This window comes from Chiloscyllium punctatum, chromosome 5 (genome assembly GCF_047496795.1).
Source record: "Chiloscyllium punctatum isolate Juve2018m chromosome 5, sChiPun1.3, whole genome shotgun sequence".
Taxonomy (NCBI): Eukaryota; Metazoa; Chordata; class Chondrichthyes; order Orectolobiformes; family Hemiscylliidae; genus Chiloscyllium; species Chiloscyllium punctatum.
Window position 1 is genome coordinate 5,871,306 of NC_092743.1, and position 144,179 is coordinate 6,015,484.

Genomic DNA, 144,179 nt, shown 5'->3' on the forward strand with positions numbered 1-144,179 from the left:
ACTTTGTAGTTACCTTTACTCGACTGTAATAACATTATGTCTGATTACGTCCTCTCTCTCTCTCAAATTGCAGGGTGAATTCTGACTTGTTATGATCACTGCCTGTGAGGGGTCCTTTTACTTTTACCCATACATTACATTACACATCTCCAAATCCAGAATTGCCTGCTCCAAAACAACATCTCTGGACATTTCATGAATTCCTTTTCTGGAGATCTGTCTCCAACCTGATTTTCCCAGTCCACCTCATATTGAAGTCCCCAATGATTATTGTAAGAGCGTCTTTCTTTCAATTCTTTTCTAGCTCCTGATTTATTTTCTACCTCATATCCTGACTACTGCTAGAAGGCCTGAACACAACTCCCATCAGGGTCTTTTATCCCTTTGTGATTCCTCAACTCTACCCACACAGATGCCATACCTTCTGACCCTATATCACTTTTTACTATCGATTCCATTTCATGTCTTACTAACAAGGCAACTCTGCCCCTCTGCCCATCTGCTTGTCCTTTCAATAGGACATGTATCCTTGGATATTTAGCTCCCAGCCCTGATCCCCTTGCTCTGTCTCTGTAATACCCACAACATTGCACTGACCAATTCAAACCTGTGCTAAAGTTAAGTACAACACCCTCAATCAAGAGCTTATGCCCATAATGTTGACTCTCCTTCTCCTCAGATGCCGCCTGACCAGCTGTGCTTTTCCAGCACCACACTTATTGACCCTCAATCCCGCTCCCATTCTCATAGTTGTCCTTTTGTCTGCTATGCCTGAGAAAAGTCCAAGGGGATGTTGGTTTTGATCTCTATGGGATTGACATAAACAATAAGTGTTGGAGAAACTCAGCAGGTCTGGCAGCATCTGTGGTGGGAGAAAGCAGAGTCAACACTTCAGGCCGAGTGATCCTTTTTCAGAATTGATGTTTCCCTTGTTTATGGCTCTAATTAAATCTCCAAATGTGGCACTATGTTCCGTTCTGAGCACTCACATCTCAGGAAGAGGACATAGATTCCCCAAAGAGTTTTTGCATGGAATTTGGGCATCATTGGCATTTGTTACCCATCCCTACTTGTTCTTGCACTGAGCCTTTTCAGAAGGTATTTAACTGTCAATCCCATTGTGCTGGGTCTTTTATTTATGCATTCATGGGATGTGCCACTGGTTGGGCTGGTGTTTGTTGTCCATTCCTAATTGCCCTCATCATATGTAGGCACACTCCCTGATCTGTCTTTATCTGGTCTGGCCCACATGTGACTCCAGACCCACAGTAACACAGCTGGCCTCTCAATGAAACAGATTTAATTAAGGCTGAGCAACAAATGGTGGCCTTGCCTGTGAGGGCCATATCCCATCAAAGCTTAAACAGACTGCTGGGCTGGATAGACAGAAACAGTGTCGACTCTATAGAAGAGACTCAGATATGGGAACTCAATGTCCAAATCCGAAACCAGCCATTCAAGAGTTAGGTTAGGAAATCTTCCTCCATGTGGCAAGGTGTGAAGCTCACACCCACAAAAAAATAAACAATGAACACTAATTTAATTGAAGGGGGAGGAAGTGGGTGGAGTGGTAATGTCACTGGACTATTAATCCTGAGCTAATGTTCTGGGATCATTGGTTTGAGACCCACTCTGGCAGATGGTGCAATTATATCCCCAATTAAAAAAGCACTGGAATTTATAAGGAACTTGTCTAATGGTGACCATGTAGCTACTGCTGATTGTTGTAAAAACCCAACCTTCAGGGAAGGGAATGTGTGATCCTTACCTGGTCTGGCCTACAACTGACTCCAAACCCCACAGCTAAGTGATTGACACATAAATTGGCCTGACAAGTCAGTCAGGTGAAAGGTTGCCCCATGAGGGATGAGCAATAAATGCCAAGCCAGTGACACCCATATCCCGTGAATGAATAAAAACACAAAACAGATAATCATCTTGAACCTCTGAGAGTTTGGCTGAACTATGAAAGGATATTGGAGCATGGCAACTTGATGGAGTTTGGATGCACAGCAACCATTTTCTAGTTGAATGATAGAACAGGCTCAAGGGGCTGAATGGTCTCACCATTCCTCTGATGTTCCAGGGCACTGGAATCCCATAGTTTCCCTCAGATGTTACGAGCAGTGATTTCACTCGATGTTTCTACTGAGGTGAGGCAACATGACTTCCTGGATGTTAGCTCCCCCAGGTGGATTTACAATGCAATATTGCAACCACGAGAAAAAATAATTTAGAGTGACTAACCTTCTATTGGAAAGCAAAAAAAAATTCTCTCAAATTAAATAACACATTTGCATTCGCCATTTGTAACGTGTTGGTAAATTTAATTTCATTTATCTTGACTGTTGAGTGAATAACGTTGTGGATTAATCATCAGAGATTAAATTACAGATTGGCTGCTCTTATTTTGTCGAACTGAGACTTTTTTTGACAGTAGTCCAGTGACCATGCTCCTTTGTTGCTCATTAGAAAAGGGGCTTATTGATAATCCAGTTATTTGCCTAATTCTTGCTTGGTTTCCTCGTCATGTTTCACAATGTGTTTACTGTACAGATTCACTTGGACAGCACAGCTTGAGACAAATTGGCCACACAGAGGGCTATAGGAGTGTCGCTTTCTTCAAAGTATTTGGGGCTGGAGGGATCAGTCACACCACAGGAGTAGGCCATTCATCTGTCACATCTGTAGGAATCTCTGCAAGAGCATCTCAGGAACATGCCATTCAGCCCCTCAAATCTGTTCTGCCATTCAATCAACAATAGATTCGTGGTAATCGTTAGACTCCAATGTCAGATTTTCATTTAATTCAAATTCCACCATCTGCCACAGCAGGATTTGAACCCAGGTCCCCAGAACATGACCTGGGTCTCCAGTGATAACGCCACTAGGCCACTGCCTCCCTTGTTACTGGGCTAGCAGCCTTTGTGGGGTTATTTCAACTGCCATCAGCAGAAACAAAGTATGGAATGTATTGACCTCAGGCTGGGTGCTGGGAGGAGGGTGGTGTATGGGCAGTGTTATGATGGTGATTGCAAAAGGACAGATGGTAACAGACAGCTGGCCAAAGAGTTCGAGTTTGTTGCTACGTGCAAGATCCATATGGGGAAAGAGTGTGTGTCTGCTAGAAAGAGTGTGTGTGCATGTGTGAGAGAGTGTGTGTGTGTGTATATGAATCTATGAGAGAGAGAGTGTGTGTGTCTGTGTGAGAGAGTATGTGAGTGTAAGTGTATGTGTGTTAGTGTGTGAGAGAGAGAGAGTGTGTGAGTGTGAGAGAGAGACTGCATTTGTCAGTGTATGTGTGTCTTGACTTCATGGCATGGGGGTGTTAATTAAACGCTATAATGTTTCTTCAATTGTGTTACAGGGTTATTTTCCCTCTGCTAGCCAGCTCACTCACTCTCAGTGCTGTTCGATTCACAGTGCCAGGCAATGACCATCTTGAACAAGAGAGAATCTAAAAATCAACCCCATGGACATTTAATGGTGTCACCCTCACTGAATCCCCCACTATCAATACCATAAGGGTTACCATTCACCAGAAACTCAACTGGATTTAGCACACAACCAGTGGCTACAAGAGCAGGTCAGAGTTTGGAAAACTACAACATGTAACATTGGGCAGCACGGTGGCTCCGTGGTTAGCACTGCTGCCTCACAGTGCCAGGGACCCAGGTGTGGTCCCAGCCTTGGGCAACTGTCTGTGTGGAGTTTACACATTCTCACACTGTGTCTGTGTGGGTTTCCTCCTACAGTCCAAAGATGTGTAGGTTGGGTGAATTGCCCATAGTGTTCTGGGATTTGTAGGTTCAGTGTGTTAGTCAGGGGTAAATGTATAGGGATAGGTCTGGGTTGGATACTCTTCAGAGGGTGTAGACTCGTTGGGTCGAATGGCCTGTTCCCACACGATAGAGATTCTATGGTTCTGCCTCAACTTAAGGTGTGGGAGCAGAAGTAGGCCATTCAGCCCATCGAGTCTGCTGTACCATTCAATGAGATTATGACTGATCTGATAATCCTTAACTCCACTTTCCTGCCTTTTCCCCATGACCCTCGATTCCCCATCCTGATTAAAAATCTGTTTGTCTCAGCCTTGAATATACTCAATGCCCCAGCCTCGGCAGCCCTCTGTGGGAAAGAATTCCACAGATTCACTCCCCTCGGAGAGAAGAAATTCCTCCTCATCTCCAAATTAAAAGTGCACCTGCTTATTCCAAGATGAAACCCCCCAATCCGAGGATCTCCCACAAGGAGAGCCTACCTTCCTATATCTCCCCTGTCAAAGTCCCCTAAGAATCTTATATGTTTCAATAAGATCACCTCTCATCCTTCTAAACTCCAAAGAGTCCAGGCTCAACCTACTCACCCTCTCCTCATAAGTACACCCCCTGCAAGTTCCTTTCCAAGCCACTCACTATCCTGCCTTGGAAATACGTTGTTGTTCCAAAGTCAGAAGTCATTGTTTGAGGATGAGGTGAAACAGATTTAAAACAGAGGTGAGAAGGAATGACCTCTCTCAATCTGCTGGAATCTGTGGAATTCACTCCCTCAGAGTGTGGTGAGTGCGGGACATTGAGTGAATTTAAGAAGAAGGTAGAGAGATTTCTAATTCATAACGGAATTGGAGTGTTTTGGCAGGGCAGGCAAGAACATGGAGTTGAGGCTGAGATGATGTCAGCATTGATCATATTAAATAGTGGAGCAGGCTCAAAGGGCTGAATGGCCTCCCGCTGCTGATAGTTCTTACATTCCTTCAGTGTCGTTGGGTCAAAATCCTGGAATTCCCTCCCTAAGGACATTGTGGGTCCAGCTACAGCACATGGATTGCAGCGATTAAAGAAAGCAGCTCACCCCCACCTTCTCAAGGGGCAACTAGGGATGGGCAGTAAATGTTGACATCAATGCACACCTGCTCTAAATAATTTCTTAAAGACATATCCTGGAAATTCCTAGGATTTCCTAATGAACAGCCTTAGAAAATGCAGGACAAATTGTGTCTGATGAAAGGATAATGAAAATTAGGGACAGTCCCCTACAATTTGGGATCCTGTCTGGAATTCTCAAGAATTTATTAAGGTCCTTATGCCTTCAGTGAGGATCTTGCTCAGAGACAGCTCTCATCGATGTGGTTAGTATGCTTATTTCTCAGGTGAAGATATTGAGATGAAATCCCACTCAGAAACACAAAGTACCTATTCTAGGCTGACGCTCTCCTTTTCTATGACCTCAGGTAGATGTGAAAGGTACCATAAAACTAGAATCACAGTTTTAATTAAAAAAGAATGGGATGTGGGTGTCACTAGAGAGCTCAGAAATTATTGCCCAGAGGTCAGTTAAAGGTCAACCACATTGCTATGGATCTGGAGTCAAATGTAGGCCAGACTGCGCAAGGATGACAGATTTCCTTCCCTAAAGGACATTAGTGAACCAGATAGATTTTTTTGTACTTTATAATCAGCCTGTTCAGTGTCATTATCACACACTTCAGGAATGGGCAGGAGTGGAACCAAGGCCCACTGATGGATAGTGGTTGGTCACCATTCTCTTTGCTTTGCATAAATTTGAAACCTCACCATCAAATGTGATGGGATTTGAGCCTATATTCCCAGAGTATTAGCCTGGGATTCTTGATTACTAATCCAGTGACAGTACCACAATACCAGCAGCACAGCCCCAGATCAGCAGTTACAGTTCTGAGGTACAGCTCAGAATGAGGTCTTAGAGTCATAGAGTCATAGAGATGTACAGTTCGGAAACAGACCCTTCATTCCAACTCTTCCATGCTGACTAGATATCCTAAATTAATCGAGATCCATTTGCCAACACTTGGCCCATATCCCTCTAAACCCTTCCTATTCATATACCCATCCAGATGCCTTTTAAATGTTGGAATTGTACCTCCACCACATCCTCTGGCAGCTCATTCCATACATGCACCAGCCTCTGCGTGAAAAAGTTGCTCCTTAGGTCCCTGTTAAATCTTTTCCCTCTCACCTTAAACTTGTGCCCTCTTGTTTTGGACTCCACTACTCCGGGGAAAGGACCTTATCTATTTATCCTATCCATGGCCCTCATGATTTTTAAATCTCTATAAGGTCACCCCTCAGCCTCCGACGCTCCAGGGAAAACAGCCCCAGCCTGTTCAGCCTCTCCCTGTAGCTCAAATCCTCCAACCCTGACAACATCCTTTTAAATCTTTTCTGCACTCTCTCAGGTTTAACAACATCCTTCTGAGAGCAGGGGGAACAGAAGTGAACACAGTATTCCAGAAGTGGCCGAACTAACATCCTGTACTCCTAACCCCTATACTCAGTGCATTGAAAAATAGAGGCGTGTGTACTAAATGCCTTCTTCACTATCCTCTCTACCTGTGACTCCACTTTCAAGGAGCTATGAACCTGCACTCCAAGGTCTCTTTGTTCAGCAACATGCCACAGGACCTTACCATTAAGTGTATAAGTCCTGCCCTGATTTGCCTTTCCAAAATGCAAGTAATATCATAGCATAAAATAACAAGTGGCCCAGCATGATAGTTGCAGATAATAAGCTATCTCGCCACCTCATATTGTGGTCACAGCATGTTGCCTATTTATAAAACAATCCTCACCACAGATAAGACAGAATAAAAACATTTGTACGTCTGACCACAATAAGTTTACATGAGTTCAGATCCCCAACTTAAATAGCTAGGAGGCAGATTTCCCTTCTTCAAGATCCACCAAGGCTTTGTGTGCTGTGACAGGAAACTAAAAGAAAGTTACAGCTTCCTTCCTGACATAAAAATTATAATACAGCAATTGGAAGACTTTTTATGGATTTAAAAGCAACATTGGCAGCTAAAAGGCACCTTGCAGGATTAAAACTAGGATGAACAATCAAAGGGTACTCCCAGTTTAAGTATACAGCTTACCTGCTTGAAAAAATTGTGTTTTAATCATGAAAGTGATCTTCTGAACTAGAGATGTTTACCTATGTGCAGTGGTTGGTTGTGAGCACCATTTTGTTTCCTTCAATTTGGCGCTAAAGTTGATGTCATGTTATCAATCCTTATTTGGTGCAAATTACCTCTAGTGGCTGAAACTATAATCTTACAAAGGCACAGATATACACTTAGCAAAATGTTTTAACAAGACCACAATTGCAAAAGGCATAAAATTAAGGGGACAGAACAGCAAACCAAGTAAAAGAAAAGATGTCCTGCACTCTACTTCGAAAGGTCTTTCTGAGGATGATATTAAACTGATCCAGATATGTTCTGAGATTGTTTGAGAATCAGCTCAAGTCAGCTTCCAGATTATTAGATTACAGCTCAAGTTATACAGAAAGAAAGCCCAGGAGTCTATTGATGACCGTGTTACTGGAGAATGATGCAAATGGCATGAGTGTTATTTTTCTGATGGGGATCTTGCAAAGAGGCTCAAGTTGGTAATAATTCCTATTCCAAGTAAAGCCTTCCGGAGAGAGGGTTCTGGGCAAAGGGAAGGACCATGCCATTGACACCTTGCTAGGAGATGGACGCTAGCATGAAACCAGAGCACTGGGCCAACATCAATGACATACTTCGAGTGCCAACAACATATTTGTCACAGTTAGCTACGTGTACCAAATCATCAAGGTCTATCATTGATGTGGCTGTCTGTAGGTCCCAATGGTTCAGCAATGACAACACTACCTGACTACCAAGATTAGCTACAAATCTCAGCATCATAATCACTCATTAAATTCACACCATAACCACAGTGGGGAGAATGAAAGATTCACAGGACATTCTTTGTTAAAGACAGGTGAGAATGGAAGAGATACATGACCAGCAAGCAGCTAGGCTATGATCACTGTGACCCACTAGGCAGAGTATACAGATACCTGGGCACCACTGTATGGTATACAACCAGCCCAGATGGTCACAAAATCAATACTGATCATAGTGCTACATTGTGAGGGAACAGAATCCACTTAGACCCAATGTACGACATACTGATCATCCACACACGCTGGTCACCCACGCACGCACTGATCATACACTGTTCACCCACACACACACACTGATCACACACACGCAGATCACACACACACTCAACACACACACACACTGATCACACACACACACAGAGCACACACACACACATCACACATATGCTGATCACACACACAGATCTCACACACACACTGATCACACACACACACATCACACACACACTGATCACACACACACACTAATCACACACACACTGATCACACACACACACTAATCACACACACACTGATTACACACACACTGATCACACACACACTGATCACACAAACACTGATCACACGCACATTGATCACACACCCACTGATCACACACACCCACTGATCACACACTCATTGATCACGCACGCACAGATCACACACGCACGCTGATCACACACACACTGATCATACGCACATTGATCACACGCACATGCAGATCTCACACACACACTGATCTCTCACACACACTGATCTCACACACACACTGATTATACACACAGTGATTACACACACGCGCGCTGATCACATGCACACTGATCAAATGTACACTGATCACACACCCACTGATCTCCCACACACATGCTGATCACACACACACTGATCACACACACACAGATCACACACGACGCTGATCACACACACACTGATCACACGCACATTGATCACACATGCACACACTGATCACACGCACACACTGATCACACACACATTGATCACACACACACACAAAGCACACGCGCACTGATCACACGCGCACTGATCACACACACACACACTGATCTCACAAGCACTGATCACACTCACACTGATCACACATACACACTGATCACACACTCACACTGATCTCACACGCACACTGATCACACACTCACACTGATCTCACACACACACTGATCACACAAGCACACTGATCACCCACACACACTGATCTCACACACACCGATCTCACACACACACTGATCTCTCACACACGCACACTGATCATACACACGCACACTGATCACCCACACACACTGATCACCCACACACACTGATCACACATACACACTGATCTCACACATACACTGATCTCACACACACTGATCTCACACACACTGATCTCACACACACACTGATCTCACACACACTGGTCACACACACACACTGATCTCACACACACTGATCTCACACGCACTGATCACACACACACTGATCACACACGCACTGATCACACACGCACTGATCACATGCGCACATGCTGATCACACACACACTGATTACACACACACACTGATCTCACACACACTGATCACACTCACACTGATCACACATACACACTGATCACACACTCACACTGATCTCACACGCACACTGATCACACAAGCACACTGATCACCCACACACACTGATCTCACACACACCGATCTCACACACACACTGATCTCTCACACACGCACACTGATCACCCACACGCACACTGATCACCCACACACACTGATCACCCACACACACTGATCACACATACACACTGATCTCACACACACACTGATCTCACACACACTGATCACACACGCACTGATCACACACGCACACTGATCACGCACAAACACTGATCTCGCACACACAGATCATACTCACAGATCAAACACACACTGATCACCCACACACTGATTACATACACACATTGATCACACATGCACTGATCACACGCATGCTGATCACACACACACTGACCACACACACACTGATCTCACATATGCTGATCACACACACACTGATCTCACACTCACACTGATCACACGCACACACACTGATCACACAAGCACACTGATCACACACACGCTGATCACGCACACACTGATCACACACACACACTGATCTCACACACACACTGATCTCACACACACACACTGATCACACACACACTGATCTCACACACACACTGATCTCACACACACTGATCACACACACACTGATCTCATACACACACTGATCTCACACACACACTGATCTCGCACACACTGATCACGCACACACTGATCACACACACACACTGATCTCACACACACACTGATCTCACACACACTGATCACACACACACTGATCTCACACACACACTGATCTCCCACACACTGATCACACACACACTGATCTCACACACACTGATCTCACACACACTGATATCACACACACACTGATCTCACACACACACTGATCTCACACACACACTGATCTCGCACACACTGATCACGCACACACTGATCACACACACGCACTGATCTCACACACACACTGATCTCACACATACTGATCACACACACACTGATCACACACACACTGATCTCACACACACACTGATCTCACACACACACTGATCTCACACACACTGATATCACACACACACACACACTGATCTCACACACACACTGATCTCACACACACTGATCTCACACACACTGATCTTATACACACACTGATCTCACACACACTGATCACACACACACTGATCTCACACACACACTGATCTCACACACACTGATATCACACACACACACACACTGATCTCACACACACACTGATCTCACACACACTGATCACACACACTGATCTCTCACACACACTGATCTCTCACACACTGATCTCACACACACACTGATCTCTCACACACACTGATCTCTCACACACTGATTTCACACACATTGATCTCTCACATACACTGATCTCTCACACACATTGATCTCACACACACACACACACACAAACAGATCTCACACACACTGATCACACACACACTGATCTCACACACGTTGATCTCACACACACACTGATCTCACACGCACACTGATCTCTCACACACACTGATCTCTCACACACTGATCACACACACACTGATCTCTCACACACACTGATCTCTCACAAACTGATTTCACACGCACACTGATCTCTCACACACTGATCACACACACACACTGATCTCACACACACTGATCACGCACACACTGATCACACACACACACACTGATCTCACACACACACTGATCTCACACACACACACTGATCTCACACACACTGATCACGCACACACTGATCACACACACACACTGATCTCACACACACTGATCTTATACACACACTGATCTCACACACACTGATCACACACACACTGATCTCACACACACTGATCTTATACACACACTGATCTCACACACACTGATCACACACACACTGATCTCACACACACTGATCTTATACACACACTGATCTCACACACACTGATCACACACACACTGATCTCACACACACACACTGATCTCACACACACTGATCTCACACACACTGATCACACACACACACTGATCTCACACACACTGATCTTATACACACACTGATCTCACACACACTGATCACACACACACTGATCTCACACACACACTGATCTCACATGTACACCGATCTCACACACACACTGATCACACACACACTGATCTCACACACACACACTGATCTCACACACACTGATCTCACACACACACTGATCTCACACACACACTGATCACACACACACTGATCTCACACACACACTGATCTCACACACACTGATCACACACACACTGATCTCACACACACACTGATCTCACATGTACACCGATCTCACACACACACTGATCACACACACACTGATCTCACACACACACACTGATCTCACACACACTGATCACACACACACACTGATCTCACACACACACTGATCTCACACACACTGATCACACACACACTGATCTCACACACACACTGATCTCACACACACTGATCACACACACAGTGAGTAAGGAAACTCTCACAATGACTGTGTAATGAGGCTGTGTGACACCAACCAGCAGATGTCAGCCTAGAGCAACTGAGAATAACGTACTTCTCCAGGCAGGTGCTTTGGATGGGAATAGGTTACTGACCCACCAAAACATTATTTCAAAGGTTGAATGAGTAATTATTAATCTGATTAACTCTGTTTTGATGTGTGTGTGTTGAGTCAGCAACACGTGTTTCTGTTAAACGATGTTTATCTGTTTGGGATTTTTTCTTCTTTGGAGAAAGGAGCATGTTATGTAATACCTCACAGCAGATATATGATAGGTCTTTAAGAGACAATCTCATGATATCATTATCCTATCATGACATGTGACCTATTGGTATAAAGCTCTCAGTCTCCATCTTACTGAGCTCTGCCCTCTTGCAGCATGACATGCTGATGGTAGTGTGTTGCATTACATCTGAATTGTTGAGCTTGAACCCAGGCAGACAAGTGATTGTGATACACATAAATAAAAGTTCCCATAGTTCCACAAGGTTGCTCTGTCATTAGAGAGGGATGACTGGTGGTGAGTTCAACCTGATGGCCACCACACCTCAGGCGAAAGGGGTGGTTGCCAAGGAAAGTCCTTCATAAAATGCTCTGCTATTGGTGTAATTCTATATCACAAACAGCCACCTAGCCAACTGAGCTAACTGACAACCCCCTCCCCCAACTGGACCCCTGAACTTGCAGACTGTCCGTGCCCACTATTGAGCTGCTGGCAGCTCTAGAGTGTGGGATCACTTCCCCCCCTCCCCTAGAGAGGGCCAGAATTGGAATGGACTGTGGAACAGACTCCATTCCTGATGCCAATTTTCTTTCTGGGCTTGTGTGAGAAATCCAGGAGCCCATTAATTGCTGTGTTGCCTCCTTCACCAACATCCCCCCCCCCACTTCCCAACTACACTCCCCCCCCCCCCCACCCCCCCACCAGTCTCTCTTGGTCCATTATGCAAGGCAGCTCTATCCATATAATGGTCACTGCCCTCCAGCCATGGGGAAATCCTCCATCTCGTCTATGTGAAGCTTGCGAATAAATGAACATGCTGTGAATTTTATCCGTGACTAACTGTACTCAATAAAATACTCATCAGTGAGGCAGATTCAGAACCAAAATACCAATTCATCTAAAATAACTCTCAAATCTCATAGCTATCAGTCAGGAAGCTTTTTTTTATTCATGCATGCGATGGGGGGCGGATTTGCTGGCTGGGCCCAGCATTTCCTGCCCGTCCCTAGTTGCCCCTTGAGAAGGTGGGGGTGAGCTGCCTTCTTGAACCACTGCAGTCCATCTGCTGTAGGTAGACCCACAATGCCCTTAGGGAGGGAATTCCAGGATTCTGACCCAGCGACACTGAAGGAACGGCGATATATTTCCAAGTCAGGACGGTAAGGGGCTCGGAGGGGAACTTGCAGGGGGTGGGGTTCCCATGTAACTGTTGCCCTTGTCCTTCTAGATGGAAGGGTTGTGGGTTTGGAAGGCGCTGTCTGAGGATCTTTGGTGAATTTCTGCAGCGCATCTTGTAGGTAGTACACACTGCTGCTACTGAGCATTGGTATTGAAGGGATTCGACATTGGTGGATGTGGTGCCAATCAAGTGGGCTACTTTGTCCTGGATGGTGTCAAGCTTCCTGAGTGTTGTTGGAGCTGTCCCCATCCGGGCAAGTGGGGAGTATTCCATCGCAAATTGTGACTTGTGCCTTGCAGATGATGGACGGCCTTTGAGGATTCAGGAGGTGAATTGTCAGAGCTGCAGTCCTCCAGGCAAGTCCTTTACTCTGGAAAATGAATGGTGAGGAGGGGATATCTTTAAAGTTATGATGGGAATTTTTGAGAACCAACAAGGAGAATGCCTTTCCACTTGTAGGTGACACCAGAACTGGAGATGTAAGGCAGTCGCTCATAAATCTGATTGGGAATTCAGGAGAAATACCTTTGTCCAGAGAGCAATGGGAATGTGGAACTTGCTCCCACAGAGAGCACAGATTTATTTCGGTGGAAGTTGGATAGAAACAAAGAACAAAGAAGGAGGCCCTTCAGCCCTCCAAACCTGTGCTGGTACATTTTGCCTTTCCACACTTAAACTGTCTTCCCTTACAGAATCCATATCCCTCTATTCCCTTTCTATCCATGTATTTGTCCAGGTGCTCCTACAATGCTGCTATTGTGTTCGCTTCCACCACCTCCTCTAACAGCGTGTTCCAGGCCCTCACAACCCTCTGTGTGAACAATGTGCCTCACGCATCTCTTTTAAACTTCCCCCTCGCACCTTGAACCTGTGTCCCCTAGTAATTGACCCCTCCACCCTGGGAAAATACCTCATACTTCCCACCCTATCCATGCCATTCACAATCTTACAAACTTCTATCAGGTCGCCCTTCAGCCTCCTGTGTCCCAGTGAAAACAAACCCAGTCTATCCAACTTTTCTTCATCACTAAAATCCCCCATCCCAGGGAACATCCTGGTAAACCTTTCCTGTACCCTCTGCAAAACATCCACATCCTTCTGGTAGTGTGGTGAGCAGAACTGTACACAATAAACACACGATGAAGAAAGAAGGATAGGCAGATGGAGGGAAGGGGTAGATGAAATCGGAGCAGGAGGAGGCTGGTGTGAAACAGAGTAGAGTAGTTTTGTTGTCATTTCTAGCATATACAACTGATCGAGTAAAATTGAGACAGCGTTCCTCCATTACCAAGGGTGCGACATAGACAGCACAAGCAACACACTCATACATGGCATAAAGTGCATAAGAAGTGCAGCTCACCCATGTAGCAGTGTAATGGAGGAATGATGAATAATAGACAGTTTTCTAGCAGCAATTCAAACTCGTGCAAAGAATTTCAGATAGGAAAGAGTCTGACCATATTATGTTAAGGTGCCTGATGGCTTGTGAGGAGAATCTCCTTCCCAGTCTGGCTGTGAGAAACCGAATGCTCTGGTATCTTCTGCCAGGTGGCAGGAGGGAGAAGAGTTTGGGTGAGGGGTGTGTTGGGTCTTCTACAATGCTCCTAGCCTTTCTGCTGCAGCGTGTGGTGTAAACATCTGCGATGGAGGGAAGAGAGACCCCGATGATCCTCTCAGCTGAACTCACTATCCGCTGTAGGGTCTGACAGTCCGAACCGGGCAGTAATGCAGCAGCTCAGGGAACTCCCAATGAACCCTCTGTACAATGTGGTGAGGATGGGGGGGGGGGGGGGGTGGGGGGGTGGGGGGCGGAGGTTGAGAGGTGGGCTTTCCTCAGCCTGCGCAGAAGCACTAGCATGGAACAGATAGGCCGAATGATCTGTTTCTCTGCAGCTGTTCAATATTATTGCACATCAAGAACAAAGAGCCGTAGATTTCATGTGTCAGATTGTGATAATACTTAAGATAAAGAGCAGGGATGGTGATGGAGGCTGACAGGCAAAGCAATAGCAAAGAGAATTGGTTTCTGAAATTACAATTTCTCTTATTAAATGTTGGACAATTATATATTTTCGAAGTTTGTTAAAATACCAATACATTACAGACCTTGTATGGGGAATTTCAGGAATTCTAATAAAGCAAATATCCAGCTTTGTTCTTTTTTTTTAAACGCAGCCTCTCTGGCAAATGTCAAAAGCAAATTAACAAAAAATCCATCTCATTTTGAATAGAATATTGATTGAAGTCTGTGTCTTTTGGGATGAAAGTCACTGTGGAGAGAAAGCAGATAAAAAAAACCTGATAAACAACCCAGAGGAATGCTTGAGAGGGGCTGCAGAACACTGTGATATATTGTGATCAATTCTTCAGAAAGGTAATTACCTTTTCTATTGAGAGGAAAGGGCTTAGGAAAACAGTTATTACCACAGATATGAAAAGAAAAGAGCAGCTTTATTGCAGCTGCCTCAGGCAAGGGATACACAGAGAATGTGCAAAGTCGAGGGGATGCTCACAGCAGACAGGCATTTCACAGGTGCCGGTGCATCAGGGGAGATTTGTAAGTCAGTTTGTGTTTGACAGTCACAGAGAAGGGCAGCTGGAGGGTTCTGTCATCGAGACGACAGTCAGGCCCCTCCTGTTCAATGAAAGTTACCTTTCCGCAATTGGCTCTGAACCACACCCTATCAACCACACCACCACACTGACAATCCCATCTCCGCACTGTTGGAGGGTCAGCGCTGAGGGAGTGTCACACTGTCTGAGGGTCAGCACTGAGGGAGTGTCACACTGTCAGAGGGTCAGTGCTGAGCGAGTGTCACACTGTTGGAGGGTCAGCGCTGAGGGAGTGTCACACTGTCAGAGGGTCAGTGCTGAGGGAGTGCCGCACTGTTGGACGGTCAGCGCTGAGTGAGTGCTGCACTGTTGGAGGGTCAGTGCTGAGTGAGCGGGCACTATCGGAGGGTCAGTGCAGAGGGAGTGCTGCACTGTTGGAGGGTCAGTGCTGAGGGAGTGCAGCACTCTCTTAAAAGAGCCATGTGAGCTTTCCCTGTTTCACTTCCAACATGATCCATCAGCCGGCTGCAATGGAGAGTTGCTGATGTTGCGAGGATACGAACACAGATGTGCACCTCATTGTCATTGTGATTGCTTGTTTTGTAAACATTGGTTCCTATTATTCCTTCACCATAATGACAGTTTGATGCCAATATGCAGTGTGCTACATTCCAAGATTGTGTGAGTGATACATAAATAGAAACTCTTTCTATAAATATACCCAGGGTATGTACGTTCCTGTGATTATTTTCAGAGGAACTTGAAGGGTTAACATATGAACAGATTTTCTTCCATCATTTTCTGAATGTGGGCGTCACCAGCTGCTCTCGTATTTATTGTCCATCCCTAATGGCCCAGACGGCATTTGATAGTCGAGTACATCACTGTGGCCTGGACTCACATGTAGACCAGACGAGGTAAGGATGGCAGATTTCCCTCCTTAATGGGCATTAGTGATCCAGAAGGATTCTAATAACAATCCACAGGTTACCATTGGGCTTCTTTTATTATGAAATTCCAGAATTGTATTGGTTTGAAACGTCACCATCTCCCATGATCGGATTTGAATCCTTGTCCCAGAGCATTAACGTGGGATTCTGGGTTACCCATCCAGTGTCATGACTAAACCATCACCTCCTGACCAATGGGTAAGGAGCAGCAGTGGGCCATTCGGCCCTTTGAACCTGCTCCACCATTTAATAAGATTAAGTATAAGATTTTTGATTTGATTTGATTTATTATTGTCATATGTACCTAAGTACAGTGAAAAGTTTTGTTTTGGGTGCAGTATAGGCAGTCATACTGTACAAAGTGCATTAGAGTGCTCAACAGAGTGAGGAGTGCAATGTTATGGCTGCAGAGAAGGTGCACAAAGAATGAGACCAACAGTAAATTTTAAATTTGAGAGGTCCGTTCAAAAGGAGAAAGTGAGTTCTGTAGATGCTGCATATCAGAGTCAAAAAGTGTGGTGCTGGAAAAGCACAGTAGGTCAGGCAGCATCCGAGGAGCAGCAGAGTCAACATTTTGAGCATAAGCTCTTCATCAGTAATGTGGTCATCAGGTTCATTCAAAAGCGGGGAAGAAGTTGTTCTTGAATCTGTTAGTATATGTGTTTAAGCTTCTACCTGGCAGAAGAGGTTGGAAGAGATTATAACCGGGAGGGCTCTTTGATGATGCTGGCTGCCTTCCTGAGGCACTGAGAGGTGTTGATGGAGTCAATAGATGGAAGGTTGGTTTGTGTGATGGATTTGATCGAGCCGTTCAAAATTACAAAGTTTTCATGAAATGAGTAAGGTACGGTCACCACAGTCCCACTCTCTCATTAGAGAGAGAGAGATAACTGGTAGTGGTTTAATGTGGGGATCACCATCCCTCAGGTGAGGCAGAGATTGAGAGAGAGAATCCCTCATGGTGATCTCAGCTAATGTGGGAATTGAACTCATGCTGTTGCATTATGGACCAGCCATCCAACCAACCAAGATGCATAAGAAATAAGGTGGATGAGTTTGAGACTCAGCTGGAAATTAGCAGGCACGATGTAGTGGGGATAACAGAGACATGGCTTCAAGTGGACAGGGCCTGGAAAATGAATATTCAAGGCTACGCGTGCTTTTGAAAGGAGAGACTGACGGGCAGAGGGGGTGGGGTGGCCCTGTTGGTGAGGAATGATATTCAGTCCCTTGCGAGGCGGGACATAGAATCAAGAGACGTAGAGTTGGTATGGTTAGAGCTGAGAAATTCTAAGGGTAGAATGACCTTAATGGGAGTTATCGGATTAGTGGTGCTGGAAGAGCACAGCAGTTCAGGCAGCATCCAACGAGCAGCGAAATCGACGTTTCGGGCAAAAGCCCTTCATCAGGATAATGGGAGTTATCTACAGGCCCCCAAACAGTGGTCTGGATGTAGGGTGTAAGTTGAATAAGGAGTTGAAATTGGTCTGTTGCAAAGGTGTTACTGCAGTTGTTATGGGAGATTTCAACATGCAGGTAGACTGGGAGAATCAGGATGGTATTGGACCTCAAGAAAGGGAGTTTGTGGAGTGCCTCTGAGATGGATTCTTAGAACAGCTTGTACTGCAGCCTACCAGGGAGAAGGCAATTCTGGATCTGGTGTTGTGCAATGAACCGGATTTGGTCAGGGACCTCGAAGTAAAGGAGTCATTAGGAGATAGTGACCATAATATGATAAGGTTTAATCTGCGATTGAGAGGGAGAAGGGAGAATCGGAAGTGTCAGTATTGCAGTTGAACAAAGAGAACTATGGGGCTATGAGGGAGGAGCTGGCCAATGTTCGATGGTTCAATACCCAAGCAGGGATGGCAGTGGAACAACCATGGCAGGTATTTCTGGATATAATGCAGAAGGTACAGGATCAGTTCATTCCAAAAAGGAAGAAAGATCCGAAGGGGAGGCAGGGGAGGCCGTGGATGACGAGGGAAGTTAAGGACTGTATAAAGATCAAAGAGAAGAAGTATAACATAGCAAAGATGAGCGGGAAGCCAGAGTGCTGCAAAACTTTTAAAGAGCGGCAAAGGATAACGAAAAAGGCAATATGTGGAGAAACATTAAGTACGAAGGTAAACTGGCCAAAAATAGAAAGGAGGATAGTAAAAGCTTTTTAGGTGTGTGAAAAGGAAATAAATGGTTAAGACTAAAATTGGGCCCTTGAAGACAGAAACAGGTGAATTTATTATGGGGAACAAGGAAATGGCAGAAGAGTTGAATAGGTACTTTAGATCACTGGGGAAGACACAAGCAATCTCCCAGATGTAATAGTGGCTGAAGGACCTCGGGTAATGGATAAACTGAAGGGCATTTATATTAGGCAGGAAATGGTGTTGGATAGACTGTTGGGTCTGAAGGCTGATAAATCCCCGGGACCTGATGGTCTGTATCCCAGGGTACTTAAGGAGGTGGCTCTAGAAACCGTGGATGCATTGGTAAACATTTTCTAATGTTCTATAGATTCAGGATCAGTTCCTGTGGATTGGAGGGTGGCTAATGTTGTCCCATTTTTCAAGAAGGGAGGGAGAGAGAAAACAGGGAATTACAGACCAGTTAGCCCGACGTCAGTGGTGGGAAAGATACTGGAGTCAATTATAAAAGATGGAATTACGACTCATTTGGATAGTAGTGACAGGATAGGTCAGAGTCAGCATGGATTTACGAAGGGGAAATCTTCTGGAATATTTTGAGAATGTAACTATGAAGATGGACAAGGGAGAGCCAGTCGAAATCACTTACCTAGACTTTCAGAAAGCCTTTGATAAAGTCCCACATAGGAGTCCCACATAGTGAGCAAAATTAGGGCACATGATATTGGGGGCAAAATACTGACTTGGATTGAAGATTGGCTGATTGACAGGAAGCAAAGAGTAGTGATAGACGGGTCCCATTTGGAATGGCAGGCAGTGACCAGTGGGGTACCACAAGGTTCGGTGCTGGGACCACAGCTGTTTACAATATACATTAATGATATAGATGAAGGTATTAAAAGTGATATTAGCAAATTTGCTGATGACGCAAAGCTGGGTGGCAGGGTGAAGTGTGAGGAGGATGTTAGGAGGATACAGGGTGACCTGGACAGGCTAGGTGAGTGGATGGATGTATGACAGATGCCGTTTAATGTGGATAAATGTGTGGTTATCCACTTTGGCAACAACAGGAAGGCAAATTACTACCTAAATGGAGTCAAGTTAGGTAAAGGGGCAGTACAACGAGATCTAGGTGTTCTTGTACACCAGTCAATGAAGGTAAGCATGCAGGTACAGCAGGTAATGAAGAAAGCTAATAGCATGCTGGCCTTCATAACAAGAGGAATTGAGTTTAGGAGCAAAGAGGTCCTTCTGCAGCTGTACAGGGCCCTTGTGAGATGACACCTGGAATATTGTGTGCAGCTTTGGTCTCCAAATTTGAGGAAGGCCATTCTGGCTATTGTGGGAGTGCAACATAGGTTCATGAGGCCAATTCCCGGAATGGCGGGACTATCATATGTTGAAAGATTGGAGCGACTGGGCTTGTATACACTTGTGTTTGAAAGGATTAGAGGGGATCTGATTGAGATGTATAAGATTATTAAAGGATTAGACACTCTGGAGGCAGAAAGTACGTTTCCACTGATGGATGAGTCCAGAACCAGAGGACACAGTTTAAAAATAAAGGGTAGGCCATTTAGAATAGAGTTGAGGAGAAACTTTTTCACCCAGAGAGTGGTGGGTGTGTGGAATGCTCTGCCCCAGAAGGCTGTGGAGGCCAAGTCTCTGGATACTTTCAAGAAAGAGTTGGATAGAGCTCTTAAAAATAGTGAAATCAAGGGTTATGGGGATAAGGCAGGAAAAGGATATTGATTGTGAATGGTCAGCCATGATCTTAATGAATGGTGGTGCAAGCTGGAAAGGCCAAATGGCCTACTCCTGCACCTATTGTCTATTGTCTCTTAATAAGGAGGAACTGTAACTGATGGCAGAAGGGTAAATAACCAAATGGAAGGGGTCCAGAGAAGGGGAGATGAGGATAAATTGACACAGGGAGTTGCTGTGACTGGAACACACTGCCTGAAACACTGAGGGAAGCAGATTCAACCAGGAATTGGATAAGTACGTGAAAAAAACTGCAGGGCTCTAGGGAAAGAGCAGGGCGGAGTGGGACTAATTGGATTGCTGGATCAAACAGCTGACACGGATATAATAGCCCAAATGACTGCCTTCTGCACTGTGTAATTCCACATGAGAAATGATTTTCTTGAAGCAATTGTATTAGAAAATGAATATGGATCGCATCAAATGATATGAAAGGGTTTTCAAAAAAATAGAAGGTATTTGTGGTTTCACAGTGTGTGTAACTCGATGGGATGGCAAACCGATTTAACCCTCATCTCACTCAGCTTCCTTCCACTAACAGCAGCATGTGGAGTATTGAACCAGATCGACTAAACCTGAAACCCCTGCCTTAGGCTAAGCCTGTGATTGCATATTGAAGATCGTGCCCCACAATATATCCTTCTGCAAAGCAGAGGGTAGCACATTCCACATGGAAGGCTGGATTCGTTAATGTCTCTTCATTTTCTCCACAAACGCTTGCAAAAATCCAAGGAAGTCACGTGCCCTCTGATTATGGGATGTGGATGTCGCTGACTGGGCCCAGCATTTACTGCCCATCGCTGGAGAAGGTGGGAGGTGAGCTGCCTTCTTGAACCGCTGCAGTCCATGTGCAGACCCTCAATGCCCTTAGGGAGGCAATTCCAGGATTCTGACCCAGCGACACTGAAGGAACGGCGATATATTTTCAGGCTTCCAGACAACGAACCAACTCCACTGGTTTGTGCTGCAGAGTGATGCCAAAACATGGGTTCGATTCCCGCACCAGCTGAGATAACCATGAAGGACTATCCTTCTCAACCACTCCCCTCACCTGAGACACAGGGACCCTCAGGTTAAACCACCATCAATCGTCTCTCTCTTTCTCTCTTTCTCGCTTTAGTGAGAGAGCAATCCTATGGACCTCTGGGACTATGGTGATGCTACCCTTATCTATATGTCCAAGTCAGGTGAGTGGTTTGGAAGGTGATTTTTCAGGCAGTGGTGATCCCATGGATCTGCTGCCCTTTTCCTTCTAGGAAGAAGGTACATAAATTGGAAATGATAACCAGGCCATGACAGGAAGGGATGGAGGGTCCAATGAGGGCGTCCATATAATTGATCTTAAAGCAAGTGGCACTACAGAAAATGTATCCCTTTCATACCTCCGATATGTAAATGACACATTTGCAATATCTCAAATGAAGAAATTAGGAAAAGGCCATCCTGCTCCTTGAGCCCATTCTGTAATATAGGAAGGTCAGAGGTGACCCATTGGTCTGTTAGCAGAGCAGTTAAAAATTGCATTTGGGATCCTTGCCTTTAATAGCAGAAGAAATGTCCAGCACCATCACGCCTCCTTGGCTACTGAAGCAGTCCATGTTCAAATGCAACAAGATACGGACAACATCCAGGCTTGGGCTGAAAAGAGCAAGAAACATTCATGCCACGCAAATGCCCATCTCCAACAAGAGAACGGAACCATCAGGTCTTGACATTCAATGGCATTACGATTATTGATTCCTTCACTAACATCATCCTGTGGAATACCATTGACCAGAAACTAAACTGGACTCTTCATATAAATGTAGTGGTCAGAATAGCAGGTCTGAGGCTAGGTATACTGCAGCAAGTAACTCACCTCCTCACTACCCAAACCTGTACTGTTGACCTGAACTGTACACAGTATCCCAAAGGTGGCCTCACCAATAATCTGTATAACCTCAAAATGACATCCCAACTCCTATACTCAATATCTGAGCTGTGAAGGCAAGCTTCTTAATCATCCTGTCTACATGTACCAAGTTAAAAATCACACAACATCAGGTTATAGTCCAACAGGTTTAATTGGAAGCACTAGCTTTTGGAGCGACGCTCCTTCATCAGGTGGTTGCAGTGCTCCGAAAGCTGGTGTGCTTCCAATTAAACCTGTTGGACTATAACCTGGTGTGGTGTGATTTTTAACTTTGTACACCCCAGTCCAACACCGGCATCTCCAAATCATGTCTACATGTAACTTTCAAGGAACTATATACCTGAATCCTCAGGTCTTTCTGTTTGACAACACTATCCTGGGCCCAACTTTTAACAATATAAGTCCTGCCCTTGTTTGTTTTACCAAAATGCAATACACATGATTTTGGTGAGACCTCAGGTAAAATCATGTAAGAAGTTTAGCAAAACCTGTCTTGATATTGAGAACAATTCAGTGCAACTTTCAATTATGTTCTGGATGTTGAGCCAAGATTGACACTGGCGAACGGGAGGTAATCTATTAACTGTTTTAGATTATTATAAGGTACAAGCAGGAGTGTGATGGAATACTCCCTACTTGCCTGAATGGGTGGAGCTCCAACAGCACTCGACAAACTTGACACCATTCAGGACAAAGCAGGCCACTTGATTAGCGCCACATCTATTTCCTCCACCACTGACACTCAGATGCACTGCAGAAATTCACCAAAGATCCTTATACAGCATCTTCTAAACCCACGACCATTTCCATCTAGAAGGACAAGGGCAGCAGATACATGGGAACACCACGCACAGCAAGTTTCCCTCCAAGCCCCTCAACATCCTGACTTGGAAATATATTGCCGTTCCTTCAGTGTCGCTGGGTCAGAATCCAGGAATTCCCTCCCGAAGGGCATTGTGGGTCTACCCACAGCACATGGACTGCAGCGGTTCAAGAAGGCAGCTCACCCCCACCTTCTCAAGGGGCAACTAGGGATGGGCAATAAATACAAGTCTAGCCAGCAGTGCTCACATCCAGCAATGAATGAAAAAAGCAACAAGGTTTCTGAAAACTTGTGTAAATCTCTTGTTTGGTGCCAGCTAGAGTATTGTTTCTGATTCTGGGTTCCACACTAAAATTGACTAAAATAAGATTAAAATAAGACTTTCCTATAGGTCCTGTAGGAAATAGGACTTCTCCAGAGTTAACCTGGAGAAACTGGAGAATGTTGGTAAGTTCCCCTTAGAGCAGAAATAATTGAGGAGGGAGTTAATAGAAGGTTTCAAAATAATAAGGAGTTTTATCAAGTGAATAAGAAGATTCACTCGCAAAAGGATTGAGAACCAGAGGACATGGACTTCAGGCAAAAGTAAGGGAGGGGGGAGAAGTTTTTTTTAGCTTTCTCTCAGGTTTGTGGTTCTCATTTAGACTCACAACAACATTCCCCACCAAAAGAAACCCACATCAGCTGCCGAAAGTTTTAGCTGATGCTTCCTTGCTCCAGCTCCACAGTTTCTCACAATAAACACTAATATGTCTCACCTAATGTTGATTAGAGAGCAAGAAGGTTATTTCTTGGACTGCAGTTAACGGTTTGACTTTATTGTCAAACATTAAATTTAATTGAGCAGCTTAGATGGTTCTCAACACTGGAGCAAAGTAAGAACAGGAAGATTCCAGATCTTACGCTGGCTCTGGGCTGTATCAGAAGCGTTAGGTTGTTGAAACTCAAGGCATGAAGGGAGATCATTTCACTCTCCAATTTTATTCAATGCCCTTGTTTACTCTGCATAGCCCCGTGAATGTGTTCTCTTCAAGTAGCTGGCTCTTAAAATAAAGGGGAAATGATTCATTCTGGAGGGAAAAGCACGGAAGGAGAAATCAAAATAAAAGGTACAACTCAAAGGGGCTGCAGTAGCAGAGAGTCCTGGGTATTTATATGCTCAATCTATTGAAAGCAGCAGGTCAGGTGGGGAGAGCAGCTAATCAAGCATACAGTATCCTGGGCTTTGTTAATGGGCATGATGTGCCGAAGTTAGGCTGGGGTCAGAGGTCACATGACACCAGTTTATAGTCCAACAGGTTTATTTGAAATCACAAGCTTTTGGAGCACTGCTCGTTCATCTGGTGAAATGAGGTCAGATTTCACCTGACAAAGGGACAGTGCTCTGAAAGTTCGTGATTTCAAACAAACCTGCTGGACTACAACCTGGTGTCACGTGACCTCTGACCTTATTAACAGGGGGAATGGAGTACAAGAGCAGGTGAGTTATGTCAAATATGCATAAGTTTGGCCTCAGCTGGAGCGTTGCGTCCAGTTCTGGAAGCAGCATTTTTCATAGGATGTGACCGCATCAGGGAGAGTGCAGAAGAGGTTTCTGCTAATGCTTCCAGTGACGGTGGATTTCAGTTAAAAAGGAAGATGGTAGGTGTTACCCTGATTCTCCTTCATGCTACAATCCCATTCGATGTTATTACCGGACAAGTCAGATCCCAGCCTGAATTCCAGCTTGAAATATTGGATTTTATTTTGGTTTCAATGAGGTGGTCTTTCATTGAAACACGAACATTCAATGTTGCAGCTTATGGTTTAACAATAAAATGGAAATTTATTACATGAAAGAAATGAAGAAAAAAATACAATAAATCAAACTATGTATATACAGCACAGATGGAAAGCTTTTGAAACATGTGGTAAAGATACAAAATATGTCATAAAAATATATGAATTCCAAAAGGACTCCTTTTCAGTTGTGACACCAGAGAGAATTTCTTTCCTGTACACCTCGGTAGGGCTTAATTTAGAACTCCAGCTCCTAGTCTTGAGAATCTGACAGCCTCTTCCTGGAGCTCACTGCAAGCTGGAAGAACAGCGCCTTATTTTTCCACATGAGACCCTGCAGCCCTCCAAACTCAATATCAAGTTCAATAATTTTAGGACCTGAGCTCTCCCATGTCCTAGCCTCTATTCCCTCACACCAGGCCTTCTTATCACATAGTCTGCCATTGTACACCACCCGTTATTAGCCACTAATAATCTCCATTCATAGCTTTTCACCCTCCTAGCCAGATTGTTATCCACATTGTTGACTGTCCAACCATTCTTCTCTCTCTACGGGCTATATCCCCACCTATTGTTTACTACTTACACCCTCCCCCACTTTATCTTCTGCATAAAAATCCCCATCATTTTCTGAGCTACCATCAGTTCTGAGGAAGGATGGCTCAACCTGAAATGTTAACTCTGATTTCTCTCCACAGATGCTGAGCTTTTCCAGCAATTTCTATTTTTATTGGTTCTTAAATCTTCTCAGCTTCAAATAATCACATCATGGTTTTAACTAAACACATAGCTATGGGTGGGACCTGAGGTAAAATCATGTAAGGAGTCCATTGAGGCCTGTCTTAATGCTGAGAACAACTCCCTGTAACTGTCAGTTATGTTCCATGTGTTGAGTCAAGGTTGTCACTGGAGCAGGGAGTTACTTATTAAGCTTGACTACTCATTAACCAACTTCTTTGCTGAACATCTCACCTCATTAAGATGCAGCTTTCTGCTGTACCACCTGCTGAAAGCAAACCAAACAGCGAGAATTCTTCAAATGGAAGTCAGAGTGAGCACCTAGAGGCTCCAGCTCAGCACTGTCTGTGAACAGCCTCCATGTTCCTCATCACAGAGCAATATCTCACAACATGAGCCATGGGCACCAACTGCATACCCCTCCCTGCCTATAGATATTGGCATCCAACAATTATCATCCCCCAGCACCTGCATGGTAACTCACTGATACACTTACAAAGTGCAAACCTGCATGGCAGGGCACACTGGTAATTGGCATTGAAAGGCTGTGGCAGGGACACTGTGAGTGGGGATAGGCACCTAGTTCCTTACTTGTACCAGGCTGCAACTCAGGACTGCTCCCTTGCTGTCTTAGCACCTGCTCACTTAGCACCTACCTGCAAGGTCACAGCCTCTTTGCCTTGTCTCACTATGCCAGTTAGTACAGTCACACAGTCTGGCCATACTGCTCAGCAGACCTTGGTCACGATGATGTAAATCTTGCTGTACAACAGTGTGTGGCATGGTGGCTCAGTGGTCAGCACTGCTGCCTCACAGCACCAGGGTCCCAGGTTCGATTCCAGCCTCTGGCGACTGTCTGTTTGGAGTTTGCACATTCTCCCCGTGTCTGTGTGGGTTTCCTCCCACAGTTCAAAGATGTGCAGGTGAATTGGCCATGCTAAATTGCCCTTAGTGCTAGCTGCATTAGTCTAAATCTAATTTGATTTAGATTCCCTTCGGCCCAACCAGTCCACACCGACCCTTTGAAGACTAACCCACCCAGACCCATTTCCCTCAGGCCAATTCACCTGACCTGCACATCTTTAGACTGTGGGAGGAAACTGGAGCACCCGGAGGAAACCCATGCAGACACAGGGAGAATGTGCAAACTCCACACAGAGAGTCACCTGAGGCTGGAATCGAACCTGGGTCCCTGATGCTGTGAGGCTGCAGTGCTAACCACAGTGCTGCCCCTAATCTAATCTCAATCCCACGCTGACAGTAAACACACTGTGTGTGTGACACACAGGAAGCCAGAGCTCAAAGTCTCAAGAGAATCATCCTCATTGTGTCCATGCAGACCCCTGTCAGTCAGGGGGCCCTGGCTATAAGTCCAGGGCAACCTCCCAAACTAGTCCCAGGTACTTGTACAGGGTCAGGATTCCAGTCAGCATGATCTCACTTGGAGCTCTCACTGTTTTGGCTGGAAGGAGAAGTTGGGCAAACCTGGATTGCTCTCACTAGAGTATCGGGGAAATATCAAAGTTTGTAACATTGTAAGAATTGGGGATGGGGTGGATAGTCAGAGCTTTTTTTTTCCAGGGTTGAAATGGGACATAGGTTTAAGGTGAATGGGGGCAGGGGGGAATGTTTAAAGAGATGTACGAGGCAGGTTTTTTCACAGAGGTCGGTAAGCGCCTGGAACACACTACCAGGGGAGGTGGCAGAAGTGAATACGATAGCAATGTTTAAGAGGCATCTAGACCAACTGGAAATCTATCAACAAACACATTGACTTGGACCCCATTTACCACCTCCAGAGAAAAAAAACAGGAAATGACATCACCATAGGAAACAACATCATGACAGGAAATGACATCACCAACCCAAAGAAACTCAAACATATAAATAGAAAGCAGGAAACATCAGCAGTGCTTCGTCCAGAGGCTCACTGAAGATGTTACCCAGTACGGTGATGAAACGTCTGAAAATGAACCTGCCAGCTCAGCGAGCAAACCTATATCCAGCACCAGAGGAGGTGGTAAAAACAGATATGATAGCAATGTTTAAAATGCATTTACTGCTGAAAATGTGTTGCTGGAAAAGTGCAGCAGGTCAGACAGCACCCAAGTAGCAGGAGAATCGACGTTACGGGCATGAGCCCTTCTTCGGGAATGAGGAAAGTGTGTCCAGCAGGCTAAGATGAAAGGTAGGGAGGAGGGACTTAGGGGAGGGGTGTTGGAAATGCGATAGGTGGAAGGAGGTCAAGGTGAGGGCGATAGGCTGGAGTGGGGGTGGGGGCGGAGAGGTCAGGAAGAAGATTGCAGGTTAGGGAGGCGGTGCTGAGTTCAAGGGATTTGACTGAGACAAGGTGGGGGGAGGGGAAATGAGGAAACTGTAGAAATCTGAGTTCATCCCTTGTGGCTGGAGGGTTCCCAGGCGGAAGATGAGGCGCTCTTCCTCCAACCGTCGTGATGCTATGGTCTGGCGATGGAGAAGTCCAAGGACCTGCATGTCCTTGCTGGGGTGGGAGGGGGAGTTGAAGTGTTGAGCCACGGGGTGGTTGGGTTGGTTGGTGCAGGTGTCCCAGAGGTGTTCTCTGAAACGTTCTGCAAGTAGGCGGCCTGTCTCCCCAAAATAGAGGAGGCCACATCGTGTGCAGCGGATGCAATAAACAATGTGTGTGGAGGTGCAGGTGAATTTATGGCGGATATGAAAGGATCCCTTGGGGCCTTGGAGGGAAGTAAGGGGAGAGGTGTGGGCGCAAGTTTTGCATTTCTTGCGGTTGCAAGGGAAGGTGCCGGGAGTGGAGGTTGGGTTGGTGGGGGGTGTGGACCTGACGAGGAAGTCACAGAGGGAGTGGTCTTTTCGGAACGCTGATAGGGGAGGGGAGGGAAATATATCCCTGGTGGTGGGGTCTGTTTGGAGGTGGCGGGAATGGCGACGGATGATACAATGTATATGGAGGTTGGTGGGATGGTAGGTGAGGACCAGAGGCATTTAGACAAACACATGACAGACAGGGGAAAGAGGGATATGGACCATGTGTAAGCAGATGGGATTAGTTGAGATTGGCATCATTGTAGGCCGAAGGGTCTCTTTTGTGTTCTATTCTCTACATCTGTGCCTCTGCAATACAGGAAGTGAGTAACTGTCAATCCCATTTCTCCATACTGACTAGTCTGGTGCGGGAGTTGGTTGAACAGAATTTAGGAGATAGGGGTCTGGCCCTCTTTTTGATCAGCACCTGTCAGATTAGGTCACTCAGGGATTGGGTCACAGTCAGTCCATAGTGTATGTGCAGAGAATCAGGTAGTGTAGCCCTCTGTGAGTTGGTGCCATAGGAACATGAAGACTCTCCTCTTGACAACCTCATCCATGAGGAACTCCAGATCCCTGTCAGAGAGTCACACCCCCTTTTGTCCTTCTCTGACCTCTTCGGAATTGGCCAATGAGCAGGTCAGAGGACAGCGGTGATAGTGAAAGTTGTTAAGGAATTATCTATGGATGGAGAGTGAAGTAGGTTTGCTCAGTCTCTCTCTCTCTCACACACACACACACACTCTCTCTCTCCCACTGTCTCCTACACACACACTCTCACACATACTCACTTTCACAAACACACACATACTCTCACTCTATCGCCCCCCCCCACACACACAGTCACACACACATACACATAAACATACACACACACACTCACTCTCTCACACGTACTCATTTTCTCTCACACACACACTCACTCTCTCACGTATTCACTTTCTCACACACACACAAGCATACACACTCAGTCACACACACACACAACCCTCACACTGAAGCTGAGGCAGAGGAGTATTGGTTGGTTAAAAACAGTTCTGATGAGACATCCTCACAGATCTGCAGGTGAAGAATGGACAGTTGTTCAACAGTTGTTGTACTGACCAGATATCATCAGGGGATATTGTGAAGAGCAAAAGAAATTGCTAAGACAGGACATGGAGGAATATGGAAAATGCAGGCATCGATAAACAGACATTTAACAAGGCCAAGACTTCATAAAGTTATACTGCACGACAGTAAAAAGTATCATACATTTCAGGTGGTAAGTGAACCTTAACACCTAGTCAAACTGTCACCTTGTGACAATGCTGTGGCTTGAAGAGGTTAGTTTGTCCTGGTTATTTTTGAAGAGAGGTTTTACAGCAGAGGTATTGTGCAGTCTACCAAAACCACTAGAGCAAACAGCTTGTGAGGCCTTGGGTTTTTTTTTAAAAGATGGAACAATAGAAGCAGTCTGAGTGGGTGTGATGATGTGGAGGTACCAGTGTTGCAGTGGGGTGGACAAAGTCAGAAGTCACACCATGAAGGAGCAGTGCTCTGAAAGCTTGTGATTTCAAACAAACCTGTTGGACTAACCTGGTGTTGTCTGATGTCTGACTTTGACGGACGTGACCAGCTCTCTTTGATCAGGCTTAGAGACCTTTTGTTTATTTATTGGGTTTAGCTTTAAGCAGTTGCTTGAAGAAGTAGAAGTTATCCTTTCTCTCTCTCGGTTACAGCTAGAAGCTGGATTTCTTTCAGCTGCTGGGTTCCCTGTGAGACAAATCTATTTTTCTGAAGTTGTCTTTTTGTCAAAGGGTGTGGTTATGGAATGTTGCTGTACTGGAACCATTAGTTAATATTAGTTACTGTATATATTATTCGGTTAACTTTTCCAGTAGAGTTAGGTAGTTCCCAGTTCTTCTTTCTTTTGTTCGCATTTTAACTATAACATATAAATAAATTGTTTTTGCTTGACTTGGAGTAGTTTGACCAGTTGTATTGCCTCGGAATATGGCACTTTATATTTCCCTTAAAATTAAGAAAATGTCAGGGTCTAGACTACCTTCCTAAAATATATTGAGGGGCACTGGTCTGGTCCATGGAGAAAGTGAGGACTGCAGATGCTGGAGATCAGAGCTGAAAAACGTGTTGCTGGAAAAGCGCAGCAGGTCAGGCAGCATCCAAGGAACAGGAGAATCGACGTTTCGGGCATAAGCCCTTCGATCTGGTCCATGACATCTTTACAACTCTTACTAGTTTTTGAACAACCATGTTGTTGAGTGTTAGGTGATTGTGGATGACCGTAACTGAGAAAAGAAAGTCACATGTATGTAACCTTACAATTATAGATGTGACAACCTAATTCCCAGCAGCATTTCTTTGTGAAACATTCCAGCCAATGTTGAGACATACCTTCAGTAACTGTATAGAGGATAGGAAAGGATCAGAGTTCACACTGATGTCAGGTTGTTCAGCGTTGATTTTTTTGGATATTTAGTGGGCGGCACGGTGGCACAGTGGTTAGCACTGCTGCCTCACAGCGCCTGAGACCCGGGTTCAATTCCCACCTCAGGCAACTGACTGTGTGGAGTTTGCACATTCTCCCCATGTCTGCGTGGGTTTCCTCCGGGTGCTCCGGTTTCCTCCCACAGTCCAAAGATGTGCAGGCCAGGTGAATTGGCCATGCTAAATTGCCCATAGTGTTAGGTAAGGGGTAAATGTAGATGTAGGGGTATGGGTGGGTTACGCTTCGGCGGGGCGGTGTGGACTTGTTGGGCCGAAGGGCCTGTTTCCACACTGTAAGTAATCTAATCTAATCTTAACCAGACCCAAAAGTTATCAATATGGAAGAAGAGGTTGTATCAATGATACTGGCCAAGTAATCTGAAACACTATACTCTGAGGAATGGCTTCAAGTCCCACCATGGCTGAAGATTTAGCTTAAGTTCAGTAATACCTGATTTATTTTTAAAAAGCTGGCTTGATTATAGCCATGTAACCATCATCAACTTGTATAAAAATCTATCTGGTTCACTAATATCCTTTAGGGAAGCAAATTTGCCATCTTTACTCATGTGACTCCAGGCCCATATTGAATCTCCACTGAAGTGGCCAAGACAGCCAATCAGTTCAAGGCTTGTTTGGATGGGTGACAAATACCAAACTTGATTGCAATGTCTACACCCCATAAAAATATTTTTAAAAATGTTCTAATGCTCTCGGGTGAGACAGAACTGAAAATTGACATTCAAAAATAAATTAATTTTGTGCATTCACTGATGAAAACTAAATCATTTTTATAGCAGCATTCACCAAGTTGTTTTATTCACTCGTGGGATATGGGCTTCGATGGCTAGGCCCAGCATTTATTGCCCGTCCCTAGTCGCCCCTCGAGAAGGTGAGGGTGAGCTGCCTTCTTGAACCGCTGCATTCCATGGGCTGTAGGTAGACCCACAATGCCCTTAGGGAGGGAATTCCTGGATGTTGACCCAGCAACACTGAAGGAACGGTGATATATTTCCAAGTCAGGATGGTGAGGTGCTTGGAGGGGAACTTGCAGGGGGTGGTGCTGTTTTAAGATGTTCTAACACCAATGACGAACATGTTGAAGCAAAGTCAGTGTGTAGCTATGTAGGAACATTTGAACATAATAGGATCCCAGAAATGGTACTGTGATAATGACTTAATAATCTACTTTTCTTGGGAAAGCTAATTGATAGTCACATAGTCTTCCAATTAGGATTCACAGTTCTTGAGTGGGAGAATGTCTACTCAAACCTTTAGCATGATTTCTGTATGTGGCAGTAGGTGGTTGGGGGTGGGGTTGATCTACCCATTGACTCCATCTATAGTTCTTGCTGACTCAGGACCCAGGACCCCTCCCACCCCCATTATATTCTCTTCCAACCTCTTCCATTGGGCAGAATATATAAAAGCTTAAACACACGGACCAACAGGTTCAGGAACAGCTTCTTCCCCGCCGTTATTAGATTTCTAAAAGGATGTCTCAAATTTTACATTTAATGTTGATCTCACTCTTTGTGCACCTTCTCTGCCCCTGTAACCTTGTACTTCTTGCTCTGTTCTATTACGCTAACACGATTTGTTTGTTATGATCCATCTGTACTGCACCCAAAACAGAACCTTTCATTGCACCTAGGTCCATGTGACAATAATAAATCAAATCAAAGATGGAGGTGTGCTTGGAGAATATACATAGGTAACTGGAAGAGCTGTCTTTCAAAGTTCAAATAACAGGACCACTCTTATCCAGAGAGCAGATGGTGCTTTGGCTGAAGAGCTTACTTGAAAGACAGCACATCAGACAGTATAGCACTTCCTCAGCGGGACACTTGAAAGGCCCGGCCTGGACATTTACACTTAGTCCTCAGGACTGAGATGTGAGCCCACAAGCTTGTGCATCATGCTTCAATACCTCAACTCCCCATGCTCCCATGAAGTAACACGTTTTTCTAACCATCTGAGTTTAATGACTGTTACTAATAAAGAAATAGCAATTACAGAATCACAGTCAGTTATTAATATCCAGCACACATTTCCCAGAAGGGCACAAAAATTGTAATTTAGTTTTGGAAGGTGAATAGTTAAGACAATTTTCCTTTAATCAGAAAAAGTCTGAACTTTTATGACAAGTGTCTGGTTCAACTTTTATTACTTGTGCCTGTTTTGCGAATGGGATTTATGGCACGATTGGGAGGTTTTCCATCCGAGAAGTCCAGGTACAGTCATTAAAGGGCAAAGAAGTTGGCAGAGACTGGGGACTGACAATCCTATCCAGTTAAATCCTGATTATTTACCATGTCCCGAAGTTTCTTAACCTCTTACCGTCCAAAATAAGAATGAAGGTTTGCTTTAGTTATTTGGAAACATTTTGAGGAAACCTGAATAACTTCTTTGTGCTGTCGTAATACAGCAGGGATAAATCACACATAATGAAGACTGTGATTTACAACGAGCCCAGAATTGTCCTCTCCCCAACACTTGATGCTTCCATGACTGGGACTGTAACTGAGTACATCCCCGTGTGTCCAAGTCTGGGGTTTGAACGTTGTTGGCTGTGCTTGTATTAATTGGCCATCCCTGATCACCCTGGAGAAGGTGGTGGTGAGCTGCCCTCTTGACCTGCAGCAGATGAACTTATGTAACAGAAGCAGAAGTAGACCATCCAGCTCCTCATGTCAGCTCTGCCATTCATTAAGGTTATGACCAATCTGCTTGTGTTTTGAGTTCCACATTCTCATCGATCCCTGATAACCCTTGCCCAAGAAGAATCTATCCATCTCTGTTTTAAAAACATTTAGCGACCCCTGCATTGGGGCAGATAGACCCAAAGTCGCACAATCTATTGAAAGAAAACAAAACTCTTCATCTTTCTCCCAAAAGAGAGACCTCTAATTTTAAAACAATTGTCCATTAGTTCCGACAGACCCACAAGAGGAAACATTCTTTCCATAATCTACCTTGTCAAGACAGTTCAGGATCTTATACACTTCAAACAAATCACTCCTTACTCTTCTAAACTTCAGTAGAATCAATCCCAGCGTCATCAAACCTTTCCTCCTAGGACATAACTCTCAAAGAGTCATAGATTTGTACAACACAGAGGAGGGTTTCATTTGCATTCCAGGGATGAATCTAGGAAACCTCTCTGGACCACTGCCAACGCAATTACCTTCTTCCTTAATTAAGGAGACCGAAACTGCTCGTGATGGCCATTTCTGGAATTGTAACTGTCAGGACTAGGTGCCTCAATAGATATGCGATCAAGAAGAGGGTAGGATTTGGCTGAGAGAAGGTTGGCTTGGTATCTCGCCTCCAATCCCTTCTGCTAGTCAGACATCCTTACTCCCCCCAAAATAGCTGTGGTTCACTCAGAAACCATAACTGTATGTTTCCCAAGAGAATGAATGAAATCAACATTTGTTTTAATAATCTCTGCTCAAAGATCACAGGTTAAGTGTCCAATCCTGTCGAAAATGGCTTGATCCAGGAGAGAAATGGGCCAATATTGCAGGAGTCTCTTGATGTCAGCAAACATCTAAACAAATACTCTTTACAGGTCAGGCCTCACCTCTACCATGGTGTTGCTAGAGAGGAACATCTCTTAGTCGTCATGAAATCTAACATCACTCCTCAATGTAAACTATCTTATTTCTATCAACAAAATTTGCTGCAGAAACTCAGCAGGTCTGGTAGAGAGAAAAACGGAGTTAAAATGTTGTATCTGGTGATCCTTAGTGGATCTGAAATGTTAATGCTGCTTTCTCTCCACCAATGCTGCCACACCTGCTGAATTTTCCCAGCAATTTCTGTTTTTGTTTCTGATTTCCGGCACCCACAGTTCTTCATTTTGTTTTCCTTTTTGGTCAGGCTGGAAATGTCCAAGTTACAGCTCCTGAAACCGTAGGAGATTTTGATGAGTTGGCAATCAATCAGTGATGCATTGGAGTCAGGGTGAAAAAGTAATTAGTAGAGTGTAGCAGAGAATTGTGCTCATTCCCCTTTAATTCTCAAATTCTTTACCTTAAGTTGTTCACTTATTTTTTGACAAAATACATAAAAATAAGTGGGAGATCCAAACTAGAAACACAGCATTAGGCCAAGCCAGTCGATCCAGGACTTATTCTCCTACATCCTGTCTCATAACTTCAACACTTTATAGCCAATGAAATACTGAGCATCAAATCTAGGGCAGGTACCAGGCCGGAGTGGAAGAGAAAGTTTGTAGATGGGGGAAGGGGTCCTTGGAGGCTGGTTAGGAGTTTTTATTGAGGAAGAAAGCAGGGAGGAGGAAGTACTGAGTCAATGTTGGAAACGTTGAAGCCAATTTGCTGACAGGAAGTTCCCCGAGTGTGATCATGGCCAGATGATACTTGGCTTAATGATATTCACTGAGGGATACGTATTGGCCTAGGCTGTGAGTGGAATCAGAATCATCTGCTTGTCTTTGAAAAAGTGGCCAGAGAAGGGTTACACCCGAAATGTTGATTTCTCCACCTCCTGATGGAACCTGGCTTGCTGTGTTCTTACAGCCTCCTGATTGTCTGCTTTGGATTCCATCATCTATTTTGTCCCTGTCAGAGATATCACAACTCACTTGAGAGGGCAGAAGGGCCTGATATTTCAGACAAAATATTAGATTTATCTTAACAATTTCGGGCAAGCCAATCACTCGAACCACATTTACTGTTCTGGTCATTTACTTCATCAACCACTTTGTCTACTTATAACCTAATCTTAATTGGTTTTGCTGTTTCTTGCCTCAGTGAATAACACTAGATGAGACTATTCAACCCTTTGAGTTTGCTCTGTCATTCAGGAAGATTTTGAATGCACTGTCTGGAAATATGGTGGAGGTAAGTTCAATTGAGGTGTTTAAGAGGGGCATTGGATGGTTATTGAGATGGAAATGGTGGGCAGGGATATGGGGGAAAGGCAGAAGATTGGCAGTGGGTATAGAACAGGTGTAGATGTGATGGGCTGAATGTCCTCTTTCTGCTCCGTAGCAATTCTATGATGATGTGATAATGCTCCTCCTGAATATTTCAGGTGAACCTGCCTCCCCCACATCTCCAAGCAGTACATTTCTGATGCTAACTACTTGCTGGGTGAACAAGTTGTTTCTCACATCACCTTTGCTTTGTTTGTATTTTAAATCTGTGCCCTCTTGTTCTGGTTTCTTTTACAAGTGGGAACAGCTTCTCTCTACCTACTCTGAACAGCCTGCTCACGATTTTGAAAACTTTTCTCAGGTCTCCTCTCAACCTTCCTCTCTTCAGCTTCTTCAATCCATCCTCATTACTGAGATGAGGGAGGGAAATCTGCCATCCTTACCTGGTCTGGCCTACATGTGACTCCAGATCCACGACAACACGAGTGACTCTTAACTGTCCTCTGAAATAACCCCAGGGAGCCACTCAGCTCAAGGGGCAATTAGGGATGGGCAACAAATGCTGGTCCTATCAATGACACCCTCAGCCCAGGAAAGAATAAAGAGAAATAAAATGTTCCCTGATAGCAGGGCCTCTGGACCCGAAACATTAACTTGGCTTTTCTCTCCACAGATGCTGTGAGACCTGCTGAGTTTCTCCAGCAATTTCTGTTTTTGATTCAGATTTCCAGCACCCCAGTTCTTTGGTTTTGTCACATAGTAATATGATAGGTTTTTATGATGTTAAGAGTACAAATTGTTGTTATTCTATATCAACTTACTTTTAATCTTATAGTCTTGGTCCCAATGTTTGCAACACCTTAAACTATTAGAAACACTCTGTTCTTGGCTGTCATCTACATTAGCCTGGAGAGAACAGAGACTAATTGGTTGCTATTGGCTGTAATTTGGCCAGACACCCTGGTTTATTAACCGGACCAAACAGTCTGGTAGCAAATGCCATTTATTCCCCGTGGGTATCCCCACTTTACACTGGGTTTATCATTTATTGACAGTTTCAATCCATTAAGCAAATGTTAATAGTATTTTATTCCAGGAAAGATCCCAGAGAAATAGCTGTAATATTATTACTTAAATACTATTAATGTTTTTAATTCAATTCAATCATATAACAATTTGCATTTATATAGCATGTATAACTGAATTACAATATGCAAATAAGACCTTAAACATCTTGCGAACATTACAAGCTGTAATAATACACGTCCACTTTCTGAATTAAATGTTTAAACCTTGATCACTGATGAAAAGGGAGATTTGTTGCTGAAAATTTTAATCTTGCACTCATTGAGATGAATATAAGAAGGATAAATTTCAAATGAAAATCACGTTTATTCTACAGAAAAAGCATGTCACCTCTAACTGTGCACCTTTCCCTCAGCACTGACCCTCCGACAATACAGCACTCTCTCAGTACTGACCCTCCGACAGTGCGGAGCTCCCTCAGTACTGGCCCTCTGCCAGTTTGCTGATCCCTCAGCACTGACTCTCCGACAGTTTGGAGCTCCCTCAGCACTTACCCTCCGACAGTGCGGAGCTCCCTCAGTACTGACCCTCTGCCAGTTTGCTGATCCCTCAGCACTGACTCTCCGACAGTGTGGTGCTCCCTCAGCACTGACCCTCCGACAGAGCGGAGCTCACTCAGTACTGACCCTCTGACAGTGCACCACACCCTCAGTACTGACCCTCCGATAGTGCCAAGCTCTATTAGTACTGACCCACTGACAGTGTGGCACTCCCTCAGCACTGACCCTCTGACAATGCACCACACCCTCAATTCCTCCAACAGTGCAGAGCTCCCCTAATACTGACCCTCTGACAGTGTGGCACACCCTCAGTACTGACCCTCCATCAGTGCAGAGCTCCCTTAGTACTGACCTTCTGTCAGTGTGGTGCTCCCTCAGCACTAACCGTCTCTCAGTACTGCCCTCCTCAGTACTGACCCTCTGACAGTGTGGCACTCCCTCAGTACTGACCCCCTGATAGTTTGGTACTCCCTTATTCTGATCCTCCAACAGTGTAGCACTGACCCTCCAACAGCACATTCTCAGCTCTTGTATTAAATTCAATTCTGGATGGGTTGTAGTTTAGGGAGGATATGTACGTATGTGGGAGACTGCAGAAGTGATGTACTCGATTGGTTCCAGGGAATAGGTATCCCAGTTATGGAGATAGATTGGAGAACGTGGGTCTACTTCCTTTGGAGAGGAGTCAGCTGAGGGAGATTTGATAAAGAATTTCCAAATTGTGAGGGGTCTGAACAGGAGTAGATAGAGAGAAAATATTCCCATTGTTGGAATAGAGGGAACAGATTTAAGATTAGATTACTTACAGTGTGGAAACAGGCCCTTCGGCCCAACAAGTCCACACTGACCCACTGAAGCGCAACCCACCCAGACCCATTCCCTTACATTTACCCCTGCACCTAACACTATGGGCAATTTAGCATGGCCAATTCACCTGACCTGCACATTTTTGGATTGTGGGAGGAAACTGGAGGACCTGGAGGAAACCCACGCAGACATGGGGAGAATGTGCAAACTCCACACAGTCAGTCACCTGAGGCGGGAACTGAACCCGGGTCTCTGAGAGAACCACTGTGCTACCGTGGCAGCACAGAAGCAGACCCTTCAGTCCCACTCGTCCATATTGACTTGTCCAACTCACCATTGATAAAAGAAGCAACGGGAACACAAAGGGGAACTTACTTTGCCCACCAAGTGGTTCAGCCTTGTCTTCCATTACCTCAAGTGTGATGGAAAAGATTCAACTGAGATGCTTAAGATGCTTAGGGCGGCACGGTGGCACAGTGGTTAGCACTGCTGCCTCACAGTGCCAGAGACCTGGGTTCAATTCCCGCCTCAGGCGACTGACTGTGTGGAGTTTGCACGTTCTCCCCGTGTCTGCGTGGGTTTCCTCCGGGTGTTCCGGTTTCCTCCCACAGTCCAAAGATGTGTAGGTCAGGTGAATTGGTCACGCTAAATTGCCCGTCGTGTTAAGTAAAGGGGTAAATGGTGGGTTGCGCTTCGGTGGGTCGGTGTGGACTAGTTGGGCCAAAGGGCCTGTTTCCACACTGTAAGTAATCTAATCTTAAGATTAAAAGGTTAGAATGTGGAGAGATAGTGGTGGAATGGCACTAGGTGAATTGCCCTTTCAGAGGGATAACACATAAGCTATGGACTAAATAGCCACCTCCTGCTGCCCATCCTCCAATTACATGATCTATCCAACAATGTGGAAAATTGCCCAGGTATGCCCTGTACATAAAAAGCAGGACAATCCAGCCCGGCCAATTATTGCCCCATTGGTCTACTCTCGATCATCAGTAAAGTGATGGAAGGTGTCATCAACAGTGCTTAGATTACTTTACAGTGTGGAAACAGGCCCTTCGGCCCAACAAGTCCACACCGACCTGCCGAAGCGCAAACCACCCATACCCCTACATTTACCCCTTACCTAACACTACGGACAATTTAGCATGGCCAATTCACCTGACCTGCACATCTTTGGACTGTGGGAGGAAACCGGAGCAAACCCACACAGACACGGGGAGAATGTACAAACTCCACACAGTCAGTCGCCTGAGGCGGGAATTGAACGCGGGTCTCTGGTGCTGTGAGGTAGCAGTGCTAACCACTGTGCCACAGTGCTATCAAGTAGCACCTACCCAGCAATAACCTGCTCAGTGATGCCCAGTTTGGGTTCCACCAGGGCCACTCAGCTCCTGACCTCATTACAGCCTTGGGTCAAACATGGACAAAACAGCTGGATTCCAGAGGTGACAGAAGAGTTTACAGGCACTCAATATTGAGAGGGTTTTGGCTGTGTGACGTCAAACAACTCTGGCAAAACTGGAATTGGAGTCATAGAGTTATCGAGACGTACAGCAAGAAAACAGACCCTTCGGTCCAACCCGTCCATGCCAACCAGATATCCCAACCCAATCTAGTCCCACCTGCCAGCACCCAGCCCATATCCCTCCAAATCCTTCCTATTCATATACCCATCCAAATGCCTCTTGAATGTTGCAATTGTACCAGCCTCCAACACTTCCTCTGGCAGCTCATTCCATACATGTACCACTCTCTGTGTGAAAACGTTGCCCCTTAGGTTCCCCTCTCACCCTAAACCTATGCCCTCTAATTCTGGACTCCCCAACCCCAGGGAAAAGACTTCGCCTATTTACCCTATCCATGCCCCTCATGATTTTGTAAACCTCTATAAGGTCACCCCTCAGCCTCCGACACTCCAGGGAAAATAGCCCCAGCCTGTTCAACCCCTCCCTATAGCTCAAATCCTCCAACCCTGGCAAATCTTTTCTGAACCCTTTCAAGTTTCACAACAATTTTCTGATAGGAAGGAGACCAAAATTGCATGCAATATTCCAACAGTGGCCTAACCAATGTCCTGTACAGCTGCAACATGACCTCCCAACTCCTGTACTCAGTACTCTGACCAATAAAGGAAAGCATACCAAACACCTTCTTCACTATCCTATCTACCTGCGACTCCACTTTCAAGGAGCTATGAACCTGCACTCCAAGGTCTCTTTGTTCAGCAACACTCCCTAGGACCTTACCATTAAATGTATAAGTCCTGCTAAGATTTGCTTTCCCAAAATGCAACACCTCGCATTTATCTGAATTAAACTCCATCTGCCACTTCTCAGCCCATTGTCCCATCTGGTCCAGATCCTGTTGTAATCTGAGGTAACCCTCTTCGCTGTCCACTACACCTCCAATGTTGGTGTCATCTGCAAACTTACTAACTATACCTCTTATGCTCACATCAAAATCATTTATGTAAGTGACAAAAAGTAGAGGACCCAGCACTGGTCCTTGTGACACTCCACTGGTCACAGGCCTCCAGTCTGAAAAATAACCCTCCCCCACGACCCTCTGTCTTCTACCTTAGAGCCAGTTCTGTATCCAAATGGCTAGTTCTCCCTGTATTCCATGAGATCTAACCTTGCTAATCAGTCTCCCATGGGAAACCTTGTGGATCGCCTTACTGAAGTCCATACAGATCTCATCTTTGTTACTTCCTCAAAAAACTCAATCAAGTTTGTGAGACATGATTTCCCATGCACAAAGCCATGTTGACTATCCCTAATCAGTCCTTGCCTTTCCAAATACATATATACATCCTATCCCTCAGGATTTCCTCCAACAACTTGCCTCCCACCAAGTTCAGGCTCACTGGTCTATAGTTCCCTGGCTTGTCCTTACCGCCCTTCTTAAACAGCGGCACCACATTAGCCAATCTCCAGTCTTCCGGCACCTCACCTGTGACTATCAATGATACAAATATCTCAGCAAGAGGCCCAGCAATCACTTCTCTGCTTCCCACAGAGTTCTAGGGAACACCTGATCAGGTCCTGGGGATTTATCCATTTTTATGCATTTCAAGACATCCAGCACTTCCTCCTCTGTAATTTGGACATTTTGCAAGGTGTCACCTAAACTATTTTCCTACAGTCTATATCTTCCATATCCTTTTCCACAGTAAATACTGATGCAAAATACTCGTTTAATGTCTCCCCCATTTTTGTTAATGGAATTGGGTAAAACATTACAGTGATTGGAATCATTCCTGGTAGGAATAATGGTAGGAAGATGGATGCGGTTGTTAGAGGTCAGTCCTGTCAGCTCCAGGACATCTCTGCAGGAGTTCCTCAGGGTAGTGTCCTCAGCCCAACCATCTTCAGCTACTTCATCAATGACCTTCCCTCCATCATAAGGTCAGAGACGGGGATGTTCACCAATAACTACACAATGTTGAGCACTATTTACAATTTCTCAGGGGTGTGTCTCCATAGGCATAGATAACACTTAGGCAACTCCAATTTACAGAGCAATATCCCTTTGATATTCAGTCATGTATCCACCACACCATCAACATCCTTGGGGTTACCATTGACCAGAAACTCAACTGGGGATAAATAGAGTGACTACAAGAGCAGGTCAGAGGCTAGAAATACTGCAGAGAATAACTCTTTCCTGACTCCCCAAAGCCTGTCCACCATCTACAAGGCACAGGTCAGGAGTGTGATGGAATACTCCCCACTTGCCTGGGTGGGGCAGCTCCTGATGAAGGGCTTATGCCCGAAAGGTCAACCCTCCTGTTCCTCAGATGCTGCCTGACTAGCGGTGCTTTTCTAACACCACACCTTTCGACGCAGCTCCACCCACCATTCAAAAAGCTTCACATCACCCAGGACAAAGCAGTCTGCTTTTATTAGCATACTATCCACAACCTTTAACATCAACTTCCTCCACCACCAACACTCAGTAGCAGCAGTGTGTACCATCTACAAGAAGCACTGCAGATATTTGTCAAAAATCCTCAGACAGCACCTTCCAAACCCATGACCACTTCCATCTAGAAGGACAAGGACAGCAGATACATGGGAACACCACCCCTGCAGGTTTCCCTCCAAGCCGCTCGCCATCCTGACTTGGAAATATATCACTGTTCCTTCAGTTTCGCTGGGTCAAAATCCTGGAATTCCCTCCCTAAGGGCATTGTGGGTCAACCCACAGCACATGGACTGCAGCAGTTCCAGAGGACAGCTCACCCCCACCTTCTCAAGGGGCAACCAGGGTCGGGCAATAAATTATGGCGCAGCCAATGCCGCCAACATCCCATGAGTAAATAAGAAAGAATTAGATCTGTTTTAAAAATTAACAGACAGAATATTAAAAGTTACGAGAATCACAGAAAGTTTTCCATATCGAGAGGAGACCTTGTAAAGGTGAAGGGTTTATCATGTGGTTTTGTTGGGGGTTGTCAGCCTGCCTCATGAACTCTGTCAGATAGGTAGCAAATCTGTCAAAGCAGGAACCAACAGGCAGCCTCTTCCAAATGAACCAACCCGCAAGATCATAGGTCTCTTTTGATGTATTTCAATATTACATTGGAAACTGCTTTCTTTGGGATTTAATTTTTGGATGCTATCCAATCTCAGTATTTGCAAAACCAGTTCTTGGGGATGCAAGGATCAGATCTTAATCTAACAATCTTTTAACGAGCAGCTCAACACGGACGAATCTTTTCTGTGAAGCCTCTGCTGTACTCACTCCCCCGACCCCCAAACAGCTGCTCTCACTGCTGTGAAGGATAACTCTTCTGACCGTTCCTCACTGATGCATCTCAGCCTGTACCTGAGCTGGACAGACACCTATTGGCTCGTTCAGTGAGTTGTATCTGTTGTTCTCACCTTAGTCAGACTGCACTGGGTACTTAGCTTCAGCAATTCTGAGTTCCTGTCCCTGCCTCAGCTCATTTGCTCCTGAATCCCTCGTCTGTCCCCTTGCTACCTGCCAACACCAGCAATCCTGCAACCTCTTGGCATGTCCCAACATCCCTATGCCCACTCTGTGTATCACAGTTCATGGGCTGCCCTGTCTCTCATTCACTGCCTGTTCCCACAGACCGACCCTGCTTCCAAACCCAGCAAGACTTTGATTTTAACCCTCTTCACTTGGAGAGGAGACAGTTGTCTAGAAGCAACAGTCCACAGGATCAGGCTAATAGTCTGGCATCAGGGATTTCAAGTCAACACCGCAATACCTGGAGGAATTTAAATCCTATGGATAAATCTGGAATCAAAAGCTTGTCTCAATGGTGGTGACCCTGAACCTATCATCGATTATTGTAAAAATATCCCTTAGGACCCTCCAGTAACACCACTGAATATCAAAGAGATATTGCTCTGTAAATTGGAGTTGCCTAAGTGTTGTCTATGCCTATGGAGACACACCACTGAGAAATTGTAAATGGTGCTCAACATTGTGTAGTTATTGGGGAAAATCCCCATCTCTGACCTTATGATGGCAGGAAGGTCATTGATGAAGCAGCTGAAGATGGTTTTCTGCTGCAACAAGTTACAACATCTCTGCAAGGGCCAGGGGCTGAGTGTCACACCATTGAAGACACATTTTCCATGGGGTCTGCAAACCTACCTTCCTTGGCAAGTATTACCAAATTCTCCTTATTAGCAACCTCATAAAGTCATTGCGTCCCACAGCACAGAGATAGGCCCTTTGGCCCAAACTGGTCCATGCTGACCAAAATGTCCACCCACGCTAACCCCATTTCCCTGCACTTGGCCCATATCCTTCTAACCATTTCCTATCCATGTGTTAGTCCAAATGCCTTTTAAATGTTGTTAATGTACCCGCCTCAACCATTTTTACTAGCAGCTCATTCCATATGCGTAGCACCCTCTGTGTAAAAAAGGTTCACCCTCAGGTTCCCTTTTATTCTTTCCCCTCTAACCTTACACTGATGTCCTCTCATCCTCAATTGCTTCATAAATAGGATCCAAGTCGTTTCTTCACCACACAAGCCTAATGCTGTATTAGGGAGCATCACAGCCACCCTGACTGACTACCCCAATCACATCATGTCTCTCAGTATTTCACACTAACTGAGGAAGAGTCTGAGGCTGTTTCTCTTGGTCCTGGGAAGTGTCCAGTTGCTCTCAGATTATCCTGGAAAGGTAAGATATCTCCAAGGTTTGAGTAACAGGTGAGACTAGATGTTCCATGTCGCAGATTGGAGTGATGGGATGAATGGTGTTCACACTAACTAGATGCTGCCATCAAGCCTGTTCTGCCTATCGCAGCAATGAGTCATGCGTTATATGGGTTTCAGTGCCAGTGTGATGCCAGGTATGCCATCTCAAAGACTAATGGATAACATCAAACAGTATATTGGTGATATAATCACCACTTTTGTTTTAGTTTTCTTATCTTTTTGGTTTGGAGCTGTGAGGTACATTTGTGAGTTGAACTTTGAACAGCAGCTTGTTTCTTTTTAAACAAAGAGAGATTTGCTGCTAGGGACTGATCTGGAAGATAAAGCAGTTTAAGTACTGCTATAAGGATATTGTAGACAATTCAGCACCAGGATATTGCTCTGCTCAGGGACTGACAACTGCTTGAATGTTGAATTGGTCATTCAAGGGAGGACCAGTGAATGTTAAAAATAAAAGAAAAAAGAAAGTGTACTGGTGTGAAGTAGATTCTGGGCTGAAGGCAGTTTTGTTTTCAAAGCTTCTGGACTGGGACTGTTTTTGATTTTTTGCTGACTCTGGTTATTTTCCAGTTATTGACTTGTTGAAAGTCCGGAGAAAAGCACCCCAGTCTCTGAGAAATAAGTAGAAGTCTCCAGAGTTCTGTGGAAGCTGTTTGCATTGACTTTGGAATTCAAGCAGGATACACAGTCCTTCATGTCTGTAACTATTCATTGTCTAAGGATTTCATGAAGACCCGATATTCATTATTGAAACAGTTAGCAAACTGGCAAATTATAATTATTTTATTTTCTTTTTTAACTTATCCCTTAACTCTGTAACTCAGTATGTGAATGGGGGCCTTGTGATCAAAGAAGATTGGACTTAAGTTGCCAATTAATTAGATTACTTTGTAGTTTAGCTGTTAGTTCTGCTAAAGTTGCATTACTAACAATAATTGGTTAATTTTTGTTTAAGGTATAAACTTGGAGTGCAAAATCCGTGGTTCATAATGGCTGGTTAGGAATAACTGAGCAAGTTTGAAGGTCATTGAATGATTGAATTTCAGAGTGTTGCTAATCTAATGATAGTGAGATTGGTTTGGTTTAGTTTGCTATCTGTTTTGTAACAGTATCCCTTCATAATAAGCAGGGTATTGTCTCTACCCAAACAGCCATACTTGCAAAAATCACAGCATCATGTTGAACATCATAAGTGATTCTCTATCGGACAATGTTTGCTGGATTATCCTAAAGGTGTGAGGAATTGCACTGAGAACAAATTTTGGATTGTCAGCTGGGCTCACTGTGTGGTGCACTTACATGTATTGGAATCTACAAGTGTAAATGCACATGTCATGTTCTTTGCCAGCTGAAAGAGTATGTAAACACTGTGCCTGTTTCAACAAAATAGGTGACTGTCATTGGCTGGTTCCTTTCTTTGGGCAATTCACTGACCAATCAGAGTCAGCCTGCCTGGTTTAAAATATAAAATAAAAGCCCGGCAGTTAACTGTCAATCTGTGTTAATTCTCCAAGACAAGGCTTCTACCAGTCAGCACTCTCCTCTTATGCAAAATAAATAGTGTTTTTTTCCTCCTTAAATTGGAATTCATGTTAAATGTCCTGATGAGTTCATGACAAAAATCTTTGACAACACAAGCCTTCGACAATGCTCAAATATAGATCATCCATGATTTAATTGAAATCATGTTAGGCAAGGGGCTGGAAGGTTTCCTCTTGTTCCTGTGTGCTTTCTGAGGATGAGGAACCAGTTATAGTTTACACGGGATGGCGTGTATATACAGGAAGGAGAGGATTGGGGAAAAGGAGATCTATTTGTCAGGCCAATGCTGATGGTCCAGTGCACCCAAAAGAATTGAAACCTGACTCACCAAGACACACCCACTTTGAGCTTTCCTGTCTTTCATTCTTTCAGCTCTTCCAAAGGCCTGATGTTTCAAAACCTCTGGCCTATTTCCACCTCCATTTCCCCATCCATTAACTGCTTGTCCCTCCTGAATTTCGATCCTGCGTTGACAGTGGTGTCATTTATAAACTCTTTTTACACGGAAACCAAAGACAGGAAGCACAACTGAACACCAGATCCAGATCTGGCAGAGTTCCTCGATTCATTGTGCTCAACCATCAATCATCAGCTTTTCAATATGGAAGGAAAAATGTCAACAGACCTTCTCTCTCTCTCTCCTTCCTGACATGTGGGGCTGTCTTTCTTGTGAAATGGAGATTGAAGGGACATTTGTTATAAGATTAGAACAAGATTAGAGAAGGTAGACAAAGAAAACTTGCTTCAGCTATAATATCCTGGGGTTAACATTGACTAACAACTGAACTGGACTCACCACACAAACACACTGGCTACAAGAGCAGGTTAGAGGCTATGAATACTGCAGCGAGTAACTCACCTCCTGACTCCCCAAAGCCTGTCCATTATCTACAAGGCACAAGTCAGGAGGGTGATGGAATTCTCCCCACTTGCCTGGATGGGGACAGCTCCAACAACACTCAGGAAGCTTGACACCATCCTAGACAAAGCAGCCCACTTGATTGGCATCCCATCCACAAACATCCACTCCCTCCAACACACACTCAGTAGCAACAGTGTGTACCATCTACAAGATGCCCTGCAGAAATTCACCAAAGATCCTCAGACAGCACCTTCCAAACCCATGACCACTTCCATCGAGAAGGACAAGAGCATCAGACCACCACCCCTACAAGTTCTCCTCTGAGCTCCTCACCATCCTGACTTGAAAATACATTGCCGTTTCTTCAGTGTTGCTGAGTCAAAATCCTAGACTGCCCTCCCTAAGGGCATTGTGGGTCTACCTACAGCACACAGACTGCAGCAGGTCAAGAGGGCAGCGACCTGCTCTTGTAGGTATTGTATCTGGATGGCTAGTCCAGGATTTCAACCCAGAGACACTGAAATATTTCCAAGTCCTAGCTCAACACCAGCCTCTATTTTGACAAATCATTGACAGTCATCCCTCCAGTGCCCTCAGGAAGTCTCAGAATGCTTTCTGTACACATTATTTTACCGTTTCCTTTACTCTGTTGTATTGCTGGAAACAGATTTGCTGATGGTTAAGTTCTCAGAACCAGCAATATGGCTGCATCATCCACGTCCAGCTGATGTTGGTGGACGGATGAGTATGGAGACTGAGGAGAACTCTCCACTTCACCACTCACCACCCTGTCACTATCGCCATCTCACCCCCACCCACCCCCCCCCCCCCCCCCCCCCCCACCCCACTCCACCGCTTCCCATTCTTCCCAAAACAGTGGCATTGGGATTGTCCACATAAATTTGAAAGAGCAGATGAGGACTTTGGTCTAAAGTCTCACCAACCAGCATTGCAGGGACTCCCTTCTGCCCCCATCCTGGCACTGGGAGTGTCCGGCCAGAGACTCAAGCGAGTGTGGTGGTTAACTTGTGGGTTTGGACTGGGATGGGGAGGATGACATGAGTAGGATGTAACACCCCCATTTTTAAGTCCAGGGACGGTATGAATCAGACAAGACGATACTGCAATGGATCTCGATTTGAAAACTCTCTTGCCACCTGTGTCCTTTTCCGCTTGCTCCTCAGATTTAAGCACGATTAATAAAATAAATGAACAATTCTATCCGCTGAACAATGACCAAGGGACAATCGCAGGAGTGGTCTCTTTTCAGAATTTATTTTTTGATTGAACACTGTTTTTTTTCCAACGCAGCACTTCATTCCACGTCACAGATCCCACATGCCAAACAAATGCCATCCCATGTGTGACTGCACAAGGAAAATAAAACATTCAATCAAAGAATTAATTGCTGGAAAGAGACGGAAAAGCCTCTCATAATTGTTTCACAATCATCGATCTGTGGATGAAGCAGTTTTTTGTTTAATTAGATCCCATTAAAATAGGGTTAGTCTATAAAAGTCATGTACCTTACTTACAAAACAGTTTTCATCATAATCCTGGTTAGGTTGTTCTACAGCACTTCATTTCTGTTGTTGCAAAACAGTGGGTTTTATTTCAATTTAATTATCTTATTTTTCTGCAGTCAATTTTGGTAAATTTTTGCATTCAGTGTTTTGGAAGCACAACACGCTGTTCTATTTTCGATTGACTTTAAAGATTTAATAACAAGCAATCCAACTCAATTTAGAATGGGTCAAATATCACTTTTAATTTGTTCCTAAGGTGTGGACTGGGCCAGCATTTAGTCCTCTTCAGAAGGTGGGGGTGAGCTGCCGTCTTGACCCGCTGCAGTCCATGTGCTGTAGGTTGACCCACAATGCCCTTAGGGAGGGAATTCCAGGATTTTGACCCAGTGACAGTGAAAGAACAGTGACATATTTCTGAGTCAGGACGGTAAGGGGCTTGGAGGGGAACTTGCAGGGGGTGGTGTTCCCATGTCCCATGATTTCCAGCATCTGCAGTCCTCACGTTTGCCTAGTGTTCCCCTGTACATGCTGCCATTGTCTGTCTAGATGGAAGTGGTTGTGGGTTTGGAAGGTGCTGTCAGAGGATTTTTGGTGAATTTCTGCTGTGAATTTCTTGTGGATAGTACACACTGCTGCTACTGAATGTCGGTGGTGGAGGGAGTGGATGCTGGTGGATGTGGTGCCAATCAAGCAGGGGCTGCTTTGTCCAGGATGGTGTCAAAGCTTCTTGAGTGTTGTTGGAGCTGCCCCCATCCAGGCAAATGGGGAGTATTCCATCAGTGTTGTAGAGAGACTGGAGAAACCAGGATAGCTGTCTCCTCATCAGAGAAGGTTCAGGGGAGATATGAAGAGTAAGTTCAAATTAATGGAGGGTTTTGATATAATTTGACACAATACAAGAGTTGTATGTGTTGCTGGTAAGAACACACCTTGAGCACTGAGTATAATTTGGACGACCTTATTTATGAAATGGAGATAAAGTGTTGGAAGCAATTCATAAAATATTGACCAGACAGTCTGGATGTTGAAAACAAGTTCCCACGTGTGAGAGAGATTGGAAGGCAACACTATTTAAAAATAGATAGTCTGCCATTTAAAACAGAACTGAGGAAGTTTTTCTTTTCTCCCGAAGAGCTGTGAATCTGTGGAACTTGCTTCTCTGTGGAAAGTGGCAGAGGTGGGGTCACTGAATGTTTTGGTACCTCTCTGTCAGGATCTCATCTGTTTCAGTAAAACCACCTCTCATTTGGCTCAACGCCAGTAGGCACAGGCCAACCCTAATCAACCATTCCTCATAAGATGACTTCTTCACCCCACGAATCAGTCGGGTCAAGGTTCGATGAATTGGTTCTAACACATAGAGATTCTTGATGGACGTGGGAGCCAGATATGATCAAGGGTAGATTGAAATGAGGGATGTATGATGTAATCCGACTAGCCATTAACTTATTGAATGGTAGAGCAGGCTTGAGTGGCTGAATAGCCTTTTGCTATTCCTAAATCTGATGCTTGCATTGAGTAAACATGGACAGGATACACAGAATTTATATGATTACCAGAGGAGCCAGATGTGAGACGAGAACATGTTTTACACCATCAGCTGCTATAATCAGGAAAATGTCACAATGTGGGAAGCTGCTCTTGGACAGACAGCTCGTGGTGTTGGAAAGTGTTACAGAAAGTCCTTGTGAGAGGTAATTCGAGTTTTTCTGTGAGACAATGTACCCCATTCTGAGCTTGGACAGGCATACCCTGGACCCACTATTACCTTTGCACAGTTTCTTCCTGTAACTCTGTCTTGGAGCACACCAGTCCAAGGAGCAGCTGATGATAGGATGATATTGGAAATAATGAACAAAACATCACAAGGGCCAATAAAGTGTGTGGTGCCAGAAATTCAGGTACCCCAGTTCCAGGAAGGGCTGAGGGAGTGCCGCACTGTCAGAGGATCAGTGCTGAGGGAGTGCCGCACTGTCGGAGGGTCAGTGCTGAGGGAGAGCCGCACTGTCAGAGGATCAGTGCTGAGGGAGTGCCGCACTGTCGGAGGGTCAGTGCTGAGGGAGCGCCGCACTGTCGGAGGGTCAGTGTTGAGGGAGTGCCGCACTGTCGGAGGGTCAGTGCTGAGGGAGTGCCGCACTGTCGGAGGGTCAGTGCTGAGAGAGTGCTGCACTGTCAGAGGATCGGTGCTGAGGGAGTGCCGCACTGTCGGAGGGTCAGTGCTGAGGAAGTGCCGCACCGTCGGGGGGTCAGTACTGAGGGAGTGCCACACTGTCGGAGGGTCAGTGCGGAGGGTCAGTGCTGAGGTAGTGCCGCACTGTCGGAGGGTCAGTGCTGAGTGAGAGCCGCACTGTCAGAGGGTCAGTGCTGAGGGAGTGCCGCACTGACGGAGGGTCAGTGCTGAGGGAGTGCCGCATAGTCGGAGGGTCAATGCTGAGGGAGTGCTGCACTGTCGGAGAGTCAGTGCTGAGGGAGTGCCGCACTGTCAGAGGGTCAGTGCTGAGGGAGTGTGGCACTGTCGAAGGGTCAGTGCTGATGGAATGCTGCATTGTCGGAGGGTCAGTGATGAGGGAGTGCCGCACTATCGGAGGGTCAGTGATGAGGGAGTGCCGCACTATCGTAGGGTCAGTGCTGAGGGAGTGCCGCACTGTCAGAGGATCAGTGCTGAGGGAGTGCCGCACTGTTGGAGGTTCAGTGCTGAGGGAGTGCCGCACTGTAGGAGGGTCAGTGCTGAGGGAGTGCTGCACTGTCAGAGGATCAGTGCTGAAGGAGTGTCGCACTGCCAGAGGGTCAGTGCTGAGGGAGTGCCGTATTGTCGGAGGGTTAGTGCTGAGGGAGTGCTGCACTGTCATAGGATCAGAGCTGAGGGAGTGCCGCACTGTCGGAGAGTCAGTGCTGAGGGAGTGCCACACTGTCGGAGGGTCAGTGCTGAGGGAGTGTGGCACTGTCGATGGGTTAGTGCTGAGGGAGCATTGCACTGTCGGAGAGTCAGTGCTGAGGTAGTGCCGCACTGTCGGAGGGTCAGTGCTGAGGGAGTGTGGCACTGTCGTAGGGTCAGTGCTGAGGGAGTGTGGCACTGTCGTAGGGTCAGTGCTGAGGGACTGCCGCACTGTCGGAGGGTCAGTGCTGAGCGAGTGCCGCACTGTCGGAGGGTCAGTGCTGAGGGAGTGTCACACTGTCAGAGGGTCAGTGCTGAGGGAGTGCCGCACTGTTGGAGGTTCAGTGCTGAGGGAGTGCCGCACTGTAGGAGGGTCAGTGCAGAGGGAGTGCTGCACAGTTGGAGGGTCAGCACTGAGGGAATGCTGCACAGTCAGAGGGTTAGTGCTGAGGGATTATCGCACTGTTAGCAGGTCAGTGCTGAGGGAGTGCCGCACTGTCAGAGGGTCAGTGCTGAGGGAGTGCCACACTGTCGGAGGGTCAGTGCTGAGGGAGTGCCGCACTGTCAGAGGGTCAGTGCTGAGGGAGTGTGGCACTGTCGAAGGGTCAGTGCTGAGGGAGTGCCGCACTATCGTAGGGTCAGTGCTGAGGGAGTGCCGCACTGTCAGAGGATCAGTGCTGAGGGAATGCCGCACTGTTGGAGGTTCAGTGCTGAGGGAGTGCCGCACTGTCAGAGGGTCAGTGCTGAGGGAGTGCCGCACTGTAGGAGGGTCAGTGCTGAGGTAGTGCTGCACTGTCGGAGGGTCAGTGCTGAGGGAGTGTCGCACTGCCAGAGGGTCAGTGCTGAGGGAGAACCGTACTGTTGGAGGGTTAGTGCTGAGGGAGTGCTGCACTGTCATAGGATCAGAGCTGAGGGAGTGCCGCACTGTCGGAGAGTCAGTGCTGAGGGAGTGCCACACTGTCAGAGGGTCAGTGCTGAGGGAGTGTGGCACTGTCGATGGGTCAGTCCTGAGGGAGCATTGCACTGTCGGAAAGTCAGTGCTGAGGGAGTGCCGCACTGTCGGAGGGTCCGTGCTGAGGGAGTGTGGCACTGTCGGAGGGTCAGTGCTGAGGGAGTGCCGCACTGTAAGAGGTTCAGTGCTGAGGGAGTGCCGCACTGTAGGAGGGTCAGTGCTGAGGTAGTGCTGCACTGTTGGAGGGTCAGTGCTGAGGGATTATCGCACTGTCGGAGGGTAGGAACTGAATTAGTGCCACCCTGTCAGAGTCAGTACTGAGGGATTGCTGCATTGTCGGAGGGTCAGTGATGAGCGAGTGCCGCATTATCAGAGGGTCAGTGCTGAGGGAGTGCTGCACTGTCGGAGGGTCAGCACTGAGGGAGTGCTGCATTGTCGGAGGGTCAGTGCTGAGAGAGTGCCGCACTGTAGGAGGGTCAGTGCTGAGAGAGTGCCGCACTGTAGGAGGGTCAGTGCTGAGGGAGCGCCGCACTTTCGGAGGGTCAGTGCTGAGGGAGTGCCACACTGTCAGAGGGTCAGTGCTGAGGGAGTGCCACACTGTCAGAGGGTCAGTGCTGAGGGAGTGCCGCACTGTCGGAGGGTCAGTGCTGAGGGAGTGCCGCACTGTCGGAGGGTCAGTGCTGAGGGAATGCTGCATTGTCGGAGGGTCAGTGCTGAGGGAGGGCTGCACTGTTGGAGGGTCAGTGCTGAGGGAGTGCCGCACTGTCAGAGGATCAGTGCTGAGGGAGTGCCGCACTGTAGGAGGGTCAGTGCAGAGGGAGTGCTGCACTGTCAGAGGATCAGTGCTGAAGGAGTGCTGCACTGTCGGAGTGTCAGTGCTGAGGGAGGGCTGCACTGTCTGAGGGTCAGTGCTGAGGGAGGGCTGCACTGTCGGAGGGTCAGTGCTGAGGGTCAGTGCTGAGGGAGTGCCGCATAGTCGGAGGGTCAATGCTGAGGGAGTGCTGCACTGTCGGAGAGTCAGTGCTGAGGGAGTGCCGCACTGTCAGAGGGTCAGTGCTGAGGGAGTGTGGCACTGTCGTAGGGTCAGTGCTGAGGGAGTGTGGCACTGTCGTAGGGTCAGTGCTGAGGGAGTGCCGCACTGTCGGAGGGTCAGTGCTGAGCGAGTGCCGCACTGTCGGAGGGTCAGTGCTGAGGGAGTGTCACACTGTCAGAGGGTCAGTGCTGAGGGAGTGCCGCACTGTTGGAGGTTCAGTGCTGAGGGAGTGCCGCACTGTAGGAGGGTCAGTGCAGAGGGAGTGCTGCACAGTTGGAGGGTCAGCACTGAGGGAATGCTGCACAGTCAGAGGGTTAGTGCTGAGGGATTATCGCACTGTTAGCAGGTCAGTGCTGAGGGAGTGCCGCACTGTCAGAGGGTCAGTGCTGAGGGAGTGCCACACTGTCGGAGGGTCAGTGCTGAGGGAGTGCCGCACTGTCAGAGGGTCAGTGCTGAGGGAGTGTGGCACTGTCGAAGGGTCAGTGCTGAGGGAGTGCCGCACTATCGTAGGGTCAGTGCTGAGGGAGTGCCGCACTGTCAGAGGATCAGTGCTGAGGGAATGCCGCACTGTTGGAGGTTCAGTGCTGAGGGAGTGCCGCACTGTCAGAGGGTCAGTGCTGAGGGAGTGCCGCACTGTAGGAGGGTCAGTGCTGAGGTAGTGCTGCACTGTCGGAGGGTCAGTGCTGAGGGAGTGTCGCACTGCCAGAGGGTCAGTGCTGAGGGAGAACCGTACTGTTGGAGGGTTAGTGCTGAGGGAGTGCTGCACTGTCATAGGATCAGAGCTGAGGGAGTGCCGCACTGTCGGAGAGTCAGTGCTGAGGGAGTGCCACACTGTCAGAGGGTCAGTGCTGAGGGAGTGTGGCACTGTCGATGGGTCAGTCCTGAGGGAGCATTGCACTGTCGGAAAGTCAGTGCTGAGGGAGTGCCGCACTGTCGGAGGGTCCGTGCTGAGGGAGTGTGGCACTGTCGGAGGGTCAGTGCTGAGGGAGTGCCGCACTGTAAGAGGTTCAGTGCTGAGGGAGTGCCGCACTGTAGGAGGGTCAGTGCTGAGGTAGTGCTGCACTGTTGGAGGGTCAGTGCTGAGGGATTATCGCACTGTCGGAGGGTAGGAACTGAATTAGTGCCACCCTGTCAGAGTCAGTACTGAGGGATTGCTGCATTGTCGGAGGGTCAGTGATGAGCGAGTGCCGCATTATCAGAGGGTCAGTGCTGAGGGAGTGCTGCACTGTCGGAGGGTCAGCACTGAGGGAGTGCTGCATTGTCGGAGGGTCAGTGCTGAGAGAGTGCCGCACTGTAGGAGGGTCAGTGCTGAGAGAGTGCCGCACTGTAGGAGGGTCAGTGCTGAGGGAGCGCCGCACTTTCGGAGGGTCAGTGCTGAGGGAGTGCCACACTGTCAGAGGGTCAGTGCTGAGGGAGTGCCACACTGTCAGAGGGTCAGTGCTGAGGGAGTGCCGCACTGTCGGAGGGTCAGTGCTGAGGGAGTGCCGCACTGTCGGAGGGTCAGTGCTGAGGGAATGCTGCATTGTCGGAGGGTCAGTGCTGAGGGAATATCGCACTGTCGGAGGGTAGGAACTGAAGGAGTGCCACACTGTTGCAGAGTCCGTACTGAGGGAATGCTGCATTGTCAGAGGGTCAGTACTGAGGGAGTGCTGCACTGTCGGAGTGTCAGTGCTGAGGGAGGGCTGCACTGTTGGAGGGTCAGTGCTGAGGGAGGGCTGCACTGTCGGAGGGTCAGTGCTGAGGGTCAGTGCTGAGGGAGTGCCGCATAGTCGGAGGGTCAATGCTGAGGGAGTGCTGCACTGTCGGAGAGTCAGTGCTGAGGGAGTGCCGCACTGTCAGAGGGTCAGTGCTGAGGGAGTGTGGCACTGTCGAAGGGTCAGTGCTGATGGAATGCTGCATTGTTGGAGGGTCAGTGATGAGGGAGTGCCGCACTATCGTAGGGTCAGTGCTGAGGGAGTGCCGCACTGTCAGAGGATCAGTGCTGAGGGAGTGCCGCACTGTAGGAGGGTCAGTGCTGAGGTAGTGCTGCACTGTCAGAGGATCAGTGCTGAAGGAGTGCCGCACTGTTGGAGGTTCAGTGCTGAGGGAGCGCAGCACTGTCGGAGGGTCAGTGCTGAGGGAGTGTCGCACTGCCAGAGGGTCAGTGCTGAGGGAGTGCCGAACTGTCGGAGGGTCAGTGCTGAGGTAGTGCTGCACTGTCGGAGGGTCAGTGCTGAGGGAGTGTCGCACTGCCAGAGGGTCAGTGCTGTGGGAGTGTCGCACTGTAGGAGGGTCAGTGCTGAGGTAGTGCTGCACTGTCGGAGGGTCAGTGCTGAGGGAGTGTCGCACTGCCAGAGGGTCAGTGCTGAGGGAGTGCCACACTGTCGGAGGGTCAGTGCTGAGGGAGTGCCGCACTGTCAGAGGGTCAGTGCTGAGGGAGTGTGGCACTGTCGAAGGGTCAGTGCTGAGGGAGTGCCGCACTGCCAGAGGGTCAGTGCTGAGGTAGTGCTGCACTGTCGGAGGGTCAGTGCTGAGGGAGTGTCGCACTGCCAGAGGGTCAGTGCTGAGGGAGAGCCGTACTGTTGGAGGGTTAGTGCTGAGGGAATGCTGCGCTGTCATAGGATCAGAGCTGAGGGAGTGCCGCACTGTCGGTGAGTCAGTGCTGAGGGAGTGCCACACTGTCAGAGGGTCAGTGCTGAGGGAGTGTGGCACTGTCGATGGGTCAGTCCTGAGGGAGCATTGCACTGTCGGAAAGTCAGTGCTGAGGGAGTGCCGCACTGTTGGAGGGTCAGTGCTGAGGGAGTGTGGCACTGTAGGAGGGTCAGTGCTGAGGGAGTGCCGCACTGTAAGAGGGTCAGTGCTGAGGGAGTGCTGCACTGTTGGAGGTTCAGTGCTGAGGGAGTGCCGCACTGTAGGAGGGTCAGTGCTGAGGTAGTGCTGCACTGTTGGAGGGTCAGTGCTGAGGGATTATCGCACTGTCGGAGGGTAGGAACTGAATTAGTGCCACCCTGTCAGAGTCAGTACTGAGGGATTGCTGCATTGTCGGAGGGTCAGTGATGAGCGAGTGCCGCATTATCAGAGGGTCAGTGCTGAGGGAGTGCTGCACTGTCGGAGGGTCAGCACTGAGGGAGTGCTGCATTGTCGGAGGGTCAGTGCTGAGAGAGTGCCGCACTGTAGGAGGGTCAGTGCTGAGAGAGTGCCGCACTGTAGGAGGGTCAGTGCTGAGGGAGCGCCGCACTTTCGGAGGGTCAGTGCTGAGGGAGTGCCACACTGTCAGAGGGTCAGTGCTGAGGGAGTGCCACACTGTCAGAGGGTCAGTGCTGAGGGAGTGCCGCACTGTCGGAGGGTCAGTGCTGAGGGAGTGCCGCACTGTCGGAGGGTCAGTGCTGAGGGAATGCTGCATTGTCGGAGGGTCAGTGCTGAGGGAGGGCTGCACTGTTGGAGGGTCAGTGCTGAGGGAGTGCCGCACTGTCAGAGGATCAGTGCTGAGGGAGTGCCGCACTGTAGGAGGGTCAGTGCAGAGGGAGTGCTGCACTGTCAGAGGATCAGTGCTGAAGGAGTGCTGCACTGTCGGAGTGTCAGTGCTGAGGGAGGGCTGCACTGTCTGAGGGTCAGTGCTGAGGGAGGGCTGCACTGTCGGAGGGTCAGTGCTGAGGGTCAGTGCTGAGGGAGTGCCGCATAGTCGGAGGGTCAATGCTGAGGGAGTGCTGCACTGTCGGAGAGTCAGTGCTGAGGGAGTGCCGCACTGTCAGAGGGTCAGTGCTGAGGGAGTGTGGCACTGTCGAAGGGTCAGTGATGAGGGAGTGCCGCACTATCGTAGGGTCAGTGCTGAGGGAGTGCCGCACTGTCAGAGGATCAGTGCTGAGGGAGTGCCGCACTGTAGGAGGGTCAGTGCTGAGGGAGTGCTGCACTGTCAGAGGATCAGTGCTGAGGGAGCGCCGCACTGTTGGAGGTTCAGTGCTGAGGGAGCGCAGCACTGTCGGAGGGTCAGTGCTGAGGGAGTGTCGCACTGCCAGAGGGTCAGTGCTGAGGGAGTGCCGTACTGTCGGAGGGTCAGTGCTGAGGTAGTGCTGCACTGTCGGAGGGTCAGTGCTGAGGGAGTGTCGCACTGCCAGAGGGTCAGTGCTGTGGGAGTGTCGCACTGTAGGAGGGTCAGTGCTGAGGTAGTGCTGCACTGTCGGAGGGTCAGTGCTGAGGGAGTGTCGCACTGCCAGAGGGTCAGTGCTGAGGGAGTGCCGCTCTGTCGGAGAGTCAGTGCTGAGGGAGTGCCGCACTGTCGGAGGGTCAGTGCTGAGGGAGTGTGGCACTGTCGTAGGGTCAGTGCTGAGGGAGTGCCGCACTGTCGGAGGGTCAGTACTGAGGGAGTGCTGCACTGTCGGAAGGTCAGTACTGAGGGAGTGTCGCACTGTCGGAGGGTCAGTGCTGAGGGAGAGCCGCACTGTCGGAGGGTCAGTGCTGAGGGAGGGCTGCACTGACGGAGGGTCAGTGCTGAGGGAGCACCGCACTGTTAGAGGGTCAGTGCTGAGGGAGTGTCACACTGTCGGAGGGTCAGTGCTGAGGGAGTGCCGCACTGTCGGAGGGTCAGTGCTGAGGGAGTGTCGCACTGTCGGAGGGTCAGTGCTGAGGGAGCACCGCACTGTTAGAGGGTCAGTGCTGAGGGAGTGTCACACTGTCGGAGGGTCAGTGCTGAGGGAGTGCCGCACTGTAGGAGGGTCAGTGCTGAGGGAGTGTCGCACTGTCGGAGGGTCAGTGCTGAGGGAGTGTCGCACTGTCGGAGGGTCAGTGCTGAGGGAGTGCCGCACTGTCGGAGGGTCAGTGCTGAGGGAGTGCCGCACTGTCGGAGGGTCAGTGCTGAGGGAGTGTCGCACTGTCGGAGGGTCAGTACTGAGGGAGTGTCGCACTGTCGGAGGGTCAGTGATGAGGGAGTGCCGCACTGTTGGAGGGTCAGTGCTGAGGGAGTGCCGCACTGTCGGAGGGTCAGTGCTGAGGGAGTGTCGCGCTGCCAGAGGGTCAGTGCTGTGGGAGTGCCGTACTGTCAGAGCGTCAGTGCTGAGGGAGTGCCGCACTGTCGGAGAGTCAGTGCTGAGGGAGTGCCGCACTGTCAGAGGGTCAGTACTGAGGGAGTGTCGCACTGTCGGAGGGTCAGTGATGAGGGAGTGCCGCACTGTTGGAGGGTCAGTACTGAGGGAGTGTCGCACTGTCGGAGGGTCAGTGATGAGGGAGTGCCGCACTGTTGGAGGGTCAGTGCTGAGGGAGTGCCGCTCTGTCGGAGAGTCAGTGCTGAGGGAGTGTCGCACTGTCGGAGGGTCAGTACTGAGGGAGTGTCGCACTGTCGGAGGGTCAGTGATGAGGGAGTGCCGCACTGTTGGAGGGTCAGTGCTGAGGGAGTGCCGCACTGTCGGAGGGTCAGTGCTGAGGGAGTGTCGCGCTGCCAGAGGGTCAGTGCTGAGGGAGTGCCGCTCTGTCGGAGAGTCAGTGCTGAGGGAGTGCCGCACTGCCAGAGGGTCAGTGCTGAGGGAGTGCCGCTCTGTCGGAGAGTCAGTGCTGAGGGAGTGCCGCACTGTCAGAGGGTCAGTGCTGAGGGAGTGTGGCACTGTCGATGGGTCAGTCCTGAGGGAGCATTGCACTGTCGGAAAGTCAGTGCTGAGGGAGTGCCGCACTGTCGGAGGGTCCGTGCTGAGGGAGTGTGGCACTGTAGGAGGGTCAGTGCTGAGGGAGTGCCGCACTGTAAGAGGGTCAGTGCTGAGGGAGTGCCGCACTGTCGGAGGGTCAGTGCTGAGGGAGGGCTGCACTGAAGGAGGGTCAGTGCTGAGGGAGCACCGCACTGTGAGAGGGTCAGTGCTGAGGGAGTGCCGCACTGTCGGAGGGTGAGTGCTGAGGGAGTGCCGCACTGTCGGAGGGTCAGTGCTGAGGGAGTGTCGCACTGTCGGAGGGTCAGTGCTGAGGGAGTGTCGCACTGTCGGAGGGTCAGTGCTGAGGGAGTGCCGCACTGCCAGAGGGTCAGTGCTGAGGGAGTGCCGCTCTGTCGGAGAGTCAGTGCTGAGGGAGTGCCGCTCTGTCGGAGAGTCAGTGCTGAGGGAGTGCCGCACTGTCAGAGGGTCAGTGCTGAGGGAGTGTGGCACTGTCGATGGGTCAGTCCTGAGGGAGCATTGCACTGTCGGAAAGTCAGTGCTGAGGGAGTGCCGCACTGTCGGAGGGTCCGTGCTGAGGGAGTGTGGCACTGTAGGAGGGTCAGTGCTGAGGGAGTGCCGCACTGTAAGAGGGTCAGTGCTGAGGGAGTGCCGCACTGTCGGAGGGTCAGTGCTGAGGGAGGGCTGCACTGAAGGAGGGTCAGTGCTGAGGGAGCACCGCACTGTGAGAGGGTCAGTGCTGAGGGAGTGCCGCACTGTGAGAGGGTCAGTGCTGAGGGAGTGCCGCACTGTCGGAGGGTCAGTGCTGAGGGAGTGTCGCACTGTCGGAGGGTCAGTGCTGAGGGAGTGCCGCACTGTCGGAGGGTCAGTGCTGAGGGAGTGCCGCACTGTCGGAGGGTCAGTGCTGAGGGAGTGTCGCACTGTCGGAGGGTCAGTACTGAGGGAGTGTCGCACTGTCGGAGGGTCAGTGATGAGGGAGTGGCGCAATGTCGGAGGGTCACTGCTGAGGGAGTGCCGCACTGTCAGAGGGTCAGTGCTGAGGGAGTGCCGCACTGTAGGAGGGTCAGTGCTGAGGGAGTGCCGCACTGTAGGAGGGTCAGTGCTGAGGTAGTGCTGCACTGTCAGAGGATCAGTGCTGAAGGAGTGCCGCACTTTTGGAGGTTCAGTGCTGAGGGAGCGCAGCACTGTCGGAGGGTCAGTGCTGAGGGAGTGTGGCACTGTCGAAGGGTCAGTGCTGAGGGAGTGCCGCACTATCGTAGGGTCAGTGCTGAGGGAGGGCCGCACTGTCAGAGGATCAGTGCTGAGGGAATGCCGCACTGCTGGAGGTTCAGTGCTGAGGGAGTGCCGCACTGTCAGAGGGTCAGTGCTGAGGGAGTGCCGCACTGTAGGAGGGTCAGTGCTGAGGTAGTGCTGCACTGTCGGAGGGTCAGTGCTGAGGGAGTGTCGCACTGCCAGAGGGTCAGTGCTGAGGGAGAGCCGTACTGTTGGAGGGTTAGTGCTGAGGGAGTGCTGCACTGTCATAGGATGAGAGCTGAGGGAGTGCCGCACTGTCGGAGAGTCAGTGCTGAGGGAGTGCCACACTGTCAGAGGGTCAGTGCTGAGGGAGTGTGGCACTGTAGGAGGGTCAGTGCTGAGGGAGTGCCGCACTGTAAGAGGGTCAGTGCTGAGGGAGTGCCGCACTGTTGGAGGTTCAGTGCTGAGGGAGTGCCGCACTGTAGGAGGGTAGTGCTGAGGTAGTGCTGCACTGTCAGAGGATCAGTGCTGAAGGAGTGCCGCACTGTTGGAGGTTCAGTGCTGAGGGAGCGCAGCACTGTCGGAGGGTCAGTGCTGAGGGAGTGTCGCACTGCCAGAGGGTCAGTGCTGAGGGAGTGCCGTACTGTCGGAGGGTCAGTGCTGAGGTAGTGTTGCACTGTCGGAGGGTCAGTGCTGAGGGAGTGTCGCACTGCCAGAGGGTCAGTGCTGAGGGAGTGCCGCTCTGTCGGAGAGTCAGTGCTGAGGGAGTGCCGCACTGTCGGAGGGTCAGTGCTGAGGGAGTGTGACACTGTCGTAGGGTCAGTGCTGAGGGAGTGCCGCACTGTCGGAGGGTCAGTGCTGAGGGAGTGTGCCACTGCCAGAGGGTCAGTGCTGAGGGAGTGCCGCACTGTCGGAGGGTCAGTACTGAGGGAGTGCTGCACTGTCGGAAGGTCAGTACTGAGGGAGTGTCGCACTGTCGGAGGGTCAGTGCTGAGGGAGTGTCGCACTGTCGGAGGGTCAGTGCTGAGGGAGTGTCGCACTGTCGGAGGGTCAGTGCTGAGGTCGTGCTGCACTGTCGGAGGGTCAGTGCTGAGGGAGTGTCGCACTGCCAGAGGGTCAGTGCTGAGGGAGAGCCGTACTGTTGGAGGGTTAGTGCTGAGGGAGTGCTGCACTGTCATAGGATCAGAGCTGAGGGAGTGCCGCACTGTCGGAGAGTCAGTGCTGAGGGAGTGCCGCACTGTCGGAGGGTCAGTGCTGAGGGAGTGTGGCACTGTCGATGGGTCAGTCCTGAGGGAGTGTGGCACTGTAGGAGGGTCAGTGCTGAGGGAGTGTCGCACTGCCAGAGGGTCAGTGCTGTGGGAGTGTCGCACTGTCGGAGGGTCAGTGCTGAGGGAGTGTCGCACTGCCAGAGGGTCAGTGCTGAGGGAGTGCCGCTCTGTCGGAGAGTCAGTGCTGAGGGAGTGCCGCACTGTCGGAGGGTCAGTGCTGAGGGAGTGCTGCACTGTCATAGGATCAGAGCTGAGGGAGTGCCGCACTGTCGGAAAGTCAGTGCTGAGGGAGTGCCGCACTGTCGGAGGGTCAGTGCTGAGGGAGTGTGGCACTGTAGGAGGGTCAGTGCTGAGGGAGTGTCGCACTGCCAGAGGGTCAGTGCTGTGGGAGTGTCGCACTGTCGGAGGGTCAGTGCTGAGGGAGTGTCGCACTGCCAGAGGGTCAGTGCTGAGGGAGTGCCGCTCTGTCGGAGAGTCAGTGCTGAGGGAGTGCCGCACTGTCGGAGGGTCAGTGCTGAGGGAGTGCTGCACTGTCATAGGATCAGAGCTGAGGGAGTGCCGCACTGTCGGAGAGTCAGTGCTGAGGGAGTGCCACACTGTCAGAGGGTCAGTGCTGAGGGAGTGTCGCACTGTTGGAGGGTCAGTGCTGACGGAGTGTCACACTCTGACAGCAGCCTTTCAGTTTCTGTCATAAACTGCAGCCCCTAAACAGAATCTCAGTGGCTGCAAACTCTCCTGCCCTCACTCTTAGAAGTGATTGGAATGTCCCGACCAACGTATATCTCTGAACTAACATCACTGTGAGTAAGCAGGTGATCTAATGATTAACATACTGTTGTGTGTGGGATCTCCCAATGCAGAAATTAGTGATTGTGTTTATCACAATTTAACACTGAGCACTCTATGAGAAGTACATCATCAGCTGTAAAGGGCTTTGTGACGCCCAGATGTCATGAAAGATGGTACAGAAATGCCTATCGTTATGTATTTAAAATATCAATGTGTAAAACTGAATGATTGAAGGAAAACTAACATCCTATCAGACAGGTCACACTCAATATCAGATCTCAGTGCTGTCTGAGCTGAATATTGAGCCAGTGTTTCATACTCTGTACATATACTTACAAATGACCGTGCTTCAAAAGAAATAATATTATTTTAACATACAGCCCTTCAAGCAACAAATATTTCGCCCACTGATAGTTGTAGCTGCAGCGATTTAGATTCCTCATTTTCTAAACTGCATTTCAGGAAGTGTTCAATCATTTCATGTAGAGCATTGTTAATATTTTTACCCAGCTGAAATGACCTGGCTTGATTTTCCTGCAGTCTTTGTCAGAAATAGACTTTAGATGAGTTAAATTTGCAAACATTTGACTAAAGATCCTCAGTCAGCACCTTCCAAACCCACAACCACTTCCATCTAGAAAGACAAGGGCAGCAGATCCATGGGAACCCCACCCCCTGCAAGTTCCCCTCCGAGCCCCTCACCATCCTGACTTGGAAATATATCGCCCGTTCCTTCAGTGTCGCTGGGTCAGAATCCTGGAATTCCCTCCCTAAGGGCATTGTGGGTCTACCTACAGCACATGGACTGCAGCGGTTCAAGAAGGCAGCTCACCCCCACCTTCTCAAGGGGCAACTAGGGACAGGGCAATAAATGCCCACGTCCCATGAGTGAATAAAAAAAGAGATGTGCAGAGAGGGGAGAGACGGACAGGATGTGAGTTATTCTTCAGGAGGGCCAGCATAGAACCAATGGGGGGATCAAATTGTTTGAAATGACCTTTGCTTTCACTGTAACTATTCTTTGATTTTATTCTGCTCCAAACAAAAGCTATTCCCTTCAGTTGGCAAATTTGAATGGAGTGTCAAATCCTTGTGTTGAATTCATGGATATTATAAATCATTTCCCACAGCAGCCGAGGGGACTGTGAAGGACCCTCCTTCACAACCTCACCCCTCATCTGGGCCACGGTGACCCCCAGCTTAACCCATCACCAGCCATCCCTCTCAGTCCTATGGTCCTCATGGGGCCATAGCGGTTTGACCTATTAGATATTACAAAATAATTGGTTTATATTAAATGTTTCAGTTCAACAGGAAGTTGCCAATGACCCCCCAACCTCTGAAGCTGTTCATGTAGCCACAATATTTTTCTGACTAGTCAGGTTCAGGATGTGTTAATGGGTATGCACCCCAGGGTGATGATAGTGGGGGATTCAGTGATGGTAACACCATTGAACATCAAGTGAAGGTGGTTGGATTGTACCTTATTGGAGATGGTCTTTGCCTGGCATTTGTGTAGCACCAATGTCACTCAACATTTGTCAGCCCAAACTTGGATACTGTCCAGATTGTTGCATTTGAGCAGGGGCTGCTTCAGTATCTAAGGAGTTGTGTATGGTTCTGAACTTCGTGTAATCACTGGTGAACATCCCAGAGGACCTTGCAGGTGGAGGTGATCCCACGTATCTGCTGCTCTTGTCCTTCTGGACGGGTTTGGTTAGGAAGGCGCTGTCTGACGATCTTTCGTCAGATGTTTACAATTTTAAATCATCCAAAACCGATTTTTAACAAAGACACCAGGAACATCAAGGCCAGGTCATTTCAGCTGGGTAAAAGTATTAACAACCGCACTACATAAAATGATCGAACACTTCACAAAATGCAATTTGGGTAAAAAAGGAGAATGCACTACGGCTACGGGTATCAGTGGATGAAATATTTGTTACTTCAGCGCTGACCCTCCGACAGTGCGGCACTCCCCCAGCACTGACCCTCCGACAGTGCGGCGCTCCCTCAGCACTGACCCTCCGACAGTGCGGCGCTCCCTCAGCACTGACCCTCCGACAGTGCGGCACTCCCCCAGCACTGACCCTCTGACAGTGCGGCACTCCCCCAGCACTGACCCTCCGACAGTGCGGCGCTCCCTCAGCACTGACCCTCCGACAGTGCGGCACTCCCTCAGTACTGACCCTCCGACAGTGCGGCGCTCCCTCAGCACTGACCCTCCGACAATGCGACACTCCCTCAGTACTGACCCTCCGACAGTGCGGCGTTCCCTCAGCACTGACCCTCCGACAGTGCCCGCTCCCTCAGCACTGACCCTCCGACAGTGCCCACTCCCTCAGCACTGACCCTCCGACAGTGCGGCGCTCCCTGAGCACTGACCCTCCGACAGTGCGACACTCCCTCAGCACTGACCCTCCCACAGTGCAACACTCCCTCAGCACTGACCTTCCGACAGTGCGGCACTCCCTCAGCACTGACCATCCGATAGTGCGGCACTCCCTCAGCACTGACCATCCGATAGTGCGGCACTCCCTCAGCACTGACCCTCCATCACTGCAGCACTCCCTCAGCACTGAGCCTCTGATAGTGCGACACTCCCTCAGCACTGACCATCCGACAGTGCGGCACTCCCTCAGTACTGACCGTCCGACAGTGCCCACTCTCTCAGCACTGACCCTCTGACAGTGCGGCACTCCCTCAGCACTGACCCTCCGACAGTGCGGCACTCCCTCAGCACTGACCCTCCGACAGTGCGGCACTCCCTCAGCACTGACCCTCCGACAGTGTGGCACTCCCTCAGCACTGACCATCCGACAGTGCCCACTCCTTCAGCACTGACCCTCTGACAGTGCAGCACTCCTTCAGCACTATCCCTCCGACACTGACCCTCCGACAGTGCGGCACTCCCTCAGCACTAACCCTCTGACAGTGCGGCACTCCCTTAGCACTGACCGTCTGGCAGTGCAGCACTTCGTCAGTACAGACTGTCGGACAGCCCACTCCCTCAGCACTGATCCTCTGATACTGTGGCTCTCTCTCAGAACTGACCCTCCGACAGTGCAACACTCCCTCAGCACTGACCCTCTGACAGTGCGTCACTCTCTCAGCACTGACTCCCCAGTCATTGGCCTAGGATACCACACTGAGGAACTACTGCAGAGATGGCCTGGAGCTGAGATGTCTGATCTCTAACAGCCACAGCCGCCTTCCTGTGTACCAAGTGTGACTCCAACCAACGGAGAACCTTCCTCCTAATTCCCACTGACTCCCCGTTTTGCTTTCATTCTTTGATGCCACACTCAGTTAAATGGATCTTATTTTGTGCTTTAAGCCAATAATAATAGCATTTGTACGTTTGGAAGGTGGTGTTGAATATTTTAGGTTACAGGTATCTGTGTATACAACGTCTCTGTGACTGTTTTCTTCCTGGTCTCTAAATAAGGCTCATTAACTCCTTATCTGAAAATGTGTTGCTGGAAAAGCACAGCAGGTCAGGCAGCATCCAAGGAGCAGGAGAATCGACATTTCGGGCATCAGCCCTTCTTCAGGAATGAGGAAAGTGTGTCCAGCAGGCTAAGATAAAAAGTAGGGAGGAGGGACTTGGGGGAGGGGTGTTGGAAATGCGATAGGTGGAAGGAGGTCAAGGTGAGGGTGATAGGCCGGAGTGGGGGTGGGGGCGGAGAGGTCAGGAAGAAGATTGCAGGTTAGGAAGGCGGTGCTGAGTTCGAGGGATTTGACTGAGACAAGGTGGGGGAGGGGAAATGAAGAAACTGGAGAAATCGGAGTTCATCCCTTGTGGTTGGAGGTTTCCTAGGCGGAAGATGAGTCGCTCTTCCTCCAACCGTCGTGTTGCCATGGTCTGGCGATGGAGGAGTCCAAGGACCTGCATTTCCTTGGTGGAGTGGGAGGGGGAGTTGAAGTGTTGAGCCACGGGGTGGTTGGGTTGGTTGGTTTGGGTGTCCCAGAGGTGTTCTCTGAAACGGTCCGCAAGTAGGCGGCCTGTCTCCCCAATATAGAGGAGGCCACATCGGGTGCAGCGGATGCAATAAATGATGTATGTGGAGGTGCAGGTGAATTTGTGGCGGATATGGAAGTGTCCCTTGGGACCTTGGAGGGAAGTAAGGGGGGAGGTGTGGGCGCAAGTTTGGCATTTCTTGCGGTTGCAGGGGAAGGTGCTGGGAGTGGAGGTTGGGTTGATGGAGGGGTGTGGACCTGACGAGGGAGTCACGGAGGGAGTGGTCTTTTTGGAACGCTGATAGGGGAGGGGAGGGAAATATGTTATTAACTCCTTATGTCCAGCGTTGCTCCTTTATTTACTACTGGACAGTGGAGGTTCTCAGACATATCTCTCTTTTGCAGTGTCTAAAACCTCCCTCTCCACATGCTCATTCTCGTTTGACTGATGTCAGACCTGTGCAATCGGTTATATAATTATGGTTTACGTGAATCTCATTACACCACGCCTCTCTCCAGGTTTCTCTCTGCATTATTGCAGTAACGATGTATTGTGTCTATAGCTGCATCAGTCTGTACACTGTCTGATGTTGTCTAGGTCTGGCTGTCCCATATTCTGTGATAATCTCACTTGGCCTCACAGCTTAGCTCGAAAAAGACCAAGCCTTTACTGTCCCTCCTGACTATCCCACCAAGTGTTCTGACAATATAAGATCTCACTCGATCTGTTCTCCAATGACTGTGGCTTTGACTTCCTGTTCCTTAACCAGACACCCTGCCTTGTTGACACTTTCCACTCTGTGTCTGCTGCTGTGTTGTTGTTGCTGCTCTACCTGAGAGGTTATGTTTTGGCTACAGGTTGTGTTCTGAAAACCATCTGTTTTTGACCTTCTCCCTCGAAACAATTTGCAAGTAGCCATTGCTCAAAGATAACTGAATGGAGCATTGTTAATCCAGTGAACATTCCCCGTCAGTATTGGAACAGTTGCGAGCGCTGAGCACCGTTGTGTCCATTCTAACACTGACAATATGATCCCACTTTTAACTGAGAGGTTTTATGTTCCCCATCAAAAGCGGAGGAAGAGTAGGCCCTTCAGCCCTTCAGACCTGCTCCCTATTCAATATGATCATGGCTGATCATCCAACTCAGTCCCCCATTCCAGTTTCTCACCCGACCCTTTGTTCCCTTTAGCCCTAAGAACTGTATCTCACTGCTTTTTGAAAACATTCAATGTTTTGGCCTCAACCACTTCCTGTGTCAGAGAATCCCAAAGGCACCCTACTCTCTGGGTGAAGACATTTCTCCTCATCTCAGTCTGGAAGGGCCTACTTTAGACCATGACCCTGGTTCATTGGGAACATCCTTCCTGAATCTATCTTGTCTAGAGCTGTTGAATTTCATAAGTTTCAGCAGCGAAGTTCTGATCCTTCAGGGTATGTAATGTCTGACTGACCTTTCTCCCAAAGGGACTACGCTTTGTGAGGATTTTTCCACAAAACTGGAGAAATGATTCCTCCTGGACCTTGGAGTTGTTTCCTGGTTTTTTTTTAATGTTTGGACAGGGTGAGGATGCTATTTTCAGATCTGTCTGCCTGTATCAGGAGAATCCCAGGAGTTTCCTTGCTGGGATAATGAATTGACCCAAGCCTGATCACATTGTTCAATCCCAGCCAATGAGATTTACTGGTAAACAACTCCCAAGTGTTCACACCAAATGGTCATCAGCCTAATCCATGCTCCATATAAGGTAGTATGGTGCTGGTCTGTCTGGAGAGGCCATAAGCCTGCCTTATTTGGTCAATACAGGAAATTGCAGGTCACATTATGTCTTGGCTACAATTCTAACCAAGGCAAAAGTGAGGACTGCAGATGCTGGAAACCAGAGTCTAGATTAGAGTGGTGCTGGAAAAGCACAGCAGGTCAGGCAGCATCCGAGGAGCAGGAAATTCAACGTTTTGGGCAAAAGCCCTAACCAACATCAGTGTTTAAACTAGCTTGACTAAACTTCCCAGCATGCTTGATTGTAGCCCATAACCAGTCTAGTAAACATTTCTGACCAGTGGCTCAGTGGTTAGCACTGCTGCCTCACAGCACCAGGGACCCGGGTTCGACTCCACCCTCAGGCAACTGTTGATGTGGAGTTTGCACATTCTCCATGTGTCTGCATGGGTTTCCTCTGGGTGTTCTGGTTTCCTCCCCCAATCCGAAGGTGTTCAGGTTAGGGTGGATCGGATGTACAGACTAGATGGACTAGCCTTGGGCAAATGGATGGGCAGTTTTGGGATAGGGTAGGTCCAGGTGGGATGCTCTTCAGATGGCCGTTGTGGACTTGATGGGCTGAATAGCCTGCTTCCAAAGTGTCGGGATTCTATGATTCTGCTGCTGACCACACAGTAATGGCCATATTCTATGAACAAATAAAAATATGCAGCTGCCCCTTTAATCCCATGGGTTTTCATTTTAACAATCAGTAGAACGGGAAATAGTTTTGTTTTCCAATCTGCGAGTAGTGTTATCTATCAGAATGATCACCTTCCCTACTCTCATCATAGTGTAGTGGAAATGACGACAGATTACAGAATCCCAGGCAAATGTCCAGGGCACAAGGGTCTGGGCTACCCAGGCAGGTGGTGGAATTTGAATTCAATTAAAAATCTGGAATTAAAAAGTAGACTAATTGCGATCATATAATCACTGTCAGAAAGCCATAATAAAACCCATCTGTCTGTCTTTGGGTGCAATGGTAGTGTTTGGGAAGAAGACAGTAAACCAGGAGATGGTCTCCTTAGTTTAGGGACTGGCTCTGAGCTGGGAACAGAGAACCTGTGCAGTTCGATAATCGGGGAGGGAATGGGTAAGTTACCATCCTTACCTGGTTTTTGGGGAGGTGATGGGCCAATGATATTAGCACTGGGCTGTTAATGCAGAGATTAAGGTAATGTTTTGGGGATGTGGGGGGTTGGAATCCTGCCTGGGCAGAGGGTGGAATCTGAATTCATTAAAAATCTAGAACTAGGAGACGAATGTTGAATCAAGAATCCATTGTGGAAAAGCCCATCAGGTTCACTAACATCCTTTAGGGATGGAAACTGCCATCATTACCCGGTCTGGGCTACACTGGACTACAGAACCACGACAATGTGACTCTTACCTGCCCTCTAGGCAATAAATGCTGGCCTGACCAGTGATGCGCTCATCCGATGAAGACATTAGGGAAAAACAATATCAACGCCAGTTACAGAACAGGAGGAGGCTACTTGAGAGCTGGTGTTTCAAAACCAAGAACAATTTACAAGCTCATTACTTTGTTAACTGATGATACAGTGCAATTTGTTCTAAAGGAAATGCAGTTTTTAATCAAACACCATTCGCGGACACACACAGGACTCTCAGAGGTTTCACAAACAATCAACTACAATGATGTGTGTCACTGTTGAAATGTCAAAACCATAACAGACAATTTGAACGCAGCAAGATCATGCTCAGAGCTATGTGGCCACATTTAGTTATAAATATTTGGTGAGACCCCGACTAACTCCCCTGCTTTTCTCAATAGGGAAGAGTAAAATTTTACAGCAATCTGAGGGCAGAGGGGAGATAGTTTAATATCTTCTCTGAAGGCAGCACCTCTGACAGTGCAGCACTCCCTCAGCACTGACCCTCTGACAGTGTGGCACTCCCTCAGCACTGACCCTCCGACAGTGTGGCACTCCCTCAGCACTGACCCTCCGACAGTGTGGCACTCCCTCAGCACTGACCCTCTGACAGTGCGGCAATCCCTCAGCACTGACCCTCTGACAGTGCGGCGCTCCCTCAGCACTGACCCTCCGACAGTGTGGTGCTCGCTCAGCACTGACCCTCTGAGAGCACAGCACTCCCTCAGCAATGACCTTTTGACAGTGCGGCACTCCCTCAGCACTGACCCTCTGACAATGCAGCATTCCCTCAGCACTGACCCTCCGACAGTGCGGCACTCCCTCAGCACTGACACTCTGACAGTGCGGCACTCCCTCAGCACTGACCCTCCGACAGTGTGGCACTCCCTCAGCAGTGACCCTCTGACAGTGCGGCACTCCCTCAGCACTGACCCTCTAACAGTGCGGCGCTCCCTCAGCACTGACCCTCCGACAGTGTGGTGCTCGCTCAGCACTGACCCTCTGAGAGCACAGCACTCCCTCAGCAATGACCTTTCGACAGTGCGGCACTCCCTCAGCATTGACCCTCCGACAATGAGGCATTCCCTCAGCACTGACCCTCCGACAGTGTGGCACTCCCTCAGCACTGACCCTCTGACAGCACAGCGTTCCCTCAGCAATGACCCTCCGACAGTGCGGCACTCCCTCAGCACTGACCCTCTGACAGCACAGCGTTCCCTCAGCAATGACCCTCCAACAGTGTGGCACTCCCTCAGCACTGACCCTCTGACAGTGCGGCAATCCCTCAGCACTGACCCACCGACAGTGCGGCACTCCGTCAGCACTGACCCTCTGACAGTGCGGTACACCCTCAGTACTGACCCTCGGACAGTGCTGCACTGCCCCAGCACTGACCCTCTGATAGTGCGGCACTGCGTTAGCACTGATCCTCCAACAGTGCTGCACTCCCCCAGCACTGACCCTCCAATAGTGTAGTGGTCCCTCAGCACTGACCCTCCGACAGTGCTGCACTCCCCCAGCACTGACCCTCTGACAGTGCAGCATTCCCTCAGCACTGACCCTCCGACAGTGCTGCACTCCCCCAGCACTGACCCTCCGACAGTGCTGCACTCCCCCAGCACTGACCCTCCAACTGTGCTGCACTCCCTCAGCATTGACCCTCCAACAGTGCGGCACTCCCTCAGCACTGACCCTCCAACAGTGCGGCACTCCCTCAGCACTGACCCTCCGACAGTGCGGCGCTCCCTCAGCACTGACCCTCCGACAGTGCGGCACTCCCTCAGCATTGACCCTCCAACAGTGCGGCACTCCCTCAGCACTGACCCTCCGACAGTGCGGCGCTCCCTCAGCACTGACCCTCCGACAGTGCGGCACTCCCTCAGCATTGACCCTCCAACAGTGCGGCACTCCCTCAGCACTGACCCTCCAACAGTGCGGCACTCCCTCAGCATTGACCCTCCAACAGTGCGGCACTCCCTCAGCACTGACTGTCCGACAGTACAGCACTCCCCCAGCTTTACCAATATAGGTGTCTATGTGCAGGTCTATGGAGTGGAACAATGTGAATCTAAATTAAATGTCCAGTGCAGTGCACATTGGGGGGCATGACTGAATTGTGTTGATTTGAGTATATGTATCTAAGCCTTTCCATTGCTCAACACATTTCCTGTCTGTATTACAATGTAACCAGACAAACCAAGAACCAAAGTGGAGGATTTCCATATGTTTGCAGGGACACTCTGCAATACCAGTATTGTCCAGCAGGTGTCAGTGGAATGCTTTTTATTCTATATAATAAATGAGGGACACAGGTAAATGTTTAACATGCACCTCACAGCCAGAGACACTTTGGATGCAATTACTTCATGAAAAATACTTTACTTACTTTTTTAAATACTAATGCACATTGTATCAACTGCATACAAGAAGGAAATTGGATCTAATGTTAACAATTCAAACAAACTTTATGGGTTTATATAATGACTTTCACCAGTTCAGCATGTCACCAAGTGTTGTGCAGCCAATGGGATAGTTTTGACGTGCAGTTATTTTTGTATTTAAGGGAATATGGCACACAATTTCCACAAACAAAGATGCCACAAGAAGCAGCTCTTAATGAAGAAGTCAGATATTTCTAGTGAAACCAGCTAAAGACTGTCCAACAGTGCGGCACTCCCTCAGCACTGACCCTCCAACAGTGCGGCACCCCCTCAGCACTGACCCTCCGACAGTGCGACACTCCATCAGCACTGACCCTCCAACAGTGCGGCACTCCCTCAGCACTGACCCTCCGACAGTGTGGCACTCCCTCAGCACTGACCCTCCGACAGTGTGGCACTCCCTCAGCACTGACCCTCTGACAGTGCGGCGATCCCTCAGCACTGACCCTCTGACAGTGCGGCACTCCCTCAGCACTGACCCTCCGACAGTGTGGTGCTCGCTCAGCACTGACCCTCTGAGAGCACAGCACTCCCTCAGCAATGACCTTTTGACAGTGCGGCACTCCCTCAGCACTGACCCTCTGACAGTGCAGTGCTCCCTCAGCACTGACCCTGTGACAAGTGTGCCATGATGGATTTGCCAACCAAAAATGTGAGGAAGGTTCCAAATTTGTAATAAAATCTTGGATATATTCTATGAAACCCCACCAGCTCCATACTCCCTGAACTCTGTGCTGATCCAACAAATTTGGTCTTGTATGATTTACAGGTGAGTTGTGGACAGTTAAGCTAATTATAGAATTTCTTCAAGAATGCATTAAATCCAGCATGGAGCTGTGATTTTTGTTATAAAACAAAACATGCAAATTATAAACTGTGATTTCTTTGAACCACTAAATCTGTAAGCTTGCCTTCATTGCTCAGAACCTTGAGTCTCGGAGTTGAGACATTACGTTGAGGTTGTACAGTATATTGGTAGGTCGTTTTCTGGAGTGCTGTGCACAGTTCTGCTCACCCAGTTATAGCAAGGATATTTTTAAGCTAGAGAGGGTTCAGAAACGATTTACCACAACATTGCTGGGAATAAAGGGAATTGAGTGATAAAGATAGGCTGGATAGACTGGGACCTCTTTCCCTGAAGCATAGGAGGTTTATAAAACCATCATAGATAAGGTGATTAACACATGTCTTTTCCTGAGAGTGGGGGACATCAAGACTAGTAGCACATTTGTAAGGTGAGAGGAAAAAGATTTAAAAAGGGTGTGGAATGAACTTCCAGGGGAAGTGGTGGATGTGGGTGCAGTTACAACGTTTAAAAGACATTTGGATAAGTTCATGAGTCGGAAAGGTTTGGAGAGATATAGGGCATGTTTGACTCTATGACTACATGATTCTATGACTATATGACTATGACTATATGGCTCTATGACTGTATGACTATATGACTTAATGACTATATGATTCTTTGACTATATCACTCTATGATATATGATTCTATGACTCTATGACTATATGACTATACGACTCTATGGCAATACAACTCAATGACTATACAACTCTATGACTGTGACTGTATGACTGTACGATTCTATGACTGTACAACTCTATGACTGTGTGACTGTACAGCTCTATGATTGTGTGACTGTACAACTCTATGACTGTGTGACTGTACAGCTCTATGACTCTATGACTGTACGGCTCTATGACTCTATGACTGTACAGCTCTATGACTCTATGACTGTACGGCTCTATGACTGTATGACTGTACAGCTCTATGACTTTATGACTGTACGGCTCTATGACTCTATGATTGTACGGCTCTATGACTGTATGACTGTACAGCTCTATGACTGTATGACTGTACAGCTCTATGACTTTATGACTGTACGGCTCTATGACTCTATGACTGTACAGCTCTATGACTGTATGACTGTACAGCTCTATGACTCTATGACTGTACGGCTCTATGACTTTATGACTGTACAGCTCTATGACTTTATGACTGTACGGCTCTATGACTCTATGACTGTACGGCTCTATGACTGTATGACTCTGACTCAATGACTTTATGACTATACGACCCTATGGTTGTATGACCCAAGACTCACGCACGTTCCTCTCCTGGGCCTGCTGCAATGATCTGATGAAGCACAATGCAAGCTCAAGGACCAACCCTTCATTTTCCATTCAAGCACTCGACAGCCTCAAGGTCTCAATACTGAATTCAATAACCTCCAAGTATGACCTCTGACTTCGAGCCTACTTACATTCCTCACTCTCCCCCGACTATGCTTCAGTCTCAAACTGGACCCATTTCTGCCTTTCCACGCCTTCATTGACTCCAAAAGAACATCTCTACCACTCCTTTACCATCACTCCCTCTGCCTTTTGCTCTGGGCCCCCACATCACCTGTTCTACTTGCTCCTGCTCCCTCTCCGTCAACAGGACAAAAAAACCCCACATTTTTCAGCCCCCTTCAGTTCCAAATGAAAATCATATTGGATCTGAAATGTTAATTCTTTTTCTGTGCTGCTCGACCTGGTGGGTTTCTCCAGTATTCACTGTGTTTGTCTCAAATTTCCAGCATCTGCATTTTAGACTTTCTTTGAAGATTCTTAAGAGACTTGACAGGGCAGATGTGAAGTGGTTGTTTCTCCTTGTAGGAGAGTCTAGGACCAGAGGGAATAATCCCAGAATATGGGGCTGTCCATTTAAGATGAAGATGAGGAGGAATTTCTTCTCTCAGAGGGGAGTGAATCTGTGGAATTCTTTACCTCAGAGGACTGTCGAGGCTGGGGCATTGTGTATATTCAAGACTGAGAAGATTTTTAATCAGGAAGGGGAATCACGGGTTATGGGGAATAGACAGCACAGTAGAGTCGAGGATTTCCAGGTCAACTACTCGTTGGGTGAAAGCGTTTTGTCTCACATCACCCACACTTCATTTGCACCTCACTTTAAATTGATGCCCCTCTCGTTTTTTTTTTACAAGTGGGGACTGCTTCTCCCTATCTCTCCAGACCACTCATGATTTTGGAAACCTCTATCAGATCTCCTCTCAGCTTCCTTCTCTCCAAGGAGAATATCCCTAACTTCTCCAATTGGTCCTCATCGTTAAAGCTCCTCCACCCTGGAAACTTTCCAGTTCTGCACTTCGGATCTGCATTCTCTCCAATGCAATCACATTTCCCAGGAATAGAAATGTTATACTTTAGGCCCACAGCTAATGTGGTTGACTGTTGCATACCCACTGGGGAATTAGGGAAGAGCAATCGATGCTGGCCCAGCCAGTGACACCTACATCCCTTGAATGAGTAAAAAGACACCCTTTTACTGTATTACATCTGCTCATATCATCCTTCTACACTTATTCGTTAAGCTGTGTCTTCAAGTGTTCCTTTCTTGGACAATGGTCTTGAATGATCTTGGGGGGTCCTAATAAAAGATGGTCCATTGGCAGTGAGGTGGTTTGGGACCCTCTGATAATGTGATTGGGACAGAAAGCGAGGTCATCGACCCGAAATGTTAACCTTACCTCTCTCTCTCTCTCTCTCTCTCTCTCGCGGCAGGTGCTGGGTGACCCGCTGAGAATTTTCCGTCTTTGTTTCACGCAGCGAAAGCTGCTGGATGAATAATCAAGTTGCCTGTCTCTCCTCCACCGCGTGGAATGATCCTGAAATATAAATGAAACACAATGGAAAAGCCCAGAGGGAGAGGCAGCCAGCTGAGACCCCGAGTTGTCGGAGTTTACGTTTGAGATCTGAAGGAATTTCCAGTGGGAAAATTCCATCAATGTTGCACTTCAGTTTTGTGTTAAACTTGAATGGAGCAGTTTAATAGAGACTGTACAATACCCCATCAGAGCCATGCTCTTTGATAAAGAGATAACTGAATAGTCTCACCTCCCAGCTCTTAGCCCATTGCCCTGTGGGTGCGCAACCTCCTGTACAGTTATTATTGAGAGTCTCTTGCCTCTTCCACACTTCTCAGTGGTGTTCTGCCATTGTCCACACTTTTTGAGGGCAAGGAAGCCACAGGACAATAAGACCTATAACAGACGTAGGCCATTCAGCCCATCAAATCTGCTTCATCGTTCAATGACGTCATGATTAATCTGATGATCCTCAACTCTACGTTTCCCCATCACCCTCGATTCCCCTTCCTGATTAAAAATATGTCTGTCTCAGCCTCGAATATACTCAATACCCCAGCCTCGACAGCTCTCTGTGGGGAAAGAATTCCACAGATTCACTCCCGCCTGAGAGAAGAAATTCCTCCTCATCTCCGTCTTAAATGGTCAGCCCCATATTCTGAGATTGCGCCCTCTGGTCCTAGACTCCCCCCACAAGGAGATAGGTAAAAACAAGGGCTGCAGATGCTGGAAACCAGATTCTAGATTAGAGTGGTGCTGGAAAAGCACAGCAGGTCAGGCAGCATCCGAGGACATATCTCTCCACCCTGCAGACTCTCTGCCTCTATTCCTGATGAAGGGCTTTTGCCCGAAATGTCGATTTTCCTGCTCCTTGGACGCTGCCTGACCTGCTGTGATCCCACACAAGGAGAAACAACCTCTCCACATCCCCCCTGTCAAGTCCCCTAAGAATCTTTTGGTTCAATGAGGTCCCCTCTCATTCTTCTAAACCCCAGTGAGTCCAGGCCCAACCTACTCACCCTCTCCTCCATCCCCGCGATCAGCCGAGTGAACCCGCTCTGGACTGTCTCAAATGCCAGTTTATCAGTGTTTGGATCCGAGGCCCCAAAACCTGTTCACAGTATTCCAAACTGTGGTCTAGCTGGTACCTCGTGCAGTTTAGTAAAACTTCCCCATTTTTATACTCCATTCCCTTTAAACTAAAGATCAACATTTTATCTGCTTTTCCGATTATTTAGTTAACCTGGCTGCTGCTTTTTCGCAGTTCATGCTCTGGGATTCCCAAATCTCTTTGTTCTGTAGCTTTCTGCAGTCTTTCTACATTTTAATAACATTTAACTGTCAGCTAACCTGAGCCAGAATTTGGGAGTTGGACCTGTGTTAGTGGTGTTACCTCAAAATGTAGACTAGCCAACCAAGCGAACTGGTCACTGTATACATCCAGTCTTGGTTAACAGCAGAATGGTTAGTGTATACCTTCTTAACCAGGTTACTCAGTGGGTTAACAGAGGGACCATCTGATGGAAAGGGTCATTGAACAGCAGTTGGTAACCTGTGCACAGTCTGTGTTGGAAATCATGGCTCCAGGCTGACTCCAATTTAACACTGATCACTGAAAGAGAGCTATCCAAGCACGTTGGTCTCGCATTTCAAGTTCAAAAAAGTTGTATAAGCAAGATCCAAAGATTGGCTAAAGGGCTTTTATTAAGTTGAAATATTTAAAGCTAATCTGGTTCTTTCCTGCTGCCTGCCCTAGAGATTATTAGTAGCCCAGTGGTCATGTCGCTTGCTTACGAATCCAAAACCCCAGGCTAATGTTCTGGGGACTGGGTTACAACCCACTCATGGCAAATGGTGAAATTTGAATTCAATCTTTAAAACAATCTGGAATGAAAAGCTAGTCTAATTGTGACAATTGTCACTTGTTGTAAAAACCATCTAATTCACTCATACCCTTTAGGGAGGGAAAACCTGCCATCCTTACCTGGTCTGACCTCCATGTGACTCCAGACCCACAACCATGTGGGCGGCTCTTAATTACCCTGTGAAATGGCCCTGGTAAGTCACTCAGTTTTGGGTGATTTGAGATGGGGAAGAATTGCCAGTGAGACCTACATTCCATGAATGAATAAAAGAAAACAGGTTGGAATGATTGCATGAGTCATCGAGTCATAGAGACGTACAGTGCGGAAACAGACCCTTCGGTCCAACCCATCCATGCCGACCAGATATCCCAACCCAATCTAGTCCCACCTGCCAGCACCCGGCCCATATCCCTCCAAACCCTTCCTATTCATATACCCATCCAAATGCCTCTTAAATATTGCAATTGTACCAGCCTCCACCACATCCTCTGGCAGCTCATTCCATACACGTACCACCCTCTGTGTGAAAACGTTGCTCCTTAGGTCTCTTTTATATAGAACATAGAACATAGAACATAGAACAATACAGCACAGAACAGGCCCTTCGGCCCACGATGTTGTGCCGAACTTCTATCCTATATCTTTCCCCTCTCACCCTAAACCTATGCCCTCTAGTTCTGGACTCCCCGACCCCAGGGAAAAGACCTTGTCTATTTACCCTATCCATGCCCCTCATAATTTTGTAAACCTCTATAAGGTCACCTCTCAGCCTCCGATGCTCCAGGGAAAACAGCCCCAGCCTGTTCAGCCTCTCCCTGTAGCTCAGATCCTCCAACCCTGGCAACATCCTTTTAATCTTTTCTGAACCCTTTCAAGTTTCACAACATCTTTCCGATAGGAAGGAGACCAGAATTGCACGCGATATTCTAACAGTGGCCTAACCAATGTCCTGTACAGCTGCACCATGACCTCCCAACCCCTGTACTCGATACTCTGACCTATAAAGGAAAGCATTCCAAACTCTGCCTTCTTTACTATGGGAAAACCCTGGGATCACGGAATGAGAGAGACCTGTATTTAATTATCCTCTTTTACGACAACCCAAGATGATTCACATTGAGGTAGTTTTGAAGAGTGGTCGTTGTTGTAATGTAGGGAGCCCGGCAGGCAACCTGAGCACAGGAAGATCCCAAACGGCAGCCTGATAATGATGAGATGGGTAACCTGCAGTATTACTGTCCCGATCTATTCATCAAAGGACATCACATCACACTCCTCTGCATTAACCTTTGTTTGCCACTTGTTGACCCTCCCCCGCCACCCTCTGTCTTCTACCTTTGAGCCAATTCTGTATCCAAATGGTTAGTTCTCCCTGTATTCCATGAGATCTAACCTTGCTAATCAGTGTCCCATGGGGAACCTTGTTGAACGCCTTCCTGAAGTCCATACAGATCACATCTACTGCTCTGCCCTCATCAATCCTCTTTGTTACTTCCTCAAAAAACTCAATCAAGTTTGTGAGACATGATTTCCCATGCACAAAGCCATGTTGACTATCCCTAATCAGTCCTTGCCTTTCCAAATACATGTACATCCTGTCCCTCAGGATTCCCTCCAACAACTTGCCTCCCACCAAGGTCAGGCTCACTGGTCTATAGTTCCCTGGCTTGTCCTTACCACCCTTCTTAAACAGTGGCACTATGTTAGCCATCTCCAGTCTTCCGGCACCTCACCTGTGACTATCGATGGTACAAATATCTCAGCAAGATATAGCCATGTCAAATGGTTTTGTTATAATCTAGAATGTTTTGCCTGAACAGGATGTCCTGATAAGTGAGAAGAGCATTGTTTTCTCGCAGTGAGTGCTTGCAACCTGGAATTCACTGCCTCAGAGCATGACTTTCAAGAGGGAACTGGGTTATTATCTGAAAATGGTGAAGGTGCAGGCTTATGGGGACAAGGTAGGAGAATGTCATGGAGTGGAATGCTTACTCAGACAGGATGGGCTGAACAGCCTCCTCCTGGACTGTAACAATTCAATAATTCTGTGAGACTGGGTCAAAATAATTAACAGCACACAGGAATGTAGAAAGGTTCGTGGACCATCATGTCAGCAGCTGGAGGACAAGGGCTATCTAGCTGATTCCCAATTTGTCTGTAGCCCTGTACTTATGGAATTTCAAGTGTAGAGCGAAGTGCTTTCTAAACATAGTTAGAACAGGCAATGTTGCACATGTCTATCACTAATGGGAGGAATCACGGAAATGGGTAAAGAATCAGTGATTTACTGCCCATTCTGAACAACAGTCACTGTGTCACATCAAGGAGCCTGAGTAAAACTGGAATCAATGGGAATCGGGGGCAAACTCTCTGCTGGTTGGAGTCATACCTGGTACAGAGGAAGATGGTTGTGGTTGTTGGAGGTCAGTCATCTCAGCTCCAGGACATCTCTGCAGGAGTTGCTCAGGGGAGTGTCCTAGGCCCAACCATCTTCAGCTGCTTCATCAGAAAGTCAGAAGTGAGGATGTTCACTGATGATTGCACACTATTCAGCGCCATTCGCAACATCTCCAATACCGAAGATTATTCTGTACAGAATATAAAATACCTGTATGGCTCATTTTCCGAATGTTGTATAACAGAGTTCTGATGACTTTATACCAGACTTGAAATGTTAAATCTGTTTCTGTCTCCACAGATGCTGCTAGACCTGCTGAGTTTCTCCAGAATTCTCTGTGTTTGCCTGTGGATTAATAGTCCAGTGGCCTTGCTATTAAACCAGAGAGTGAGGAGTTTGGGGAATTCACTATCACAGAAAGCATTGAAGGCCAAAACGTTGTTTAATTTCAAGAAGCCTCCAGTATTTGGGACTAAAGTGAGCAAAGGATTTTGGGGGAGAGTTGGAACAGGCTAAGGAATAGAGCTAACTCCTGCATCTGCATATCTGGAAAAAGATTCTCACACCTTATATTTTCTGCAGCCTGTGGACCCTTTGACCCTTTGGTACAGTTCATTGCTGGAATCAGTCTTTTAACATTGGGAGACTATTACACTATAGCTTCCACATGGTTCTGACTGACTAGGAGTCTCTTTGGCTCTCACTGCCGAAATATCAGAAGTATTTGCAAGGTGCAAATCTACTGAATGGTGAAAGTGCCTTCCTAAAGTGGGTTTCGAGCCTGGAACGAGTTCACTCAAAGGCAACAGCATTACCCCGAGACTTCCCACTTAGCTCTTTAAACAAATAAGGATACGCTATGTAAGAGTAGAAAGATTAACATTCACTAGATTACTGAGTCAGCTGGATGTGTGGTAGAGACTTACAAGAATCTTAGGTCGAAATTTTCCAATCGTATCGGAGTTAAACATCGAAGAATTGACTTGAGCAAGCGCATTTTCATTTCCTGGTAAAAAAAAAAGCAGAAATCTGGCAATTACAGGTCAGTTAACCTAATGTTCAGTAGGGAAAATGCTTGGAGACATCATGCAGCATCTGATAAAGGGCATATCGAAAGCAGAGGAGTCATAGGGAGCAGTCAGCGTGGATTTCAAAGTAATAGGACAGGTCTCAAAAAAGCTATTTGAATTGGTTTCAGATTTAGCTTAGCATGGGGTACAGGGCAATTCAGGAAATGCAGTTTCCCTGGATTTTTAAACAAAATCTCATTGGTGAAAGATTCACATGCTAGACAAGAAAAGGAGATTAATGCTGATGGAGCAGCTGATAAGTGTTCCACATTGAATGAGAATTGGTTTCAACAGAACAGAGATCAGAGTGAGAAATAGAAATGACAGTAACAGAGATTTGTTACAGTGCAGAAGGTGCCATTCAGCCCATCATGCCTGTGTTAGTTCTATCCCCTACCACCAATCTCCTGCCTTTTCCTCAGCTCCTTACTCACCATTTCTATCCAAATAGCCATCCAATGCCCCCCTTGAATCCCTCAGTTGAACCTGTCTCCACCACATTTCCGAGCAGTGTATTCCACACCCTCATTATTCACCGACTGAAAACGAATTCACTCACATTGTCCTTGCTTCTTTTGTACATCACTTTAAATCTAAATTTAAATGGAGTAAGCTTCACTTGGTAAAAGAGATAAAGGTATTTTTATTCCTATGTGTGATGGTGAATATCTTTATCATTTATTGCCTGTCCACAGGCAATATACACACAGCATTTCACAGGGTCTGCTCTATGGATACACGACTTTACAGCTCATTCACAGTGGTCTCACAATTAATGATTTTAACTGATAATTACAGAAATGCGCACAAGAAATATCATAGTCCAGGAAAATAATGAGCTGCTCCTCCAATCAAAGATACTTTCTCTCTCTTGTTGGTCAGCCTATCAGCAACAAAAGCAGAAAAGTCTGTGATCGGAGGAGTGACAAGGAGCCTAAGGCCTGGAGCCGTGAGCAACCTGAAGCCTGGAGACGTGAGCAGCCTGAGGCCTGGAGCCTTGAGCAGCCTGAGGCCTGGAGTCATGAGGAGCTTGAGGCCTGGAGTGGGGGAGTCTGAGGGCTGGAGCTGTGGTGAGCCTGAGGCCTGGAGGTGTGTGGAGCCTGAGGCCTGGAGGTGTGAGGAGCCTACGGCCTGGAGATGTGAGGAGCCTGTGGCCTGAAGCCATGAGGATGCTGAGGCCTGGAGCAGTTAAGAGCTTGAGGCCTGGAACCTGAGGGCTGGACCCATGAGGAGCCTGAGGCCTGAAGCCGTGAGTAAAGCTCCATGGATTATTTCCTTGACATTAAAGAGGACAAAGTAAGACATTGACGGTGAGAGGAATAGGAGAGGTGGGGGAAATGGTTTAGACGGGGACCTGTAGGGATGAGAGGGAGAGGAAGGAATAAAAGAGAGAAAGAGAGAAAGGGATACGATTGCAGAAGTGGGAAAGAAGGCTGTAAGAGAGGGGAACTCCAGGCTGAAAGGTGACTCACTCTGAGTACTATTTTCATGTGAATTCTGCTCAGGCTAATTTGGAGTGTGCTGTACCAGGCGGTAACACAAGACCAGGGTTAGCTAAACCTAACTCCTCAGTTCAGGCCCAGACGCCACTCCCCGTTCTGTTGAGGTTGAATTGGGGCTGATCCTTTTTCCTCTCTCTTCAGCTCTGTTTTTTTAGACAAAACAGGACAAATTGGCTTCATTTTTAAGTTTAGCTGCTTTAGACTTTTTAATGGTCAATTCTGTTCATCAATCATTTAAATGATCAATTTGCTGCTGTTGACCTTTTTTCGATGAAGTTCATGTTTATTGTTGTGGTAACATTTGTTTTTGTGAAGTTTGTTCCCTCCCCCTCCCCACCCTATCGGTTTATGGGGATTGTGGATTGCACTGTAACAGCTGTAACTATCCCCTGCTTGGCCAATTACTCCACGTCCATTTGTAGAAAGTTCTTCAAACAAAACCATGGAGACCATTTATTCGCAAAGATCCTGATTTGGATTGGAGGGAATCTGCCCTCCTGACCTGGTCTGACTTACATGTGACTCCAGACTCACAGCAATGTGGTGGGCTCATAACTACCCTCTGAAATGCCCAGGCATGTCACTCAGTTCAAGGGCAGTTGAGGACGAAGCAGAAAGACTCACTTTTCCAACAATATCCAATCCCCTGAGAGAATAAAGTCAAACAAACTGGAGGTAGTGTAATAGCATGGACATAAGATTGGCTAACAAATGGAAAACAGAGAGCTGAGATAAGGGCAGCATTTTCAAAGATAATAATCTGTAACTAATGCCATAGGGATCAGTGCTGGGGTGACAACATACACATTAATGTACATCGCTGTGGGTCTGGAGTCTGCGTAAGGAAGGCAGCTTCCTTCCACAAAGGACTTTAGTGAACCAGATGGGTTTCTTTTCCAACAGATCAACAATGGTTTTGTGGCCACTATTAGAATCTTAATTGCTGTTTTTTTCCTTATTGAATTCGAATTGCACCGACTGCTGTGGTAGGATTTGAATGCAAGTCTTCACATCCCCAAAGTTCACCATTGGTTCCTGATCAATCAATGTCTTGACTTCAAGATGTCCATCCTTCCCTCAGCAGCCTCCCCTCACCCCACTCTTGCCCACCATCACTATGAGAGCTCCCGGTCAGTATTCTCAGCCAGCTCCACAATTCCCCAATACCAGGGTCTAATGGATTCCCCATTCCCATCACTTCACGATTCCCAGCCACATCTCCAGCTGACTCAAACTCTGGATTTCTCCCCGAAACATCATGCATTTTTCACTTCTCTCACTATTTCAAGTTGACCAACTCTGACAAGTTGTTTTGTTATCTGTCCTATTCTCATCTATGGCTCAGTATCAAAATTGTTTTCTGGTAATTGCCATTCTGTTTCAACCTTGAGATGTTTTACAATATGACAGGCACTATATCAATGTACATTGTCGTTGTGAGGTGGAAGGGTGCACACATTGTTTGGGTGAGGGGATAGTTTTGTGCCTTTTAACCCACTGTCAGCTCACTCTCTGTGACAGAGACGGGATGTTGCTGGTGGTACATTCAGCTGTTCTCAGTGTGGTCCCTCTTGAGGACCAGAGACTGAGGCTGTCAGCTTCCAATCTTAACACAAGGACTGGAGAATAAACCGCAGGCCTAACACTGCAACAGAACATTCAAGGAGTACCGCACTGTCAGAGGGTCAGTGCTGATGGAGTGCCACACTGTCAGAGGGTCAGTGCTGAGGGAGTGCCGCACTGTCAGAGGGTCAGTGCTGAGGGAATGCAGCACTGTCGGAGGGTCAGTGCTGAGGGAGTGCCGCACTGTCGGAGGGTCAATGCTGAGGGATTGCAGCACTGTCGGAGGGTCAGTTCTGAGGGAGCACCGCACTGTCAGAGCGTCAGTGCTGAGGGAGTGCCGCACTGTCGGAGGGTCAGTGCTGAGGGAGCGTTGCACTGTCAGAGGGTCAGTTGTGAGGGAGCACCGCACTGTCAGAGGGTCAATGATGACAGAGCGCTGCACTGATGGAGTCAGTGCGGAGGGGGCACTGCAGTTTTGGAGGGTCAGTGTTGAGGGAGTGCCACACTATCGGAGGGTCAGTGCTGAGGGAGCGCCGCACCATTGGAGGGTCAGTGCTGAGGGAGCGCCGCACTGTCGGAAGGTCAGTGCTGAGGGAGCCCCTCACAGTCAGAGGGTTGGTGCTGAGGGAGTACTGCACTGTCGGAGGGTCAGTGATGAGGGAGTGTTGCACTGTTGGAAGGTCAGTGCTGAGGGAGTGCCGCACTGTTGGAGGGTCAGTGCTGAGGGAGTGTTGCACTGTTGGAAGGTCAGTGCTGAGGGAGCACCGCACTGTCAAAGGGTCAGTGCTGAGGGAGTGCCGCACTGTCAGAGGGTCAGTGCTAAGGGAGTGCTGCACTGTCAAAGGGTCAGTGCTGAGGGAGTGTCGCACTGTTGGAGGGTCAGTGCTGAGGGAGTGGGCACTGTCAGAGGGTCAGTGCTGAGGGAGTGCCACACTGTCAAAGGGTCAGTGTTGAAGGAGTTCTGCACTGTTGGAGGGTCAGTGCTGAGGGTGTGTTGCACTGTCAGAGGGTCAGTGCTGAGGGAGTGCCACACTGTCAGAGGGTCAGGGTTAAGGGAGCACATCACTGTCAGAAGGTAGGTGCTGAGGGAGCACTGCACTGTTCTAGGGTCAATGCTGAGGGAGTGCTGCACTGTTGGAGGGTCAGTGCTGAGGGAGTGCTGCACTGTTGGAGGGTCAGTGCTGAGGGAGTGCTGCACTGTCGGAGGGTCAGTGCTGAGGGAGCGCTGCACTGATGGAGGGTCAGTGCGGAGAGGGCACTGCAGTGTTGGAGGGTCAATGTTGAGGGAGCACCGCATTGTTGGAGGGTCAGTTTTGAGGGAGTGCCACACTGTCGGAAGCTCAGTGCTGAGGGAGCGCCGCACCGTTGTAGGGTCAGTGCTGAGGGAGTGCTGCACTGTCGGAGGGTCAGTGCTGAGGGAGCACCCACTGTCGGAGGGTCAGTGCTGAGGGAGTGCTGCACTGTCAGAGGGTCAGTGCTGAGGGAGTGCTGCACTGTCAGAGGATCAGTGCTGATGGAGTGCCGCACTGTCAAAGGGTCAGTGCTGAGGGAGTGCTGCACCGTCGGAGGGTCAGTGCTGAGGGAGCGCCGCACTGTCAGATGGTCAGTACTGAGGGAGTGCCGCACTGTTGGAGGGTCAGTGCTGATGGAGCACCGCAGTGTTGAAGGGTTAGTGCTGAGGGAGTGCTGCACTGTCAGAGGGTCAGTGCTGAGGGAGTGCAGCACTGTCAAAGGGTCAGTGCTGAGGGAGTGCAGCAATGTCGGACGGTCAGTTTTAAAGGAGTTCTGCACAGTCGGAGGGTCAGTGCTGAGGGAGTGTTGCACTGTCAGAGGGTCAGTGCTTAGGGAGAGCCGCACAGTCAGAGGGTCAGTGCTGAGGGATCTCTATACTGTCGGAGAGTCAGTGCTGAGGGAGTGTTTTTCTGGCAGAGGTTCAGTGCTGAGGAAGTGCCGCACTGTCGGAAGGTCAGTGCTGAGGGAGAGCCGCACTGTCGGAGGGTCAGTGCTGAGGGAGTGTTGCACTGTCGAAGGGTCTGTGCTGAGGGAGTGCCGCTCTGTCAGAGGGTCAGTGCTGAGGGAGCTCCAGAGTGTTGGAGGGTCAGTGCTGAGGGAGTGCTGCACTGTCAGAGGGTCAGTGCTGAGGGAGCACCGTACTGTCGGAGGGTCAGTGCCAAGGGAGAGCCGCACTGTCTGAGGGTCAGTGCTGAGGGAGCACCGCACCGTCGGAAGGTCAGGGCTGAGGGAGTGCCTCACTATCACAGGGTCAGTGCTGAGGGAGCACCACACTGTCGGATGATCAATGCTGAGGGAGTGCCGCACAGTCAGAGGATAGGTGCTGAGGGAGTGCCACACTGTCGGAGGGTCAGTGCTGAGAGAGCACCACACTGTTGGAGGGTCAGTGCTAGGGAGTGCTTTGCTGTCAGAGGGTCAGTGCTGAGGGCGTGTCGCCCTGTTTGAGGGTCAGTGCTGAGGGAGTGCCACACTGTCAGAGGATAGGTGCTGAGGGAGTCCTGCACTGTCAAAGGGTCAGTGCTGAGGGAGTACTGCACTGTCAGAGGGTCAGTGCTGAGTGAGCTCTACACTGTCGGGGGTCAGTGCTGAGGGAGCACCGCACCGTCGGAAGGTCAGGGCTGAGGGAGTGCCTCACTATCACAGTGTCAGTGCTGAGGGAGCACCACACTGTCGGATGATCAATGCTGAGGCAGTGCCGCACAGTCAGAGGATAGGTGCTGAGGGAGTGCTGCACTGTCAGAGGGTCAGTGCTGAGGGAACTCGATACTGTCTAAGTGACAGTGCTGAGGGTGTATTTAACTGTCGGATGGGTCAGTGCTGAGGGAGTACTGCACTGTCGGAGGGTCAGTGCTGAGGGAGTGCTGCACTGTCAGAAGGTCAGTGCTGAGGGAGCGCTGCAATGTCGGAAGGTAAGTGCTGAGGGAGCACCACACTGTCGGAGGATCAGTGCTGAGGGTGTGCCGCACTGTCGGAGGGTCAGTGCTGAGGGAGTGTTGCACTGTTGGAGGGTCAGTGCTGAGGGAATGCCCCACTGTTGGAGGGTCAGTGTTGAGGGAGTGCCACACTGTCGGAGGGTCAGTGCTGAGGGAGTGCCACACTGTTGGAGTTTCAGTGCTGAGGGAGCGCCGCACTGTCAGAGGGACAATGCTGAGGGAGCGCCGCACTGTCAGAGGGTCAGTGCTGAGGGAGTGCCGCACTGTCGGAGGGTCAGTGCTGAGGGAGTGTTGCATTGTTGGAGGGTCAATGCTGAGGGAGTGCCGCACCGTTGGAGGGTCAGTGCTGAGGGAGCACTGCACTGATGGAGAGTCAGTGCTGAGGGGGCACTGCAGTGTTGGAGGGTCAGTGTTGAGGGAGTGCCACACTGTCGGAGATTCAGTGCTGAGGGAGTGCCGCACTGTCAGAGCGTCAGTGCTGAGGGAGTGCCGCACTGTCAGAGGGTCAGTGCTGAGGGAGTGCCGCACTGTCAGAGGGTCAGTGCTGAGGGAGTGCCGCACTGTCAGAGGGTCAGTGCTGAGGGAGTGCCGCACTGTCAGAGGGTCAGTGCTGAGGGAGTGCCGCACTGTCGGAGGGTCAGTGCTGAGCTAGCGCCGCACTGTCGGAGGGTCAGTGCTGAGGGAGTGCCGCACTGTCAGAGGGTCAGTGCTGAGGGAGCGGGCACTGTCGGAGGGTCAGTGCTGAGGGAGTGCCGCACTGTCGGAGGGTCAGTGCTGAGGGAGTGTCTCACTGTCAGAAGGTCAGTGCTGACGGAGTGCCGCACTGTCGGAGGGTCAGTGCTGAGGGAGCGCCGCACTGTCGGAGGGTTGGTGCTGAGGGAGTACTGCACTGTCGGAGGGTCAGTGTTGAGGGAGTGCCGCACTGTCGAAGGGTCAGTGCTGAGGGAGCGCCGCACTGTCGGAGGGTCAGTGCTGAGGCAGTGCCGCAATGTCAGAGGGTCAGTGCTGAGGGAGTGCCGCACTGTTGGAGGGTCAGTACTGAGGGAGTGCCGCACTGTCGGAGAGTCAGTGCTGAGGGAGTGCCGCACTGTCGGAGAGTCAGTGCTGAGGGAGTGCCGCACTGTCGGAGGGTCAATGCTGAGGGATTGCAGCACTGTCGGAGGGTCAGTGCTGAGGGAGTGCCGCACTGTCAGAGCGTCAGTGCTGAGGGAGTGCCGCACTATCGGAGGGTCAGTGCTGAGGGAGCGTTGCACTGTCAGAGGGTCAGTTCTGAGGGAGCACCGCACTGTCAGAGGGTCAATGATGACAGAGCGCTGCACTGATGGAGTCAGTGCGGAGGGGGCACTGCAGTTTTGGAGGGTCAGTGTTGAGGGAGTGCCACACTATCGGAGGGTCAGAGCTGAGGGAGCGCCGCACCATTGGAGGGTCAGTGCTGAGGGAGCGCCGCACTGTCAGAGGGTCGGGGCTGAGGGAGCCCCTCACAGTCAGAGGGTTGGTGCTGAGGGAGTACTGCACTGTCGGAGGGTCAGTGCTGAGGGAGTGTTGCACTGTTGGAAGGTCAGTGCTGAGGGAGTGCCGCACTGTTGGAGGGTCAGTGCTGAGGGAGTGTTGCACTGTTGGAAGGTCAGTGCTGAGGGAGCACCGCACTGTCAAAGGGTCAGTGCTGAGGGAGTGCCGCACTGTCAGAGGGTCAGTGCTAAGGGAGTGCTGCACTGTCAAAGGGTCAGTGCTGAGGGAGTGTCGCACTGTTGGAGGGTCAGTGCTGAGGGAGTGCCACACTGTCAAAGGGTCAGTGTTGAAGGAGTTCTGCACTGTCGGAGGGTCAGTGCTGAGGGTGTGTTGCACTGTCAGAGGGTCAGTGCTGAGGGAGTGCCACACTGTCAGAGGGTCAGGGTTAAGGGAGCACATCACTGTCAGAAGGTAGGTGCTGAGGGAGCACTGCACTGTTCTAGGGTCAATGCTGAGGGAGTGCTGCACTGTTGGAGGGTCAGTGCTGAGGGAGTGCTGCACTGTCAAAGGGTCAGTGCTGAGGGAGTGTCGCACTGTTGGAGGGTCAGTGCTGAGGAAGTGCCGCACTGTCGGAGGGTCAGTGCTGAGGGAGCGCCGCACTGTCGGAGGGTCAGGGCTGAGGGATCACCTCACTGTTATAGGGTAGGTGCTGAGGGAGTGCCGCACTGTCGGAGGGTCAGTTCTGAGGGAGCACTGCACTGTCAGAGGGTCAGTGCTGAGGGAGTGCTGCACTGTCAGAGGGTCAGTGCTGAGGGAGCACCGTACTGTCGGAAGGTCAGTGCTGAGGGAGCACCGCACTGTCGGAGGGTCAGGGCTGAGGGATCACCTCACTGTTATAGGGTAGGTGCTGAGGGAGTACTGCACTGTCGGAGGGTCAGTGCTGAGGGAGTTCTGCACTGCAGAAGGTCAGTGCTGAGGGAGGGTTTAACTGACAGAGGGTCAGTGCTGAGGGAGTGCCACACTGTCGGAGGGTCAGTTCTGAGGGAGCACCGCACTGTCAGAGGGTCAGTGCTGAGGGAGTGCTGCACTGTCAGAGGGTCAGTGCTGAGGGAGCACCGTACTGTCGGAGGGTCAGTGCCAAGGGAGAGCCGCACTGTCTGAGGGTCAGTGCTGAGGGAGCGCCGCACTGTCTGAGGGTCAGTGCTGAGGGAGCACCGCACCGTCGGAAGGTCAGGGCTGAGGGAGTGCCTCACTATCACAGGGTCAGTGCTGAGGGAGCACCACACTGTCGGATGATCAATGCTGAGGGAGTGCCGCACAGTCAGAGGATAGGTGCTGAGGGAGTGCCACACTGTCGGAGGGTCAGTGCTGAGAGAGCACCACACTGTTGGAGGGTCAGTGCTAGGGAGTGCTTTGCTGTCAGAGGGTCAGTGCTGAGGGCGTGTCGCCCTGTTTGAGGGTCAGTGCTGAGGGAGTGCCACACTGTCAGAGGATAGGTGCTGAGGGAGTCCTGCACTGTCAAAGGGTCAGTGCTGAGGGAGTACTGCACTGTCAGAGGGTCAGTGCTGAGTGAGCTCTACACTGTCGGGGGTCAGTGCTGAGGGAGCACCGCACCGTCGGATGATCAATGCTGAGGGAGTGCCGCACAGTCAGAGGATAGGTGCTGAGGGAGTGCCACACTGTCGGAGGGTCAGTGCTGAGAGAGCACCACACTGTTGGAGGGTCAGTGCTAGGGAGTGCTTTGCTGTCAGAGGGTCAGTGCTGAGGGCGTGTCGCCCTGTTTGAGGGTCAGTGCTGAGGGAGTACTGCACTGTCAAAGGGTCAGTGCTGAGTGAGCTCTACACTGTCGGGGGTCAGTGCTGAGGGAGCACCGCACCGTCGGAAGGTCAGGGCTGAGGGAGTGCCTCACTATCACAGTGTCAGTGCTGAGGGAGCACCACACTGTCGGATGATCAATGCTGAGGCAGTGCCGCACAGTCAGAGGATAGGTGCTGAGGGAGTACTGCACTGTCAGAGGGTCAGTGCTGAGGGAACTCGATACTGTCTAAGTGACAGTGCTGAGGGTGTATTTAACTGTCGGATGGGTCAGTGCTGAGGGAGTACTGCACTGTCGGAGGGTCAGTGCTGAGGGAGTGCTGCACTGTCAGAAGGTCAGTGCTGAGGGAGCGCTGCAATGTCGGAAGGTAAGTGCTGAGGGAGCACCACACTGTCGGAGGATCAGTGCTGAGGGAGTGCCCCACTGTTGGAGGGTCAGTGCTGAGGGAGTGTTGCACTGTCGGAGGGTCAGTGCTGAGGGAGTGCCCCCCTGTTGGAGGGTCAGTGTTGAGGGAGTGCCACACTGTCGGAGGGTCAGTGCTGAGGGAGTGCCACACTGTCGGAGTTTCAGTGCTGAGGGAGCGCCGCACTGTCAGAGGGACAATGCTGAGGGAGTGCCACACTGTCGGAGGGTCAGTGCTGAGGGAGCGCCGCACTGTCGAAGGGTCGGGGCTGAGGGAATACTGCACTGTCAGAGGGTCAGTGCTGAGGGAGTGCCGCACTGTCAGAGGGTCAGTGCTGAGGGCGTGCCGCATTGTTGGAGGGTCAATGCTGAGGGAGTGCCGCACCGTTGGAGGGTCAGTGCTGAGGGAGTGCTGCACTGTCAGAGGGTCAGTGCTGAGGGAGTGCCACACTGTCAGAGGGTCATTGCTGAGGGAGTACTGCACTGTCAGAGGGTCAGTGCTGAGGGAGTGCCGCACTGTTGGAGGGGCAGTGCTGAGGGACCGCCGCACTGTTGGAGGGTCAATGCTGAGGGAGTGTTGCACTGTTGGAGGGTCAGTGCTGAGGGAGTGCCCCACTGTTGGAGGGTCAGTGTTGAGGGAGTGCCACACTGTCGGAGGGTCAGTGCTGAGGGAGTGCCACACTGTTGGAGTTTCAGTGCTGAGGGAGCGCCGCACTATCAGAGGGACAATGCTGAGGGAGTGCCACACTGTCGGAGGGTCAGTGCTGAGGGAGCGCCGCAATGTCAGAGGGTCAGTGCTGAGGGAGTGCCGCACTGTCGGAGGGTCAGTGCTGAGGGAGTGTTGCATTGTTGGAGGGTCAATGCTGAGGGAGTGCCGCACCGTTGGAGGGTCAGTGCTGAGGGAGTGTTGCATTGTTGGAGGGTCAATGCTGAGGGAGTGCCGCACCGTTGGAGGGTCAGTGCTGAGGGAGTGCCACACTGTCAGAGGGTCATTGCTGAGGGAGTACTGCACTGTCAGAGGGTCATTGCTGAGGGAGTGCAGCACTGTCAAAGGGTCATTTCTGAGGGAGTACTGCACTGTCAGAAGGTCAGTGCTGAGGGAGCTCTTCGCTGTCGGAGTGTTTGTCTGTGGGATGTGCAATGAAAGCAAAGCTTCAGTTTTAGAATGTTTTTGGGAGTCATTGCTAATGTTATGGTCAATATTTGTCACTGCAACAGAGTGCGTCGTCTTTAGGACATTGCTGTGTGCGTGTGGGAATTGGCTGCTGCATTTCAGATGTTACAACCGTGAGTATGCTCTAAATAGACATTGCTTTTAATATCATGTCGATATGTTGTGTAATACATTGCCACAGAGCCAGTTAGTGGCTATTTTCAAAAGGGAGTGGGATAAATGATTGGAGAACAAAGATTTGCTGGGCTTGTTGGTTATGAGGGTAGAGTGTGGAAGAGCAGGGAGGAGTGGGATTAATCGATGGCTTCTTCAATGAGCCAACATGGGGTATGATGGACCACAGCGTCTCCTCCTGTGTTGCAACATTCCACGAGTCTCTGGTTTTTAAACCACTTGGCCAGAAATACACTTTCCAAATTAACAGGCAAGGGAAAAAAAAATCCCAAAACAAAAGTGATTCGGAGAAACACACAGCAGAATACTGCGAGGCCTGACCAGTTACCATGGGCAACGCTGCAGATCAACTGTGCTTTGGAATGTTTGGCCTGTGGGATTAATATAAATGCGGGTGGAATGAGTGAGGTTGAGCCTGGGGAAGTGATGTCGATGTGGGTGGAAACAGCGAGACTGACCCAGGGGAGCGATGTGTGTGTAACAGAGCTCGCATATTGACAAGAGATCCTGACTTAGTTATTTGAGTTTATTCAACTTTCCTCTCGTGAGGTTGCACAAAATAATAGAACAAATGCAGTGAACTCTGGAGGGTGCGTCAGGGAGACACTGTGAGGTTTAAGGATAAAGAGGAATAAAGCGTTTGGCAGGCCATGCATCCTGTGTTGACACATGACCAGGAGCTAGGTTTCACTCTCCCCCCTGCGGGGCGGAGTATTTGAGGGTGAGGAGGGGTCTTCACTGTAAATAGAGTTGAGTTCTTGGCCCCACTCCTTTCCAATCTGACTCCCATGTGACAGCCAGGCATCAGGGAGCCCACAGTCTCCTGAGGTCCTTCGGAGAATCCAGTAAAGCACCACGTCAAATGTCTCATTCAACCTCTATCACAAACCTGGGTCTTGTGTTGAGTGGGGTTGGGTGGGGGTGTGGGGGGGCGGGGTCTGGAGGAGAGGGGAATGTTACAAAATAACACCCAGTGGTGCTTGGGGGGTGGGGCCTGGAGGGGAGGGGAATGTCACAAAATAACACCTAGTGATGTTTGGAAACGAGGTGCTGGTTATACTGGGCCGCCCGTTTGAGGTGGGTCAGAGCAGCGCGCCCCATTCACTGGCTTGACTGTTTGTCACTGTTTGGTGGCTGTTTTTGCATGGAATTTGGGAGTTGGGGGTGAGGGGTGTGGGGTGGCAGGGGCAGGGGTGGTTAGTGGGCATGAATGCTCAGTACCTCCTTCAGGGTGCCCCATAGGTTGCCCTACCCATTGTTTTGTCGCATATTCTCAGACTGGGACTGTTTATACATACAAACATAGACCCTAGGAGCAGGAGTAGGCCACTCGACCCTTTGGACCTGCTCCTCTATTCAATATGATCATGGCTGATCATCCAACTCAGTCGCCTGTTCCCTCTTTCTCCTCTTTGATCCCTTTAGCCCTAAGAACTGTATCTAACTCCTTCTTGAAAACAATTAATATTTTGGTCTCAACCACTTTCTGTAACAGAGAATCCCTCAGGCTCCCCCACTCTCTGGGTGAGGACATTTCTCCTTATATCAGTCCGAAATGGCCCACCCCCATATCCTGAGACTGTGACCCCCCCCACGTTCTGGAATGTTAAGCTCCCAGAGATGTTCAGCTTCAGTTCAGGATCTTGCTATGCAAGAGCTCGTTCCTAAACATCTTACACAACATTACCTCCTGTCCAGAGATGGGCACGTGACATTGCATTATCATCATCACAAATACTTTTCCTGTTAACCCATTAATCTACAAACCCGCCCCACGCCCAAGAGCCCCCGACCCAAAGATGCTGCACACTCTTCTCCACACAGGTCCACCGAGACACCCCCACTCCAGAGTTTCTGACAGTGCTGCACTCCATCAGCACTGACTCTTTGACAATGCTGCACTCGCTCAACACTGACCCTCTGACAGTGCAGCACTCCCCCAGTACTGACCCTCTGACAGTGCTGCACTCCCTCAGCACTGACCCTCTGACAGTGCAGCACTCCCTCAGCGCTGACCCTCCGACAGTGCAGCACTCCCTCAGCGCTGACCCTCTGACAGTGCGGCACTCCCTCAGCACTGACCTTCCGACAGGGCGGCACTCCCTCAGCACTGACCCTCTGACAGTGCGGCACTCCCTCAGCACTGACCTTCCGACAGGGCGGCACTCCCTCAGCACTGACCCTCTGACAGTGCAGTGCTTCCTCAGCGCTGACCGTCCGACAGTATGGCACTCCCTCAGCACTAACCCTCTGACAGTGTGGCCCTCCCTCACCACTGACCCTCTGCCATAAACACAGTGGCTACAATAGCAAGTCAGACGCTAGGAATATTGTGGTGAGTAACTCACCTCCTGAATCCCCAAAGCCTGTCCACTATCTCCAAGGCACAACTCAGGAGTGTGTTGGAATACTCCCCACTTGCCTGGATGAGGGCAGCTCTGACAACACTCAAGAAGCTTGACACCATCTAGGACACAACAGTCTACATGTTTGGCACCACAATTTACAAACTGTGGAGAAGATACACTGCAGGAATTCCCCAAAGATCCTCCGACAGCACCTTCCAAACCTACGACCATTTCCATCTAGAAGGACAAAGGCAGCAGATACATGGGAACATCACCCTCTGCAAGTTCCACTCCAAGCCACTCACCATTCTGACTTGGACATATTTCACCATTTCATCTATCGCTGGATCAAAATCCTGGAATTCCCTCTCTCAGGGCATTGTGGGTCTACCTACAGCACATGGACTGCAGCAATTCAAGGCGGCAGCTCACCCCCACCTTCTCAAGGGGAAACTAGGGACGGGTAACAAATGCTGGGCCCAGCCAGCGATGCCCATATCCCACAAGTGAATAAGAAAGCCCTATTTCTGTTTTCGCCCCTTAACGTTTGATTTGTTTGCCCTAAGAACTATTGCTAATTTTGCTTTAAAACATTCAATGGTTTGGCCTCAGCTGCTTTCTATGGTAGAGCACTGGGTAGGTGGGGCCTGAGTGATAATACCACTATTTATTATGTAGAATCCCAACGTAATGTCCTGGGGCACGGATTCAAATCCAACTCGAGAAGATGGTGAAAAGTTGAATTCAATAAAATTCTGGAATTAAGAATGTAAAGATGACCATATAGTCATTGTGAATTGTTATAAACATCCACGTGGTTCACTAATTCCCTTTATTGAAAGAAATCTTTGGCAAGAAATTGAACTGGACTAACACTTTGAATACAGTAGCTATAATCGCAGATCAGAGGCCAGAGATCCTGCAATGGGTGTCTCGTTAGAGTCCTTACAGTGTGGAAACAGGCCCTTCAGCCCAACAAGTCCACACTGACCCTCTGAAGAGCAACCCAGCCCCTTACATTTACCCCTGCACCTAACACTACGGGCAATTTAGCATGGCCAATTCACCTAACCTGCACATCTTTGGATCTCATCTCCTGATTCTGTGGTTTATTAGTTTATCTAGTCCACAGTCCAAAACTAAAACAAAGAAAAATATATGATCTTTCCAGGCTTCCCCTCGAAGGAGGGATGAAATACCTCTTCAAAATTACATTTCATCACCAGGTATGTGACATACACAGAGCAACAAAGTGGGACTTACATTCATTCATCCTTACACCTGCATTTAACAATTCTCATGGAATCTTTTAACATCTTTTAAATTCTTCACTCATTTCATCATTTTATATTTGGGATGAAGCATCTACGGTCACATAAGTGTAACCAGCAATGTTAGCAAAAAGAACAGAAGTTGCTGGAGAAGTGAAGCAGGTCTGGCAGCATCTGTGCAGAGAAATCAGTGTTAATGTTTCAGGTCCAGTGACCCTTCTTCAGAATGTAAGCAATCACTACAATTGGATGGTTGAATCAATAGACTCCATCTGAACAGTCTTACATTTTTCTTGCATTTAAGATATATGGGCATCATTGATTAGTTCAGCATTTACTGCCTATCCCTAATTGTCCAGAGGGCAGTTAAGTGTCAACCACATTGTTGTGGGTCTGGAGTCAAATGTAGGCCAGACTGAGTAAGATTTCCTTCTTTAAAGGACATGAGTAAATCAAATAAGTGTTTTTTTTTATGTTAATTGGCAGTGGTTACATGGATCAGACAGACCGGCTCATTAACTACACTCAAGGCTAAGACAGACATTTTCAATCAGGAAGGGGAATCGAGGGTTATGGGGAAAAGGCAGGAAATTGGACTTGAGGATTATCAGATCAGCCATGATCTCATTGGATAGCAGACTCAATGGGCTGAAGAGTCTACTCCTGCTCCTTCATCATATGAGTCAACATTAGGCTAGCTTTTTAATTCCAGGGATTTTCTTTATTAATCTAATTCAAATGTCACCATCTGCCATAATAGGGTTTGAACTAGTGCCCTCATAACACTAGCATTGGGCTCTGACTGACAAGGCATCACTGCACCACTATCTTGAGTCACAAACTTTCCAACAAAAAGTATTTCCCAGAAACAGGAAATTCTCTTCCCTCTGTATTGGTCTTTATTTAAAGGTGATTGGAGTGTAGGAGCCTGAAACTCTTACTGCAGCTGGACAAGGTGCTGTGAGATCACAGCTAGAGGACTGTGAGCAGTTTAATTCCTTTATTTAAGAAAAGATGTTATTTCATTGGAGACAGTTCAGAGAGTTCGGATGATCCCTGAGATGGAGGGATTGTCTTATGAGCAAAGACTAAACAGGTTGGGACTCTATTCCCTGTGATCTTATTGAAACCTCCAGGATTTTTAACAGACTTGACATAGTAAATGCTGAGAAGATGTTTCCCCTCATGGGAGACTGTAGGACCAGAACGCATGGTGCCAGAATAAAAAAGAACCCAATTTCAGACTGAGATGAAGGATTTCTTCTCTCAGAGGGTTGGGGGTCTTTGGAACTCCTTGTATCAGAGAGCTGGGGTTGGGGGGTTGGGGGGTTGGGGGGTTGGGGGGGGGGGGGGGGGGGGGGAACAGAGTCCTTGTGTATGTTTAAGGCTGAGATCGATAGATTCTTGATCAGTCGGGGAATCAAAGGTTATGGGGAAAAGGCAGGAGTGTAGGGAGGAATGTTGGATCAGCTATGATCCTATTGAGAAGCAGAGCAAGGTCGAGGGGCCGAATGGCCTACTCCTGTTCCTATTTCATATGGTCCTATGGCTTGTGGATACAGTATTTTACTCCAAATAAAAATGTTAATCTCTGATAAAACTCAATACCTGTATCCAAACGTTCAACTGGAAACAGAAAAGAAAATCAATTTCATTTTGTTCCGTAGTGAAGTTTTTTGCGTCAGTGTCTGTGAAGTTATATTGAGTTAACCTCAGGTCAATGCTCTTGGATTAGAGTCACTGGAATCTTCCACTGTTTGTAACCCAAGTTAAAAACTCCTGCAATCCTTCTGCAAGGCACAAACTAGAAACATTTCTCCACAAATCTAACTTCAGGTCTGTTTCCCTACTTCCAGCTGAAGTTGCTTGTGTTGTCACATGACTTCATGCATATCTATTTCCTCAGACTGGTTACATCAAATGGCTTCTTTCTTCCATTAGGTAGTAGCCCTTCCCTGGAGCCTCCGTCACTATGAGCCATCACATCAGTCCTGAAAATCTGTTACCAGAGATCCACTTTCTAACTGTTGTCCTGAGCGATATATGTCCACTGTGTCTCCCTTATTCATTCACAAAACGAGGTTGTCATTGACGAGGCACCATTTATTGCCCATCCCTAATTACCCAGAGAACAGTCAAGAGAAAACCAGATTGCTGTAGGTCTGGAGTCACACATAGGCCAGACCCAGGTAAGGACAGCAGATTTCCTTCCCTCAAGGACATTAAAGAACCAGATGTGTTTTTGTGACAATGGATTTATGGTCAGCATTAGATTCTTAATTCCCGGTCTTTATTGAATTCAAATTCATCTGTCGTGGTGGGATTTGAACCCAGGTGCCCAGAATGTTATCTGGATCTCTGGATTAACAACCCAGCCATAATACCACTAGGCCATCGCCCATCCTAACGCAACAAATTTAAACTTTCTGACCCTGTTCGTTCATCCAAATCCTTTTGCTCGTCAAACAGAATATCAGGTCATCAATCAGGGTGAAGAATTGGAATCACAGTTCCAGAACTGAGTTTGATGATTCTGATTTAACATTCATTGACCTGTGCCTCAAACTTTAACCATTTCCCGAATGTAGGCCCTGATCCTCTTTTTCAGTGTCACTGGGGAATTTGCTCCATTTCAAAGCCTTTATCAGGCACTCTGGAAATATCAATATTACCAGACTCCAGTGTGACGGATCTACACTGGATTCGAAAGGAGAATTTGCCACAGGAGGGTCAACAATTGTCTTGGATCCTTTTAGTTGTACAGGGCTGTGTGCAAATCTTTCGTCACGCCCTTATTGAGCAAAGTTGTCATTTCCAGAACACAGCCTGAATGATAGAGATCTGCCTCTGTGCAGACTGATAAAGGATGTTCAATGACATTATGTTCATTTTATTGAACAGAATTACACTGCACCTCCCTTTTCTACACAGTGAGCAGAATTATGACTTCCTGAGCACAGCAATCAAAATTCAAACCCATTGGCACAGATGGGTCTGCTATTGGACACCAAACAGTTCTTTCATTTTCCTCTGAATGAACAAACCTCTCTTGCATATCTTTTTTTATATAAATTACGCATTCCACATTCCTTCTTTAGGGCTTTGGATTCAATATTGTTCCCCCCTTGTTTCAAATAAAACAATGATTTCTTTCCCATTTTTTAGAAATTTCCTCTGAATTGACTTAGTTGAATAGTTTCTCAGAAAACTGGTGTTGTCATTAAAGGCGCTGGTTTGATCACATTTTGATGTTTATAAAGGTAAACCATAGTCCTACCAGACAGAAAAGACGTTAATACTAGAGATAGAGAAAGAAAAATCATCAGGGAAGACACAGAGTAATCATTCCAACTGGACCACAGCACTTGATGAGTTGACTTCTGTCTCAATTCCTTTGAAACTCTGTGCAATGGGATGAGGCTGTTTGCACTCGAAAGTTACCTTTCCAGGTGTTCTTTAAAATCTTCCTCTAAAAATATTCCATAATCTGTTCAACAGAGTGGTTGCAGGGAAAGGTGAGGGGGAGGCAGCTCAAAATTACTGGCACCTTTCCAGTGCCCCACATACTGAGAGAGAGAGACTCTATTGTTTTCAATGCTTTCTCTTTGCAGGCTAACTGTTTCTCTACTGCACTGTCCCACACCCACCATCACCCCCCCCTCACCGTCACCAACACCCTCACACCACTACACCCAAACATACACACACCCACACACACCCACACACACACACCCACACACACCCACACACACCCACACACACTCCCCCTCACCGTCACCAACACCCTCACGCCCCTACACCCAAACATACACACACAACCACACACACACACCCACACACACCCCCACACACACTCCCCCTCACCGTCACCAACACCCTCACACCCCTATACCCAAACATACACACACACCCACACACACCCACACACACTCCCCCTCACCGTCACTAACACCCTCACACCCCGACACCCAAACATACACCCACACACACCCACACACACAACCACACTCCCACACACACACCCACACACACTGCCCCTCACTGTCACCAACACCCTCACACCCCTACACCCAAACATACACACACAACCACACATAACCACACACACACACCCACACACACTCACACACTCCCCCTCACCGTCAACAACACCCTCACACTGCCACACCCAAACATACACACACAACCACACACACACACCCACACACACCCATACACACACCTCAACGTCTCCAACACCCTCACACCCCTTCACCCAAACATACACACACAACCACACACTCCCCCACACACACTCCCCCTCACCGTCACCTACACCCTCACGCCCCTACACCCAAAAATACACACACAACCACACACAACCACACACACACACCCCCACACACACTCCCCCTCACCGTCACCAACACCCTCACGCCCCTACACCCAAACATACACACACAACCACACACACTCCCCCTCACCGTCACCAACACCCTCACACCCCTACACCCAAACATACACACACAACCACACATACTCCCCCTCACCGTCACCTACACCCTCATGCCCCTACACCCAAACATACACACACAACCACACACACACACCCACACACACCTCCACACACACTCCCCCTCACCATCACCAACACCCTCACACCACTACACCCAAACATACACATACCCACACACACCCACACACACACACCCACACACACCCACACACACTCCCCCACACACACTCCCCCTCACCGTCACCAACACCCTCACGCCCCTACACCCAAACATACACACACCCACACACACACACCCACACACATCCACACACATTCCCCCACACACACTCCCCCTCACCATCACCAACACCCTCACGCCCCTACACCCAAACATACACACACCCACACACACACACCCACACACATCCACACACATTCCCCCACACACACTCCCCCTCACCGTCACCAACACCCTCACACTGCTACACCCAAACATACACACATACCCACACACACACACCCACACACATCCACACACACTCCCCCGCACACACTCCCCCTCACCGTTACCTACACCCTCACGCCCCTACACCCAAACATACACACACACCCACACACACACAGCCACACTCACCCACACACATTCCCCCTCACCATCACCAACACCCTCACACCCCTACACCCAAACATACACACACACCCACACACACACCCACACACACCCACACACACTCCCCCTCACCGTCACCAACACCCTCACACCCCTACAACCAAATATACGTCCACACACACTCACACACACACCCACACACACCCACACACACAACCACACCCACCCACCCACCTCAACGTCGCCAACACCCTCACACCCCTACACCCAAACATACACACACAACCACACACGACCACACACACTCCCCCTCACCGTCACCAACACCCTCACACCGCCACACCCAAACATACACACACAACCACACACACACCCACACACACTCCCCCTCACTGTCACAAACACCCTCACACCCCTACACCCAAACATACACACACAAACACACATAACCACACACACACACCCACACACACTCACACACACCCCCCCTCACCGTCACCAACACCCTCACACTGCCACACCCAAACATACACACACAACCACACACACACACCCACACACACCCACACACACACCTCAACGTCACCAACACCCTCACACCCCTTCACCCAAACATACACACACAATCACACACAACTACACACACACACCCACACACACCCCCACACACACTCCCCCTCACCGTCACCAACACCCTCACTCCCCTACACCCAAACATACACACACAACCACACACACTCCCCCTCACTGTCACCAACACCCTCACACCCCTACACCCAAACATACACACACAACCACACACACTCCCCCTCACCGTCACCTACACCCTCACGCCCCTACACCCAAACATACACACACAACCACACACACACACCCACACACACCCCCACACACACTCCCCCTCACCGTCACCAACACCCTCACACCCCTACACCCAAACATTCACACACACCCACACACACCCACACACACACCCACACACACCCACACACACTCCCCCTCACCGTCACTAACACCCTCACACTCCGACACCCAAACATACACCCACACACACAATCACACACACACCCACACACACCCACACACACCCACACACACACCCACACACACACACACACACACACCCAAACATACACACACCCACACACACACTCCCCCCACCATCACCAACACCCTCACACCCCCACACCCAAACATACACACACAACCACACACACTCCCCCTCACCGTCACCAACACCCTCACACCCCTTCACCCAAACATACACACACAATCACACACAACTACACACACACACCCACACACACCCCCACACACACTCCCCCTCAACGTCACCAACACCCTCACTCCCCTACACCCAAACATACACACACAACCACACACACTCCCCCTCACTGTCACCAACACCCTCACACCCCTACACCCAAACATACACACACAACCACACACACTCCCCCTCACCGTCACCTACACCCTCACGCCCCTACACCCAAACATACACACACAACCACACACACACCCACACACACCCCCACACACACTCCCCCTCACCGTCACCAACACCCTCACACCCCTACACCCAAACATACACACACACCCACACACACCCACACACACACCCACACACACCCACACACACTCCCCCTCACCGTCACTAACACCCTCACACCCCCACACCCAAACATACACACACAACCACACACACTCCCCCTCACCGTCACCAACACCCTCACACCCCTACACCCAAACATACATACACAACCACACACACTCCCCCTCACTGTCACCAACACCCTCACACCCCTACACCCAAACATACACACACACACACACACACCCACACACACACCCACACACACCCACACACACTCCCCCTCACCGTCACTAACACCCTCACACCCCGACACCCAAACATACACCCACACACACCCACACACACACCCACACACACCCACACACCCAAACATACACACACCCACACACACACTCCCCCCACCATCACCAACACCCTCACACCCCCACACCCAAACATACACACACAACCACACACAAACACACACACACACCCACACACACCCACACACACTCCCCCTCACCGTCACCAACAACCTCACACCCCCACACCCAAACATACCCACACCCACACACACTCCCCCACACACACTCCCCCTCACCGTCACCAACACCCTCACAGCCCCACACCCAAACATACACACACCCTCACACCCCCACCCCCACACCCAAACATACACACATCCACAAACCCACACCCACAAACACACCCACCCACCTCACCATCACCAACACCCTCACACCCCACACCCAAACATACACACACCCACACACACCCATACACACATCCACACACACTCACACACTCCCACACACAGTCCCCCTGACCGTCACCAACACCCTCACAACCCCCACACCCAAACATACACACATCCACACACACACACACACACATCCACACACACCCACTCCCACCCCCCTTACCGTCACCAACATCCTCACACCCCCACACCCAAACATACACACACACCCTCACCGTCACCAACACCTTCACACCCCTCACCTAAACATACACACACCCACACACACCTACACACAGTCCCCCTCACTGTCACCAACACCCTCACACTCTCACACCCAAACATACACACACCCACACATGCACATGCATACAGACATGCACACACCACCCACACACACACATACACCCCCGCACATACACATACACCCCCACACACATACACGCACACTTCCACACATCCACATGCAACACCCCACACACAGTCCCACACAACCACACACACACCCCTACACACACTCAGACACACATATACCCCCACACAACTACCCACACACACCCACCCACTCCTAAATACACCCACACACACACAGACACACATACACCCCACACACAAACACACATTCACCCCCACACACAAACACACCCCCAAACACACATACAGCCCCACACACCCACACACAACTACCCACACACACACCACCCACACACACACACACCACACGCACACACATACAGCCCCACACACATACACACAAACACCCACAACTCCCCCACACGCACATACACCCCACTAACACACACACATCCATCCATACCCACCCCTCCCCCCCCCCCCCCCAACAACACACACAAGACACACACACACTTCAACTTGCTCAAGCCATAGTCCTCTGGTCAGTAGCCAATCAGAACATCCTTATCAAGCAGTTTTTCTCCTTAGATCAGAAGCTATTGGCTCTGTGTTGTCTGCGTTTTGCTTTCAGTGTCCCTGGGATAAGCAGAGTGATGTATAACGCTCATTGTGCTCTAGTAAACATGATTTTATAAATTGCAGTCATCTCTTCATGCAATCTCTTTGGATCTAACAGTTTCTCAGGACCTTAGAACAGGAGAAGGCCATTCAGCCCCTTCTTCAGCCTGTTACACAGGAACAGGAGGAGGCCATTCAGCCCCTTCTCCAGCCTGTTACACAGGAATTGGATGAGGCCATTCAGCCCCTTCTCCAACCTGTTACACAGGAACAGGAGAAGGCCATTCAGCCCCTTCTCCAGCCTGTTACACAGGAACAGGAGAAGGCCATTCAGCCCCTTCTCCAGCCTGTTACACAGGAATTGGAGGAGGCCATTCAGCCTCTTCTTCAGCCTGTTACACAGGAACAGGAGGAGGCCATTCAGCCCCTTCTCCAGCCTGTTACACAGGAACAGGAGGAGGCCATTCAGCCTCTTCTTCAGCCTGTTACACAGGAACAGGAGGAGGCCATTCAGCCCCTTCTCCAGCCTGTTACACAGGAATTGGATGAGGCCATTCAGCCCCTTCTCCAACCTGTTACACAGGAACAGGAGAAGGCCATTCAGCCCCTTCTCCAGCCTGTTACACAGGAACAGGAGAAGGCCATTCAGCCCCTTCTCCAGCCTGTTACAAAGGAACAGGAGGAGGCCGTTCAACTGTTAAACCTGCCCCACCATTCAGAATGATCATGGTTGACTGAACTCTTCAATAACCTTTTGTTCCCCCCCCACCCCCATAACCCTGAACACCACTGGCAATCTGAAAGCTATCAATCTCTACTCAAAGATTGATTTTCCACAGCTCCCTGGGGAACAAAATTCCAGACGTTCACAATCTTCTGAGGAAAAAAAATTTCCCTCGTCTCAGACTCAAGTGACATCCCCTAACATTTTTAAATTGTGCTCCCAGTTCTACACTGCCTAACCAGGAGAAAGGTCTTAACTGCATCCCCCATGTCTACCCTTCGAAGTATTTTGTAGGCTTCCATGAGATTACCCACTCAATCTCAAAACTCTGATGAATACAGGCTCAGTTTGACCAGTCTCTCTCCGTACGACAGTCCTACCATCCCAGGTACAAGTCTGGGGAACCTTCATTACCCTCCTCAATGGCAATAACATCCTTCCTGAGATAAGGAGACCAAACCTGCACACAGTACCCCAGGTGTGGGTCTAACCAAGCTCCTATACAATTGGACAAGAGTTCACTGCTCCTGTACTCAAATCCTCTGGAATAAAGGCTAACATTCCATTAGCCTTCCTAATAACATGCTGCACCTGTATGTTAGTCTTCAATGACATATTGACCAAGCCACATCTATATTTGATTTCAGTCCAAAGAGATGGGAAATAAAAATAAATCCTCTTTACAATATACAAAAGTCAGTATAGCTGATGATGTTACAGTTTTCCAAGGCATCAAGGAAACAACAGATACTTTTGAAGAAGTGTTGAAAGCATTTGACAAATACATTGGTTCAGCACTAATTAAGTTCTTGAAAGAACAAGTTACATAAAAAAAGGAATTCAGCATCTAGGGAATCCATAGATGACTGCATTAATGATCTCCATGACTGTATACTTCGAACATTCCATTAATACCAAAGAGTACCGGGGAGGAATTAAGTCCCATCACCATAACTACAGAGGCAGCTAATGTGGTGAAAGGTAGAAGGGTTGGCACAGACCCGGCCTGTTCCTGTGCTGTACTGTACTATTAGATAAAGGTGAGGAGCTGCATTTTGAGAAAGCAAATCTTAGCAGGACTTATACACTTAATGGTAAGGTCCTAGAGAGTGTTGCTGAACAAAGAGACCTTGGAGTGCACGTTCATAGCTCCTTGAAAGTGGAGTCGCAGGTAGATAGGATAGTGAAGAAGGTGTTAGGTATGCTTTCCTTTATTGGTCAGAGTATTGAATTCAGGAGTTGGGAGGTCATGTTGTGGCTGTACAGGACATTGTTTAGGCCACTGTTGGAATATTGCGTGCAATTCTGGTCTCCTTCCTATCAGAAAGATGTTGTGAAACTTGAAAGGGTTCAGAAAAGATTTACAAGGATGTTGTTACCAGGGTTGGAGAATTTGAGCTACAGGGAGAGGCTGAACAAGCTGAGGCTGTTTTCCCTGGAGCGTTGGAGGCTGAGGGGTGACCTTATAGAGGCTTACAAAATTATGAGGGGCATGGATAGGGTAAATAGACAAAGTCTTTTCCCTGGTGTCGGGGAGTCCAGAACTAGAGGGATTAGATTTAGGGTGAGAGGGGAAAGATATAAAAGAGACTTCAGGGGCAACTTTTTCACATAGAGGGTGGTACGTGTGTGGAATGAGCTGCCAGAGGATGTGGTGGAGGCTGGTACAATTGCAACATTTAAGCGGCATTTGGATGGGTATGTGAATAGGAAGGGTTTGGAGGGATATGGGCTGGGTGCTGGCAGGTGGGACTAGATTGGGTTGGGATATCTGTTTGGCATGGACGGGTTGGACCGAAGGGTCTGTTTCCATGTTGTACATCTCTATGACTCTATGTTAAGTCCCCTGGCCCTGATGGCTTGCATCCAAGGAACCTAAAAAAAGTAGCTACATAGATTGTGGATGGATTGGTTGTAATTTTCCAAAACGTATTAAATTTTGGAGAAATACCAAAGAACAGGAAAACTGTCAACATGACATTCGTACTCAATAAAGGAGGGAAACAAAAAGTAGATAACGAGAGACGGATTCGCCTAATATCTATTTCTGGAAAAGTATTGGAATCAATGATTAAGGAAGTAAAAGCAGAACATTTGGAAAATCAACCTCTAATCAAGCAGAGTCAGCATGGCTTCACGAGAGGGAGATCATGTCTCACTAACTTACTAGAGTTTGAGGAATTCTCAACCAGAGTCGATAGGGGGGAGCCAGTAGAGGTTTTGTATTTGGACTTCCAGAATGCATTGTACAAGATACATCAGAAATGATTAAGTCAGGGTATTGGAGGTAGTATATTGGCATGGATACAGAAATAGCTCATGTGCAGGAAACACTGGGGTAAGGGGACCTTCTTCAGATTGGTGACCTATGATCAGTGAGTTGCACAGGGATCAATGCTGGGATTCCAACTGTTAACAAATGTACATATAAATGACGAGGAGGAAGGAAGTGATTTTACTGTTGCCACATTTGTAGACGACACAGAATTGGGGGAAAGGCAGGTTGCTGGAAAGGGAGGAACACAAACAGCTCACAGAGAGGTATTGGTGGGTTACAAAACGGGACAGAATGTCAAATGGAGCATAAAGGGAAAAAAGGTGAAGTTGTTCATACGGAAGGGAGAACGAAAGAACAGAGTTTTACTGAATTGGAGCAATACACAAAGGGAGATTGGGGGACTTGGACATGAAACACAGAAAGCTCGTACAGAGCTGCAGCAGGTAATTAGGTCCATACCAACAGAAACCATGGACAGAAGATGTACTTACGGCTGGAAGGTGTGAACGTGACATGGACGATTGGATAATATAATCACGTGGACTAACCTGCAATGTGACCCCTGTAAACACACGTGTACTAACCTGGAATGTCACTCCTGTGAATACACGTGTACTAACCTGCAATGTGACCCCTGTGAACACACGTGTACTAACCTGGAATGTCACTCCTGTGAATACACGTGTACTAACCTGCAATGTGACCCCTGTGAACACACGTGTACTAACCTGGAATGTCACTCCTGTGAACACACGTGTACTAACTTGGAATGTCACTCCTGTGAACACACGTGTACTAACCTGGAATGTTACTCCTGTGAACACATGTGTACTAACCTGGACTGTCACTCCTGTGAACACATATGTACTAACCTGGAATGTCACTCCTGTAAACACACTTGTACTAACCTGGAATGTGATCCCAGTAAACACACGTGTACTAACCTGGACTGTCACTCCTGTGAACACACGTGTACTAACCTGCAATGTGACCCCTGTAAACACACGTGTACTAACCTGCAATGTGACCCCTGTAAACACATGTGTACTAACCTGGACTGTCACTCCTGTGAACACATGTGTACTAACTTGGAATGTCACCCCTGTAAACACGCTTGTACTAACTTGGAATGTCACTCCTGTGAACACACGTGTACTAACCTGGAATGTGATCCCAGTAAACACACGTGTACTAACTTGGAATGTCACTCCTGTGAACACACGTGTACTAACTTGGAATGTCACTCCTGTAAACACACTTGTACTAACCTGGAATGTCACTTCTGTGAACACACATGTACTAACCTGGAATGTCACTCCTGTGAACACACGTGTACTAATCTGGAATGTCACTCCTGTGAACACACATGTACTAACCTGGAATATCACTCCTGTGAACACACATGTACTAACCTGCAATGCCACTCCTGTGAACACACATGTACTAACCTGGAATATCACTCCTGTGAACACACATGTACTAACCTGGATTGTCACTTCTGTGAACACACATGTACTAACCTGGAATGTCACTCCTGTGAACACACGTGTACTAACCTGGAATGTCACTCCGGTGAACACACGTGTACTAACCTGCAATGCAACTCCTGTGAAAACACGTGTACTAACCTGGAATGCCACTCCTGTGAACACACGTGTACTAACCTGGAATATCACTCCTGTGAACACACATGTACTCACTTGGAATGTCACTCCTGTGAACACACATGTACTAACCTGGAATGTCACTTCTGTGAACACACATGTACTCACTTGGAATGTCACTCCTGTGAACACACATGTACTAACCTGGAATGTCAGTCCGGCAACCACTCATGTACTAACCTGGAATGTCGCCACCTGTGAACAGACGTGTACTAACCTGGAATGTCGCTCCTGCATTAACACGTGTACTAACCTGGAATGTCACTACTGTTAATACACATGTACTAACCTGGAATGTGACACCTGTGAACACATGAATTAACCTGGAATGTCACTCATGTGAACACACGTGTACTATCCTTGAATGTCACTCCTGCGAACACATGTGTACTAAGCTGGAATGTTACTTCTGTGAACACACATGTACTAACCTCGAATGTCACTCCTGTGAACACACGTGTACTAACCTGGAATGTCGCCCGCTGTTAACACACATGTACTAACCTGGAATGTGACTCCTGTGAACACATGTACTGACCTGGAATGTCACTCATGTGAACACACGTGTACTATCCTGGAATGTCACTCCGGCAACCACTCATGTACTAACCTGGAATGTCACCACCTGTGAACAGACGTGTACAAACCTGGAATGTCAGTCCAGTGAACACACGTGTACTAACCTGGAATGTCAGTCATGCCAACATACGTGTACTAACCTGGAATGTCGCACGCTGTGAACACACGTGAACTAACATCGAATGTGACTCGTGTGAACATACGTGTACTAACCTGGAATGTCATTCAAGTGAACACACGTGTACAATTCTGGAATGTCACTCCTGCAACCACAGATGTACTAACCTGGAATGTCGCCCCCTGTGAACACACGTGTACTAACCTGGAATGTCACTCCTGTGAACACACGTATACTAACCTGGAATGTCAACCCTGTGAACACATGTGTACAAACCTGGAATATCACCCCCTGTGAACACACATGTACTAACCTGGAATGTCAACCCTGTGAACACACGTGTACTAACTTGGAATGTCAACCCTGTGAACACAGGTGTACTAAGCTGGAATGTCACTTCTGTGAACATACATGTACTAACCTCAAATGTCACCTCCTGTGAACACACGTGTGCAAACCTAGAATGTCGCCCGCCTGGAATGTGACTCCTGTGAACGCATGTGTAATAATCTGGAATGTCACTCCTGTGAACACACATGTACTAACCTGGAATGTCACTCCTGTGAACACACGTGTACTAACCTGGAATGTGACTCCTGTGAACACACGTGTACTAACCTGGAATGTCACTCCTGTGAACACACGTGTACTAACCTGGAATGTCACTCCTGTGAACACACGTGTACTAACCTGGAATGTGACTCCTGTGAACACACGTGTACTAACCTGGAATGTCGCCACCTGTGAATACACGTGTACTAATCTGGAATGTCACTCATGTGAACACACATGTACTAACCTGGAATGTCACTCCTGTGAACACACGTGTACTAACCTGGAATGTCACTCCTGTGAACACACGAGTACTACCCTGGAATGTCACTCCTGTGAACACACGTGTACTAACATGGAATGTCACTCCTGTGAACACACGTGTACTAACCTGGAATGTCACTCATGTGAACACACGTGTACTAACCTGGAATGTCACTCCTGTGAACACACGAGTACTAACCTGGAATGTCACTCCTGTGAACACACTTGTACTAACCTGGAATGTCACTCCTGTGAACACATGTGTACTAACCTGGAATGTCACTCCTGTGAACACACGTGTACTAATCTGGAATTTCATTCCTGTGAACACACGTGTACTAACCTGGAATGTCACTCCTGTGAACACACGTGTACTAATTTGGAATTTCATTCCTGTGAACACACTTGTACTAACCTGGAATGTCACTACTATGAACACACGTGTACTAACCTGGAATGTCACTCCTGTGAACACACGTGCACTAACCTGGAATGTCACTCCTGTGAACACACGTGTACTAACCTGGAATGTCACTCCTGTGAACACACGTGTACTAACCTGGAATGTCACACCTGTGGACACACGTGTACTAATCTGGAATGTCACTCCTGTGAACACACGTGTACTAACCTGGAATGTCACTCCTGTGAACACACGTGTACTAATTTGGAATTTCATTCCTGTGAACACACTTGTACTAACCTGGAATGTCACTCCTATGAACACACGTGCACTAACCTGGAATGTCACTCCTGTGAACACACGTGTACTAACCTGGAATGTCACTCCTGTGCACACACGTGTACTAACCTGGAATGTCACCCCCTGTGAACACACCTTTACTAACCTGGAATGTCACTCCTGTGAATACACGAGTACTTCCCCGGGAATGTCACCCTCTGTGAACACACATGTGTACTAATCTGGAATGTCACTCCTGTGAACACACATGTTCTAACCTGTTACGGTAGCAGGAACAGGAAGCTTCCCGACATAGCTGTTGTGAGTATAACAGGATCAGCCAGGGGGAATCTCATAGAATAGAAGTTTCCTGATAGCTTAATCTGGTCCAATCAGGGAGCCCTGACTGATCGATATAAATAGGAGTATCAGAGGTTCTGTTTACTCTGAGGGAGGTGGGTTAGTGTCAGGGACTCTCCACAAGTAAATAAAGGGGGACTGAGTGATGGGATACCAGCCTCTGTGGAGTTATTTCAGCAGGATCCCCTTTTCTCAGCACATCCTAGCACAGTGTAGTGCTCAGTTGCTGAGCTAAGAGGATTCCCCAACTGGGCAGATATACACTCTCATTCACACACAATCTCACACACACACAATCACCTACTCACACACACTCACATAGTCACACACACTTACACACACACTCTCCCTCTCTCTCTCCCTCTCTCACACACACACTCAGAGATACACACACTATCACACACGCATGCACGCACACACTCACTCACACACACATTCATACACACACTCACATATGCACACACACTCACACTCTCTCACACACACACACACACACACACACACACACTCTCATACACACTCCCTCTCCCGCTCCCTCTCTCACACACACTCACATATGCACACACACTCACATTCTCTCTCTCACACACACACACTTGCACACTCACACCCACACACTCACATATACACTCACACCACACCCACACACACACACACACACACACTCACATATACACTCACGCACACCCACACCGGGCACTCCCTTCACCCTGCTGATTGTCTGGGTGTGCAGCAATATGCGCCCGGCTGCCTCTTGGTCCACACAAGTTTGTAGATCAGCACAATTTCCACACCACATGTGTGATGATGGAGAATTGCAAAACTGTGTGTACTGAGTTTTAATTGCAATCACAGTGGCATTAACAAGCTGAAGGGTGCTATTAAACAGAGCCAGCAGTAAAATCCAGGCCAATTATATCACACTGAACAATTCCTTCGACATGTGGTAAACACAGGAAACATGTACACAGAACAGAAACCCATACAGATCCCTCAGCTACATCTCAAAGCTGAACCTATTAACAGCAGTGTGCAGTAAACTGTGGGAAATTTAATCCCCAAGCTCACTTTCCACATTGTGGTGTGCCTCAAAGGCTCATCTATAGATTCATTCAACCCTATCCCTTCGAATCCCAGAAGTTAAGGTCCTTAGAAGGCAAATAATATCAATGGACAGGGTGGTGTAGTGCTGATATCATAGGGCTGGTAATCCAAAGGGCTAGGGTCATGCTGTAGGGAGATCGCTCAATCACTGAATTATTGTGGTGTGAAAGGAGTCCATTCAGCCAATCGTGTCTGCACTGGTTCTATCCTCTAGTGCCAACTTCCTGCCTTTTCCTTACATTCCTGCTCACCATTCCTATCCGAATAACCATCCAATGCCCCTCATGAATGCCTCAACTGCATTTCCAGACAGTGTGTTCCACATCCTAACTACTAAAAATGCTTTTTCTTGCATCACACTTATTTCTCTTTCAAATCCCTTCCAATCTATACCCTCGTGTGTTTACATGCAAGAGGTTTCTCCCTATGTCGATCAAGAGTGTGGTGCTGGAAAAGCACAGCGGGTCAAGCAGTATTTGAGGAGCAGGAGAATCAACGTTTCAGGCATAAGCCCATCATCAGGAATGAGTTCCTCCATGTCTACCCTGCCCAGCCTGTCCTGGATTTTCAAACCTCTATCAAATCTTCTCTCAACCTTCCTCTCTCCAAAGAAGATAGTCCAAACCTTTTTAATCTATCCTCATCTCTGAAGTTCCTCATCCGTGAGACCATTCTTCTGTGTTCTCTCTCCAATGCAATTACATCCTCCCTGTAATGGGACACCCACAATCATACACAATACACTGGTCTCGGTCTAATGAGTCTTTTGTACAACACGCATTCAAGTTTCACCATGACAGCTGTTGGAGTTTAAGTTGAACTGATAAGTATTTTATTTGATCTTTTTAATGTCTGCCACAGACTTCACACAAAACCACACAGGTGTATATAGGAGAGCGTGTATATGAGAGCGTGTATATGAGAGCGTGTATATGAGAGCGTGTATATGAGAGTGTGTCTATGAGCGTGTGTATATAGGAGCGTGTATATGAGAGCGTGTATACGAGAGCGTGTATACGAGAGCGTGTATATGAGAGTGTGTCTATGAGCGTGTGTATATAGGAGCGTGTGTATATGAGTATGTGTATATGTGTGTAAGTATGCGTGTGTATATGAGCACATGTGTATATGAGTGCAAATATATGAGTGTGTATATATGAGTGTGTGTGTACGAATGCGTGTATATGAGTATGTGCATATGAGTTGTGTATATGAGTGGGTGTATATGAGCACATGTATGTGATCATGTGCATATGAGCGTGTGCATATGAGTGTGTACATATGTGCGCATATATTAGCACGTGTATGTGGGTGTGTGTATATATGAGTGTGTGTACAAGAGTGTGTATATACAGGTGTGTGTATCTATATATGAGCGTGTGAATATGAGGGCATGTATATGAGTGCGTGTATATGAGTGCGTGTATATGAGCATGGGCATATGAGCACATGTATATGAGCATGGGCATATGAGCACATGTATATGAGCACGTGTATGTGAGTATGTGAATATGAGTGCAAGTATATGAGTGTGTTTATATGAGTGCGTGTATATAGGAGCATGTGTATATGAGCATGTGTATGTGAGTGTGGGTATATGAGTGCAAATATATGAGTGTGTATATATGAGTGTGTGTATATGAGTATGTGTATATGAGTTGTGTATATAAGCTTGTGTATATGAGTGCATGTATATGAGCACATGTATGTGATCGTGTGCAAATGAGCGTGTGCATATGAGTGTGTATATATGTGCGCGTATATGAGCACGTGTATGTGGGCGTGTGTATATATGAGTGTGTGTACAAGAGTGTGTATATACAAGTGTGTGTATCTGTGTATATATGAGTGTGTGTATGAGTGCGTGTATATGAGTGCATGTAAATGAGTGTGAGTATATGAGTGTGTATATATGAGCGTGTGTATATGAGGTGCGTGTATATGAGTGCAAGTATATGAGCACATGTCTATGAGCAAGTGTATATGAGCGTGTGTATATGAATGTGTGTATATGAGTGCAAGTATATGAGTGTGTATATATGAGTGCATGTAAATGAGCGTGTGTATGTGAGCATGTGTATGTGAGCATATGTAGATGTGTGTATATATGTGCGTGTATATGAGCATGTGTATGTGAGCGAGTGTATATATGAGTGTATGTACAAGAGTGTATATATACAAGTGTGTGTATCTGTGCATATATGAGTGTGTGTATGAGTGCATGTATATGAATGAGTGTATAAGAGCATGTGTATATGAGGTGCGTGTATATGAGTGTGTGTATATGAGTGAGTGTATAAGAGCGTGTGTATATGAGGTGCGTGTATATGAGTGTGTGTATATGAGTGAGTGTATAAGAGCGTGTGTATATGAGGTGCGTGTATATGAGTGTGTGTATATGAGCGTGTGTCTATGAATGTGTATCTATGAGCGTGTGTATATGAAAGTGTGTATATGAGCATGTGTATATAAATGCGTGTATATGAGTGCAAGTATATGAGTGTGTATATATGAGCGTGAGTATATGAATGTGTGTTTATGAGTATGTGGATATGAGTTGTGTATTTGAGTGTGTGCATATGAGTGCGTGTACATGAGTGCGTGTAGATGAGCGCGTGTAAATGAGTGCGTGTAAATGAGTGCGTGTATATGAGCAAGTGTATATAAGTGCATGTCTATGAGCGTGTCTATGAGTGTGTGTATATGAGTGTGTGTCTATGAGCGTGTGTCTATGAGTGTGTATATATGAGTGTGTATCTATGAGTGTGTGTATATGAGTGCATGTCTATGAGTGTGTGTTTATGTATGTATATGAGTGTGTGTATATGAGTGTGTGTCTATGAGCGCGTGTATGTGAGCATGTGTATATGAGTGTGTATATATGTGCGTATATATGAGCATGTGTATGTGAGCGTGTGTATATCCAAGTGTGTGTATATGTGTATATATGAGTATGTGTACGGGTGTGTGTATATGAGTGTGTGTAAATGAGTGTGACTATGTGAGTGCGTGTATATGAGCGCATATATGTGTGTATGAATGTGTGTAAATGAGTGCGTATATATGAGTGCGTGTATACGAGTGCGAGTATATGAGTGCGTGTATATGAGCGTGTGTATATGAGTGCAAGTATATGAGTGTGTATATATGAGTGTGTGTATATGAATGTGCGTTTATGAGTATGTGGATATGAGTTGTGTATTTGAGCGTGTGTATATGAGTGCGTGTATGTGAGCGCGTGTATGTGAGCACATGTATGTGAGAATGTGTATATGTGTGTGTATATATGTGCGTGTATATGAGCATGTGTATGTGAGCGTGTGTATATATGAGTGTGTGTATAAGAGTGTGTGTATACAAGTGTGTGTATATGTGTATATATGAGTGTGTGTATGAGTGCATGTATATGAGTGCATGTAAATGAGTGTGACTATGTGAGTGTGTGTATATGAGTGCATATATATGAGTGCGTGCGTATAAGTGTGTATAAATGAGTGCGTGTAAATGAGCGTGTGTATATGAGTGCATGCCTATGAGTGTGTCTATGAGTGTGTGTATATGAGTGTGTGTCTATGAGTGTGTGTCTATGAGCGTATCAGCTATTACAAGGGGGCATAGCTTTAAATTAAGGGGGGGGTAGATATAGGACTGATGTTAGGGGTAGGTTCTTCACTCAGCGAGTCGTAAGTTCATGGAATGCCTGCCAGTAGCAGTAGTGGACTCCCCCTCTTTATGGGTATTTAAGCAGGCATTGGATAGGTATATGGAGGATAGTGGGTTAGTGTAGGTTAGGTGGGCTTTGATCGGAGGGCCGAAGGGCCTGTACTGCGCTGTAATGTTCTATGTTCTTTGTTCTATGTATGTCTATAAGTGTGTGTCTATGATGTGTGTATATGAGCGCATGTCTATGAGTGTGTCTATGAGTGCGTGTCTATGAGTGTGTCTATAAATGTGTGTTTATGTGTGTATATGAGTGTGTGTCTATGAACGCGTGTATGTTAGCATGTGTACATGAGCATGTGTATATGAGTGTGTATATATGTGCGTGTATATGAGCATGTGTATGTGAGCATGTGTATATATGTGTGTGTGTATAAGAGTGTGTATATACAAGTGTGGATATGTGTATATATGCGTGTGTATATGAGTGCATGTAAATGAGTGTGACTATGTGAGTGCGTGTATATGAGTGCATGTATGTGTGTATGAGTGTGTGTAAATGAGTGCGTGTAAATGAGTGCATGTATATGAGCGTGTGTATATGAGTGCATGTCTATGAGTGTGTCTATGAGTGTGTGTATATGGGTGCGTATCTGAGTGTGTGCATATAAGTGCATGTCTATGAGTGTGTCTATGAGTGTGTGTGGATTAGTGGTGCTGGAAGAGCACAGCAGTTCAGGCAGCATCCAACGAGCAGCGAAATCGACGTTTCAGGCAAAAGCCCTTCATCTGATTCCTGATGAAGGGCTTTTGCCCGAAACGTCGATTTCGCTGCTCGTTGGATGCTGCCTGAACTGCTGTGCTCTTCCAGCACCACTAATCCAGTATTTGGTTTTCAGCATCTGCAGTCATTGTTTATACCTCTATGAGTGTGTGTATATGAGTGCGTGTCTATGAGTGTGTCTATAAATGTGTGTTTATGTGTGTATATGAGTGTGTGTATATGAGTGTGTGTCTATGAGCGCGTGTATGTGAGCACGTGTATGTGCGCATGTGTATATGAGTGTGCATATATGTGTGTGTATATGAGCATATGTATGTGAGCGTGTGTATATATGAGTGTGTGTATAAGAGTGTGTATATACAAGTGTGTGTATATGTGTATGTATGAGTGTTTGTATATGAGTGCGACTATGTGAGTGCGTGTATATGAGTGCATATATGTGTGTATGAGTGTGTGTAAATGAGTGCGTGTATATGAGCATGTGTATATGAGTGCATGTCTATGAGTGTGTCTATGAGTGTGTGTATATGAGTGTGTGTATATGAGTGTGTGTCTATGAGCATGTGTCTATGAGTGTGTATATGAGTGCATGTATATAAGTGTATATATGAGTGCATTTATGAGTGTGTGTATATGAGTGTGTGCCTATGAGCATGTGTATGTGCGTGTATATGAGTGTGTCTATGAGTGTGTGTATACAAATGTGTGTCTATGAGTGTGTGTCTATGAGTGTGTGTCTATGAGCATGTGTATGTGCGTGTATATGAGTGTGTCTATGAGTGTGTGTATACAAATGTGTGTCTATGAGTGTGTGTCTATGAGTGTGTGTCTATGAGCATGTGTCTATGAGTGTGTGCATATATGAGTGTGTGTATATGAGTGTGCTAATGACCGTGTGTCTATGAGTGTGTATATGAGTGCATGTATATGTGTGTATATTTGAGTGCATATACGAGTGTGTGTATATGAGTGTGTGTCTATAAGCGTATGTCTATGAGTGTGTGTATATGAGCGTGTGTATATGAGTGCGTGTCTATGAGCGTGTGTATATGAGAGTGTGTCTATGAGTGTGTGTATAATAACGTGTGTAAAGGAGCTTCTGTCTATGAGTGTGTGTATATGAGTGTGTGTCTATGAACGTGTGTCTATGAGCCTGTGTCTATCAGCATGTGTATATGATTGTGTATATGAGTGCGTGTATATAGGTGTATGTATATGAGTGCATATATGTGTGTGTATGCGTGCGTACATGAGGGTGTGTATATGAGTGTGTATATGAGTATGTGTATATGAGCTTGTATGTATGAGTGCATGTATATGAGTGTGTCTATGAGTGTGTGTCTACAAGCATGTGTATATGAGTGTGTATATATGAGTGAGTGCATATGAGTGTGTGTCTATGAGTGTGTGTATGAGTGTGTGTCTATGAGCATGTGTCAATGAGTGTGTGTCTATGAGTGTGTATATGAACACGTGTATATGAGTGTGTATATGTGAGTGCGTGCATATTAGTGCGTGTATATGAGTGTGTGTATGTGAGTACGTGTCTATGAATGTGTGTCTGAGTGTGTGTATGTGAGTGTGTGTCTATGAGTGTGCGTCTATGAGCGTGCATCTATGAGCGTGTATATGAGTGCGTGTATATGAGCATGCGTGTATGAGTGTGTCTATGAGTGCGTGTATATGAGTGCGCGTATATGAGTGTGTGTGTATGTGAGTGCGTGTCTATGAATGTGTGTCTGAGTGTGAGTGTGTGTCTATGAGCATGTGTATATGAGTGTGTCTATGAGTGTGTATATGAGGCGTGGATATGAGCATGTGTACATGAGTGTGTCTATGAGCGTGTGTACATGAGTGTGTCTATGAGTGTGTGTATATGAGTGTGTGTATGAGTGTGTATAGCTGAAAATGTGTTGCTGGAAAAGCGCAGCAGGTCAGGCAGCATCCAAGGAGCAGGAGAATCGACGTTTCGGGCATGAGCCCTTCTTCAGGAATGAGGAAAGTGTGTCCAGCAGGCTAAGATAAAAGGTAGGGAGGAGGGACTTGGGGGAGGGGCGTTGGGAATACGATAGGTGAAAGGAGGTTAAGGTGAGGGTGATAGGCAGGAGTGGGGGTGGGGACGGAGAGGTCAGGAAGAAGATTGCAGGTTAGGAAGGTGGTGCTGAGTTCGAGGGATTTGACTGAGACAAGGTGGAGGGAGGGGAAATGAGGAAACTGGAGAAATCTGAGTTCATCCCTTGTGGTTGGAGGGTTCCTAGGCGGAAGATGAGGCGCTCTTCCTCCAACCGTCGTGTTGCTATGAGTGTGTATATATGAGCGTGTGTATATATGAGTGCGTGTAAATGAGCGTGTGTATATGAGTGTGTCTATGAGTGTGTGTATATGAGAGTGTGTATGAGTGAGTATATATGAGCGTGTGTATATATGAGCATGTGTATATATATGAGTGCGTGTATATGAGCGTGTGTATATGAGTTTATGTATGAGTGTGTGTATATGAGTGTGTATATGAGCGTGTGTATATATGAGTGTGTATATGAGCATGTGTAAATGAGCGTGTGTATATATGAGTGTGTATATGAGTGTGTATATATGAGTGTGTGTATGAGTGTGTTTAAATGAGTGTGTGTATGAGTGTGCATATATGAGCGTGTGTATATATGAGTGTGTGTATGAGTGTGTATATATGAGCGTGTGTAATTATGAGCATGTGTATATATGAGTGTGTATATGAGCGTGTGTATATGAGTGTGTGTATGAGTGTGTGTATATGAGTGCGTCTATGAGTGTGTACATATGAGCGTGTGTATATATGAGCATGTGTATATATGAGTGCGTGTATATGAGTGTGTATGAGTGTGTATATATGAGCGTGTGTATATATGAGTGCGCGTATGAGTGCGTGTATATGAGTGTGTGTATGAGTGTGTATATATGAGCGTGTGTATATATGAGTGTGCGTATGAGTGCGTGTATATGAGTGTGTGTATGAGTGTGTATATATGAGCGTGTGTATATATGAGTGTGTGTATGAGTTTGTATATATGAGCGTGTGTATATATGAGCGTGTGTATATATGAGTGCGTGTATACAGCAGAGGGGAGCACATGACTACAGCGAACTATGTTGCCTACTTTTAAGTATATTTCTCTTTCGTCAGATATTCTCTTCTCATACAGAATCCAAAGAAAATTGTAAGTGCTAGCATTTGCAGTTGTCACTTGTTGGAAAAACCCATCTAATGTCCTTCAGGGAGGGAAATCTGCTGTCCTTACCTGGCCTGGCCTACATGTGACTCCAGACCCACTGCAATGACTCCTAACAGCCATTGGCTGAGGAAGGCACTGAGTTCAAGGGACAATTGGGGTGGTGGCAATAAATTCCTGTCTTGCCAGTGACACCCACATGCCGTGACAGAATACAGCTGGAAGAATGCATCAATATTAGGAACAAGCCATAGGGAATGAGCTGGATTAGTGGTGCTGGAAGAGCACAGCAGTTCAGGCAGCATCCAACGAGCAGCGAAATCGATTTCGCTGCTCGTTGGATGCTGCCTGAACTGCTGTGCTCTTCCAGCACCACTAATCCAGTATTTGGTTTTCAGCATCTGCAGACATTGTTTTTACCCCGTAGGGAATGAGCTGTCAGTGGAAGTGGTTGAGGTGGGTACAATAGCAACATTTAATAGCATTTGAACAAATACATGGATAGGAAGGGCTTAGAAGGATATGGACCAAGTGCAGGCAAATGGGGTTAAAGTGGTTGGGCATCTTGATCGGCATGGACCAAAGGGCCTGTCTCTGTGCTGTAGGACTCTATGACTCTAAGCTGTTCTGGCCCACAAGACCAGGCTGGTCTCTGTTCTCCTCCCACTCTTGCGAGGTTATGTGACAAAGCTCTGTTTACTCACTGCTTTGACAAAGGGATTTAAAATAAGAAACTGGAGCAGCCTTTTCATTATTGATTTCATGCAATGAATTCATTCCAACATCTCAAAGCCTTCCGGCAGCCTCTTCAAAGATGAAGGAAATAATTTTTTTGAAGCAAAGACACTCAAATTTTGTAAGCTATAAAACTTTTGATTGCTTTTTATTTGTTTTCCTGAGGAATCTCGATGCCTCTCCCACAGGGAAATGGGGTGACCTCCGAGTTTTAGTCAAGGGCATCAAACAACAACAACTTGTATTTTGTAGCACCACTAATGTCGAAAAATCAATCCTAGGACATTTCAGCTTTAGGGATTAGTGGAGCTAATTTGTCACTGAGCCATACAAGGAGATTTTGGGATAATAAGGGCCAGAAGGTTAGGCAGAAAGGTAAATATATTCTAATGCTGGAGCAGGACAGAGGCAACATTTGGGGTGAAAATTTCAGAGGAGCTTGCAAAGGATTTTTTGTGGAATTTTCTGCAGAGCAAGACAAACCACAAATTAAAGCTCAAGTTTTAGTTCCTGCAGTGTGTCCAATCAGAGTGAATTGTACCTAACATGAGAAAGATGAATAATAACTATTATTATCACCTGGGAATTTGAATACTTTAAATAGATGCAGATGTGTTTTGACTTCAGTTCTGTGTATGAACATATCTTTTTATTTTTGTATTTTTTTGATTGTGGACTGAAATGGGATAAACACGATTTTAAAAGCCACAGATTCTTGAAAGATTGCTGCAATTTGAAAAAGCAAATAAGCCTCTTTGTAGGCAATGTTTACACAGCTGCTTGTTCAGGCCTGGGGGAAAACCTGGTTACAGACAAGCTGGGGCCAGAGGCTGGTTACGAATAGAGATTTGGATGACAACAAGGAGCTGATTGGTCTGTGGAATGGTGACTCACTGTCAATGGCAGAGAAATTCTGCCTGACAACAGCAATGTGATTGGTTCCTAGGTAGCTGAACAGCTTGTGGGTGTGAATGTTTAGGTCAGAGGCTGTTGGACTCCTCAGAGGGAGGGAACTGCAGTTACTCGGCAATAAACAACCTGTCAATCCTGAAGAAAGCCAGTTCATATCCCCTCAGCAGTTACTGTTGGCTGTGATTGATGATGAATACACCAGAGACCTGTTTCAGTGTGAGCCAGTGACCCTGTGCCTGCTCTAAACAAGTGAAATTATCTGGAGAAGGAAGATCAGCAGAAGGATTATCTCAGCAAACTCTGAGGACAGGGACCACTGAGCTGTCTTCCCAGTCATTCCCTCTATTCAGAACACTATGTGTATTTGTGTGTGTGTGTGTTGTGTGTGAGAGAATGTGTGTGTGTGTGAGAGAGAGAGTGTGTGTTGTGTGAGAGAGAGTGTGTGTGTGTGAGAGAGAGATAGTTGTGTGAGAGAGTGAGTGTGTGTGAAAGACAGTGTGTGTGAGAGAGACAGAGTGTGTAGGAGCAGTGTTATAAGGGGTTAGAGCTAGTGGAGTTATATGTCAATGATTATGATTGTTTACCTATGGTCAGTATCTATTTATTTGCAATCCTTGTTAAGTAGAGAAACCTGGTCTGTGCTTTCTGTCCATTGGGATGTAAGTTGGGGAATTCTACATACTTTATAGCAACATTAACTGTTCTGATGACTCTGAGAATAGCTTGGCCAATTTCCAGTGCACTTTCCAAGTGAGGGGTAACTTTGGTGAAGTTCACAATTTTCTTTTCGGGTATCAGAAAATCTTTCATTATTGCCAAGAAAGCAAATGATTAAGTGCTGAGCCTTCCAACTGCGGAATTAATCGGACAAGTGTTTAGTCTGCTGGTTTATGACAGAGAGAAACAAAGGATTGGTGGACACTGCTGGTTTAGTTTGCAATCAGTTCAGAAGAATTTGTTTCAGTTTTATCCCAGCGACAGGACAGTTTGTTCAGATTGTAGAGTAACCCGAGGTGATGGAACAGCCACAGACTCTCCTGCACCCGCACACCAGTGGGAACGTTCAGTCCAGCCCAGCCAAACTGTAACCTTCATAATTCGAAAACAACGGATGTCCCTTTAACATTCAAAAGCAAAGAATTGCGGATGCTGGAAATCTAAAACAGAAACAGAAATTGCTGGAGAAACTCAGCACGTCTGGCAGCATCCGTAGAGAGAGAAACAAAGTTAATTTTAAGATTCAGAGACACTTCTTCAGAAATACCAGACATGCTGAGTTTCTCCAGCAATTTCTGCTTTTATCTCCCTTCAACCTTCACAGTTCTGAAGAGACTAATTCTGTCTGCTCTAGCCTATAAATGTAATTAGCCATATTGCTTATGTTAAAGTGTGCAGCCTCTGTGTGAATGAAGAGTCTGTGAGTTTGTTTAGGTGTGTGTGTCTTTAGTAATGTGTGTCTAAGTCAGACAATGGGCATGTGGGTGAGCTTACATGTATGTTTTTGTGTTTGTATATGTGTGAGAGAGTGTGTGTGGGAGAGGCTGTGAGTTTGTTTGAATGTGTGAATCTTTCTGTGTGATGTGTGTCGAAGTGTGAGTGTGTGTGTGAGTGCGGGAGCAAGATCTGCGACCCTCCCACCTACAGCATGACCACATAAGAAGCACAGAAGCAGGACTACAAAACACAGAGATCATGCTTGCCAACACACAGAGAACACATCCACAATTCCCCAGTCTTGGCCAAACAGGCTAACAAAGAAACCAGACTTGGTCAAGCTACTCCCAGACCAGAGAATACACTTCCCAAACGACCTTCACAGTGAAGGTCCCAGCCCTATTTGCTCTGCGGTCCCAACACCCTGAGGGCAGGCTCATTTCCCATTGAAACCGATACCATATAAACAAAGTGGGAGACTGAGAGGCCCCCGGAAGACTTTGCTCACAGGAAGAACAAAATGGACAGACATATGTCTCTAGTTGCCCCTTGAGAAGGTGGGGGTGAGCTGCCTTCTTGAACCGCTGCAGTCCATGTGCTGTAGGTAGACCCACAATACCCTTAGGGAGGGAATTCCAGGGTGTGTGAGTGTGTGTGTATATATGTGTGTGTATGTGTGTGTGAGTGTGTGTGTGTATGTGTATGTGTGTGAGTGAGTGTGTGTGTATGTGTATGTATATGTGCATGTGTGTATATGTGTATGTGTGTGTATGTGTGTGTGTACGTGTGTGTGTGAGTGTGTATGTGTGTATGTGTGTGTGTATATGTGTGTGTGTATGTGTGTGTATATGGGTGTGTGTGCATGTATGTGTATGTGTGTGTGTGTATGTGTGTGTGTGTATGTGTGTGTGTGTATATGTGTGTGTGCGTATATGTATGTGCGTGTATGTGTGTCTGTGTGAGTGTGTTTGTGTCTGTGTGAGTGTATATGGATGCCAGGAGGAGGAACATTTACACATATTCACGCGGACAGGAAATACAATAAAGAATTCTCCAGAAGACATTCTCACCCACTCCCCAACCACCTGATGAAGGAGCAGCGCTCCGAAAGCTAGTGCTTCCAAATAAACTATAACCTGATGTTGTGTGATTTTTAACTTTCTTCACCTATTCATGGAGATGGCTGGAATCTCCTGTCAATTACAAATGAATTGTTGCTGCCGGACACTTGATTAATTTCCATTCAGTTTATTCTTGTTTTAATCGGTTTACAATTTTCCCCACTGTACTGTAACTCCTTTACAGTGATCCCCTATAAAGCCTGCCTGCACCTTCCACACAGTGAAGAGCATCCTGGCCAGCTGTGCAGAGAATCAGTTCTGTGCCAACCTGGTCAATTTCTCTTCTGCGATATCGCTTTGTTCACTAAACCGCTTGTCAATTTCACTGCGATCCTTGCTTTGTGGTCTCTGAATTATTGGGCTGAATTTCTCCAACTGTGAGTGAGAGAGTAAATTTTTGTGAGTGTGTGTGTGAGTTTTTTTTAATCACTGGTGGGACATGGGTGTCACTGGCTGGGTCCAGTATTTACTGCCCGTCCCTAGTTGCCCCTTGAGAAGGTGGGGGTGAGCTGCCTTCTTGATCCACTGCAGTCCATGTGCTGTAGGTAAACCCACAATGCCCTGAGGGATAGAATTCAAGGGTGTGTGAGTGTGTGTGTATATATGTGTGTGTATGTGTGTGTGTATATATGTGTGTGTATGTGTGTGTATGTGTATGTGTGTGAGTGAATGTGTGTGTATGTGTATGTGTGTATATGTGTATGTGTGTGTATATGTGCATGTGTGTATATGTGTATGTCTGTATATGTGTGTGTATGTGTGTGTGATTGTGTGTGTATGTGTGTGTGTGAGTGTGTATGTGTGTATGTGTGTGTGTATATGGGTGTGTGTGCATGTGTGTGTGAGACTGTGTGTGTATTTGTGTATATGTGTGTGTGTATGTGTCTGTGTGTGTATATGTGTGTGTGTATGTGTGTGTGCGTATATGTATGTGCGTATATGTGTGTGTGTATGTGTGTCTGTGTGAGTGTGTTTGTGTCTGTGTCTGTGTGTATATGTGTTTATATGTGTGTGTGTATATGTGTGTGTGTATGTGTGTATACGTGTGTGTATGTGTGTGTATATGTGTGTGTGTATGTGTCTGTGTGTGTATGTGTGTGAGTGTGTGTGTATGTGTGTGTGTGTGTGTGTATGTGTGTGTGTGTGTGTGTGTGTGTGTGTGTATGTGTGTCCACACTCCTGTTTGTGAAATGGATGGGGCTTGTTTATATCAAACTGTTTAACATTGAGCATCTTGTTTCTGTTTTCGACATTAGAAGGTGTGAGTGTTGAAATATTCACACAATTTAGGCAGCATGCTTTAATTTGCTATCGCTGAAACATTCCAAGTGGAAACCTATAAAAAAAACTCCCGAGCTTCGCTGAGTGCCTGTATGGAATCCAGAAGCCAGTGTACAATCCAGGCAAAAAAAGTTACCAAAATAAGCAAGACCCAAAATATTGTAAAAGGTTCTTGGGAACAAGTTTTGAGAAGATTTGAAGCTTCGTCCGGAGGCTCACTGAAGATGTTACCCAGTATGGTGACGAAACGTCTGAAAATGAACCTTCCAGCTCAGCGAGCAAACCTACATCCAGATTCTTAAGAGTTTTTTCCTATGGCTAACATATTGCCTGTGAAGACTGGGTGAGTGTTTAATCTGTGTCACATATCCCTGATGAAGGGCTTTTGCCCGAAACGTTGATTTTCCTGCTCTTTGGATGCTGCCTGACCTGCTGTACTTTTCCAGCACCACTCTAATCTTGCCTCTCATCTCCAGCATCCGCAGTACCCACTCCCGCCTCACATATACATTGTTCTGCTTTGATTTTAAGGTTTGACTACATCATTTATTTTGCCATCAATGGTAACTTTGTCTGAATTTTTAATTGAGACAGATTTAAATTACACGCCAATTTACACCCCCTCATTATCCAACAGATGGCCCTGTAACTCTCAGAGAATTAGCAGTGTCGGGGAAAGGATGAGAAAGTGAATCTCAGGGCAAGGATCAGTCATGATCCTATTGAATGGCTGAGCAGTACCTAACTAGTCTATGCTGATGTTCATTTATTCATTGGGCCAGCATTTGCTGCCCGTCCCTAGTTGCCCCTTGAGAAAGTGGTGGTGAGCTGCCTTCTTGAACTGCTGATGTCCACCAGAGTTAGTCATGGAGTCACTTAGCACAGAAATGGACCCTTCGGTCCAACCCATCCATGCTGACCAGATATCCCAATCTGATCTAATCCCATTTGCCAGCATTTGGCTTACATCCCTCTAAACCTTTCCTATTCATGTACCCATCCAGTTGCCTTTTAAATGTTGTTCTTGTAACCAACCTCCACCACTTCCTCTGGCAGCTCATTCCACACACGAACCGCCCTCTGTGTGAAAAAGTTACCTGATTGGTCCTTTATTAAATCTTCCCTCTCACACCTCTGTTTCCATTCCTTTCTAGGAGCTGGAGTAACTGCTCAGACATTTTGGAGGGCAGGTAAGAGCCAACCACATCACTGTGAGTGCAGCGTCACTTGTAGGCCAGACCAGGTAAGGACAGCAGTCCGAGGCATCGAATTATCGAACCAGATGGGTTTCCTTTAGCTCTTTATATTCCAGATCTTAGCTGTGATTTGGAGATGCCGTTGTTGGACTGGGGTGCATAAAGTTAAAAATCACACAACACCAGGTTATAGTCCAACAGGTTTAATTGGAAGCACTAGCTTTTGGAGCAACACTCCTTCATCAGGTCGTTTGGAGGGCACAATTGTAAGGCACCTTATAACTGTGTCCTCCACAAGCACCTGATGAAGGAGCAGTGCTCTAAAAGCTAGTGCTTCCAATTAAACCTGTTGGACTATAACCTGGTCTTGTGTGATGTTTAACTAAGATCGTAGCTGATCATTCAATTCAGTCCCCTGTCCCTGCTCTCACCCTTTGATATCTTTAGGACTGTATCTAACTTATTCTTGAACGCATTCAATGTTTTGGCCTCAATTTCTTTCCGTGATAGTGAACTCCACAGACTCTCATCTCCTCATCTCAGTCGAACCCTTCATTGAAGTTAATGCCCACTACCGAGGTGGAATTCAAGCCCATGTCTCCGGAGCATTCAGCCGGACTTTCAGATGACGAGGGGCAGTGAGGTTACCACTGCACCGTCACCATTTCCCGTCTGTCTAAGCCTGCCCTTACCCTCCTTCCCTCACTCTATCACTATACCGTCCTATTCCTTGGTGCTTCTTTTCTCCTTAGTATTAGTTTCATCCCCTTCGTGCATTAGTGAATTCTGCATTCTCACTACACCTCAAGCATTCAAGTTTCTCTTGAATCTTTTAATAGATTTCCAGTAATGTCCTTGCTTCATACGTTCCACACAAGTTGGAAACAGATATTTCTCCACATCTTTGCAAGCGAACCACCTTTATAATTTTAAAGATAAATATTGGATCAGACACCTCTTATATTCATGAAACATTAACAGTCATTGGCACCGGGCAGTTAATGCAAATGATTTAACAGTTGAGTATTAATTTGAAACAGGCTGTTGTTTGACTTTAATTTATTAAATATAAGGTACCAACCAATGTGTTTCTGCTGACATTTTAAAAAAGAAACACATTTTAGTTAAATAGGTCTCCTGGGATTGCTAGCACAAAACTGATAATTATATTATATATACATAAACAGTAAGTGTATGTTTACATAAGTAGATTGCTATAAAAACCTGATTTAGTAGTCATTGTTTTCGAACCCTTTTAAAGACTCTCCCAAGGGAATTCGATTTAATGACACGATGTGATGAAAGATGTCACACAGTCTTGTTCCATATTTAATTAACTTTCTTTTTTTTTAAATGCAAGACAATAACAAATAGCTGAGGCAAAAAAGAGAAGGCTTTGAAACATCAGCAAGACCTTGTCATGTGTTGTGCACGATACATGATACAAGATATGCAGATAAGCGCCTGTGACGGGGGAATTTCAAACCCCCGGGACTCGCTTACTAGAATCTTCACAGCTTACTAATAAAAATTAGAAACTTGAATTTAAAAAAAACAAAGCAATTAAAGACCACCAGAGAATAAAAGTAAAGAAATCCAGTATTTTGGTCACATTACAGAAGGGCTGATAACTGCAAGAATAGAGAATTGTTTAGCTGAACAATGTTAACATGTTCCTCTCCAAATCTAAGATGTCTAATGACTTGGATGTGAACACAGGAGGTATGGTTAGTAAGTTTGCAGATGACACCAGAATTGGAGGTGTAGTGGACAGCGAAGGAGGTTACCACAGAGTACAACAGGATCTGAACCAGATGGGCCAATGGGCCGAGGAGTGGCGGGCGGAGTTTAATTTAGATAAATGTGAAGTGCCGCATTTTCGGAAAGCAAATCTTAGCAGGACTTATACACTTAATGGTAAAGTCCTGGGGAGTCTTGCTGAACAAAGAGACCTTGGAGTGCAGGTTGAAAGTGGAGTCACAGGTGGACAGGACAGTGAAGAAGGCATTTGGCATGCTTGACTTTATTGGTCAGTGCATTGAGTTTAGGAGTTGGGAAGTCATGTTACGGCTGTACATTGGTTCGGCCACTTTTGGAATACCTTTGATCTCCCTGCTACAGAAAGAATGTTATGAAACTTGGAAGGGTACAGAAAAGATTTACAAGGATGTTGCCAGGGTTGGAAGGTTTGAGCTATAGGGAGAGGCTGAACAGGCTGGGGCTGTTTTCCCTGGAGCGTCAGAGGCTGAGGGGTGACCTTAATAGAAGTATATAAAATCGTGAGGGGCATGAATAGAGTAAATAGCCAAGGTCTTTTCCCCGGGGTAAGGGAATCCAAAACCACAGGGTTTAATGTGATAGGGGAAATATTTGAAAGGGACCCAAGAGGGAACATTTTCATCCAGACGGTGGTGTGTGTGTGTGGAGTAATCTGTCAGAGGAATAGACAATAGACAATAGACAATAGATGCAGGAGTAGGCCATTCTGCCCTTCGAGCCTGCACCGCCATTCAATATGATCATGGCTGATCATTCCTAATTAGTATCCTGTTCCAGCCTTATCTCCATACCCCTTGACTCCACTATCTTTAAGAGCTCTATCCAATTCTTTCTTAAAAGAATCCAGAGACTGGGCCTCCACTGCCCTCTGGGGCAGAGCATTCCACACAGCCACCACTCTCTGTGTGAAGTAGTTTCTCCTCATCTCTGTCCTAAATGGTCTACCCCGTATTTTTAAGTTGTGTCCTCTGGTTCGGCACTCCCCCATCAACGGAAATATGTTCCCTCCTGCCAGAGTGTCCAATCCTTTCATAAGCCTATACGTTTCAATCAGATCCCCTCTCAGTCTTCTAAACTCAAGGGTATACAAGCCCAGTCGCTTCAGTCTTTCCGTGTAAGGCAATCCTGCCATTCCAGGAATTGACCTCGTGAACCTACGCTGCACTCCCTCAATAGCCAGAATGTCTTTCCTCAAATTTGGAGACCAGAACTGTACACAGTACTCCAGGTGTGGTCTCACCAGGGCCCTGTACAGCTGCAGAAGCACCTCTTTGCTTCTATACTCAATCCCTCTTGTTACGAAGGCCAGCATGCTATTAGCCTTCTTCACGACCTGCTGTACCTGCATGCTTGCCTTCATTGACTGGTGTACAAGAACACCCAGATCTCTCTGAACAGCCCCTTTACCTAATTTGATACCATTGAGGTAGTAATCTGCCTTCCTGTTCTTGCCACCAAAGTGGATAACCAGACATTTATCCACATTAAACTGCATCTGCCATGCATCTGCCCACTCACCTAACTTGTCCAGGTCACCCTGTAATCCCCTAACATCCTCATCACATTTCACCCTACCACCTAGCTTTGTGTCATCAGCAAATTTGCTAATGTTATTGCTGATACCATCTTCTATATCATTTACATATATTGTAAAAAGCTGCGGTCCCAGCACGGATCCCTGCGGTACCCCACTGGTCACTGCCTGCCATTTCGAAAAGTGGTGGAGGCTTATATAATTACAATATTTAAAATGCATCTGGATGGGTATATGAATCGGAGGGTTTAGAGGGATATTGGCCAAATTCTGGCAAATGGGACGAGATTAATTAGGATATTTGGTTGGATGAGTTGGACCAAAAGGTCTGTTTCCAAGCTGCACATCTCTATGACTCGATGACATCTACTATCGCTATGTCGCACTAGTTCAGAACTCACATTACACCATCGCTGCATTCACTTCTGGAGACACTCCTGCATTTGCAACAGCAATTGTCTAAAATGACAGATACAAAGTCAGAGTTTTCATCGTGCACCCATCAGGACCAGTGCAAGAATACTAAATTTCAAAGCATCACAAGAACATCATTCTGCAGGAGAAAAAGGATGCTACTTAGGTGGCAAGTCAACTCTGATAGGCTGAGACTTTGGCATGTAGCAAGCCACCCCAAACTCCTGGGTAATTTGAAACAGGCACAAGGCTTGGCTATGTTTCTTTTGTTTGCAGAGAATATCATGTAACCTACATCACATCCTTTACACCCAAGGCTGGAGGAGTGCACGCCCAGTCTCATTCAATCACAAAATAGAAGTATGTTTTCCAGTTGCCAATGTGACTAATTTAATACCTTAACTATATCAGGTTTAGCAAAATAAGTTAACAATTGAGTTGATTAATAAATGGGTTTATTATCAAAGCAAAACCTGTTCAATAAAGATGCAATAATTGGTTAACATTTGCAGCCAGGGATTTAGAATTATAAATGCTTACATCCCTAAATATTGCTTAAACACACACACATATGGCAAAAGAAACTGATTTCTCTCAGATATTGGCTCTCATAAAAACAACACTCTGGCCAATGAATTATTCTTGAAGGAAAAAGGATGAAGCATAGAATGTTCCAGACTATTTTGCTCTGATGGTCCATGTATGTAATGGTCAAGTCACTATACCCAGCTTACTCAGGAAATTCTATCTTGAGATGTTTGTTCAATCACTCTCGCAAAAGAACAAGTACACTTTCCCCTGAATTGATGTGGGGGGTCATGAAAGGGAGAGGCCTGGCCAAATGGTATTATCAAAGGGCTGTTAATCCAGTGACCCAGGAATGTTCCGGAGACCTGGGTTTGAATCCAGCCATGGCAGGTAGTGGAATTTGAATTCAATTTAAACAAAATCAAAAAAACAAAATCTGCAATTAAGAGACTAATGATGGCAATGAATGCATTGTTGATTATTAGGAAAAAACGAAACCCATCTGGTTCACCAATGTCCTTTAGGGAAGGAAACTACCATCCTTACTTGTTCTGGCCTACATGTGACTCCAGACCCACAGCAATGTGGTTAACTCTTAACTTCCCTCTAGGCAATTAGGGATGGGCAATAAATATTGGCCCAGCCAGTGATACCCTCACTTGTAAATGAATAAAAAAAAGTGAGATCAGCTGAGCAGCTTGTTCTTAGCAAGCTTTCCTCCAACAAGATAAAATAAGGTCCTCTCTGAGCCAATCAGTGTCTAAGACAACTCAGCAGGATCTGCAGCAAAGCAAGCAGTTATTTTAGTCAGTGAATACCGACAAAGTCTTATTAAACAAAAAAAACCTCCAAGTACTGCAGAGAACCTTCTAATGAACTCATTTAAAGAAATCCACAAATTTGATTTTCTGCAATTCTTCAGAATTTATGTCTCCTATCCAATATTCATAGCAAGTGTAGATGTCACCTCTTCTACTTACACCACAAACATGAACAGAAATTACAGCTCAGAAAGAGGCCATTTGGTCCATCTACTACATGCCAAGGTTTATATTCCTCATGAGTCTCACCAAGCACTCCCACCATCTCACCCCAGCAACATGCCCTTTATTCTGTACTTCCAGTTTCTTTCTAAACATGATATTCACCTCAATGGATCTCCATGGTAGTGAGATGAACATTCTTGGAGAAAGTGAGGACTGCAGATGCTGGAGATCAGAGTCAAGATTAGAGTGGTGGTGGAAAAGCACAGCAGGTCAGGCAGCATCCAAGGAGCAGGATGAAGGGCTTTTGCCCGAAACGTGGATTTTCCTGCTCCTCGGATGCTGCCTGACCTGCTGCGCTTTTCCACCACCACTCTAAGCTTGACAGGGAGAGGGAAACAGAGTTTGAGTCTGGTATTGACAATTCTTCAGAACTCCACGGATGTTGCCAGGTCTGCTGAGTTTCTCCAGCATTCTCTGGGTTTGCTTCCAACTTCAGGTATCTACAGGATTTTGCCTTTCGTGAATTTGTTTGTGATTGTCTTGTATTTGCAAACCACTTGTGCTGGCTTCTCTTGTGAGTGCAAACATCTTCACTACATCTAACCTGTCGAAACCTTTCATCATGTTAAAGAACTTCATTTGGTCACCCATCCCACATTTCCCCACATCCCCCACCCCCACCCCCCACCCCCACCCATCCTCTCCTTTCAGGACTCTGAGTGTTCAAGTTCCATACCAGAGATCTGACAAAAAGATCCCAGTCCAAAACTCCTTGGGGAAGATCAGAGGAGCTTTTCGCAGTGTAATGACCAATCACTGTCTCCCAATATTTTTTTATTCTCATGTGGGATGGGCATTGCTGGGCCTGCATTTAACACCCGTCCCTAGTTGCCCCTTGAGAAAATTATGATTAGATTAGATGAGATTCCCTACAGTGTGGAAACAGGTCCATCACTCCAACAAGTCCACACAGACCCTCCGAAGAGTAACCCACCCAGACCCATTCCCCAACCCTATATTTACCCCTGATCAATGCACCCAACAGTATGGGGCAAATCAGTATGGCCAATTCGCCTGACCTCCACATCGTTGGATTGTGGGAGGAAACAGGAGCACCCAGAGGAAACCCAAACAGACACGGGGAGATTGTGCAAACTGAAGGTGGGGGTGAGCTGCCCTCTTGAACCGCTGCAGTCTATGTGCAGTAGGTAGACCCACAATGCCCTTGGGGAGGGAATTCCAGGACTTTGACCCAACAACGCTGAAGACCATTGATATATTTTCAAGTCAGGATGGTGAGGGGCTTGGAGAGGAACACAAAGGGAGTGGTGTGCCCATGTATCTGCTGCCCTTGTCCTTCTAGATGGAAGTGGTTGTGGGTTTGGAAGGTGCTGTCTGAGGATCTTTGGTGAATTTCTGCAGTGCATCTTGTAGATGGTACACACTGCTGTGACTGAGTGTCAGTCGTGGAGGAAGTGAACATTTATGGATGTGGTGTCAATCAAGTGGGCTGCTTGTCCTGGATGGTGTCTTCTGTGTTGTTGGAGCTGCACCCATCCAGGCAACATTACGAAAACAGCTTCCTTGGTTATTATCACCATATTGTTTCTGGGAGTTTGCTGTGTGTAAAATAGTTGTCAATTATTCTGACACAATTATACTTCACAGAAAGTATCTAATTGGCTGTCAAGCCAACTTTGGGTATCTAAAGGTTGTGAAAGGTGCTATGCAAATGCAAATCAGCCTTCATTTGTTACACTGCTGATTTTCATTTTAATACTGAAATGATGTCCTTTTAGTTTCCCACTTCCACTTTGTGTACAAAATATGGTACAAGATTATCTAAAGAAACAAACCATTACAGGGAAGATAAAGCATTTAAAACGTTTCCTTCACAATCTTAAGTGAACAAATCTACCTTTCAAACATTGTGACAAATGTGTCAGCCAGAACGCAGGAGCAGGAAGAAAATTGTGACAAGGTCAAAATACTTAAAACATCTTGTTGAGAAAAGAATTTGAAAGCTGTATAATTCTGAGTGCCGAATCTTAAGTGGTACGGCAGAAAGGTTTTGTGAATTCGACAGACAGAAATTATGGAACGAATGTTCTTCATTTAAATGTCTAACGTGAAGTGTCGGCTTGTAGCTACTTTTGGGAATAATTTTTCAAATCCTGCCTGAACAACAGAAATGACAAACATGCATTTATGTAGCACCTCGTGTAAACTCAGGCTCTCGCAACTCAAATTCAGTTTAAAATTCAGTAACTAAAATTTGTATTCAAAAGGTGGTCAGAGTAATATTAACATGTTCGGTCAGGGCTAACATATTCCAGTAAAGGGAAAGGTTGAGACCATGAAAACTGTGAACCCTGGATATTGAGGGTTATACAGCAATGGAGGAAAATAGAAAGGGAGATTAATGGGAGACTTAAGCATTCAGAACAGCAGAAACATAAGAGGAGTATAGAATGTGCAAGGGGGAACTTAAAAATGAGTTTAGGAGAGTTGACAATAGACAGGAAAGGTAAAATAATGCCACAGAGGCCAGTATCTCGTAACCAAGTGCCCTCTTATTTAATAGTAGGGAGTCCCTGACACTGATCTAGCTCCCTTAGAGTCTGATCTCAGAGTGAACAAAACCTCTAACACTCCTGTTTTTTTTTCTTTTTTTTATAACCCCCACACTACCGCCTAACTGCAGTAGTGCTTATTTTTTTCCCCCAGCACCCATGGTGTGTGTGTGCAGGTGTGAGACACAGTGAGAGACACAAGGTGCACGAATCTTTATTCAATTTCCACCACCAGGAAGATAGGAAAAACACCCGAGTGGCCAGTGACAAGCACTGCCCCTTCACATCAAAGGGCAATGCTGTGTGAGACACTTCTGTTCTTTTTTTTTAAATAAACCCCCACACTACCGCCGAACTGCGGTAACACTCCTGTTTTTATCTGTCGGCTAGGGCTCCCGGATTGGACCAGATTAACAGCCCCAATCAGGGAACTCAGATTTCGTGAGGTCCACCTGGCTGACCTCATTATAATTGCTACAAAAGGATACTTGCAGATAAAATAAAAGAAACTCCTACAAATACATTAGGGGTAAAAAGATAACAAGGAAAAAAGTGGGGTCCATTAAGGATACAGCAGTAATTTATGTGTGGAACCAGAGGATATAGGTAGTGCTCGAAATGAATAATCTGTGTCAGGATTCATGGGTGGGATGGACAATATGGGTTTAGGAATCAGGGGGAAAGGCTGTGCTCCAATGAGAGAGATATTAGCACAGACAGAGAGAAGGTTCTGAGTGGATTGGCTAGGAAATTACAGACCAGTCAGCCTAACCTGGGGAAACTATAGGAAGCAATTCTGAGGGACATTTGAAGAGCCAGGGATTAATCAAGAACAGTCAGCCTGGGTTATATTAAAGTGAGGTCACGTCTGATCAACATGATTGGACTTTTTGAAGAGATGTGCAGGTGAGGGCAATACATTCGATGGGGTCTACTTGGACATCAGCAAGATTACTGATAAGGTCCTGCATGGGAGACTGATAGCGAAGGTAAGAGTCCATGGGATCCAAGGAAATTTGGCCAATTGGATCCACAATTAGCTGAGTGACAGGAGGCAGAGGGTCCTGGTCAAGGAGTGTTTTTCCAACTGGGAATCTATGTCCAGTGGAGTTCCGTACGGGTCAGTGTTGGGGTCCTTGCTGTTTGTGGTTTATATCAATGATTTGGGCTTCTCTGGTGGAGGGTTCATCAGTAAGTTTGTGCATGATATGGCAATTGTTGGGGTAGTAACCAGTGAGCAGGATATCCGCAGATTACAGGAGGGTATAGACAGACTTGTCAGAGGGGCCGATCAGTGACAGATGGACTTCAATAAATGTGAGGTGACACACTGGGACAGGATTTCATTTGATATGGTTTATTTATTATCACTGTGAAAAAGTGTTATAGTATCACCACGCTCTGGAACCATCTTAAAACACAGACAAATAAACTAAAACGTAGAATATAAAGGCAGATAAATGAAGAAATAAGGAGGAAGTATTCAACTTTCCTATCCTCCTTAAGTGCTCCTCCATGGGCTATTGCCCCCTTTGTTGTGCCACTGCCAAAGGAACAAAGGTTGCCGCTCTTCAGCACCATCTTACCTCCACCGATGCCCTAACCACTCTGAGTCCTCACTGGACCTTGCCAATGGAGACACGACCGATTCTGCTAGGTCCCGCACTGGGCCCAATCTCAACTCTGCCACCACCTCCATGGATCTCCGCTGGGCATGGACACCCCCACCGGGAACTCAGACTCCATTGTGCTGCAGCAGCCCATGAGTTGGTGCTAGCATCGACTCGTCAGAAGCTGCCGGGAACTCAAACCTGTCTCCGACGCTGTCACCACTCTCCGCCACCAATAGATAGCGTCACTGCAACCGTGTACGTCCAAAGAGGGACGTCAGAGAAAAAAAACATGAGAATACATAGGAAAATAAAAGAAAATGAAAGGAAAGGTGATGGATCAGGCAAGCTCCAAGCCCAGAAACCCTTCTCCGCCGTCATCTTACCAGATTTCTGGACAAATTAGTCAAGAGAGTGTATGATATTAAGGCAGGACTCTGGGAAGCACCAACGGTCAGAGGGATCTTGGTCCATGTGTAAGATATCAGGACAGGGGGGAATAAGGTGGTGCAGAAGGTATATGGGAATCTTAACCCTTTTAGCTGAAGCATAGAGTTTAAGGGAGATAATCCTATAACTGTATAAAACTTTGGTTATGTCACAGTTCGGATAATGTGGAAGGTTCTAGAATTCACATTATAGGAGGGATAGTACACCTCAGCTTCATCAACCACCTTCCCTTCATCATAAGGTCAGAAGTGGAGATATTCGCTGACAATTGCACAATGTTCAGCACCATTCAGCGACTCCTCAGGTACTGAAGCAGTCCATGTTCAAATGCAAAAGATCTGAACAATATCCAGACTTGGGCTGACAAGTTGCAAGTAACATTCACACCACACAAATGCCAGGCTATGACCATCACCAATATGAAACAATCTAACCACTGTTCAATTGTGTTCAATTATTGAATTCTCCGCTATCAACATCCTCACCACATAAGCACAGTGGCTGCAAGAGCAGGTCAGAGGCTAGGAATACTGTGTCAATTAACTCAGCTCCCAACTCCTCAAGACGTGTCCACCACCTACAAGGCACAACTCAGGAGTGTGATGGAATACTCCCCATTTGCCTGGATGGGGGCAGACCTAACAACACTCAAGAAACCTGGCACCATCCAGGTCAAAGCAGTCCCCCTGATTGGCCCCAAATCCGTAAATGTCCACACCCTCCACCACTGAAACTCAGTAGCAGTAGTGTGTACTAACTAAGACTGGTTAATGTTATGTCTTTATCTAGGAAAAGTTGTAAGGAAACGCTCAGGAATTATAGACTGGTGAGTCTGACGTCAGTGTTGGGTACATTGTTGGGGTGGGTTCTGAGAGACAGGATATACATGTATTTGGAGAGGCCAGGATTGATTAGGGATAGTTAGCTTGGCTTTGTGCTTGTGGAAAATTGTGTTTCACAAACTTGATTGAGCTTTTTTGAAGATATGACCAAGAAGATAGATGAGGGCAGAGCGGTGGACTGTTGTCTACATGGACTTTACCAAGACCTTCTACAAGGTTCCGTATGGTAGACTGGTTAGTTAAGTTAGATCACATGAGATCCAGGCTGAGTTAGCCAATTGGATACAGAATTGGCCTGAGATAGGAGACAGCGAGTGGTGGTGGAGAGTTGCCTTTCACACTGCAGGCCTGTGACCAGCGACGTTCTGCAGGGATCAGTGCTCGGTCCATTACTGTTGGTCATTTTTAAAAACATATTTGGATAAGAATATAGGAATTATGGTTATTAAATTTGTGGATGACACCAAAATTGGTGATGTAGTGGACAGTGAAGAAGGGTATTTAAAAGCAGAATGATATCTTGATCAGTTGGGCCATTGGGAGTGGCAAGTGGAGTTTAATTTAGATAAATGCAAGGTTTTACACTTTGGTAAAGCAAACCAGGGCAGGGCTTACACAGTTAGTGGGAGGGCCCTGGGACTGTTGATGAACAGGAAGATCGAAGGGTTGAGGTGCATAGTTCCTTGAAATTGACAATACAGGTAGATAAGATGGTGAAGAAAGCATTCACTATATTTACCTTCATTGGTCAAACTTCATTGAGTTTTGGAGTTGGGATGTCATGTTGTGGCTGTACAGGACATTGTGAGGCCACTTTTGAATTTGTGTGCACAGTTCTGGTCACCCTGCTATAGGAAAGATATTATTAGATTGGAAAAGATGCAAAACATTGTTTACAGGCATGTTACCAGGATAGGAGGGTTTGAGTTATAATGAGAGGTTGGATAGGCTGAGACCTTTGTTTTCCCTTGGAGCATAGGTGGTTGAGGAGTGACCTTAAAGAGGTTTATAAAATCATGAGGGGTGTAGATAAGGTGAATAATCAAGGTCTTTTCCCTAGAGTGGGGAAATTCAAAATTAAAGGTCACAGATTTAAGGAGAGAGGAGAAAGGTTCAAAAGGGACTTTTTCCCTCAGAGGGTAGTGTGAGTATGGAATGAACTGTCAGAGGAAGTGGCAGATGCAGGTACAGATTCAACATATAAAAGATATTTGGACAAGTACATTAATAGGAGAAAGTGAGGACTGCAGATGCTGGAGATCAGAGCTTAAACATGTGTTGCTGGAAAAGCGCAGCAGGTCAGGCAGCATCCAAGGAACAGGAGAATCGACGTTTCGGGCATAAGCCCTTCTTCAGGAAACCCCTGAAGAAGGGCTTATGCCTGAAACGTCGATTCTCCTGCTCCTTGGATGCTGCCTGACCTGCTGCGCTTTTCCAGCAACATATTTTTAAGCGCAGGTATATTAATAGGAAAGGTTCAGAGGGATATGGGTAAGTGGAATAGTTTAGTTTGGGAAACATGGTTTGTGTGGCCATGTTGAACTTTGCAAAATTTCACCAAAGTTTCTGAGACAGTACCTTCCAAACCCATGGCCACTTCCAACTAGTAGGACAAAGGCAACAGATACATGGGAACACCACCCCCTGTAATTTCCCCACTGTAGTGATTGGAACCAGGTGGACCATGTTGACTATGATTGGGGCTGTTACCCATGGCCAATCAGGAAGCCCTGGCCGACCAAAAACGTTTTAACAGGGGATTCAGCATTGCCCTTAGATGTGAAGGGCACTGCTTGTCACTGGCCACTTGGGTGTTTCCTTTCTTCCTGGTGGTGGAAACTGAAGAAAGATTTGTCCACCTGTTATCTTTTCACTGTGTCTCACACTGACACACACATATCATGGGTGCTAGGGAAAATATAAGCACTACCACTGTTAGGAAGTAATGTGAGGAATAGATGAAAAATAAACAGGTGAAGCAGTGCCCTTTGTTAAGGAGGGGGCACTGACAATAGACAATAGACAATAGGCAGGAGGAGGCCATTCTGTCCTTCGAGCCTGCACCACCATTCAATATGATCATGGCTGATCATCCTTAATCAGTATCCTCTTCCTGCCTTATCTCCATAACCCTTGATTCCACTATCCTTGAGAGCTCTATCCAACTCTTTCTTAAATGAATCCAGAGACTGGGCCTCCACTGCCCTCTGGGGCAGAGCACTCCACACAGCCACCACTCTCTGGGTGAAGAAGTTTCTCCTCATCTCTGTCCTAAATGGTCTACCCCGTATTTTTAAGCTGTGTCCTCTGGTTCGGCACTCACCCTTCAGCGGAAACATGTTTCCTGCCTCCAGAGTGTCTAATCCTTTAATAATCTTACATGTCTCAATCAGATCCCCTCTCAGTCTTCTAAACTCAAGGGTATACAAGCCCAGTCGCTCCAGTCTTTCAGCGTAAGGTAGTCCCGCCATTCCAGGAATTGACCTCGTGAACCTACGCTGCACTCCCTCAATAGCCAGAATGTCTTTCCTCAAATTTGGAGACCAGAACTGCACACAGTACTCCAGGTGTGGTCTCACCAGGGCCCTGTACAGCTGCAGAAGAACCTCTTTGCTTCTATACTCAATTCCTCTTGTTATGAAGGCCAGCATGCTATTAGCCTTCTTCACTACCTGCTGTACCTGCACGCTTACCTTCATTGACTGGTGTACAAGAACACCCAGATCTCTCTGTACTTCCCCTTTATCTAAATTGATTCCATTTAGGTAGTAATCTGCCTTCCTGTTCTTGCAACCAAAGTGAATAACCATATATTTATCCACATTAAACTACATCTGCCATGCATCTACCCACTCACCTAACTTGTCCAGGTCACCCTGTAATCTCCTAACATCCTCCTCACATTTCACCCTGCCACCCAGCTTAGTATCATCAGCAAATTTGCTAATGTTATTACTAATACCATCTTCTATATCATTAACATATATTATAAAAAGTGGCGGTCCCAGCACTGATCCCTGCGGTACCCCACTGGTCACTGCCTGCCATTCCGAAATGGAGCCGTTTATCACTACTCTTTGTTTCCTGTCAGCCAACCAACTTTCAATCAAAGTTAGTACTTTGCCCCCAATACCATGCACCCTAATTTTACTCACTAACCTCCTGTGTGGGACTTTATCAAAAGCTTTCTGAAAGTCCAGGTACACTACATCTACTGGATCTCCCTCACCCATCTTCAGAGTTACATCCTCAAAAAATTCCAGAAGATTAGTCAAGCATGATTTCCCCTTCATAAATCCATGCTGACTCTGACCTATCCTGTTACTACTATCCAGATGTGCTGTAATTTCATCCTTTATAATAGACTCCAGCATCTTTCCCACCACTGAGGTCAGACTAACTGGTCTATAATTTCCTGCTTTCTCTCTCCCACCTTTCTTAAAAAGTGGTACAACATTAGTCACCCTCCAATCTGCAGGAACTGATCCTGAATCTATCAAACTCTGGAAAATAATCACCAACTCATCCACGATTTCTCGAGCCACCTCCTTCAGTACCCTGGGATGTAGACCATCAGGCCCCGGGGACTTATCAACCTTCAGACCTAACAGTCTCTCCAACACCAATTCCTGGCAAATATAAATTCCCGTAAGTTCAGGTCCTTCAGCCACTGTTACCTCAGGGAGATTGCTTGTGTCTTCCCCGGTGAACACAGATCTGAAGTACCCATTTAATTCCTCTGCCATTTCTTTGTTCCCCGTAATATATTCCCCTGTTTCTGTCTTCAGGGGCCCAATTTTAGTCTTAACCATTTTTTTGCCTTGCACATACCTAAAAAAACTTTTACTATCCTCCTTTATATTTTTGGCCAGTTTACCTTCGTACCTCATTTTTTCTCTGCGTATTTCCTTCTTAGTAATCCTCTGTTCTTTAAAAGCTTCCCAGTCCTCCGTTTTCCCACTTTGCTATGTTATACTTTTTCTCTTTTAACTTTATATGTTTCTTAACTTCCCTCATCAGCCACGGCCGCCCATGCCTCCTCCTAGGATCGATCTTACTTTTTGGAATGAACTGACCTTGCATCTTCTGCACTATACACAGAAATATCTGCCATTGTTCCTCCACTGTCATCCCTGCTAAGGTATTGCACCATTGAACTTTGGCCAGCTCCTCCTTCATAGCTCCATAGTTCCCTTTATTCAACTGAAATATTGTCACTTCCAATTGTACCCTCTCCCTCTCAAATTGCAGATTGAAGCGTATTGTATTGTGGTCACTACTTCCCAATGGCTCCTTCACTTCGAGGTCCCTGATCAATTCTGGTTCGTTGCACAATACCAGATCCAGAATTGCCTTCTCCCTGGTTGGCTCCAGCACCAGCTGCTCTAAGAATCCATCTCGGACGCACTCCACAAAGTCTCTTTCTTGAGGTCCAATACCATCCGGATTCTCCCAGTCTACCTGCATGTTGAAATCCCCCATAACAACTGTAGTAACATCTTTGCGACAGGCCAATTTCAATTCCTGATTTAACTTACATCTGACATCCAGCCTACTGTTTGGGGCTGAAAATGTGTTGCTGGAAAAGCACAGCAGGTCAGGCAGCATCCAAGGAACAGGAGAATCAACGTTTCGGGCATCAGCCTTGGGGGCCTGAAGATAACTCCCAAGAGGGTCTTTTTACCCTTAGTATTTCTCAGCTCTATCCACACTGACTCTACATCCCCTGATTCTAGGTCCCCCCGCACAAAGGACTGAATATTATCCCTTACCAACAAGGCCACCCCACCCCCTCTGCCCGTCAGTCTGTCCTTACGATAGCACGTGTAGCCTTGAATATTTATTTCCCAGGCCCTGTCCACTTGAAGCCACGTCTCAGTTATCCCCACAATATCGTATCTGCCAATTTCCAAAATCACTGGCTACTCAGGTGCTTCCTTTCTTCCTGGTGGTGGAATATACCCAAAGATTTATACACTCGTCATTCTTCACTATGTCCTACACCTGCACTCACACGGCATGGGTGCTGGGAAATAAAAAAAAATTAACATGGGATTTACAATCTCCTCAATTTTGAAACTGACTCTGAGCTGGCTACACAGCCAGTATGTACTGCAGCTGTCGGTTTCTGTGTTTTTAGGGGGATACCCGATCTCTGAACTGGCTGGTTTACACAGTCAGTTTGTTAACTGGTATTCCTCTGTTTTATTTTGGACTGATTTCTAAACTTCCTGACTTACACAGACAATATGTTACAGGTGTAACTCAGTTCTCATTAGGGAACTGTTGTTTCATTGACTGGTTACAGTCCGTGTTACTCTTCTCTCTTTCACTTTGAGAAGAGGACTATGCTGATTTTGTGGCAGGGCTTAGCCCTTGCTCTCTGGTTTTCTTTCCTTTTTTGAATGTGTTTTCAGTTTTGGTGTTTGGACTGGACCCTGTGAGAAAAGGCACCTTTCCAGATGACCTGTTTCTCTCTGGGTAGGCCTGACCCTCTGTAAAGGCTGAACGCCTGGGTGTGTGCTGGAAGGTGAGCATTTGCTGTCTGTTGGTGTAGACCATCCCCTGTGAGTGAGCTGCACCCTTTCCAATGAACTGTGGTCCTGCGAGTGGGTCTGGTTCTCTGTGGATGGACCAGGCCTCTATGGAGACTCAACACGTGTGTGTGTCCCCGCTGTGGGGTGAGCATCTGCTGCCTTCAGGAGTGGACTCTACCTTTGGTTCTGGACTCTGACAATGCATTCTGCAAACTGGAGTGAACTCTGCTCCTGGCAATAGACTCTGCATTTTGAAGAGAACTGTATATGGACATGGACTCTGTAACAGAAAGGACTCTGTTTGTGGATAATTGACTCTGTCTTGTTGTTGTTAGGTTTATCACCTGCACTGTCTTGTGTCCCTGGGTCTGGCAGGCCTTACTGTGAGCTGGGAGGGTCATAGGTCATCCTGAAAGCTGTCACCTCGAGAGCCGGAGAGTGGGTAGGCCGTTCTGAGTGCTGTCGTCCCGAGAAGGGGTGATCGGGATGGGCTGTCCTGGAGGTGGTCAGGTGAGGCAGGACGTCCCAAGAGCCAGAAGGGGCATGGGGGTTGGCTGCCTTAGAGTGGCCGGAAGGTGGGAGGGATGGAGGCTTGCTGGGTTGCTTGGGGGATGGGGGTGGTGGAGTCTGTATTCTATGCACTGCTTCTTATCTGATTGGACTATCTTATATGTATTTGTTACTGTTATTTTTGTGACGACTGAAAGTGGGATTTGAACTTTGTCCTCATTTTCCTGAAAACTGGTTGAATGGTGGGGTTTGGGGCCTGGCTTTGCCTTCCTTTTCCCTTGTATAATTGCCGTTTCTTGTATACAGCTGTTGATGTTAATTATTATTTGTAACTTGTACCGTTTAATAAAATAAAAAAAACAGCAAAATAACTACCAGGGGATTTAGAATCTCCTCAGTTTGGGGACTGACTCTGAGCTGGCTGGTCACAGCCCAGTGTACTGAGCACAAGTAAATAAAGGGTGACTTGGTGACAGGATACTGGCCTCTGTGCAGGTATTCAGTGGTGACAGGAGTAGACAGGATGTGCTTCAAGAACATTCACTTGGAATAGTCATCTGGAGTTGAGGTAATCATTTCTGGCATTGTGCCTTTATTTGGAAAGCTTGACTCATAGAGCCTTAGAGTCATAGAGATGTACAACACAGAAACAGACCCTTCAGTCCAACTCCTTTGATCCTGTTGTCGAAGGCTGGGCCCAGTTTATGGAAAGAATGCAATATCTTTTCCAGGCAGATGAAAAGCAACGAGCAATCCTTCTGACTGCTTGTGGAACCACAGCATTTTCAGTTACAAGTGGCTT